The 102,886-nt window shown below is 42.9% G+C and overlaps 1 protein-coding gene and 3 long non-coding RNA genes across 6 annotated transcripts; 3 read left to right on the top strand and 1 right to left on the bottom strand.

Moving 5' to 3' along the window:
• Window positions 1–17,271: 17,271 nt before the first annotated feature.
• LOC104142982 (uncharacterized) lies at window positions 17,272–45,377 on the top strand. The gene is made up of 4 exons (XR_693810.2): window positions 17,272–17,445; window positions 20,357–20,507; window positions 37,493–37,603; window positions 38,748–45,377. It is a non-coding gene; the product is annotated as an uncharacterized lncRNA (long non-coding RNA).
• LOC138068035 (uncharacterized) lies at window positions 35,131–85,095 on the bottom strand. 2 transcript variants are annotated; one of them, XR_011142561.1, is made up of 3 exons: window positions 84,621–85,095; window positions 82,252–82,348; window positions 35,131–36,949 (listed from the first exon to the last, which is right to left on the bottom strand). It is a non-coding gene; the product is annotated as an uncharacterized lncRNA (long non-coding RNA). The 2 variants fall into 2 exon arrangements; XR_011142560.1 differs by lacking the exon at window positions 35,131–36,949 and adding an exon at window positions 71,284–73,321 and having other exon boundaries at window positions 84,621–84,728.
• On the top strand, window positions 70,777–81,130 carry LOC104142981 (uncharacterized). 2 transcript variants are annotated; one of them, XR_011142559.1, is made up of 5 exons: window positions 70,777–71,239; window positions 73,509–73,714; window positions 77,253–77,408; window positions 78,866–78,967; window positions 79,892–80,016. It is a non-coding gene; the product is annotated as an uncharacterized lncRNA (long non-coding RNA). The 2 variants fall into 2 exon arrangements; XR_693809.2 differs by lacking the exons at window positions 73,509–73,714; window positions 77,253–77,408 and adding an exon at window positions 81,045–81,130 and having other exon boundaries at window positions 79,892–80,020.
• Window positions 84,788–99,746, top strand: LMO4 (LIM domain only 4). Its single transcript, XM_068952596.1, has 5 exons — window positions 84,788–84,921; window positions 87,048–87,286; window positions 94,205–94,301; window positions 94,654–94,809; window positions 98,969–99,746. The coding sequence occupies exons 2-5, from the start codon at window positions 87,051–87,053 to the stop codon at window positions 98,975–98,977; spliced, it is 498 nt and encodes a 165-aa protein (XP_068808697.1). The 5' UTR covers window positions 84,788–84,921; window positions 87,048–87,050; the 3' UTR covers window positions 98,978–99,746.
• Window positions 99,747–102,886: the final 3,140 nt, after the last annotated feature.

Raw genomic sequence — 102,886 nt, 5'->3', positions numbered from 1 at the left:
AGTTGAGCAGCGCGTATTGCCTCGTGCTAACACAACACACCGTGACTGGCTGTTCTCTTGCAACTTTGCACCTGAAACGTGGGTGCGTGTTCACATAAAGTCAGAACTGGAAATCCAAGAGTATTCAATAGAAATTAAAAAAATATGTATGGGAATAAGTATAGCACTTCATTGTTAGTTTTGAGGTGCTATCATTCAGGCATTAAGAAGCTGAGGCCCCAGTCTGTGAGTGTTTTCAATCATAACTTCAAAGATATACTGCATTAGCAAAATGGGGCGTCTTCCTTGCTTCTCAGGTTAAACAGGAACATGTAAATCAAAGATTTAAGACCAAACTATGATGAAATGATGTTTTTAGTGCAACTTTGGCAAAAAGCTTTAGCGAGTCAGTAAACGTCTATAAGCCCTAATGCCATGGCAGGCAGCTGTGCAAAGCTGAATCCAGAGAGGTGCCCTTGGCCAGGACCGCGTCCGTGATGCACACCTGCATCGGCTGCAGCCCCAGGTTTTCTTCTCTGTGAAAGCTGTTTTGGCTGCCCCGTGCTTGTATTTCTTTCCTCTCCAGCCGGGTACGTTGCTCCTCTGCGCCCTGGGAGTGGGTGCCGGGACGAGGAGCCCGGCACGGTGGCAACGGTGCCCACGGCACTGCTGCAGCTGAACTTCCCTTTCCTCCAGGTTACCCCCAAAACATACGGCTATGGGTCTGCTGTGCCCACATTTCTGTTCAATCCAAACCTCACCTTTTCCTCTTTTGGCAGAGGTCTCGTGGGCACCAGGGTTTCCTTGCATTCAGCCATGGGCAGCGGTTGCAGGGAATGGTTTTCTCTCCTTCTCTCCTGGGATCCCTCAGCAGGGCAGAAGGTGTTTCCATCCATGGATCTTCCTCGGGAAAGACTGCCGTTTCATGGGGAGAGTAAGTCTGAACCATAATGATATTTTAATGATCTTTGGGTTTTTAGTAAATTGCCTCCCCCCGCCCCCAGTAATCTGCAAATCTGTTACCAATCAGAATGTGATACGTCTCCTCAGCCAGTTTCAATGGGGCTTATTGCTATTACATCTGGCAGTGTGTCCAAAGGGGGGAAAAATCCCTTCACCAAAATTAGCTGCACTCTGGATGTGTCCAGCCTTTTTGGCCAGACTCATTCTGGTTCATGAGAAACAATTATCTCTTGAGCATCACATTAATATTAAAGATCCGTAGGCATTAGTGTTTAGGCAATATACTTTCTTCTCAGCTCCAAAAAAGACGTGGGATAATTGGTCTGAACATACTCCAAACGTGCATATGTCTTTATTTATGAATTCCAGTGTGGATTGTTTGGGAGGATAAGGAGGAATAAAGAAAAAAAGCAGGAAAAAAACGTTGAGACCTCTCATCTCCCTGACTATTTCTGTTAGGAATAGTTATAACCCTTTGAAAATGAGTTGTGAACGCTAACAGCGTGTTGATAGGCTATGCTGACCAACACAGAACCCTTCTGACTGGGGTGTCATCGTCTTATTCCAGCGTTATATCTTTCCGTGGTTCTCAGACAAAGGAATTAAGGGTGGATGGAGCTTGCTGCTGCCTGCTGGGAGCCCCTTTGTGGAGGGCCGGGGCCGGGCACCGGGGGCTCCTCTCCCTGGTGCAGGAGCGGCTGCTCCGGGAGCGCAGAAACGCCGCCCTGTGCATTGGCACGCAGGTGTGCTCATACCTACATACACAGCGTGCCATCGCCTGTCCCTCCCCAGCAGCAAATTCAGCTGCTTTCTGCCATTGCATTAAATAGTGGGGCAACTTTTTCCTAGCTCAGTTTTGTATTTGGTTTCACTCAATATGGGGAAAGCAAGTCTATAAAGGCGCGTCTAGCTTGTTTCAGCTTCTGCATGTGCGACCGGCTGATTTTCACACCGTGACAAGGGGTGTCGGCAGTCACCCGGCTGGCCGTTGACTGGCCCAATTTCCTGTAGCGCGCCGAGAAGGCCGCCCATACCAACTTCAAAGGTAAACAATTACCTTTTATTATCACACATGGCTTTAGCTCTACCAGTTTCAAATAGCACATAATCACAAGTCTGTGATAACATTTACTCCTGATGAGAGAAAATTTACCAAGTACTAAATTGCTGCTGAGATGACGGGAACACGAGCCAGGCAGGAATTAGCTCGGCTGATGAGTCAGCAGATGGTAATGTCTTGCACCACGCTGCATGCATCTGCCGAGCGGTCCACCGTTGAATCATCTTAAATATTTTTGTGTTATTACCCCTACAGGAACAGGCATCAGAGAACTTTTGTGTGCCTGTATTATATATGCATAAGCTATTTTAAAATAAATATATGCAGGCACATAACAAGTGTATGCATTTAGGTATGTAGGTAATTTTCAGCTAAGGGAAGGATGAGTAACTAGCAACTATTTAAAGTAAAACATGCATGGAAATGCTAATAGCAATTGCCTGCATTTGGTGTTTAAAAAGTGATTTAGCTCTGCTCAGTTGTGGTTGTGCTAAGCCCGGGAGTGTGACCTCAAGTCCACGTTGTGCGCCCTGGATCTTCACACCAGCCAGCCTGGCCAAGCTTGCAAATTAGGTTCAAGTTCACTAAAAGTTTCCCATATTTTGGAAATTAATCCCTCCAGAACCAAAGTGGCAGCTGTGGGGTTCTGCGTTTCAGTATATCACCACCACTGCTTTCTTCTTTTTTTCCCATTGTGCCTGGAATGTCAATATGTGCTCAGATATATGCAGTATCTAGATGTGATCAAGAGCATCAGATGAATTCAGTGCAGAGGGGCGAATGACTTTTTAAATGAGATCCTTTTTCAATTAAGGCCGTGCAGTGGTGGGATCATGTGCTGCCCTTGTTCTGCAGTGGATCTTCAGCAGATGACACAGGCAGAGGCATGCAATGGGGGATGCAGAAGGGCTTTATTCCAGACAGCAAAACCATTACACAAAGCAGGATGTAGAACTTGTATTTAATAAGTTCTTTGTAGCATTCAGCTTAACTCACTGTGGCAAAACAAATCAGAATATTTTAAAGTGCATTGTCTGTTCTGTCTTAGCTTATTTAAACTTTTGCATGCGTAATTAACCAACTGCATGCCTGTGAGAACTGCAATCGTTGAGTGCACAGCATGCAAAGTTCCTTTTTTTTTGACACTCTGACTCTCAGAGGCCTGGGGGTCAAAAGTTAATTCCAGTGAGATAAACGAGAGTTGTTCGTATTTGCTAAGAAAGCTGCTGTTTCAGGCGTTCACGGGCTGAGTTTCCCTGCTCCAACTCATGTTCCTAAGGCTTCCCCACCCCCTAAGTTTCAGATATGTCTTTTAAAACACTCCCCAAACCACCCCATGTTGGGAACGCAGGGCGAGAGCAGGACTTTGCCTTTGCAGAGAGGTGCAGGGTAAGAGGTAAGAGGGCAGTTTGCGGGTAAGTCCCCCGCCAGCTACGGCAGCCAGCGTGGAGCAGGAGGTAGGAGGCGAAGGCCGGTGGTGGGCGCTGTGCAGGTGCACCGCGGCACAGGCGCAGCAAGCAGGATGGCCTGGTGGGACGCGTCCCCCTGCTCTCCCCTGCTCGCGCTGCCCCGGAGGCGCCCGCGGGCTTCCCGCGCCTGCCGGCGCTGGGGTGTCTGCGCGAGCTCGATGTCAGATGTCAAAAATAGCTTGAAGGAAATGATGCGAACATCCCCCGCAGTCAATGTTTTTCACTCAAACGCTACGTTCTCCAAAAATTAACTCTAGCAGCTCTTCCTGAGGTACCCTAAAATAACAACTTAGTATTTAATGAACGTTATGGGGGGGATTAAATTAGGCTAAACAGTAGCTGGGTTTCAGACTTCTCAGTAGTGGCTGCACAGAAGTAAGGCCGTGTTTTTAGACCAAATAAGAAATCTCTCCTTTGAGGATTGATTTACAGTCCTCCCGAATTTTCCATGAGGTCCATAACCAAGGGAAACAGCCTGGCAGGAACAGTCATGTTCCCGCTACTGCCCAGTTGTTATAGTGGTATGTCAGGAGGTTTGAGTAAGTGGCAGTATTTTTCTTTTACCACGCATGGCAGCATGTCTCCATATCTACTTGTAAAACTTTCTCCCATTTTGCTTTGCATCCTGAGCTGCTTGGGCACAGCGTATTAACTCTTCTTGAAGTACAAACTGAAGAGCACAAGTGCCAGAACATTTTTGTCAATGGTTTCCAAAACTATGGAATTTCCTGCCCAGCTACATCAGATCAGCCAACAACTTTGTAATTGCTAAAAACAGCCTGTTGATTTTCCTCCCAAGTGCTTCAGCTGGCCTGGCTGAGTTTTCTCTTTTCCACTGTCTCGAGATGTTTCTCTCATTGTGCGCTGTGCTGGATTTTTATGGTCAACATATCCTATAGCAAACAATTTCGGGCTGATGGTGGGAGGGAGATTGGTTTTGGGTTGGAGATTTGAGACTGGGTGCCAGGAACGCCTCTGTTCCTGTACCAGATCGGCTGCTAAATCGGGAATCCACATAAAGCAAAGCCACACGAAGAGTGACGGCAGGGTGATTTGATTTTTCTGTGCAGAGAAGGAAGCAAGCTCCTTGGCCCGCTCGTGGCAGCCGGGGCTGCGTTTGCAGGCAGGCAGCGTGCTGGGGCGAGGGGTGCCCCGAGCACGGGAGCCTGACGCTCGGGGGCTGCTGGCTGACTGGGGACCACGGGTTTCTGCCGGAGAGGTACCTGGGCTGATATCTCTACAGTAAATGAAAATAAATGAGTTGAGTACGTTTGTATGAGATTTTCCTGCTGAAAAATTCATTCTGTAAAAACATTTATACCGTATTCTTTATTGTCAGCTAATCCTGCCCAAACTCATTAAATGGCAGTGTGTGGGTTACTTGCTGTCAGTGAAATTATCAAAGGCATTTTTCAGCTGGTGCACTGGGAAAGCATGTGCTTCAATGCCAACTAAAACAATAACGAGGAAATGTTATGATCAGACTTGACCAAATGACCTTTCCCATTTTAGATTAGTTCTTAATTTCAGCACAAGGGTCATCCTGTGAGAATACTTACAATAAGTCACTGCTCACCTCTCACATGAAAAAGAAGTGACTTATTAGAAATCTCACTGTACTCATTGCAGTTAATGAGATGTGGAAAGCTTTGTAATTTGATTTGCTGGACCATATGCTGTAAAGGGATACTGCTGATTTCATTCCTCCACATTTAATTTAAGCAGTATGCAATGGCTTCTTCGTATGGCTACTTATATAATAAAAATTAACTTGAAGTATAAAAAAAATACACCATTGTGGGGTTTATTACTCTATGTGGTTGAGTTTCAAGTGTTTTTCATTGAAACATCTGTAAGTAATGTGTAGGTCTAATTTTAAATCCTGGCAAATATTTTCCATTTAACATTTGGTTTTACTGACAGGCTCGGAGCGGTGGTTTTCAGAGCTTGTCAGTAACAGATATGTATTTTCAAAGATAAACAGTTTTTAATTGAAGATAACTGTAACTCAATACTTGCTTTTCCTATCTGTCCTGTGTTTCAGCAGTTGCAAACAGCAAGGCAGAAACTAGCGGCCTCTCCAGGCAAACCTGGCGGTGGGGGCTGGCCGGGGCGCGAGCAGGCGCCGGCAGCGGGCCGACCGCGTCCCTCGCCCTCCCAGGCAAGGCGACAGCCTTGGGGCACCGTGAAATCGTAGGAGATCCCTCGTGCGGGCAATTCACGTGCAACGCTTAAACCCGGAGGGTGGGTTTCGCCCTCAGCCGGGCAGCGTGTTGCGCCCCAGCAGCACGCGCCGGCCGCCCGGGGCCGCGCGCCCTCGCTCGCACCGCGGTGCCTTGCCGTCATGGCTTCATTTCAGGTTGTTTGATTTTTGGTCGCAGACCGAATGAAACAGCTGGAGCGGGCGGGCCGGCCTGTGCAGGCCGTGGCAGGGAGAACCGAGCTGGTTGTGGCGGAGGCTTGCGCCGCACGCGGCACCGGCCCATCGGCGGGGTAGCAACACCCGCTACGAGGTAATTAAAGGTCAGTTCAGAGATGTAATATTAAGATCGCTTGGGGGAAAAAAAAATTCCTCGGAGGCTCGCAGGGCGTGAGGCTGAGGGATTTCGCCTCGAAGAAACGTCAAGCGTTAGGTGCAGTGCTTTCTCACTGTGATTTAAAAAAAAAAAAAAAGTTTAATTCTGCTTTTAGGTAGGAAAGAATAGTGAATTATCACGCCGTTTGAACCCCAAACTGCAGCAGCAGACAGCGGGGTGCGGGCCAGGCTCTGGGGGAAGGGAAGGTGCCGGTGGCCGAGACGCGGGTCAGGAAGATCTTCCCTGCCACGCGGCTGCTCGCGCCCCGAGCAAGGCGCGCCACAGTCACCTGTGCTTAACGCCTTTACCTGCCGAGAGCCAGACCAAAGGCCACCCGTGTCTTTTTAATTTGGAAACTGCCTTTCGTGCTTACCAGGAGGCTGCGCTTTTGGTTGGGCCGCGGGGCCGGAGGCGCGGGCTCGCGGCCGCTCGGGCGCCTCCGCCGCGGGCCGGACCCTGGGCCCTCCCTGCACGGGCCTACGGGTGGAAACCAACGGTAACGCACGCAGATGTCAGTTTTGATATGTCCCTGTTTTCTCTCATCAAAAGTTTTGAAATGCTTCTGAGGAGGCTGGTGATAGCCATAGTCGTAGCCACAGCGATTGCTCATAAACGTTGGGAGAAACTACAGCTTTACTGAATACAGCAGCTGTTTTAAATGGCTGGTGGTTCACTTAATTTTAATATGAGTACAAGCACAGAGGCAAGCGAAGTCTAATGAAAATGCTCAGAAGATTTTGTTTGGATAGCCCTCAGCAGCCCTAGTTTATACTGAAGGGGGAAAAGATTTCTTTATAGCCGGGTCTGCAGAAGCCAGAAATTTAATCTTTCTACACAACTTATTTTATTGCATTTTTAATTTTCTCTTGCATTACCCTGACCCTTTTCTATAGCTTTTGACGCCTGGTGCTTAATTACTTATCATTAGCAATGTACATGGGGGCCTTCCTGCATATTTATAAATGTGATCATTAGTACATGGGAAGACAAAGACTTCTTTAAGACCATCATTACTTATTCTGTTTTCATAGAAATGTTCATTAGAGAAACTACCCACCTGGTTAAATAATTATAATTAAGAATTTGTAATCGCCTTTGCATTTTTAACTTGGTCTCCAGGACGTGTGTGCATAGCCACGGGAGTCTTGTTTGGCCATCATACTGTCTTTTCATTTTGATTTGAATCATCAAGCAGATTTAAATGCTGTGTTTTGAAGGTGTATACCCTAAGAATGATTTATGGCAAGATAGATAGGTTATTTAGGGGGAGAAGAAAAAAAGAGAGAAAGAAATCAACCCAGCAATTACCTCTGAATTCATTAAGTGTGCACTGGCAGGGAAAGGTTATACAAGCCGTTTGCTGTAACGCATGGTATGGAGTTAAAACAAAAAGTCACCCAAGCCCCGTTTCTCTGCCCTGTCTGCGGCGCTCGCCGCAGACGCCGGGCTGCCGCAGGCCGCTCCCAGCGAGGCGTCGCTTTACTTCTGCAACACGATACCCCGTACAAACGCGGCCCGTAAGCGTGACGGCGTGAGTCGCGGCGGGCGCAGGTGCGGCGCGGCCGTGCCGGGGAGGTGCGGGGCGCGAGGGCCGGGCCGAGGCCGCCGCCGGCCGCCCCGCGCTGCCCCTGCTCCCGCCGCTGCCCGAGCGGCCGGGCCGCGGCACGACGGTCGGCTGTAAACAATTACGCCGCTACTGCTCGCTCAGGGCAGTTTGGGGAAGCGAAGGAAGTCTGCAATCACTTATATCTCCAATTACCATAAAAATATATTAGCCATTCATTCATTTATTAATGATTCATCAGTTAACCACACATAATGAGCAAATAATTAGCAATGCTGTACGGTTGCCAGAATTGAAGAAGTGTTGGCATTTTAAAGATGAAAGGTTGCGTTTATGTAAAAAGTCTGGTGGTGATAAAGTTAATACAGAAGATAATTATAAAAGTGGCTGTCCTATTTTAGCGGCTGAGGTCCCACAAAACTTGCCTAATTGAACCGAAATTAATATTCTTCAAAAGCACGCGTGTTACTGCATATTAGCTGCTGAATTTACTCGGCGATCTCCCTTCAGGAAGGTACCTAGCACAATACAAGTTAATAAAATGCTAGACAGCGAGGCTGCGGTCTTTGTTTGCTCGGTTCGGGGCCTGGTGGAAAACAATAAATTGCATTCATGTCAGCCGAGGCCCATCCCTTTGCTAATTACCGTTTGGTGCTGAAATGACTTCTGTGAAATTGGGAGCACGGAGAAACACACAGCCGTACAAGGGAGGCTTTTCAAACCGCGGCAGTAAATGCGAGATAGGCCTTAGGCGCGCAGATGTTAAAACAGTGAATTCCCCTGCAGATTAGACTAATGGAAACCCTGTCAGGGTAAGGCAAATCTGGGGTCTGTGGTCAAAATCTAATTAATATTGCTGTACTTAAAAAGAATATGAATGCCTGGAGGCGATGAAGAACGTACAAGAAACTCGCTTGTTTGTGGAAGTGCTAGCGCGAGCGGCGAGCACCGCCGCGCTGTTCCTTACAGGGCAACACCTGCGAGCTGACCGCACGCGGTGCGGCGGGGTGTTGGTGCGGCCGTGGCGGCCTCCGACCCCTCGGCACGGCAGACCCGTCCTGGAGCCCCGCGCGAAGACGGCGATTAGCGCCTGGGCCGAGTCCCTGGTGGACGCTCAGCAGCGTCATTAAACGCCCCCTTTTTATTCAGCACGACTGAGCCGTGTTGACGTCTCTGTTTAGGAAGCGAACGTGCAGCTGAAGCTGTAAGAAAGGGCCAGCTTCTCTCTGTGCAAAAACAGAGGCTCGTCCTTCTCAGTTTTGCTTGAGGACACTGTTGGGGCTCTTACGGCGCTTTCACAGCTGCACCGTGCATGGCCTGGGCAATAACAGAGGAAATGAATTTATAATGCAACAATCTTTTCATTTTCACAAGCACAAAAATTCCCCTAAATACTTACAATAACATTCAGAGTGGGACAGACCTTAAATTTCAAATAAATGAAACCCTAATCCAGTGTGTTGCTGAAACAACCTTGTTATTAAAGAAATAAATTTGAAACAGCAAGTGGTTTGAGAATTTTGGATTTAATTATTTAAATCTACTTAAGATCACTCTCTAGCACTGTTTGGGTTTCCTGTTGAGAGCATGTTTTCCAGGAAAGGTATCCCACCCAGTGCCTTGGAGATATTAACTTTCTCATGCAACAGTGGCTTAAGCGGTAGAGACAAATAATACTTATTGCTATAATACGGAAAGGTATTGTATTGCAACTTGGTAATGTTTATTTCCTTGAACCGTTCTATCATGAAAACTGCACAGAGCCATGTGGGGGATTTGAAGAGACTTGTTCTCCTTGGTTAAATGACTGAACTGACATAATGCTGCTTCCAAACGCTTTTTAGGTAAAAAGAGAAATTTGCTGCGGCGTACTGCAAGCAACTGTGCCAGCAGCAGGGCCAGCGGTGCCGGGACTGGTAGGTTTGCAATTGTAAGCAGCTAATTTGGGGTATTATATGTTAGTTAAATGGTGGTAATCAGAATGTATTGATTGCTGATTGCTATGTTGCAACACACTTTCTTCAGCAAGGATTGCACCCACAGACACAATTTTTGGTCAAAATCTGCTGCTTCATCTTTAGGATTTAAGATTGTATCCTAATACAGCATAGAGTCAGAAAGCAATAAATCTCCCTTTTTCTTTTGCGGGGTCATAATAGAAACTTTCTGGATCTGGGGTCTGCGTTTAGCATAAAAATCAGAGCAATATATTCAGGATGTACCTATTCTGAACAAACTCGGGAAGGGCCAAGGAGCGGCCAGGCCTTCCCTGGCTCTGGCTGCTCACGGGGCGCAAGGGGAGGCAAGAGCGCCCCGAGCAGCGTTGGGGCGCGCGCCTCCCTTCGCAGCCAGGAGTGAGCGGGAGAGAAAGCGGTGGCTGTTGGGTGGCTCCTGCGACGGCACAGCCACGAGCTCGGTGCACGGGGCTGAGCCTCAACCCGTAGCTCGCCTTCTGGTGGGCCAAGTACCCCGTAAGTATGCTTTGAGTAACAGGGATGGCATTTTTGTGTTTGAATATTCTGATAAGTTATAGACACAATGATTTACTTCTTCAAAGCAGAGCATTCATTTTAGCTGATTCTTTTCTAAATGTTATCTCTGCATTTGAAATAAAGCTCACGCAGGGGGATTAAGGGCTGGTTTTGGGGCCAGAGTCTATTGCTGAATATCACCAACTCTCACCCTCCAGGTCTTCTCGGCTACTGTGCACTCCTGGGATACTGGGCCCTTCAGCTTTAGCGACGCTATTGAATTGTCAGTCTTGCAAACGGGAACTGAATTTGTCCTTTTTATCATGTGTAAGGGTGGGATCTTGGAGACAGTTCAGCTTTCTAACCAAGTTTAAAAAAAAAAAGCACATTAAAAGGAAAAATTTTAGTTTATCTAGTGAAGTGAAGTTTATCTGTGAGCACTCACAGTGCTCAGAGGTGGTCAGCACAGCTCCCCCGTCATCCGAATCCAACAACACAAACCGCACCAAAGCCTCTGCTCAGCTCACCCCAGGGCACTCTGGAAATTACAGCACAGGTAAGGGTGGTGTTCTACCAAAACCAAAAAGTTTTGCCTGCTTTTCCTTATTTAAGCATACCCACTGACTTATGTGATTAATAGCAATATTTCCTTTTATAAATTTATTTTATGTTCAAGAAAAAGTAGTCCTATTAATATTTTTTCATAAGAAATCGTGCCTATGTTTATATGTTACATGAGGCAGATGTTGGGCTTAAAGCTTAGTTCTTGCTTAAGAGAGCTCTTTCAGTCCACTAAAAGTGGCTGATCAGTGTGCCCCAGTTGAATCATTTTTTTCCCCTCTGTTGTCTTGACCCATTGATTTAATTAAAGTCTAATAAAGAGAAGGCTGAAAGATTGTTAAGTTTTTTTTTTTCCTACAGGTCTAACCCATGCTACCCTGTCAGTGCATTCTTGGCTTGTACGTGTCCTCTTTAACTTGTAAGCACATTGACGCTGAGATTGTCTTCCTTAGAACCAGTTATTTTTCTTCCCCAATAGTAGATCAGATTTAGTTTTGGTTTTAACCAAAACAGATGCTTTTCTTGGGAACTTTTATTTTAATGAAAAAAAAAATAATGAAAAGGTAACCAAAGCGAGCCACAAGATCAAAAGAGAAGACGTTAGACTGCTCAGCAGTAACCCTCTCTCCTTCTATTCCCTTTCCCAGCCTCCTCTTGCCAGCGGAGAAAAAGGAAGAGAAATGAAAACCGTGGTTTTGCTTCCCAATTAAGTAAAAAGAATGAATGATGTTTATGAAACATGGAGGTTTTTTCACTGAAAATGCTTACTGGTTTTTAACCAGTCTGACTCCTTTTAACCTCATGTCTCGCTGAGATCAGCATTAAAGCTCAACAACTACCTCGTGCTACTTAGGGTATTGCCAGCTTCCCCTTGTCCTCTCGCTTCTCCTGCTGCCTGCTCTGCAGGTGGCTGCTCTGTGAGGGCCCGAGAGCCTCCTCGCCCAGCTCCCACGCTCTGACTCTAGGCTTGTTCTCAGGAGAGCTGCAAGTCTGCAAAAAAGCAGACTGTACCCTAAAATCCAGCTTGACCCCAGGGCTGTCTGGGCCCTGGCAGTTAAACCTGTAAGAGGACAAATCACCCAGACTTTAGGGCTCCTGGGATGTGAAATACCACTTGCTGAGGACCATCACTGCCCAGGAAAGCACTGAAACAGGTGTATAAATCCTGCTGTGTTCAACGGGCTTTAGGCACCTGCTGAAAGTTAAGCGCTTGTTTAGAGGGTTTCCTGAATTAAAGTCTTAAAATTTTGCCCAAGAGTAACTTTAAAATTAGCTTTAATTTGCTCATCATAATCAGCTGGCACGAGCCTGGGTAAAAAAAGGCTCCAATTTCGAGAAGATGAAAGACCTCTCAAGCTCTTTGGTTTCAGTGTAGCTGCCTTTCACGGCTGCCCAGCGCCCAGCTGACCTGCAGCAGCACCATCAGCCCAGCTTTTCTGTCTAGCTGCTCGGTGCAGCTGCACTTTGTGCCCCAGCCTGCTCCCAGGCGTCTGGGAGGCTTTGCAGAGCGCCGCTCTGCCCACGTGCGAGAGAGCCTCAACAAGCCGTATCCTGTTCGAGGCACTCCCTGCAGGCTACCAAAGAGAAAGCACACTAAATATAGTGGGTGAATGCAAAGGGAAATTAAGGGAAAGAAAGAGGGGGAATAGGAGATTTGTGTAGAAATTCCAGATTCAGCTGGACTTCTTGCTTGGAAACATATCAAGCACCAAGTTCATTTGTGTAACAGGAGCTAGAAGAAGCCTTTGAGAACTTTCTCTGGATTTTTTTTCTTTAATAACTACTTCTTTATTAACAGCAGAGTTTGAGGGTAAACTTGAAAATAAATCTACTGTTACACTTGTAGCAACCAGTCTCAAAAGAAAAGCAGAATTTGACAAACCCCAATTACTACTTAATTCTATACGTGCACATGTTAACATGCATCATCTACTTAAGGCAAGCAGGACTGTGTCCACATAGCTGAGAGGGGTTTTTTTGGATTTTTTTCAGTTTTTTTTTTGCTTAAATATGTGGTTAATTAGTCACTGGATGATACCTCTATTGTATAGCTCTTGGAAAGACTGAATTTGCAATTAAAACAATTTAAAGACTTTCTTTTGCAGAGTCCTTAGGTAATTAAGCTGAAGTGCATGTACATTTCCATACCTAAATGTTCTGGAGCAGTGGTAGCTGGTGTAGTAGTTAAGGTCAGGTAGAAACCAGCCTTGCATTAAGAGTCTTATTTCCAGTACCTCACTCAAAACTTTCCTGAATCTAAATTAATCTTCCAGAAATGTATGGGAAATCAGGTTTATGAGGGGAAAAAGGGTCTTCCGTTATTACGATACTCTATCAGTCTTCCCTCAGCATAACTCCATTTGTTTTGTGGCGCGTGGCCGTTCAGCATTGGCAGGCCTGGCCTCGGGAAGGGTTTTGCTGGGATGAAGGTGAAGAACGCAGCCGTGGCATCCGCACCGGGAGCCTCCTGCCCTCCCCGGTGAGGGCCAGCGAAACTCTGGTTCCCGGGCAGCCCAAGGGGCTCCCGTTTGGTGCAGAGGGCTCCTCAATGTTTTTTCAAGCCTTTTGCCTGAAAAACAAAATGGCAGTTTTAAATCCCTCGTTTCCATCTTTTGAGTAGCGCCTCTCTTCTTAGGGCACGACTTCGTCCAGGCTGCCCCCGCAGGCCCGCGACGCGCCCGGCCATGCGCAGCTCCGGGCGGGAGGTGGCAGCTGGCTGTCCGAGGAGCTCGGGTCACCGGCCGGCCGGGCCGTGTCCCCACGCCGGGCGCGCAGCTCCGGGCGGGAGGTGGCAGCTGGCTGTCCGAGGAGCTCGGGTCACCGGCCGGTGGCAGCAGGGGACAGGCCAGAGGAGGAGCTCGGCTCTGTGCCCAGCCAGGGCTGCAGGGGCAGCGGAGGGGCAGGCGCTGGCGAAGCTAAAGAGAAAGCTGCCGGAGAGCAACGTCTTTTACGCGTGTGTGTTTGCAAACGTTTTTAAGGGGGGAACCTGTGAGACTGGCAAAGGGAGATTGAATCCCCTCCAAGGAGATGTCTCGCCTGGGGACAGAGAGCCGGCTGTCCTGGGTGCTTGCGAGGAGGGTCGGGAAGCCCCCGGCAGGGCGGGGGGTGAGAGATGGGGCCAGGGCACTGCTGGCCCATGGCTGCCCGGCCGCCGGGGGGCCCGGGAGCCCGGCCAGGGCCGTGGGGGCCCTGCGCTCGCCGGCCGCCCCGCTCCACCTCCCAGGCCCGCTTCCTCCTCCCTCCTTCCCAGGCCCCGCTCCTCTCCTCCCTGCCAAGCGTACTGACTCCAGCCCCATCTGAAAGTTAATTTTAACAAATAACATCTCGGGCCTAGCCAAGTTTGGATCTGGAGATAGGACACGCGGCAGGAAGGGAGCGGGGGGGTTGTAAGGGAGCATGAACGCTCAGCCTTGTAATATGTGTGAGAGCTGATGCTCTCGGAGCAATAGAGCGCTTATTATTATTTCTCTTGGATAGGTCACCTGGGAGTGGAGGAATTTTTCATTTTAAATTAAAAAGAAATCTTTTATAATGCTCATTTCTGAAAGGAAAAGAAAAAAAAAACCCTCATCATGGAAGCAATTAGATGGAGGATACACTGAAAGGGGTGATTAGTTGTTAATTTTTGAGCTGTTGGCCCTGACACAGGGTTTTTTTATCAGTTATTTTTTTTAAGGCGTCTTTCATTTGCCTATAGTCCAAGGTTACTTCTCATTCAATAGCAATTACCATATGTCCATTACATGCTAGAGGCTGCTTGAGGTGGATGCCGTGGTCCTGCCGGCGTGTGCCAAGTCGAAATGCCAGCAGCTGCGCGAGCCGCAGGATAATTGTTCATATCTGTTTCTTCTCTTTCCCAAGTCTCGGTAAACGTTCTAGGGAGTGACTTCCCCCCACTATGATGTGACCTGAAAATATAGCCCTTTGGTTTGCATTTCAAGCTCCAAGTCAGCCGTGTCAAGATTTGAACAAGAATCAAGGAGGATAATGGGTCACATGTAATTAAGAGGCAAAACTACCGGTGAAATAGCTGCGCGTTTCGGTTTTATTTCTTTCTGCCCATCAGATTACAAACCTCCATCCCACCACCACTTAAAAAAACTAATATGTAACTGTGAACCTTGTACAACCACATTATTTGCAACCACACTATTGTATCAAATGGAAGCCAGCTAACTAAGCGTCACAATAAAAAAAAAAAAGCACATTGTACCTCAGAAAAATATGGGGGTGAAAACACAGAGAAATGCGGTCTTGTTAAAATATGGACACGGTCCAGTAATGGAATGAGTTGAGAAACTTGAATGGATCAGAGTCAAAAAACACTTTGCTTAATTCTTGGGGTTTTTTATTCGGCATTCAGCTTACATCAGTGTTAACATCTACTGAGAAATGCAGCCATTTACAATTTGCAGTTCAATGTGTTACTTTAATTAGTATGAAAATTAAAGGGCAACTATAGGCCAATGTGAATGATTATGGAAATACATGTGCATCGCATGCAATGCTCTCATTTAATTAATCGTCTTGTAAACTATATCGAGCACTTTAAGTCAGTTGCTGAGTATAACAACTCCATTTTAAATAACCACTTAATACTTAACAGGATGTGGAGAAAACACTATAGCACACGACTGCGTCTCAAGTTTCAGCGTCTGATATTTTTTAAAGCTGACCCAAGTCAACTCAAAGAATGTTTAACACCCTGTATCTGAACACAAGAAACTCTATGATGTACAGACATTCAATTGCATTTTTTTTTAAGTGAGAAACATTTTGTAAAATAGTGACTTTAGAGGGCTAATTGGCAGCAGCAAACTTGAGAGTGAAGGCCAAAGCTAGAGGGTAACTTTTACTACAGTAACGCCAGTCAAGGAAAATGAAAATAAAGGCATCTTTGTTTCTCACTCAAATTAGCTGATTAAGAAATAAAACATTTTAACATGCTTTAAATGCAGCATTAATTATTTATATGAAAAAAAATTAAAGCCAGGTTCTATGAATTACACTTTGTGTGTGTGAATTGAACGTTACGGGAATAGTAATCCTTTTACATTCATGCCTTACTTCATTAGGCAAAACTAAATATTAAGGGCTCTATTCATTCAAAAAATTATTATGTATTCAGGTCACACCTTTTCTATGGCTTTTTTTTTTTTTTTTTAAGAGTACAATTTACAGCACTGATTTTTAAATATGATTCAGAAAAAGCAGCCTGGTTCTATAGGATGGGCACCAGCAAACAGATGGGATTAGAAAAGGACAAAGATACAGTAGTGGGTCTTACACATCGGCATGGAAAGGTCCAAGGTAAGTGGCACTGTATGGGCTCAAAGCTGGCATAATAAAACAGGCAACCGGATGTATTACCAGCAGGAATATTCTGAGCACTGTGAATGCCTTCTCCTATGGATTGATCGCTAAATAATTTTTTTCCTCGCTGATTATTTCCAATGACTGAGGAGTACTTTATTCAGGTGACTGAAGAATAGGGTATATTTGCTAGGGCAAGCGTGTTCAGAGAGATACTTCTCTGTTTTCTATACGTGCTGGTTTTAGCAGTGTTGTATGCCAAGCGTGGCTCTCCTGGGAGGCAAGGCCGTCTGTCGTGAAGTTGTGCTGGCTTGCGTGATGCACTTAAACATTTGCTAGGGTTTGGGGTGGGATCGTCGAAGTCCATTGTCTTGTATTCTTTGAAAGCAGATCTATGAGGTAAGGAGCTGATGAATTAATTAATTGTTTCACTTACATGCAGACGAAAAGAAAGTGATTCTAACCAGTTTGTTGGAGTTTCTTTCTTTGGGTTTTTGGCTGGTTTTTTTGCAATTTTTTTACTATCTGAACAGAGGAACAGATACAAATGAACGATGGTAATCATCTTTAACACTCAAATTGATTAGAAGTTTCACTTAGCGTTAAAGCAATCATTTAAAAAGAGAAAAAAACCCAAACCCGAGCCACAGATGATAAAATGGGTTTGTCCAGAAGCTTGCAAACTGTCAGCTGGCTGAATTTGAATAACCTTTTGGGAATCAGAAGATTGGGAAATGGGACAAGGTGTCAGATGCTTGGTAAGATTGATGTGTTTAATAGTTTAGTTAATATGGATCAACAGCTGCCTTTCGTTACGTCTGCACAACCCCCTGACTTCAGCAGAGTTGTACTTTTGGAAACAAGTTTGGACCAGTGCTTTTAAATAGGCCCCAGTGCAGAATATATGCAGGGAACCTGCTCTGCACAGTGCCAGTGTAACCGTGCAGCTCTGCAGTGAATGGGTAACACAATGTGTTATTGTTTTTAGTGTAATTTTTAAAATACATTGAGGACTAATTTTTTTTTTTGTGATAGGGTGCTCTTTGTCTCTTTAAGTAACTGTCAGATATAGGACGTCCTCGTGCCAAAATGCTACGGTCTGCTCCCTCTGTGCAATTGTTAATTAAATCCATTCCTTATTGTAGAGCCTGCCTGAGTCTCTTACCCGTCCTCTTATCTGCGATACCAGATGATGCTCTGTAATTCATGGCCAACCTGTTCCCACCTTCAGCCGGGCCTCCGGTGCAGTGACCTTAACCGGTTTTACCTTTTTGTTATTCCCAAGGAGAAGAGAGTCCCAGAGGCAACAGTTTTATCAACTTTTCCTGCTGCCCAGACGATGGTTCAGCGATAAATAAATGGAGTGTGCTTGCACTGGAGGCCTCCTACACACCGCTGCGGGCCATCCCCACGCCTGTCCACGTGGGAAGGGGCTCTTGCACTGGCTGCAGCAGTGAGCCAGCAGCAAGAATCACTTTCGCCTACCCAGGTAATGCTGCGTTTTCCTCCTCTGCCACTTATCAGGTTAGCTGAAAACCTCTGCTTAACCCTGAGCTATGCCACCTGCAAATCTGTTCACCCCACCAGCGAGGCTGATGCACAGGAGCTAGTAGGGATATTTTCATAGCTGACAAGCTGTTTCCCATGAACAGTGTCAAAGATTTAAAAGCCACCTCTGCAAGTGGGACTTTCTGGCAAATGTAGACTAAGCAAATCTTTTATTATTACCACATGGCTAGAAATACTCCTAGAGTTCTCCTGGAAATGGGTACTGTACCAGCAGAAAGCAATATTCTGTTGGCCTGTGCGTTGCCTCAAGGGTATTTGCTATGGTAATAAGATCAGTAATTCATCTCCTAAAATCATTCGGAGTACAAATGCTTATTTAAGTAGATGGTATCTTGATTGCAACTGAGTCAGGAGAGCTCTTAAACTTGCCTATTTTAGCTGCAGATCTTCTGTTAAAGGCAAAGGGCTGGGGATTCTGGGTAAATACTCAAGAACATCCTGTTTCGCAGCTACCTTACATTTTCAGCAATTCACAGTGGATGCATAGCACGTTACTTGGTGAAATGGACGTTCACAAGTATGTCAGGAAATGAGGACTGTTGCCTGTTATTTACTTCTTTATTTATTTTTACTTTCCATAGCATGCAATAGAAGCAGTTATAAGTATCTCTCCATCTCTAAATGGTTGGTTAAAACAAAAGAGAGAGAGAGAGAAATCTATCACTGCTTATGCTCCAGCAGCACATGGCGCTATCTGAACCCTGTCGGGCTGGGAGATTGGCATGAACATAAATTAAGGGACTGACTCTGCTCTGAAGAACTTGCCTGTGTTGACAAGAGAAGAGACCAGAGAAAATGGAAAGCTCTGGGGGTAAAATGATTTCCTTTATCACCCAGTAGGCTACTATGAGAAATATCCGACGCTCCTGAGACTTGCAACCTCCCACCTGCTGACTTGCAAACTCTATGGGCCCCTGCTCTGGAAATCCTGGAGGCACAGGCCTCTGGTCTTGCTCAACTGCTTTTTTTGTTTACAAAGCTGATCAAGAGAAAACATGGGTTTATGGTGAAGGCATAGAAATAGGAGTTTAAGGCTCTAGTTTATAATATCAAACTCTGCCACAGAAAGTCTTCACAGAAGGGAAGAAACTCTCCAGAAACTGAGAGTTTTGTCAAATTGTTTTATTTGAGGAAAACCTTAGTTTGACCTCTGAGACTCCAAAATCAGTGCCTTTATCTCTGTGATAGGGAAGTCACAGGTGATCCATAGTGCTTCACATTGGTAATGTGGTATCTAAAATGAATCACAGAAAAATTGATCTAGGAGAAGCACCTAAAACAAATGTTCTCTGGTTTGCCAAGAACCCCAACCCCATAACAGAGGGCATGTGGCTGAGATAGAAAGCAGTAAGAGTTTTCCTGCAGTATCTTGTTCTGTACTTTAACTTCATCAGTACTACTCCTCCTTTATACAGTTACTAAGCTAAATATCACTGAGGCATGTGCAAATCTGATGAGAGAAATGTATGTTCATGCTCTCTCTATATTTTAGAAACTAAAGATTTTTCAGCACGTTGGTTGCCTTGTGAACCAGAATTTTCACTCTGATTTTCTTCTGCGGCCACAGTGCATAACAAGCATTTGAAATAAATTTCACGAGTTTGATCACTGTTGCCAGACAGAGTATATATGCAAATTAAGCTAATAAATTTTGCTCTAGATTCCACCAGAACGTATGGAATTGTCTTTCGCAAGTTAACAGTGCTTAGCACTTATGTAGCAATTTCCGTGCTCAGAGACAAGCTTATCAATCAATGCAACACCTCTGAAAGGAGCATTACTGCGTACTCCTATTAGATTGTGAAATTTAGAACGTATAGACGTTTTCTGAAGTGTTGGTCAAATAGCCCAAGAAACCTGGGATTTGAACATGGGAGTCTGTGGTTTCAGTTGCATGGTTAGGCCAGACGGCTTTGACAGACAGACCCCTTTACGTGTTTAATAGATCCAACTCTGCTGGGCTTAAAGCCATACATCAGCGTGGCTATACTCCGACTTTGAAATGTGGTGATAATACAACTGGTTTTTGTAATTGCTGCCTTGAGGTCCAGAGGTGGGAATAAGGCATGCTGCTGTGATTTGCTCCTTCCAGCATTGTTAGGAATTGCAGGAGCTGCAAGGTGTGTTTCCAGCGCACATTAAACAGGGTAGTGCTGCATGACCCCTGCCTTTTTTTACGGTAATAGATGTGACAGTGTTGGCTTCAGCAAAGAAGGCGATCCTGACGTAGTGAGGATAATTTTGTTTGGAGTGAAATCTACTGAGTTCCCTCATCTCTTTTCTGTCCGTGCTATTGTAGGACACTGTAATGGTACTGCTAATTTGTTCTCCTTGTAGCCAAGAAAGTGTCAGCTGAGATTGTTTCTGCCTGCTATGTCCCATGAAAAAAAAGTGTATTGTATCCGGTAAGCTTGGTTCAGGAAAAGAGTTTTGTTCACTGTTACCAAGTGTCTGCAGGAGCCACCGGTCGAGTGCAGTGAAAGAGGCCTCCTATAGAGGGTATCATGAAAGACAAACCGTTCCAGTTGGTGACTAGAAGCATATCAATAAAGATCACCTCCTGCATATATCAAATGGTTGATAGCAAGTTTTAAAGCTTTTTCAGTTCTCTGCTACTGCCATCCAACTGCAATAAAACACATGGGTTTCTCTGATACCTTCCAGATAAAGCCCCCTTGTGCTGCATGCAAGAAGAGCTTCAAGAAAAAGAAAAAGGGGCACAAGGAGTTATTACTTTTAAGTAGCTCAGTCCATTGCTTTTTGGGTGACAGTATCTCAACCATAGCAGGAATGGGACTGTTAAACACAGCGTTGCTTTGCTCTGTTTGCAGGCAGCCTCTGAGACTTGTCGGCGTCATAAATCAGCCTGCTCAAAGGTAGCAGCCCGGCACATGCCCCCTGAGCAGGGAAAAGAGCTTCAGGATGCCCAGAGGCAGGTTACGGCGGCGAACAGCTGTGTAAAATTCACACACCTCTGGCAAGGTGAGAAAGCACTGTTCCTGTGCTGGGTGGACCTGAGCGGGCAGGGTCCTGTGACGCAGGCCGAGTAGCAGCTGGTCCTGCACACCGAACACATGGTGTAAGCAGTGGTCCTGTTCGCGTTGCCCTACCCGTGTCCTGGATAGCAAAGTTTCCAGTTCTGCCCTTGTTTTGGGGTGGGGGAGAGCTCCTTGCGGCTCCTCCTCTCCCTGTGCGTGTGCTGAGGGATGCTGGAGTCATCTCAGTGACACGCTGAGACTGATACGCTCAGGGCTTCACGCGCCAAACTCGGTGTCCTGGTGTTAGTAGGAACTGGTTGCTTCTACTGGTGAGGACTCACTATTTTGAATATTCACATGTCCAGACTCTGTGAGATGCTCATACCTGAAAGCTATGGGAGCGTTATATGGGTTTTTGTGACAGAATTCATATCTGTTTCTTTGCCTCATGCTGGTGGAAATCCTGTGTTAGCTTTAGGGAGCCTACACCTCCTCAGGGAGCCACCTCCTGCTGAGATGAATATTATGGTGAGACACTGTGCCCTGCACCATGGCTCAGCAGAGGAGGAAATCCAAGTCTCTCAAACTCAAAGAACTGGGAAAACACCCTGAAAATACTGAAGCAGTTTAAGCGTACCATAGTTTAAAATACCATCGTTTAAACATAAAAGCTTTATTCTGCTTATGTCAATGCGATTTCTACCACTGGCTTAACTGAACAAGGGTTCTACTCCCATGTTTTAAACCATAGATTTTCATTTGCCCTGTATAATGTAAAGATGGGTATCAACTGGGAAGTCTAAATTTCTAGAAGTCTCTCTCTTAGTATTTCTTATTAAATTTACTACTCCAGCCTACTGCAGCTTTCTGTTCTAATCATAGCATTGCTCAACATGGCCTTGCACTTCAAAGGGGTTACCTTACTCTCACAGCAAATTCTTCCCAAGGTTCGCTCACTCGAGGGACCAGCACCAGATCTCTCCGGTTGTGCACATTGGCCAGATTTTCAGCTGCCTTTTAATCTTTGGCAATTTGAATTTATATGGAGAACTTACAGGTGACAGTCTGGCTCTGCTGAGACAAGTAGGATAGAAACCATGTCAGAACAGTCCCTGAAAGTCCTACAATGTGCTTAAAGCATTTCCAGAGAACCCTTGATCCAAAGTATCAAAGGGTTATAGTAAGATCAAGAAGAATTAAAACTGATGGTGTGCCAGAAATCACGTGCTGCACAAGGTCATTACTCACCCTCGTTAAAGTGATCTCAGTACTGTGGCCTGATCTGAAGCCTAATTGAAAAGTTTCAAATGAAGCATTATAACGAAGACAAGACAGCCACTGCCCATTCCACGACCTCTGCTAAAAAAGGCAGATCAGTAATAGGGTAGAAATCTAAGCAATTGCTGGAGGATAATCAAGGCCTAATGAGGTAGCCACTTCAGTCTTTCAAAGGCGAAGGAACCTCTCTCTGGCGCTGGAGAGAAAGCAAAAGGCTGAAGCAAGCAAGTTCTCGTATCCCAGGGAGTGTGCAACGGCCAGGCTCGTTGAGGTGCTCGGTGGGCTGGGGAACGCGAAAGGCAGCACCGTGTCTATAGCGAGTGTTGTCAGTTGTACAGCAGGTGAGTCCTGTGGCCTAGGACAGCCTCCTCTCAGTTGCTGCTTCTTTTGCAATCATTTTCTGTTACCTCAGACCTTGACCCAAAATGGTCATAAGGAGCCCATCAGGTCTGAATTATTAGTTGCTGTTGTGTTAGGAGCCAAGACAGTGCTAATAGGAGATAGCTAAGTGCTGATGTTATCAATTTTCCCTAAAAATTCACCTCAAAACAAAACCCCCACTACAAAACGTTGACGCTCCATTTGAGCATGATAACAAACTGCAAGTCACAATTACCAAAAGAAATCAAATATCTTCTTGGCATCTTCCTCTTTTTTTGCTCTATTATCTGTCCTAGCAGAGAGGTCAGTGCCCATATCCACATGATTATCTCCACATCCAGCTGCCAAGTTGTGAACGTTGCTCTTCCTGGGCTACTGCTTGGGCAGCTGCAGTACAGGCTTTGCGCTTGCCTCGACTGATGAGCGGTTTGCAGCCTGGAATCACCACTCAGCCTGCAGAAGCTAAATGGTTTTAATCTTTTTGGAAAAGTCAGCTTGCCTATTTTAACCTGTATCTGCAGGCTCTGCTTTTGTGAGAAGAGGGTGTCTCTCCAGATTTGTATCTGTTTTTTGAGCAGGTTGGCTTGCAGTTCCTAATCTCCTCCTGTCTCGATAAGATCTCCCTCAGGCTGTGAACTACACTGGCCATCCGAAGCTTGACCAGACAGAAACGTTGCGCAGGGTTTCAGTGCTGGAGTACAGCAATCAGGGGTGGGCCTGTTTAAAGGCATCGTGCACATAGGCAAGTTAAAAAAAATTCTTTAGCAGTGTGAAGCGTTTCCTCTGGCCTTCAAGTTCCCCTCTAATGTCAATTGCAGTTAAAATCACAGTACCCACTTTCTTTGCTGTGAATCCTACTTTAATTCATTTCTGCTCTTTCATGTTATTTCCTTCAACTTTAAACATACAGACTGGAAAAGAAAGATAATGTGAAGGAAAAGTTATAAATAAAAAGCTAAGACCTTGTTTATGCAGATACTTAGGTGGTGTCCTTTAAGACCATGAGAAGTGCAACTGGAATCATTGGGTCGCCTTTGGTCTTAGAATGGAACCATGTGTGCACATGTTTTGCTGAACTGAGACCTTCAATACACGACGGATGGCATCAGCAGTACAACATACTGCTAGTAGGCTGAGAGTGCTGCTTCCGTCTGTTGCTTGCAAATTAATTGTGTAGGTCTCCATGGGTAAATACGGTGTCACCACCAGTGCCTGCTGTCACAGAGGGGGAACTCACGAGTCTCTGGACTCTGCACCCTACTTTGCTCGTGAAGGGTCTGTGTTTTAAGCTGCTGGTGCTGTATCTGTGAAAGTGTTGGCTAAACAGTCCTGCTGGGGGAGAAACCACCAGCACTGGCGTTTCATCTCTCCCAGGAGCTGTTGGTCAGCGCAAGAGGACCTGGGCTGCCCTGGCTGTCGTTGAACAGCTGGCACATCTGCCAGCCAGTGCCAGCCAGCCAGCACATCTGCCAGCCAAGCAATTCGGGAGTGGAGGGGGTCGCCTCAGTGCTGCAGAGCTGGCACTCCCTGCCTGCCTGTGGCTGGCGAGCAGGACACAGCCAGAGACGGGTTTCTGGTGCTGGCAGGAAGATACAGCCTCAAGAGGTATTTCTTGAGATACTTTTTCTCACTCAGAAGTGTTGTTTGATTTAACCAGTTACAGGATTTGTTTAGTCGTTTTGCTTGTATGTGAATGAGGAAAACACGCAGATGGAGCAATGCTTGGCGTTTCCCTTTGGAAAGGGCGCTGAACCTGCAGCTCTCGGCCATGGCTGATCTCTTTGCCTTCAGGGCTGTGTTCTTCTCTTGGGTTGCAGGGAGTGCAACGGCCTGTGCTTTTCCCCGGTGCTTGCAGCATCAGAACAACTCCCTAGGTCTCTCGACCGCTTTATAATATCTTGGGCTAGGGAAAGTTAAGGCCAATTTTGAATTTGTCTATTCTCCTAATGTATGTATGAGCGTGTGTGGTGTGTGTGTGTGTGATGGGCCACTTGTTAATGCTCCATGGGCCATGTATTGGCCGCTACTGTTTTGGCTATGACAGATAAGAAAAACTTCTAAAGAACTCAGATGTGCTTAGATGTGTCTTGAGGAAAAGATGGGAGTGAAGGTACAAGAGAGAGACGCAGGGGAAAAGACATTCCACCAGTGTGCAAGCCACTTGCTTCCTGAGGTTTTAAGTAATGAGGGGAAATGAATGTGACATTTAAAAAAAAAATGTAGATCCTGGAATCCATGTGGCAAAAAATAGGGCAGTTGAGTTATCAGGATCTGATGAGAATATGAGAAAAGTAATTATTGTATAGTTCTATTAATGAAATTGTACTGCAGTGCAAAAGGAAAAAAAAAAAAAAAGAAAAGTCACCAAAGAGAGGCCAGTGAGTTACTTCAGGGGGAAAAAAATAGCTTCCATCATATGAATAGAAATATCAGCTTGTTAGCTTAGCAGAGGGCTCTGGACAGTTATGGAAATTCAAAACATTTCCATATATCCCAGTCCAGGATGGAATTAGAGTGTTGTAAAGCTTCCCTGGAAGCCAACATTTATCTAATATGTAAGCATATTTAGATTTCATTTTAAAATGGCTGTTAAAGGCTATCCTTTGGCTGCACTCTGTCCTTCACTCTAACCTTTTTTTTTAAATTGTTGGACTCAGATTTTTATGTTAAAAAAATTTACTTTCAGAACTTGAAATGCCTGAATGACCAGCTACAGTATGTGCTAACCCTGAGAGATATCCATTGAATCTGCTCTCCTCCTTCAATTTACTTGCTGTTTTTCCAATCATGCCTTGCATTAATGTTCTACAGTTAGCTAAACTGTGTGTTATATTTTAGATCTATTTTTGTTTTGTCTAAAAAATTTCCAAATTGGCATTAAGTATTCAAGATGTAATCTCTGTAGCAGGAAAGTAGTTATCAGATTCATATAAAATAACTGGGCAATAGAAATAACTTTGAGCAGAGTGCGGGGTTTTTTTTCTTAGAATTAATTTAAAGGGAATTTAATGCCTGTGAAAGGTGCTGGATTGCAACATCAGAGAACTGAACCACAGAACGGTTACAGGATGGAAGATGGCTTTACAAGATTCCCCATGAGGTTTGACAAAATATTTGTCTCAGGTTTGTTGTTTCTCATCTATCTGGAACAACTGAGCCTTTTCATGTGTCAGTAACAGTCGCTCTCAGTTAGCTTTCGCTTGGGTGATGGGGAGAGCCCTTCTATAAAAAGAAGGTTTTTTGCTATTTTTGTTACTAGCCATTTACTAGCTAACATTTGTAACATGGTTAAACCTAGAAAAGACAGCATGCCACCATAAGTGACGGTCCTGAGTCTGAAACCCGCGTGCTGAAAGCACAAGCCATGCCCCTGCAGTGGCTGGTCACATGCCACACAGCAGGTAAGAGGTGAGAAGGAAGGAAAATGGTAAAATATCGTGACGCAGACTGCTGAGCGTCTGCCCTGTGATGTTATCCAGCTCGTGCATGCTCTGCACCTCTGGCCTCACTGGCTGATGCCATGGGGTGATGGAGCTTCAGGTTCCTCCTGGAGGTGCTTGCACCACCAATGTGGGCATCTTCTGGTTGATGTTGCCGTGTGTTTATTGGAGGAAAGATGGCAGTGGCTGGCTGTCAGACAGTGTTATCGGAGCTCTTCCAGGTTTGGGGGCTGACTCTCGTCTTGTCACCTCTTGCACAGAGGTAACTGCAAGAAGGGGATTTTTTTTTTGACATGTTTAGAGGTCTAAAGACGTTGTTTAGAGGTTGAAGCTTGGGCCCACAATGAAGATGATTGATTCATAAACATTTTTTCCTGTGGTCCACACAGTTGGAGTCTCAGATCTCATAGTCAGGTTCCTATTAGACAGGTATTTATCAAAAAAAGGACAATATCATGTGTGCTAACTGGTTGTCTTGCCAGTAGTTGAAGACATTGACAAGCCTTTTCATGATACATGTTAATTTTCAATTTTTGTTGGATACTGGGTTAAATTAGTATGTTTGTTGTTGCTGTTTTTGACTGATTGCTGCATGTGGAAGGGAAGAGCCTAATAGCCTTGGATGTAATTGTTTTCCATTTCTCTCAAAGGGAGAGACTTCTTTCACAGTGCTTCCTGCCTCCTCATGAACTAATTAGGCAAAGAAAAATCACTTTTTCCATGTTTCATATATACCTGATTTCTCAGGGAATGTGGAGGCCTACCCAAGTGGGAATCCCAGTAGACTGGCCACACTGTGTCTGTTATTTATGCTGGAAAAGTGGCAGAAATACATCCAGGATTGAATAGATCAGTAGACTTGTTACTGTAATTCAAAGTCTACCAAAAGACTAAGCCACTAGGAACAAGTTACATTTTTTTTCTTCTGAAGCTTGCATTCTTTAGTTTGTTGTGGTATTTTGGACAGAAGTTTGCATTCCCTTGCACTGGAATTTCCTGTATTAGCACTGCACAGGAGTGGATTTATTTTGTAGTCCTTGAGATTTCTAAGCTTCATGGATTTTATAGCCTTTACGCGTCACAAAACAAAGATTTGATTTCTACTGAGGCATCGCAGAAAGGATTAGCATCTGCCGTCTTGCTGGTCTACCAAAAACTGACACTCTCCAAGACCAGATATTCTGCTGTCTGGGGTTATCTTACTGAAGTCTGAGAAATTAGTGATACTGCTTTCATAGCTCCTGTTGGTTTCGGCATTAGAAACTGCTCAGAGTACACTGATTTTTGCCATAGGAGAGCTGAAAGAAATGTTTCGACGTTCATTGTCATGTTGCAACCTGATGTAATGCTGAGGGTGCTCGTGTTGCTTCTGTTGTAGCACAGGGTACGGGCATCTGGCTTCAAAACCTCCTGTCCTAAACAATTCCAGGGTCCTTTGGGCTTGTGGGTGCAATACTTTAAAAGTTATGTTCTAGGTTCATTTTGTGTTTAGGGCTTTTTAGAGAGGCCTGTGGACTCTTCCTCTTTTCTTAGATTCACCTCGCTCCAGCCCTGCTGCGTTATTCCCACTTCTTCACTTAATCAAAATTGTATTTCACATATCCACCCCCCAATTTACTGATTCATTTTCTGAAATGGAGACAGGTTATGTAAAATGTCCAGCATAAAAATGTGTGATATATTATACTGTATTGAGTTTTGTGGAAGAATGGAAACTATCTGTTTGGTTTTGGAAGTAAGTTATGGAGTTATTTAGATGCCAAGTTTTTCATTATTCTAGTAATGTCTTCCTGATCTGCTTGTTTTTTAAAAGTAAACCATTAGACTCATGCAAATTTTAAAATTATATATCTAATAAATTTTGCACTGTGGTGTTTATTCAGGTCTTAGACCTCTGCAAGAAACGAAGTAGGAGCTGTTATTCTACGGAACAGGCTTCCCAAAATTGTCCAGGCCCATCTGTTCTCCATCACTCCTTTATGCTCTTCTCCTCCTCAATTTCCTCTTCTTGAACTATTTTGCCAGTGGCTCTGAGTGACTGGTGAAGGGGATTTTTTTTCCTTTCAAAGTTCAGTTTTCCTAATATTCCCAAACACCCTACTATTTCTGACTAAGAGATTATTCTGGTAGGATTTTTTTTATGTAAGTAGGCATACTTTCCACCTTAAGTACATGCTAATTAATATTTTGCTTCATAGCAAATTAATATTATCTAAACTATAGCTCTACCTCAGCTACCCATCTCCTATATCTGCCACCCCAGAAAACCATTTCTTTTTTTCCAAAGGTGACTGTTGTGTTTACTAGTAGGCCAACGTGAATTTTCACAGACTTGTCAAAGAGCTCTGCAAGTAAACAAATTCTCCCAACCAAACCCTCCTCACAGAGTCATTTCTCTCATTTCCTTTTTTTTTTTTTTTTTGGATTAAATTTGCCTCAACAACTAATATACTCCAAACCTGTGGAATGTCTGAAGTGGGAAATTTCATCAGACCCATCCCTTAGAGAAACAGTGCAGTTAATTTCCATGTTGCAGCTCCAGCTTACCTGTCCAAGAGTGTGCCAGAGCATTGACTGATCCCATCTCTTATAAGCACTTATTTCATTTGCAAAATGTTGTGATTTTTTTCTAAACTGTGTGAACTTTCCTTTCTCTGCTTCCTTGAAACATAAATTAATGTTCTGTTACCATCTGTATGGCACCTGCATGCAGCACCTCTGTACGCAGGCCTTCAGAGCGGTGCAGCAAGGATAGTATGAAAACAGAGGAGTATAAAAAGCAACGGACATAAATTTTCAGTGAGTCAAGAAGTGGTCCTTGCTGGTGACACCCTGACTGGTGATCACCAAAGGGTGAAGCTGCCACCCCTGGGTGGACGCATATTGTAGCGCACAACACTAACTTAGTTGCTGAAAACTGATTAAGGGTAAGGTAGAGCAGTAGGAAGCAGTCAGCTTAACCACGATACATCCTTCCCTACAGATATGAATTCAGGCCCCGTAGTGTATACGTGGGCCATTTGCTTATGAGATTCTGCTACTTAAATACAAACAGAACTGTTATTAAAGCTTATACTTTTCAGTGAATTCTTAGTTTTTCCTTTCCAAACTTCATTCTTATAATTTGAAAACATACGGCCTTTTAATCAAGAGCTAGCCTTGCTCACCCCGGTACCCAGGCCAAACGGCACTAGGAACACTTACGTTCTACCCGTTTAAAATTATTCTGTTTTATAATTTCAGTGGAATAAAGTTTTAATCACCCCTTGTTGTGAGGTGCCGTGCTCTACGGCGCGCTGTACACCACTGAGAAGCTTCAGTCTAGAGGTAGGTGCACTTCAGTGACAAGGGAAATAAAAACCGGATGGATGGAAAACAGTCTGGGACTGATGTGGTTGAAAGGTGCCATTTATGCAAGCTATTGTCAAGGAGGAAGTTAGGGAAGAGACTCACTCTTTACATGCAGGTGCTCTAGTGCCTCCTCCAACAGATGTGTTCCAACAGTGTTTTGAATTCTGCTTAAAATTTGAAAGAGCTGAACCTCCAGGCTCTTCTCTTCCTTTCTTAAATTCATTTCCCTGTTTAGATGAAAAAGAAACATTTTGCAACTTACTTTAAACTTTCTTCAAAAGAACTGCTGGAAAAGGAACCTTCACGCGAAGCACATAAACTGTACACGAAAGTTAAGCACAGCAGACAGAGCAATTTTAAATGCGCTAATGGGCAGACATTAGGCTGCAGGAATTTACCTAAGAGAAAACCTCAGATGCGGAGGGACAGGGATAAAACCCCAAAGCATGAGCCAAATGATAGAAAAGCATTACCAGAGTAAAGAGCTGTACGTGTGAAATAAATATCGAAATGGGGAAATAGCACCAGCAAAGATAATGGCAGATACTGAACATTTCGGTTAAGTAACTGATACAGGAACATGTACACGCAGCTCCTGCGGCTCTGTATTGAAAATGAAAAGTCTTAGAGCGGATCTCTCCGACTCTCTCTCTTGTTGGCATTTTTTCTCCTGCTAATAATGGCAGGCTTAACAGAGTTAACTGAATTAATGGGCAAAGCTCCCTCTGTCTAAATGTGTAACCGACTCGTGCGTAGTGCTCTCTCAGATGTTTTCAGGTGTGTGCTTGCCCCTAAGTTTCTGACAAACTCTTTTCCTCAGCTAAATTTTGCTTAATTTTGTTACGATTCCTGGCTGGTGGTTACGCTCTCTGGCTGTGTGGAAGTAGCAAAGCAAGAGGGTTGAGGGTTGCATGATTTGTGAACATGAAGGAAAAAAAAAAAGCAGTCTAAAAAAAAATACCCCACAGGAAAGAAATAATGGGCAATATGTTTCCTTTTGAACTTTTTCAAATCAACCTCTGGAAAAGGTGTCATAAAGCCCCCAGAAATGAGTAACAGCACAGGGACAAAGAAAACTCTGTTACAGATGTCCCTGCAAGTCTATGAGCAAATTGTTTTTTTCTAAATAACTCCAGAACATTACATGGCCTTAACAAGTTTCCCAGGACAGGAACTCCTAGTTTATTACTTGCTCACATTGTCATCAGAAATTAATTTTGTCCCTGAAAGACAAATTGGCTGGTAGCTTATGAAGTTAAATGGAAAGAACAAGTGAGCATCTGTTTCTTCTGCATTTTGTCTCCTTGGTGTCTTACATATAAATGAATCAGAGTGTTCAAACTTAAATTAAGATCTTTGGCTAGATAAACAGTTAAAACTGGTTCCCATAGCTACCTCTCACACATAGCTGTGATTGCATTATAATCCCCTAGTAATCAGGTCTAAATGAAAGAAAGATGATAAGGGTGCTATTTTCAGTTTTCAGTACTGATTTTTATTAGCTCTCAATCAGATCAGGACTGCTTTGCCTTTCATCACATTGTGGCAGTGTTTGTAGAATCATTAGAGTAATAAAGTGTAAATCTTACCGAGGTGCATTTTTCTTGAGGTGTTTTATATAACGAAAACTCTGAAGATTACATTGGCTGGTACAGGAAAGATTTGTTTCTGCAGCTAAAGTGAGAATGTAATGTATGCTATATTCATTTATTCTTTACCCAAGCAAATACCTAATGAATTACCTTGCCGAGGTAAAACAAAAAATAAAAATATCCAAAGAATCAGCCTGTCTGAACATGGTCCTAATATACCGCATATTGCAAGTACTGAGTTTAGTCTTTTTTTTAATTTGCCTTATTATCTTATATCATATCTCTCCCAGTGCATTACCATGCACAAATGAATTACAGACAACACCACAAGCACTGCTATTACCAGCCTGCTGTTTTTAGTAAACTGGTGCAGCCCAATAAAACATCATGTTGCAGCAATATATAAGTATTTATTGTAGAGTAAATTTCAGCTAAACAAAAGCACACAGGGAAGGCCTGATCCTGCTCACAGGGAAGGCAGCGGCACAGCTAGTCTGGCTCGTACATCATTTGCATCTCACCTGCACCCTTGATTTGCAGCATCCTTTAAGGTAAATTTTAGTTAATAGCTTTACTTCTAAAAGGTTCCTGACCGCCAAATTTAGACAAGACTTCACCCAGCCCTCAAAGGTGTTCCTGGGCATTTCTGCAGGCAGACCTATCCTTTAGCGCAGACTTTGCTGTTGTAGTGTTGCAGGATTGTTCACAGAGTTTGCAGGTGTGCCCCACATTTGCAATTAACTCCCAGTTTAATACTGGAGTGATTTTGCTTTCCCATAGGCTTTTTTTTTTAATATCTGGCAAATGTTACAATGATTCATAGTGTAGCATAGGTATTAAAATGCCTCCTTGTTTTAAATATTTGAATTCTGTGTATCATATATTTAAGTGAGGAGTAGACTGTCCCAGTAATTCAGTGTTAGATACTTACAGTCATCCACACAACTACAGGAATATTAGATAGCAGGAGAAATCAGTCACAAAAGTTTAAGAAAAAAAATCTGTATTTCTGTTCGATTTCAATGTACTGGATGTAGGAACTATGCTTGATATTAACATTAACAAGCTATACCTACTTTCTGTTCTACAAAAGATGAATTTGTTGAGCCATCAAATAGCAGTTTGTGAAGTTAGCAAAGTCTAAGATACCATCTGATGTTAAGACACAGAATATTTTAGGATGGGCGTCATTACATGTATAAAACTTATACCTAAGATAACTAGACATTAGTATTCAAGTCAAGCAGAAAAGAATAAGTCAGTTCATACGATGTTACAGATAAAGAAACAAAGTTTATGCTTCAAATTTTAATCTATTAAGACTTTTAAGATGCAGAGATGTTCTTGGTCTTTTGCCATTAATGTTTTTAACTACAAAAGGCTCCAATTCAAACACTTTTATTAAAATCAAAGCAAACAGGCAAACACAGCATTTTGGTCACAAAGGTTTTGTGTGTGTTTGCATGTTGACACGTAAGTGTAATATGTCTGGAAGATGTTGCTACGTCTAATGACACAAAAGAGAGTAAATGGTAGAGCCTGATTATCAACAGATAACAAGACATACTGTATATAAATAAATGCTCAGCATCAAAACCCATTATTGGATTAGCTATATAATCATGTTTCAGGCTGTAAGTCTGTGCTGACAAATGAACACTTTTCATTTGGCTCAAGGTCCTCATCAGCAACGGAACTAATTTTACATTCTCACCCATTAAGTGAATAAGATGTGGAAAAAGCTGTCTGCTTTTTGAAGTGTAAATTTGCTGCTACAGGCTGTGCAGACCAAAGCTCTTTTGAAGCAGTGAAATGAGATCATCTCTAGGGACATGTGAACCTGACAAAGTTTAGGTCATTTCTGTCGAAGGTATGGGGGGCTGAGGGGGGACACCGTTTGGATATGGTTTCAGTAGTAACTTATATGGGCCAATCTGGAAGATGCTGAACTTTACGAGCTTTTTGTTCAAATTTGTGAGAGAACTTGAACGTGAAGCACAGATGCAAGCTTTCATCCGCGGAAAGAAACTCCCGTAAACGTCTGAACAGGGTGCTTGGCTGGCATGGCTGGGAAGCCCTAAGCAGGCTCTGCACGGAGCTGCTCCTGCCCAGGAGGCTTCACTGAGGGCTCTCAGGGGCTGGGTGCTTCCCCTGCTTCCCCCTCTGCCTACACACACGTGTGCGGGCACACACACAGGCAGTGAGGTCCAGGAGAGAGCTTGGACATCCCTGCGGAGGCGGTGTCCGAGGTGGAGGAGACGGACAGTCCCGTCTCCCCTTCCGCCTGCTGGGAAGGCTCCTGGAGCGGGGACATGGCAGCCCTCAGCCTCGCTTGCCATCTGGGGCCCCGCGAACTGTGGCCGGGGGTCCCTCGCTCCCCACAGAGGTCCCTACAGCGGTGCAGCTGTCCAGCACACGTGGCAGGGGCGAGGGTGCAGCCAGCCCAGCGGGTGGCCTGGGAGCCTGCATCCGCACGCGCCGGCAGGGGATCGGGGAAGGGACTCTGCAGAGAGCTCAGTAACGATCCCCCAGGGCAATTAGCACGAGCAGGCTGGCTGGCGCAAGGCTTTCAGCCTTCCTTGCTAGGAAGCAGCGTCACGATGCACTACAACTCAAGCAAGGATGGTGAAGGCTTTGCCAACTCCAGCTTTGGAGAAGAGTCTCGTGGAAATCGTTTAACCCCTTAGAGTTCCAGGCACGCAAAGTGGTGCTTATCCACTGTTTTGGATCATGAAAAAACATCCACAGGCCACAATGCTTTCTGTTTGCAAACCAGCTAAAAATTAAGATAGACTTTGACTGTTCATTTGCTAATTTGATTTCACCCCCTTCTCTTTGTTTGCTCCCTGGCATGTGTGGGAACATATGTGTAGGGTTGGACATTCAGTTTCAGCTGAAAAATGCGCAGTTGTTTCATCCACAACGTTCTGATATCTTGTGGCTAAGCTGCGGTCCGTGGACCATAAACTGAGAAACATGAGAACAATACTGTATTGCACCGTGTGGGTGTAAAGAAACTAGTGAAATTACAGGAAACCCAGGCTGGCATATCTGAATGTGAATATACATCCTCATATGCCCCAGTGTAGCAGGGGGCCAGTTAAATCTTAGTTCAAGATTACCTTGAGTGTGCGGTCATGAAGTTGTTCCTTAGGAGTAATAACTATCAAAAGCGAAATGGTGTTTGTCAGGCACTTGTATCCAGCAACAACAGATTTAAAGAGAGATCCTTGAAGCTTTCACCCGTGGCGGTTGTAACCAAGTGTATTAACACCATGTAGGAACATCTGACTGGCAGAACTGAACAGCCGTCTAGGTAGGAAACCTCAAAAGGGTCTTGACTAAAAAGATAAACTGAAATTAAATCAATGGAAAGAGAGATTTTGTATTCTTTTCCTGAGCTCACCTTTCTGAAGTTGTGATGGAGACAGTCCCCATGTCTGCTAGCTGGGGCAGTTGTCTAGCTGCCCGAGCATGAGGCCAGGAGGGATTTCTGGGTATTTTGGCCCATGGACCAGCTCCCTCTGTAGTTGGCGTAGGTTATTCAGGACCTCCCTTTCAGTTTCCTCCTCAAAATAAAGCTGTTAATAGCACTTCTCTACCTCACTGGCATATTATGAAAGTTAATTAGTTAATGTCTGCAAAAGACTTTGAAAGTATAAAATGGTGCGTAAGTTGTAAGCGTTATGTTGTGAAGGCCTCCCTTTCCCTGGTCGGAAGGCAGAATGAGTTAAAGTTAGCCAAAGGGGGTAAGAGAAACAAGAGAGACTTTTATGAGTGTATCAGGGGAAAAGGAAACACTGGAGAGAAAATAGACCCATTAGCAAATGAGGAAGGAGATGAAGTTAATTATGATTTTAAAATGGATGAGCAATAGAACTGCTTTTTTTTTTAAGAAAAAAAATCAATCTTTAACAAAAATAATAAGGACTGACAATTAGGAAGAAGCGAAGGCCTTGTGAAAACAGGTGTTTGATTAAAAAGCAAGGGGAAGAAAACTTGTAAAACATGAATATGTGTAAATGAGCAAGCCTAGATGAAACTCATCTTGAAGTCTTAAGAGCAATGCAAAACTAGTGCATTTTTTCCAAGTATTTACAAGTACTTTGGAAAAACTATGGCAGATGGAGAAGAGTCATATCAGAAAAGAAAAAGCAACAACGGCCACAATGAAGCTAATGATGTTTGGAAAAAATGATGCCAGTTGTTACCGCCAGGAAGTGTTCATGTGTGCTGACAGTGAGAGAGACAAGAGGAGCGGGCACGGGAGCCACGAAGTCCGTCGGTGAGAAGGCCACGCGACCCATGCTGGGCTCCACCACAGCACTGCAAAACACCGCAGTGAGAAGCCTAGCATGCATCAGGATGCATCCAGAGTGGCTGCTCTGCCTCTTATACACCAGCAGATCTATTTGTAACATCTGAACTTGAGTTAATCATTTGACAAAAATACCTTGCAAACTTATGTCTGAGAGAAGAAATCCAAATTGGCTTTGATAGGAAGGGTGTCATTTGGGCTGAAAATGGCAGTATGAGGCCGAAGAGACAGTGATCTGAAGACAAAAAATTAAAATAGAGTCTGGTTGTAAATATGTTATGATTTATTTCAGCATAAAGAATGATTAAGACATAATTATAAAAAGAAAAACAGGTTATTCTGTGAGCAGCAGAACTAGGGCACCCTGGTTCCCCGCGTGTATAGATGCCGTGGTCGCATTTACAGGTTTCTAATAAGCTCTGCCAGGCAGCCATGGCTTTCCTTCCCCCATTTGAGGCATTGCTAGTGTCGGCGCCCATGTCCCGTGCAGGTTTTCTCTGCAACAGCCACCACGAGGTGCAGGCAGGCTGCACCCCGCTGGGGGCACAGGGAGGGCTCTCGGGGAGGCTCTGTCCCTACCCGCTGGGGTCACTTTTGTGACACTCGCAGTAACCCACCGTGTCAGAGACCGACCTGTCCCAGCATTTCGAGGAGGGCGCGTGGAGAAGGTGATCACTTTTCCCATATCATTTTTATTGGGAACTCAGACCTAAAAATCTGGAGAAGGGATAAATACTTAGTGAAATGTGGAATGCTGCAAATGAACAAAATGTTCCAAGTTTTGAATGTCTGTCCCTGTCCTTTCGGTCTTGTTTCCAAAAAACTGCATGTGCATGGATGGAGTGCATCTAGATAATACCTATAATGATCTTATTTTCATACCTACTATAATCTACTGTTTTAGAAGAACTCCCAAAAAGGATGAACTGTTTTTCCAAGGAACTTCCATTCCCTTTCAGTATAAATGAGTATGGGAATGGGGAGTTTCTGTAGCTGATTATTTTGAGATATATTATTTAAAAAAAGACACTGTGTGCTGCTTCTCTGACTGCCAAACACATAAACCCAACTATGATCAATAAAACTGCTTCTTGCAGAGAATCAGGCATATGAAATTTCAGGCACGTTAAATTTGCCTAATGTAGAGAGGGGATCAAAACTATCTCACAATTAATGATATTCATCCTCTGGTATACTGCTAGCTCTGGAGAACCTGCTGAATACGGAAACAGTGTCTCCATGCCTTAGCGGGAGCTGAACGGGATACAAGCGCACTATTTCTCATCTGTAATCAGAAAGTATCACCAACTTAAGAGTTACATGGGGCATCCAGGAGTTTCTTCGATGAGGACAGAGGGCTGCAACTGTGTTTAAGGGCATGGAAATACTATCATGATGCTTCCTTTTCATCTCTATTTTTTATTCTTCTCTACCAGCTAGAACTTTCTGAGAAGCTTCTGACCCTATTAGATTTCACATTAAAAAAATATGTCCTACATGGTTTCACATCGGTAGAGAGGTCACAGCACACATGGACTTAGGAGCATAAATCCCCTTAAATAGCAGGAACTGTGTAAGTAACATCTCAGATACGGTTTTGAGAAAAGTGACATAGCATTTTTCATAGCTGTAAAGCTGGCTCACAGATGCATGGAAGTCTATGCAGAAATCTGCTGCCTTGTTTACCATCAGGATTACAAAGGCCAGAATGGGAAACGCTGGAGGAGCGGTGTGAAAACGCAGTCAGCATATGTTTTGTAAGAGTCAGAGAGGTCAGCTCCCCCTTATCACCACTCCTCTTCCCAATGCACTGGCGCTTTTGGAGTGGCAGCCTTACGGTGGGGAGGATTAATGCAGGCACAGAGCCAGGCCCTTCTCCTCTCCCCCAGCCGGCTCATGTGCTGGGGGAGCACCCACGCACCTCGACTACCACAGGGGCAGTTTTGACGGTGAGGACATGAATTGGAGTACATCCGACTCTTTCTGTGGTCTTGAGGATCCTGGTTCCCATCTATCTCTGGTTTTGCCTTCAGGTTTCCTTATTTCTTAATACCGCAGAATAGTATGCTCTGCATTCTCCGTGAGCCTGAAAAGCAACACAGATTTTATCATTTGGAATGTAGATATCTAATGCCCATTATGAGCCGACTAAATTTAGTAGAGTGGCAATTCACCAGACTACTAAATTTAGTTAGGCCATCCGGTCATATCATTTTACTTAGCTTCATATTAGATATCATAAGATAGGGCCTATCAAACAGTACGGCTCCAGCTTCCCTAGCTGCAGATTATATTATCACTATAGCTTTTCAAAGTATTCATGCTGACATTTTTAAAACCTTGAAATTTTTTAGTTTGTATATTTTGCTATAAGTTTTTAAAGATGGCCAAAATTCCTTTGATTTGCGCTGAAAAGATTACAGTTCAAAAAAAGAAAGATGCTACCACTTTCATTTGAAACAACATCTTTATATTTCCATGTAACATTTTGAATTAAATTTGAGTAGGATTAATTTTACTATCAAAGTGAGTAGAAAAGGTGGAGTTCGATATGAAGTGAAATTTTGCATGTTTTTCATTGCCTTCATGCATTTCTGGTTGCCACCTAATCTCAATTTTGTTCTAACAGGAAAAAAAAAGGCTTTATGAGAACACAAACAATTTGGAATGTGACAGCTAGAAGAAGTCCTCTTTGCTGTCAATTGAAGCTTGTCTCATGCACAATGAACGGGAGATCTTGGTAAGGATCCTTCACATAACAGCCAGAGTTATGGCTATGCAATGTTATATGACTAACAGAACTGCACGTGCCAAGTAACTGGCCCTGGTGTAATTCTCCCTTAGTAGGTAAAAATAAAATTGCAGTAGCAATATTCTGGGAGTCTATAGACTTAATCTTTGTTGGTAGGCCTTGAAAGGGAGCCAGTGTCTCTCCATCCTGAGTCAATCATTCCTGTAATTCCCTATCCAAGTAAGCTGAACTGAGATCATCTAGATGCTGGTCTTCATTTCTAATGAGCTCTCATGTTAAAACAGGAAATAATAACCTTGAAAGGGGAAAAAAATGGTCAAAAATCAGCCAGAGAACATTTAAAGGTTTGTTCCGAACAAGCAGGGCTAAGAAAAAGGCCTGAGAAAAGTGTGTCCTGGGATCACTCACAGTTAAAGCACTGATTAATTAAGCAGAGGGTCATTCTTCCGAAAGAAGCAAGGCCAGTTTTGGCCCTGGGGCTGTAATTTGGACACTTCTGGAGTTCTAGATACACTGAGCTTTTCTGTGGCGGCTCGGTGAATATGCACATTCTTCTGGCTGAACAATGGCATCTTTATTCAAATGTGAGCCACTAAGTAAGTGGCTGTCTCCTAATATGGGTGGTATTTCTTCCTGCTCTGCCTCAATCCTGCTGCTTTCCCATTGCCTTATCAGTGTGCTTTGTAGAACAACTTACAAAATGAAATCTATTCATAACACTAAAACCTTCCTCCTTTTACAGACACAGAAAAAAGCCCCAAATGCTTACATAGCTTCCAATTCTATAGCAGGGTGTTTACTTCTTTAAATGCAATTCTGCTTATCTGACAGTGTTTTGGAAATCAATAAAATGGTTCCTAGCTTTTATTGTTTTGACTATGGGAAGGAAATTAATCCACAACTATTACAAGTGTTTGATCCAAATGAGCAGAGATAAATCTAATGTTTCAAGAACGGGCATGCCCTGTTTGTCAGCTGTCCTAGTGCACCTGACATATCTGATTTATTCTTCCCATGTTTAGAGGCAACACTGTCCAGGTAGATGATGCCCATTCATCTTGCTTTGTTTAGATATTTCTTTAGGGTAGCTTTATTTGTTATGCCTTAACTGCTGTTTCTTCTTACTCACTAGGTTCAGCTCTGCCAGAGGTTAGGACAGAGGTGGTTTTTCTGAAGAGACAAGGGTGTGGTGGAAATATTTCATGCCAGTTAAATATGAACCGAAACACTATCCCAATTACAAAACAGGCCGGAAAATAAAATTTAACCAGCAGAAGATCTGGATCCCACTTGTGCCCTCCCAGGACAGAGGGGAAAGGACTCCTGGAAACTGGGCACGCATGGTTCCCCTGGAGGTAGGGCTGGCTGTACGTGTGCAGAGGGGGCCTGGACTCCCCAAAATCCCCTCGGGGCACAGCAGTCGCAGCAGCAGTGTAGGATCACTAGCATTGCTGCATGGGGAAAACAAACGTCAAGGTTTATGCAACATTTCTTTTGGTGTTTGCAAAGAATAGGTACAGGAGGAAGGACAGAATGGCTCTCCTTCTGAAAAATTTGCTTCTGAAGTACTTGGTATTTTCAATAATTAATTGGGTGAGAGCAGACTAGCTGTGAAACTGTATTACAGAAATCTGAGTCTTACGTTATTACAGCCTGGGCTCTGATACCTGTATCAGATGGGTCAGCCCTGTCCCGAAGCCCACTGAAACTAGCAGAGCGTTGCTGGCTGCCGGAGGTAGAGGTACCAGTGTGGGGGGACCAGAGATGCTACATGTTTCTACCAAAACTGGAGGCCATACATTTTCAGCTGCCTCCACAAATATCACTTCCTAAAATATTTCTGAACATCTGTATAACCACCAAAAGATATTCCACAGAGCGCTGACTCAGTATTTCATCTGATTACAATTTAATGTGAAATAGAGCATCCTCAGAGTGGGGCCTGGCTCCCTTTTCCCCTGCGAGTGGCCCAGCAGCAAGTCCCTCTTTTCAGCAGGCATCTCCTCCTGTCCCCGGCCCCACGGGGCAGAGCCAGCAGGCGGCCCGGGGCGCTCCCACCCCATGGCTTGGCCACCATGCTGCTCTCTGGGGAGAAGACGGAGATGTGAGTTTTTACAAATCATATTCCTGTTACTAAAACCTCAGTGTCAACTGAAATACCTGGCAGTCTTCGAGATGGGGACAAAATGGGAGGAAAAACGGCTGCTGTTATTCTATGATCCCTCTGACTGGCGAAGCCGTGCGCCCCGCAGTCGTGGCAGGGGAGGACACCGAACACACCTGACTTGCCACATCTGCACGGGGAAGAGAGCTAGGAGCAAAGCCTCGAAGGAGTCTAGAGCACGTAAGTTTTGCATTAGTGATGAGCCAGAGCCAGTTACCCGCATTTAAGCAATACCAGGCTCTGGGGAAATTCAGATCCAGACCTGAACTACATGGCTTGGCAAAAGCCTATTCTTACCGTCACGTGTCTGACCTCTTGAAAATAACGTTAATTCAAAAGTTAAATGTGTTCAGTTGACAGTGATGGAGTATTTGTGTTAAGGAGGAGATTTTTCAATGGCACGAAATCGACTTACCAGTGGGTTACAAATGCCTCATTTATGTCCTTTAGAAGGCCCGAGTGCAGCAGGTTTGGGGAGGACACTCAACTGCAGGGAGGTGTTTGTTGCACTGGTGGGGGCTGCCGTGTGGAGAGCCAGGACACGACTTTGCAGATCAAAGATGCCCCACTAAAAGCATTGTATTTCCAAAGGGGATGCTGAAGGTTCGTGGTAGCTCTAGATGCTTTAAAAACAATTATTTAGGAAATTATTTCTACTGGTTTAATTTTCAAGAAGGCAGTTAGACCTGGCAGCCATGGACATATATGTTGTAACTGGCTTTGATGGGAGAAAGCAGCGTTGCCATAATTCTGCCCTTTCCTTTGCACACTACCCCGGCAGCTCACGATACCAGCATGTCAAAATGACATTCAATCTATATTACGCAGAGCGTATAAGAGCTTGTGTTTACATTGTGTCTCCTTTGCCCTTTTCAGTTTTGCTTTATTTCTTTTATAGTTTTGTAATTTAAGCAGTACATATTTTGGGATGTTTTCTCCATGCCTTGTCTAGCTTTATGGCTTGTTCTGGCTGAGGCATCCTTACATGATTTGATTTTGCAAGAAAGAGAATATAGGCAGCACATATGTATGTAATTGTTCCACAGTGAACTGATCTGTCTGGAGCACTGGGGGAAGATACGTATTAAACCTTTTTTCATGCTGTTTATGAGCAAAATAGCTAGATCTACTAATGATGCAAAATATTAGGAACCGCAACAATAAGGCTTACTCTAGTTAGAGGACGCATAGAAGTATAGTGGAGCCAGAGAAATGCTCATCAGAGTAATATTTTCATCAGAAACAGAATCTATCGTAACCAGGGGAGATAAGCATGAGTAGGCAAAATCAACTACGCTCAGAGCCAACATGCAGCAGCAGCTGCAAACTGTATGCTGCTGAGTTAAACCAGAAAAATCAAAGCCTGATTTTCCTGCCAGGAAGAAGCTGTACTTATTAGGACTAGGTGTGAAGCAGGAGGCAGGTAGTGATGTCTCCCAAAATGTGGCCAGCGGCCCTCCCGTGCCAGGGCCCTAAGGACGCAGCGGGAAGCCAGGTGGACTGAGCACAGGATCCCGCCGTGGAGGATCTGCTCAGCCTTTACCACACAGAAATCCGAGAGGACTTCAGTACCTCCAAGCAGGGGAGCAGTGGAGATAACAGCCAAGAACTGAGGCTAATGTAGAGTAGCCAACCCTGTTTAACAGAGGGTGCATTGCAGTGGTATCAGCAACACAGAGTCAGTGCTGCAAGTGCTGCATACTAGAACTTATTTAAAGAGGCTATTGTAAAAGTCTTCGAGCCAGTTAATTACCAGTTTTTGTTATGTCAGGAACTCCTTGAGTTAAAGCAGAAAGAAACTATTCATGAATATGTTCCAGTTCTGTAGTTTAATGGGACAAATTTAAAAAAAAAAAAAAGAGAGAGAGAGAGAAAGAAAGAAAAAGAGAGAAACTGATAAAATGATTTAGTTCATGGAAGGATTGAAAACCCTCGCAAAAAAAGCTGAAATTACATATTGTGCCCCATCTACTCTTGCATAAGCCATTGAATTTGCTGGGGACTTAATTGGACTAATCACCCATTGCAGTTATGCATGAGACTTAGGGAGCGCCCAGGGTGCATACGGGCCAAGGCACCAGCCTATGAAAGACTATGGAGAGAAATTATCCAATAGCATTTTTTAAAAAAGCAGGTGCCCAGGTATGAAAAGCCAAGAGGCTTGGCTTGCATTTTAAAAGTATTATTGGCAAGTGAGGAATTTCATCTGACTTATTGAGTAGCATTTGAAAGATATGAAAAAAGGACAAGAGTGACTTTAGGGAAGAGAAAATTTTGTGGAAAACAAAAATCTATAGAAGACATAAATGCAGACTCGTTCCCTTCCTGCTTGCTTCAATTTCATTCCTCTGCACCTCCCTGTTTGCTGGGAAGTTACTGATACACCACAGTCACTGCAAGGGGATTCAGACTTAGAAATTCCATCTGATCAGAATAAGAATCATATCGCATGCTGCATATTGAGTCAAACAGCAGATACTGGAGTAAATGGGAGGCTGGAGTCCATATCATACTATTGGTATTCTTCAGAGGTCTACTTGCTGCCTTCCACTGTTCAGCACATCCGGAAATCACCAGCACATTACTTAATTGAGGTTTAAAAGCAACTCAAATCTAGAAACAAATCATAATTCTTAGCTCTGTTGAAAGTTAGAAGAATACTAGTTTTACTGAATGGGTGCTTTCTGGGAGTGTCTGAGTACCTCTGAAATGGCCTGTTGTATACACATGCGTCTCAGTTTCTTTTTTACAAAGATAGTTTGTTAGGAAATAAACATAACTCTTGGGGGAAAAACAAGTTTAGCATAGTAGAACACCCGTCTTCCTAACTCTTACCATGCTACAAACTGAAAACCTAGACCTGCCTATACATTTTAAAGGATGATTTTATGATTTTGCATGTGTAAAGCCTCATGTAGTGCAGAGGATACTGAACACAGTCGTCTCCCTTTTTATTACTGGCACCTCCTCAGACTTGGTAAACACCTCAGCTCTTGGCCTGTTGTAAGTCACTCAAAGCCCTACACCAAACTCACCTGAGGCAATTATACTACTGTGATGCAGAGCAGATCTGCCCTGCAGAGCTTGCTCACATATAGATCATGCCATTTTCCTCCCATCTTCCCGGGACTAGTTTCCCATTTGAAGGGCTGGTTTCCACTTCTCACTGCTCCCGCTCCCCTCCTCTGCCCCAGGCCTCTGCTCAGGCTGACAGAGCGCCTGTGCTGCCTGGTGAACATCTGGAGCCCGAGACACAAGGCTTTTCCTGTATTGGTCTTTAAAGGGCTAGCTTGGCCTTATTTTCAGTGGTTGGGATTAGCAGAGCTTGTGAGAACATATCTGGCCTGTCAGGTTTAACAGTCCACTCACCACCCCCACTCTCTTACATATATTTTAAAATAACTAATTAAAAGATAATGCCAGTGGAACCAAATACTGTCGCAAGATAAGGATCTCACACTGCTAGAGAAACGTTAAGTGGAGATGTTTATTTTCAAAGGGAAGAAACATTGATCACATGCCTAATCCTATAATTCTTAAACAAGTAAAGTTCCTGTAGATTTCAGTAGTGCCTGAGGTGACAACATCCTATTACTGTGGTAGTGTTTCTGGATACCAAATGACCATAAATGATACAGTCATTTTGTGCAATTGAGTCTGGGGCAGTGCTGGAACAGATGTTTCCCTTACCTTAATTAGCCTGTTGTATCTTCTAGGTTGGAGAACAAATTTTGCATGAGCCACATTGCTGAAGTTTAGACAATGTGTTTTAGATGTGCTTTAGGAAGCAGTGAGCTGTGGTTTGGATGAAGTTATCGACAGCTCATGAGGGTGATGCACAAGTCTGAGTTGCTCCTGCAGATTCCCTTCAGCACACTTGAGATCATCTCTGCTTAAACTAAATATGGCCTTTCCTCTGTCCTTCAGCTATTTCAGAAATAGGGATCACCTTAAATTTGCCTTTCAGAAATAAACCGCCTTCACCTCTCATGTTTCCAGTGGGGTGAAGGAGTCCAAATCAGCAGCAGGTGCATGTGTGTTAGCTGCTCTGGTGTAACTACCCCCGTACTGCTCTTTTGCTGTAAGAGATGTGAGATGAGTTGGGGTAGCCCTAACCATCGCTTGGACTCATTCTTGTGTTGATATTCTCCTCAGCAGTGTTGGTGGGGGCTGTGGGGTGCAAATCCTCCCCAGATCACCCGCCAAGGAGCATCTCTCCCTCCCCTAGCCAGCAGCAGCAATGGGATGGATATGTTTTCCTTTACTCCCGCCCTGAGGTAGTCTTTTTTCTCCCATGGCTCTGGACTCACTTTAGAGGTAGGGTTGTCTTACAGACAGGTGAATACTGCAGAGGAAATTGGAGGCAGATGCAGACCTGCTTTCCGAGAAAAGCTTGTCAGTGAAAGCATGAAGGTTTATGCTAGCCTGAATTAACATGCGTAAGTTGTTAATGCTATGCAATGGACGGTGGCTAGTGGTTTTTAGAAATTACTGCTGCTTTTGCAATTAATGAAGATTCATCATTCTATTAGATCATCTCTAACCTACTGTAATTGTTCTGATTTTTATTTTTTACCTTGTTCTCCAGTTCATGTCTAAATACAAGAAGATGTTTATATTGCATACATTCGGCTTTAATTGGCCCTTAAAAGAAGGTGTTGATTAGAATCTTCTCAACATCAACAGCTAGCTCGCACAACATTCTGTAATTACTGTTTATTAATTTAGTTCAAGTGGCACAGTTGAAAGCCCTGCTCAGATGGGAGAAGTAAATTGTCACTGGTATTGAATATGTAAATTATGTGCCGTGTAAGTTTCCGTGAAGAATGTTTAAAGTTAAATGCTACGCACATAAAGCCTTCCAGTTTCCTCTAATCCAACCATATGACGGCTTTGCAAAAAGTGCCATGAAAATTTACCAGCCCTGGCAAAAAAAACTACTTGCCTACTCTTTACTTTTTCTTATTAACATAATCATGACAATAATAGTAATTTATTTGCTGATCAAAAAAAAAAATCATTCATGCTGGTTGGATGGAGATTTGCAAGGCTGCCAGTTGAATCTGAACTACATGTTGCTGTAGTATAGACATTCAGCAGCCTGGATTTGTTGCCCTGGTGCAGTAGCCCTTCTTTCTCTTTAATTAGCTTATAAAGTCAGAATTTCTTAAACAAAGTACTCATTAAACATTGCCTTGTTACGTTACTTTAAAATGCAATTAAAAGTTTTAAGAGTGCTGCAGAGTTTGTGTACTGTTGTCAGTGTCCATGTCACTCACTATCAATTTCCACCCACTCACACAGATCAGAGACCTCCTGTTAAATATAGATGGCACTTTATGGCTTTTGTGTATAGACTAGGCACAAAAACAATATACTGATGAGGACGACCTGATTGCAAATCATACTTCAAGGAAAGAGAGGGGAATGGAAGGGAAGATATTTGAGTGGTTAGAGGAAGGAAGACCCGGGAGTCTGTGTTGTCCTCCCACCTCTGCAGTTGTCTCTCTGTGACCTTCTGTGTGGGAGTAGCTATGCGTTCCTGGTAAGTGTGCTGCTTCAAAGTCCTCCCAAACAAAGTTGCATGGAAAAACCCCACCGTTATTGTATTGTGTATCTGAAAGAATGAGACCAGACATCTTGTTAAAAAGGAAAGAAAAATATCCAAAGCCTGAATATAGCCTGGGCCTTCACCCAGTCCTCACACTCTCGCTGGCTGCTGTTATCATGAATGGCACTAATCAATTCCAGGAAATCTCTACACCAAGCATTATGTCACACGTGGTTACATCATTCCTTCTAACCTCTAGGGCTTCCTGTTGACATCTTTGGAGCTCTTCTACTACCAAATGGTATTAGATGAAATGCCAAATGGTATTTTTAGCCATCTGTGCCTTTCAAAAGGAATCCAAGTGTTTCCATTTGGCAGCTTTTACCTGCCGGATCTCGTCTCTGCTCCCTAAAACAAAGCAAACTTTTGTGGGTCCACTCAGGGTCTGCCCAGGTGTTTATATATAAAGGACAGAGAAAGCGTGTGAGAGGTTTATTGAGATAGAAGGGGCTAATGCCTCTGCAGGATGTGTTTATTTTTAATGTCTACCAGATTGCTAATCCAGCCTGTCAGTTGTGTAACTTCTATTATAACTTCCACCCCAGGAGGCTGTTGCTCCATTTCTTTCTGAATTCCTTCCACAAAGATGGAGCTTCCCCGTGTGGGGTATGTTTCACCTTGTAGTTGATGTCCAAGTGCTGCTCTGCAAGACATACCCGACCCTTGTAGAGCCAGCCCCAAAGGCATCTGTGAGCCCATCCTCTCTTGGAACAGACTGCGACATTGCATCATCTTCTCCTTGCGACCCCCACATTTTCAATTGTTTCAACCAAAAGAACCAAGGCTCAAAGCCTTTCCAGGTGTAGCTTACAGGACTATTCCTTCTTGAAACTACCACTTTCTGCTTCTTATTTGGGGTCTTTTTTCATTATTATTATTTGTCTGGTTTATATCTTCCTTTCATTTTAATGGTTTGATTTTTGTGGCTGTTTCTGTGTTTGTTCGCTGCTGCAGTAGATATCAACAACATGATTAAATTCCAGCTCTGACTGTTGCAACATAAGCGCTCTGCCTTCATTATCCGCGGTGCCTAAAACTATTTGATCTCTAATAAGTTCGCCTGCAAGTGTGTCTCATTTGCATGATGAGGCTAACTGGTGCAGCCTGGTTGCATATTGGTCTGTGATTTCAGTTTCTCTTCGATCAGACGCAGCAAACAGAAGGAACTATTAGAATTGCCAGCAACTGTATTTTTTTCTTTTAATCATGCCAGAATACTGACAGTCTCAGATAGCCTTACTAGGCTGGAGAAAACCACCGATAAAAGGCATCAGAGAGCTCCTCATGCCTGGTGGTGAATAAACCAGGGATGTGCTGGGTCTGGTTTGATGGAACAAGCCGTTAAAATCACATCCAGCTCTGAGCTGGCTGTTGGACAGCCTCCATTGGTGAGTACTACTTCCCATCACTGCTGGCCCCCAACCCAGGAGGGAGCTGCCCCCCCAGCCTCCCAGGCTCAGAGCTGATGGAAGCTCCCTTCTTCCCCTCAGAGGATCTCTCCTTGACTCTGCCCCCAGCCCATGCCCTTCCTCTCTGGTCCTGCACATAGACCCAGCTGACATTCATTTGGCAGTGCCTCCTCCCTGGCACTTGCTTTACTGCCCATGGTTTGCAGGGAGAGGAAATGTGTTTTATTACACCAAGCGTTTGGGAACATGAACCCTTCTTTGGGCCTGAAATGGAAGCAGCAAACATCAAAGCTAAATGTAAGTAGAGAATAGTGGCTCAATCATTGTGAGATTTGTGGTGATAATATTGAAAATGTTTCTAGTTGTCTATTTCCTTTCTGGATTACGCTCAGAATAGGCCTGTGGGTCCTAAATGTTTTTCTGTGTTCAGTATGATCTTAGGAGATCTGATTTGCCCCTTTGCAGTATCCCTTACTTCTCTGGTTTCAGAATTCAGCTTCTTATATTGTAATGTGTGCCAAATAACTGCCTTTTCATTTGAGACAGTTTTTAAATTGAGCAGAATCAACTTTTAGCACATGGAAATGTCTCTCATTGATCTGAATAGGTCCTAGATTGAGTTCTTATTTCAAACAAAAAACGAACTGGTTTCTTTTGTTCTTGGGCTGGGGACATAAACCAAGGAACTAAACCAACCTGAACCAAACAAAAGAATTCTTAGGATCTCATTGGCAGTATTTGCTTTGTAAGGGAACAGCAATTTTTCCCTAGCATATACTTCCAAGAATTTTTTAAAATGTCATTCATACATCACCTGCCCTCATAGACAATAGTTGTTCCAGAGAAGCTGTTGCTCTCTATTAGGTCAATGATCAGTGAACTAAACATTTTCTATTTAGGTCTTCATATGATAAAAGCCTAAGAGCTTTGAAGGAGCCATTACTGACTATTGCCTAGAAGAAATATCCATTTGAAAATTCTGCAATTACGTACTTCTATAATAGCGTGTAAAAGGAGCTCTGGACCCATTATGGGTTATTGAGTAAATAATGTATTTTTAAAAGTGTCTAAGTAATTTATATGATAGCCTGTATTGGCAACAAAGAGTGATTGTAGACTAAACATTCTGTCTTTCTTTCTTTTTAAAAATCTCATTTAAATCCCTAAATGGCAATTAAAAAGAAATCCCTGATGCAGTTTCAGTATTTCTGCAGTAGTCAATAGCTAATGGCTCTGACTTTACTCCACCGAGGCTGCCATTTTGTGCTGAGCCAGTTTCCTCTGGTCTGACTTATTTTTTTGCCTTCATTGGGTAAGACAGGAAGCTTCATTATCAAATATATTACAGGAGTATCCAGAGGCCTCCTGGAGGTCAGACCCATGGTATTTGCAACCAGAGCTACGCATAATCAGGAACAGCCAATAGCCAATACAGACAAGAGCTCAGAGAAAGAAGACAGGAAGGGAAAAAGGGGAGAAATTTAGGCTTGGATAGAGCAAACCTTGTCTGAGATCACACAGGAGACAGAAAAGTGCTCTCCCTCCCAAGACCACGTTTAGTTTCTTAGCTTCACGTTTGGACAGCTCTTTGGAAAGGCACAGTCTGAGATCCATGCTGCTGTGGATCCTTGGTGCTAATGCAAACAGCTCCTTTATCAGATGCCCGCAATGGTCTTGCTTCAGACCACTGCACTCAGCCATTTCAGACACAGACTCTGGTCAAAGCAGATATGAAAATCCTGCAGTTCAAAAGAATTTATATTGCAGCAACGATGCACCAATAAACAGATATGTTAGAAAACAACTTGTTTTTTAAAGCATGGAGTAAGTTTCCCTTAGTCCTTCTTTTTATTTATCATCCTGCTTCCTGCCATAGCAGGTGCAGTCCGTCTCTGATAATTTTTTCTGTCAAAAATGGAAAGGATAAGTTGAAACAGTTGCTTTTTAAGAAACACTCAGGTTGGAATCTGAGCTGCACTGAACCTTGGTGTTTATCTCCACATCCCAACATACCCACCAGGCCAAGCAGCTTGGAGCTGCCCACATAGACACTGCCACACTTACATATTACATGTACATTAAAATAATGTAATGGGCCTGACTTAAAAGGACAAAAGTAAAATAATTCTCTGTTTATGGTGTTGCTTCAGCCTTAACTCTTCTTGATGGTACTTTCACAGGCGTAAATTAGAGACAAAGTCACTTCATGTGCCGAGTTCTTGAACTCGTAGGTCCAGATCTGTGTTGTAACCAACCTTGCACATGAAATCTCCTGACACACAGGAGGAAGCAGACATCTGTTCACACGGCTGTCGGGCATGCTGAACTCCTTTTTTAGAGGCTGTGCAAAACCTGCCCTTGCTGCATCCATGTGCGTGTTCAGAGCAGATCATGTGCTTCCAATAACTATGCTGTTCAGTCACACCTCAAGAATATAACCTTTAGACCTGAATTTGAATACATTTGTATAATTTCTTATTGTATAAGAAAGGTGCTTTCAATGCAACGAATGGAAATGTGGCATTTTGGCTACCCTCCAGGGAGATGACAAGAGGCGGGTAGCAAGGCCACTGGCAAATGAGAGTCTGCGTTTTTCACACTTGGAGATTTTTTGAAACGCTTTGGTTTGCATGTTATTTGTTAAGAGTAAATGAAGAATGAGAAAGAATTACATCTCTTGGTAATACAAATGCCCTCCAGAACACATGGCCTCTGGAGGTGGGTTTTCCCACCGTACTGTGAAGTTTCACCCCTCAGAGCTCTGCCATAAGCCCAGTTTAAAGGAAGGGAGGAGCATGGAGATGAAAAGACACAAACCAGAAGCGAAGAAATGCAAGCACGCATGTGTGTTTATAAAAACAAAAAAACCACATTGCTGAAAAGACAAAAAGAAAAGGGAGTGGCTCATAGAAGAAATGGTAAGAACGAGGAAGAAGGAAGAAGAGAAAAGGTGAAGGAGAGGTAATAGAGCCAGAAATAAATGCAAAAGAAACAAGGTGAAAGGTATAAATACAGGTAAGTTGTATTTAAGCAAAATATACAAGAAAGCCATCGGTATCTCTCACTGTTAAGCCTATATTTGTCGGCTAGGCAAGGGCAATTATGTATTGGGATAATTGACTGGAGAGGTGATGAAGTCTCTGTCACTTGAGAATTTCAGCAACAGAGTAGTCAAAAATCTGAGGAGTACTGTCAGGTACTGGACTTCTTATGATTCCTTCCAGCTCTATTTTCTATGACATCAGCATCCCAAAGCATATTAGTATATTAAACTGGGAGAGGGAGCCATACCTCAACTGTGCGAGTATAGGAGACCTGTTTCTAGCCCTGTCACCTGTTGGCTGAAATTCTGTAAGGTCTCAAACAGCAAACAAGGCCTGTACTTGGAGAAGAAGTCTGTGAGGAAGATGAATGTACAGGAACAAAGGAAAAAGAAAAGGAACTGGTTGGTCAGGAGACAACATTTTCTTCGGAGATACTGACTCAAGGCCACCCCCCTTACCCCTTCCTCCTAATTTGAGGAGCCCTATTCTGCTGCAAATACTCAGTTTGGATTCAGTGTAAAACTAAAGCCCTCATAGCTCGAGATAAAAGATCTTAGGGCTCTTTTGCAAGAACAGAGTTATTAATTGCTCTACTGTGCTTCAAACCTAAATAATTTCATTCTACCTTTCAAAGAAAATTCCCCCTAATTTCAGCCAAAATCATCTTCTCTTCCTGTCCTGGTTTCTCTTGAATGGCAGATGAGGAGTGGTCACAGGTATGAAGTGGCCTGGGCTGCTTCCAGACTGATGATCATTGCTATGCAAATCATCAGCTACCTCTGTAGTACAAAACAAAGCGTTAAACGGGCTTTTAAAAGAAAAGCCTGGAAATTTATCATATTGGGACAAAAGCAAGTTTCATTCTCCCACCTCTGTCAGTTTTTCAGGGCTTGCCAAAGGGAATTAACAAAGCCCAGTGTGATAATTTTGGTGGTTCTCCCCTGAAAGGAGGATGTTTGGCTTGCTCAGTTACTACTATAGGAAGACATAGGCCTTTAAAGCTGCCCCTTTTCCCCCATGCATTTTCCATTCTGGGCCACCAAGAATGATACTGGTTACTGGAGAAAGCTGCTTTTCTTTCTGACATTACTTTAGAGACATTACAGTCATTATTTGAGGGTGTGTGTGAGATTCTGGGAGCACAATTTATGTCTGCTATGTTGTGAGATCTTTGGTATGATATTGACTCATTCATTGGCACCTGAGAGAGGTTTGGGGAATTCAGCAAGCTTTCAGCAATCTGGTTTGAGAGATTAAACAGAATTATGGCTCACTCAGGTTTGTCCTAATTTTATTAGATTTTCAGTATTTCTAATTGCATAAACATATGCAGCCAAGTATACAGATGGGGACTGGGAAGACGTACAAGGACACTCAGGCTCCATAGTCAACTAATTGGTGGACTAAGTAATAGGACACTTGAAAAGATTGATAATTTTTTTCAGAACATTTCAGGGTAAAATCCTGTCCCCATTAAAACTGTAACAATTAGGAGAAGAAAGGTTTTTGCCTTAGTTTTTGTTGTAATTGTGGAAAGAGATGAGAAGAAGTATGTAATGAGGAAGAAATCCAGGATGAAGGATGATGTTTTGGGTAAGATTAACTACTTATTAGTTTTAGCCGTAAGAAAAAGATACAACGTCTCAAAAAGACAGAATGACTGGACCAATCCATATGGTGACATCCAGAGACTTTTGATCAGGGTTACCTGCAAGATGGTTAACAGTTTCAAATCTTGCCAAGGCAAATGGGAAGTCGTTTTGTGTGAACATTGTCATTGATAGCAAATGCTAAGTTGCAATATTTTCAGAAATATTTTATATTTTCTTTTGGAAAATAGATGTTTTTGCTATAGCCAGGAGAGCTCTTGGGCCACAAGTCAAAGTATGCTGCGGTTATTTCTGCTCAAATGATAGCAGCTGAGGTACTGGCGTGGCTGTTTATATCACTGCTTTCACATGGAATAATATCCTTGTGCACGTTTGCTAAGGAAATCCTGTTGTTTACTTATTTTCTACCATCAAGGCATAAGGGGATAGGATAAAAAAGCGCACCCTCAGGAAGCACATCATGGGCACAACTCTCAGACTGAATTAGTCCCAGCTGTATTGGATAGTTTTTTTTGAAATCTCTGCTGATAACAGACCTGGAAGATACTTCCCTCACCCTTGTCTGGGCTGTATACTTATTAGGTGAGTAAAATAGTTTGTTTCAGTTCCTCATGAAAAGTAAAATAAAGCAATGAAGTAGGTCACGTATTTGAACCTGGACTTCTCAACAAAGTTCTTCAAAGACCTGTTAAAAGACAGAATATTTAGTAAATGGATTGTGAAATATTTTCCAAAAACAAAAATGCAAGAGAGATTTAATAATGTTGGGACTTACTTTTCTGTTAATGACTATTTTCTTCTTCCTCCTATTCAGGCACTAACCTACAAACTCTGACCACATCACCGGTGTGAAATTGCTGATTAACCTTTTGACTCTGACAATTGGGACTTCTCTCAACACCAACTGGTAATGCAAAAGACCATTAGTAGTTAATATTGGGATATCCCAGCTCCAGCTGTCAAAAGGTCAATGAAAAATTAAGCATCTTGCTTTTACTGAGCAACTTGGAAACCTCCCCCACACACATTTCATTTTTCGTGATAAATAGGCCAGACTGCTTGAGCAGAGAGAGATGGGTGTTTTGCTAATGTGTACAGCTGTTAATTGAAAAAGATTTTGTTCTGCTTGTTCTTCTGGATTTAGCTAAAAGAGAGATTTGTTGGCAAACTTTAGTTTGTCTTGAATACTCCTTTGTCCAAAAAACACTACTTAATAATAACGCTTTGTTCTTTCTATAACAGCCATGGAGGGACTTTTGAGTGGAATACTCATTTTCTTTAAGTCATATCTGCCAGTAATCATTCTTGGCTTAAGATCAGCTGCCATTTATGTGTTTTTATGAAAATATAACACCAGTTCTATGCTCAAAACTATTCTCTTTTAGGCAAAGGCTCCAGCACAAGCTGGTTCCCCATATCTGCCCTAAATGCTATTTATCACAGATTTTGGTCTTTAAAACAGAAAGATAATGTTAAAACATTTTGATTACCCTTTCCTTACTGCTATCATTCACAAACCATCTTTTCTAATTATGGTATTAGGACATTTACATAACCGGGAAAAGGGTCCTTTAACTACATTTCTATTATGTTTGGCACTTGTGTGAAAGGATATTATATTCATGTGCATTAGAGATTGCTTATAAAAGATCAAGACAATAACAGCAGATCAGACGATAAAGGTTCCCTTTTCTCCTCCCAGACAGGCTGTCTCTGACAGAAGAATACAGTTCATCAAAAGTGTCTGCAGGTTGTCAAACTCAGTGAGATTTGGGGACACTCGGAGGCTGTCATGGCCAACAAGAAGATTTTCTGTAGGGTTCTGCCATCATTCACCCTCAGGAAATAATCACTCACTACATACTGCATGCTCTCACGATAGAGCTCTATTTGAGAGAAAAGAGCCATTTTATCAAAGGACAATATATCCCTTCTCTTGGTCCATGCAGCTTCCATTATCAGACCATAATAAATCATATTTATGTTCTCAGTTAATAAGACTGATTATAATGCAGGTTACAGGCATGGGAAAAGCAAAGCAGGTGAAAAGATGTTTTAATGAAAATACGATCAGCAAACAGCTTCTTGTGAACATTTCAGGCTGTTATTTGTAATGATCACAGGCAATTTTTGATACATCTTCTTTAGCAATGGTTTAAGCTGCATAAATTGGCTTGCCACTTTATACGTTGAAATAGGAAGAATCTCAGTGTCCTTCTTATGTTGTCTAGAATCATTATATACATTATAAGCATAAAATGAGTTTAATGTATGTGCTTTGAAAAGAAGGGGAAAACAGAAAATCAGGGAAGACTGATTTTAATGCTGCTCAAAATGATTTTGAAATTTTCTACTCATCTTTGTTACTAACGGGGCATTTTCCATGAAATTTAGGAATGACATGTACTGCTTTCATCTCCTTAAAATTAATATACTGCTCTTTCTGTTTTTCTCAATTTCTTCAAAGTTCTTTTTAGAGCACTGTACAAAGAGGCAGAGAGAAATTGTCCACTCAACGTGTGAGCATAACTACTATTAATACCAAGGGGAGTTAAGCGTATGCCTCTAGAAGAGAATATACCCAGCATTGCATATTGAAAGGTATGTTATTTAAGAGGTGCAAGTGTGTTTAGCTCCAGCATATTTGGCACAGTTAAGGGCTAACTTCCTTAGGAATTTTTAAAGTGATTAAGATCTTTTTTGGTAAGATAAAAGTTCTGAAACAGTTTGAGCATAAACTGTACGGAGGTAAGTAGCTGATGGAACGTCTTGCTCTCATCTTGTGGAAAGTTTTCTTTTGTGATTGTTATGTTCAGCATCATACTTTCAAAATGAAGATAGAAATCTAAGGAATAATTGCCTGTGGCTGATGTCTAAGTTTGACCAGGCACCTGAAATTCTACAGCACTTGCAGAATGCTGTAGACAAAAAAACTTCTTGGTGCTGTGTATCTGCAGAATCTATTCTGGTCTCTAATATGTTCAAAACTCACTCCTAAACAAATTTTGAAGCTCTGTAATTGGCCTGGCACCAGGGAACGACCATGAAATTCCCTTAACCCTTGTAGAGCTCCTCACCAAGAGAACAGCTCACATGAGAAACAGCAAACTGCTCTTCAAAGGCAATATCCTGCCTATGACAACAGACATAGATAATGCACTTCATGATGGAACTGCTTGATACAGAGAAAAACATGTTGTAACTGCCTTCACCGTGAAAGGGGTTTAAAAATGCAGCCTGCCAACTCCACAAAAAAACAGAGCTGCTATTTCAGTTAAAGGCCAGTGGATTGTATTTTTCATGTCAGTTTTCACTAACCTCAAACATCACTGTTATGACAGACTGTCATCCAAGCAGATCGGCACTGCAGTACCCTTCCAGCAAGCGGGAAGAGAGCAAACATGAAGAAAACTTAACAGTCCAATTAGTAAGCGGCGGGTATAAGTGTGCATGGGAGTGAATAACTTTTGTATAATGTTACTGATTATTGGAAATGAAACATTTAAAAGAAAATGAACAAACAAAAAAACACTTTCTGAGCCATCGGTGTTTTCTTGGCTGGCAATTTCTCTTTGTTCTGTTTCATGATACCAGCATCAATGGTTGCAGGGGTGTGCTGGGCCAGATGTCAATCACACTGCCTGATATAAACAAAAGTACCTAAAATGGCATGCCAGCATCTTCCTTTTGTTTTCCCATTAGCTCCATTTTTCTTTTCATAGGCTGACAAAAAATTACTGCCTCCAAGTGAATTCAGTAATGTCACTATGTATCTAATATCTGGGAGACCTTTTGTTTTAGTTTTACTGGGCATAACCACAAAAGACACTTGACATTGACAAAGAATCTGTCAAATATACAATGATCAGTGCACCGAAATCTCTCATGACAGAAGGGCACTATCACCCCCCCCTCCAGCAGCAGCAACCCGTCTGAGCAAAATATGCTGGAGCACATGTAGCAGCTGAACCATTAGAGAACAGGCCATAAGCTGAGATGTCTCTTGTTTAAATTGTCATAGCATGTTAGCGTAATTAAAACCACCAAAAGAGTAGAAAAGAGGGATGGAAATGTCACATTACTTGTTTCTAGAGATTAACCTCAAGCCAGAACTGGAACACAGAGACACATTTTGGGTTTCTTAGAGCTCTAATATGGGCGAAGACAAACCTGAGAGTACATCTCTTGAAGTGTGAGACATGAAGTCATAGTTCCTGCATTTACACAATAAAGCAGAAACAGCGTTTCAGACAGACGTGCTGTTTTCTCTGTGATTACAGCTCCCATTGTGGCTGTACTCTGCAAAGCAGCTGTATCGTCTCTCAGATAACTTCCTTCTCATTCACCTCTGCCTTTATGCCTGCAAAAGCTTGACAAGCCTTGGGCCTGTTGATGCATGGATGTCCCTGCCCACTGCTCCTTCTCCATCCAGGAGCTCAGCTGATGTTTCAGGTGCCCTGCCCCAAGGCAGTGAGCGCCCTCCTGGCGGGGGCTGCACGGTGCCCAGCACCGTGGCCTGCGGGGCCACAGTGTGGGTTCCTGGGCTGACTGCCTGGTCAGGAAGTCTTTCCGCACGGTGACATCCCCCTGGGCACACTTAGAGATGGGGAAGAGAAGAAAACGCCTGCTCGAGTCAGGCACAAGTAGAGCAATGGTGAGGCTGCTCTTGACTTGTACAGTGAGATGGGAGGCAGCTCATCAGCTGATACTGCTTTTCCTTGCAAAGGAAGAGGTTTGAACAGTTGCTTCAGTTTAAAATCTGACCTTTTAAACATCAAGCTGCATGCTTGCTTCTCTTACAGATAAAAATATAGGGCTTTTTAAAATTGACCCTGAAAATTAAGTTCCCTGCATCAGACAAGATGCTGTCTTTTCCATGCATCACTACCCGTGACAATGTAACCCATGAAGAACTTTTTGTGGATTTGTCCAGATGTCAAGTTTGGAACCTGATCTATTCAGAAGCCGTGGAGGAATGCAACCAGCTCCGGCAGTTCTGAAAGGAAGCAAAGGCAGTACAGGCTTTTTTCTAACTTCAAGGAGAAGATACGTGAACCAGGTAGGTTCAAGCATAGTTGAACTTTGTGGACTTGCTCCATTAGCTCATCTGCTTGAAGTAGAGAGATGTTAAATCTGGGCTCCAAATTTTGGATTTCCCCACATTTTCTGTATTTCCCAAATTTAAATCTCAGTTAATGACTTCTCCATATAGAGCTTCTCTTAAGTTTCTGGTCAAGGCCTGTAAATGTGCATAACTAGTCAAAAATATGTTATCCACATTTAGTGTTGGCTTTTGGAATCCTCACCGCCAAGTTACCCCACAGATGTGTCTCACCTCACATATGTATTTCAGTGTAGTGCCAAGAAAAGAATGGAAAATAGCTATGAAGTAGAAGTAGATTCTGGTGCCATTAAAGGCAATGAAAACTATGCTTTTATTTCTATTTAGTCATAATAGCAGGAAAAAAATGGAGTGGAAACAAGCACAACAAAATACCTCTGCCAGCTATCTAGAAGCTAAGCAAGGCTTCTACTAATGAGGTGGTGTGGCATTTTGAGAAAGAAAAGTTCTTCCAGAAATGGAATACATATGCCGAGTTTTTCCTTCAACTCTGAAAACCTACTGAGTAAGAAAGTGTTTTTTTCAAAAAAACGGAGAGCAGTCAAACCTTTAATGCTGTCTGTGTTATTAAATGCCTACAGTCACCAGTATAGTTCCCTGTTAATGACATGTTTTTACATGTATGTTTGGCAGATTATTAAATACTTATTCTTAAATATTTTACCTAATTATTTGCTGTATTTACAGGTTCATCTAAGTGATTTTGAAATACTTGAGAAGGTTATTAATTTTAAATCGCAATAGCAGAGTAATTGTGGGGTCAGGTCTTCTAGAAGATGACTCGATACCATGGGCAATTGCATAGTACATTAAACAGAACAGTACCATTTGTAGAAAAGATAGTAGTGCAAATCATGAGATAGCATGATTTTACATTATGATCTCCAGATGTCTTTGGGAGCTTAATGCACCCAGCATTGGTTTAAGCCTAATCTGTACAGCAGAAACTTGAGTGGTTCCAATTTTCTCCTCTCTGGGGGTTGTGTGAGGAAACTTGCTCTCCTAAGTGGGTGCAGAGGCCAGGCTGTAGTAGTCTGACCACACTCTGGTAAGAATATTTACCTCATTGCCAATTGCTGCTAGAGATCCCAGTGGTATCATATGTGGACCACCAACTTCCCATCTTAGCTGCCCCTTCCCTGCATGCTCGCCTCCTCCCTGTGCTGTCCCCATCCCGAATTGTTGGGGTACCAACATTTTATTTTGCCTCCAATGCCAAAAAGCCAAGTTACAGCTGTCTGTCATGACTGTCAGGCTTCTGCGACAACCTTGGTATATTATTAAAGCAATGTTTGTTGATTCATTTGGAAAGAGTTGGCGGGTTTTGCTAAACTGAGGTGTTGCTCGCTCAGAAAGTTGCTTTTCAACTTCAGCACCATTGGGCCAGGGAGTAAAAAGCAGCTCCTGAAACACAACGAGCATCTTTTACATGACACTGCAACACAAAGCAGCTTGTGGCTACTTGTCCTCCATGGACATCTTTACAAAAATTGTTAATTTGGGACTTTATGAGTTTCTCTCTGGAGTCAAAAATTCAGTGCAAGGGCACAAGAGAGTGCGAGGAGAGCATTTCAGCTCCTTCAGCTCTGCGCACAGAACCTCTCAGGGTCTGAGATAGCGTTTGAGCATTTCCCTCGCAGTCTTCAAATGTGCTGTGCAAGGATGTGCTTATACATAATTCTGTAATTGAAATGGCATGTTTACTGTTCTATTTCATGCTTGATTGTGTTTTTTAAACACCTTTACTCATGCTGTTAGAAGTGGGATTATAATTAAAATGTCCTGTTGAACACCTTGTTCAGTTCAATGAAGGCATAATAGAAGTATAAATACTTGTTCTCATTGACTGTATGATGTCAGCACAACAAACGCCAGTAAATGTCTTGAAGCTAATCTAATCTCTCTTTTGCCAAAGCATCCAGCGAAAGGGAAGGGGAAACAGAATCTGCGGCTGGGGAGAGAGGGGACCTCTTTCTTTGTGGATCAGAAATATTTTGAGATACTGTTAACCTTGTGGGTACAGTGAACCTGAAGAATGGCCAAAGAGGCCTACTAATTTTTGGTAGAATACTAGAAGGAGTTTGATGTGGACAACACTACTCTTATATGAAGTCTTTTCTCTGACAATTTCACAGTATTTTTTCAAGCATAAGTAAATTCAGCCTTAATAAGCAGATTTTTGTTACTGTAATAGCTATGGTATGGATGTGTTAACTGAGGCATGGGACAGCTGACTGATTTAGCCAAAGTTACTGGCAAAAATCAGATTGGAATTTGTTTCGTTACTCACGGTGCCTTGGCCTAAAGACTAGGCAGTACTTCCTCTTTTTACGGCTGCCATTAGGAAATGCTGAACCTGGCTGTAAAGTATGAATGAATAACTTACTTACTTACACTTCATCATTGCTGTTTCCTTGAGATGTGTACAAATACGCAGGCTGCATGTCTTTACGGTGAGACTGAATTACAACACAAAGCCCAAGTGTTTCTGAGTCGAAAGGCTTAAAATCCAGCTCTGCGCCCAGTCCACGTTGTGCTGTGTTCAGGTTTAGTGTTTGTGCTGGGCAGGTAAAGATGCTGACTGTAAACTTGAAACTAAACCCTTGCCTGGAGTTTGAATCCAGTTGTATTATTACAGGTTGTTGCTGGATCAAGATGTGTCACTCTCCCTTCTTATGATAATGTTATGACAGAAGCACTGTTGTTCTCCAGTCCACGGTTAGGGCACTTTTGTATGACAAAACCGGTTCAGTTTTCTTCACTTTTTCTCTTGTACTCTAAGTTACCACCAATGATGAGATTCCCACCCATTCTGGCAGGAAATTGTTCAATTTTAAGGAGCTTTAATTAACTTTACAGCTTGAAATCCCAGGTAAGTAGACGGGCTCCAAAATTTAGTCTTATGTTTGACACTTACTTAGGCAATTCACTTGTACATTTTGGCTCAGTTTCCTCCTCCGTAAAATACGGAGAACAATGTCTGTGCTCCTTGTGTATGGATGTAATAGGATGTTAAGTACGCCACGTACCTGGCTCTGCAGTGCACATAAACCATGAGATTTTAGGTTTGTGTCCTTTCACTGGCTGAAAGAGGGCTCTAAAAACCAATCCCGAGATGTTCAACATTTCCGTACCAGAGCAGGACTCACTAGTTAGCGGCTGCCTCGCTGGGAAAGCTAGCACGATCTGCATGAAGCAGGTGCATGCGCGGACTCAAAGGGAGCGCAAAGCATGCCCGGGAAATGCCCAGTTTCAGGTCCCCCAGCTTTCAGCTCGGTAGAAGCTGGGCATGGAGATGGTTTGCAGGATTTGGTTTTTAGAAAGGAAAGGAGTGAGAAAGTGACAAAGCAAGAATTTTTCTTTCTGGGGTGAGGGATAGAGAAGGGTACACAGGGCAGTCCTGCCCGGTCCAGAGAAGAGTTTCGAGGGCAGGGCTATGGCTACCGAACACGCAGGACAAAACGCACAAGGCTGTTTTGTCTAGTGGGATTGCAACAAAACTTAGTGAATTTATTGGAATGTCTCATTACATGTACAGGTGCAGCTCCTCACACCCACACATGCTGCATTTATTTCAGTGTGCGATCATATAAATACCTGCAGGTGCGGCACTGAAGACGTGCCCGTGCTGAGGCATGAATATGGAGTTCCACATCTGTATTTACTGCCTTGTTCACACAATGAACCAGGGCAGTCAGTGAGTTCGCTTCCACCTCCCACATGTACTTTAAAACTAATTCCAAAGGAAATTCAGTATGATATGTAACAGGATGTCAGGGCATAGAATCAAAATATATAACGTATGGAAGTATGGAACTGTCATCATTATTCCACTATACTGCACATGTATACACAAATTTAGGAAGAAATTAATTTCAGATAAAGAAGGCCAGATCAGGTTAGCGTATGGTCTTAAACCCATAAAGCTGGAATTTAATGTGCCTTTCGGGGCGCCTAAAACTTGAGTTGGCCTTTAGTACAGTGGCTGGCTTCTCTCTTACGGCACACACAGAGATGCTTCCTTGTCTATAGTATTGTCAGATAGCCCACAATACATGGGGGGCAAATCACGGCTGCTGCAGAAACCATGGTTTTGAATTCACTGACTTGTGTGCATGTAAAAATCTCAATCACAGCATTGCACTCATGCAGCTGGTTTCATTAAATATTAATCTGATGATAACTACCTGGCGACAAATGCCCTCCTCCCAATGTCAAAAATGCAAAACAGCCACAGGATATAAACTGGGGACAACATTTTGCATGTAATGGCTGCCTGCAGAGACTTGAGGTTGTGAAAGTTTCTTACTTTTTTATAAGGCCTTTAGCAGTAACTTCTGTTTTCCAAAGAGAAAAATTAGCCTACCAAAGTTCCTTTGAACATCGCGGCAGCCTTTCACAGTGTTAGCTGTGAAAGTAATGGTGTCACATTCCTGCTAAGGGTATATGGGAACTGTTTTTTAGGAGTCCCCACTGCTTTCTTTGTGGAAACCACCTCAGGATGCTCTGGGATTATTTGGCAATAACTTCTTTTTGCCCCATGACTTTATAGGGCTTCTTTGTTATCTTCTGTTCAGTATATTCCTTTGAAGGTCGAGGGAGAAGAGATGAAACTCAGGAGCGTTCAGGGAAACTGTGTTTACGTCCCCATTACAGCTAAGGACAGGGAATGAGTTTTCCTGTGACAGAAGGTGTGGAGGAATCGTAGTGCCCAAAATTCAATTCAGCAAAAACGCTAGATATGCTGTCCTGGCAAAGGAAGGGGTGAGAATATGATCAAGGAAGCCTGCACAGTAAGCAAAAGAGGAAAAAAGGACACATTTTTGTTTCTGATATGAATGTCAATGCTTTGTCCGGAGGGCCTATGGCTGCCATTTGTGTCCCCTGATAGTGAATGGGCTCCGCGCAGTGCAGTGGAGAAGGGACCAGAAGGAGCTGGAGCAGTAGAAGAACTAGCACCATGCTAACAAAGTTTCATCCAGGCAAATTTACCTCCCTAAGAGTTAGCGTGGGTATCTCGGCATGACACACACGCATTTTAGAATCGGAGCATGCTGCAGTTATTAGAAGCTGGCAGGCTCCTAGGCAGGAGCTGTGCCCAAGAGCCCTTATTTCATCTGCTGCAGCTGAGAAGAGTGCGGCAGTTGCTTTTGCCTGAGACTTCGCTGCAACGATCCGAGCTTTAGTCACTGTGAGACTACCTCACTGCAAAGCGCTCGGTTGGAGTTACAGCCAGAGACAACTGAGCTCCTAAAGTGAGTGCAGACTGTGTCTACTTACTTACTAAGTAATGGGGCATGCGGAGAGCCCATTTCTCAGTAATTGGTGCTAGCTGCCAGCTAGCATTCAGCAAGACTTGCAGCATTTGTACGGACCTTACAGTCCAGAACGGCCTGGGATTGTTCTTTCCTTCTGGGCTGCAGCTATAATCAGAGGGTGGCTCTCTGCTTTACAGCTCTACCAGAAGAAGTTTCCTTGGACTCAAAGCCTGCTGGAAGAACAGGATCTCCTCTGAGGAATTCGGCCACATACAGGTATAAGAGACTTTGTTGCGAGGATTATATTCAAGCGACTCTGCTACTTTTGCTGGATGGCAAGTGTCTTTCCCCCCACCCCCGGGAGAAGAAAATGATGATTAGAGTTTGTGGTAGATGACACAAGTGACTGCCCGATGGTGTGAAAACTTAAAGAGGTCCTTCAAGATGAGCTCCTCAAGTGCTTTCTTACTCTAAGGATCACATAAAGAGCACTTGGGTAGGGGCTGCAGAGAGACAGAGAAGCATAGATCTTTCCAGAAGAGACTGCATGGATATATGTGTGTCTAAGTTACATCTCAGCTTGCAGCTTTAACTTGTGGAAAATCTTTTGTTCTCCTGGTACCGACTATCGATATTATTCACAATGATTCAAAATTAAAAGCAATCAGCATAATGTGTTTTCGGATACATACACACAGATAGATGAAATGTTTCTCACTTTCCCTCTCAGCTAACTCTATGTTTGCACACGACTTATACATGTGTCATGTAGTTATACATACGTATAGTGAGGGGTAACGTGAGATACAGTAAAGTAGGAAGCTGAGCTGGCCAAAACATTGCCATTCTGCCTTCTCCCCGAGCAGCACAGGCCTGTCCCTGCCGCCCGGTGGGCCAATCGCACTGGGTGTACCCTGGGGGTGCGGGGGGGGGGGGGAGGAATAAGGGGCTATTTTCACCCAATTTCACAATATTGCAGATCCCAGCAATATCATATTTTTTTCTTTTCTTTTTCTTTTGAATCACAGCGTAGAGCAGCACTAGCCCCTGAAGGTTAACAAACTGCTTAAATGTAGGCAAACAATGTGCTTTCTCCAAACAAACCAGGCGTTATTAACACCTTGAAAGTTTAAAAAAAAAAGTATCTTTTGCACTGTACTTTAAAAAGCTATCAACCTGTTGCAACGGAGGAGGAGGAGGAGTAAAAGAACAGCTCCACCCCGCCCCCCCCCCCGGCTGGAGTTGAGCTGGGGCCGGGCCTGGGGCTGGGGCTGGGGCTGGGGCCGGGGGCAGGCGCGAGCGCAGCCGGCCCTGGCCCCGGCCCCGGCCCTGGCCCCGGCCCCGCGCAGGCGGCCCCGCCGCGGTGCGCCGCGGCGCCCGGCAGGTGGCGCCCTTGCTCGCCGAGTGACCGGCGGCGCGGGCGGGCCCGAGAAACACCTTCCACTCCCCCCCACGCTACCTCCCCCCCCCTCACAGCGCCTTTAATTTAGGAAGTATCATAACTAAAGTGTTTTCAACTTATTATTATGCATGAGTAAAAATTCCATGAATGTGTAACATTTTCGCCTATATTCCCCCCCCTTTTTTTATAACATCATTTAAATTCCTCATTAATAATTTAAAAATGTTCTGGATTTTAATCACTTTTCTCATCACTAAACTATCTGATGGAGAGATCTGTTCTGTTTCCTGAAGGTGAGATAGAGGGAAACCGCCTGGGAGGAGCAAAGAAGAACGGGAAACTGCTCCAAGGTAGGCGCTGCCCAGCCCGGGCCTGCTAGTCTGACGAAGGGTAGTTAATTAATTAATTAATTAATTAAATATCGCAAGTTTACAAAACCTGAGGTATGAGTAGGTCAAAGTTAATAATTAAAAAAAAAAAAGATTTTTTTGCATCCAAGTTTAATTACGGCGGTGTTTGTCTGATAGCGTGCTACTGTAAATAAAAGAGATAAAAGCAAGCCCTTCATTTGAGTAGCTCTAGAGCTGTGAAATATGTACCTAATTAAAACTATTGGTGTAAGAGGCTAATAAAGTACATGTGCCTACTAGATGTCTGATTCTAATGAATCCCGGCTAATTTGCTTTGAGTGATGAATTTCGGTGTTCGTCGTAGGGGCTGAATAATTGTGGAATTTATCACGGGACGCAGGGGCTCATTAAGGACTCCTCGGGCGCGGGCCGGGCACCGCGGCCCCACCGCCGCCGTGACGCCGCCGTGACGCCGCCGGGCCGCCGACCGACCGGGCCACGCGGCGGGGGCCCGGGGCCGCTCGGGGGGCGCGTGGGGCCTGGGGGCGGCCGGGGCGCGGGCAGGGCGGCCTGGGGGCGGCCCCCGGGCCAGGCCTTGACCCGGCGGGCGCTGGCAGAGGGCGGGAGCGCGCGGGGGCTCCTCGGGGCTCAGCGCCCGCGCTCTCTGCTTGCCCCTCGGCCCGGCAGAGGTGCGAAGCCGGCCGGGCCGGGCGCTCCGCCGGCTCGCCGCCCCCAGCGCACAGGGCTGGCGTAGAGCGTTTCGCCTGGGGTTTTGGTTTCGCGCCAGCCGCTAATCAAAGTCTTAGTTCTGAAGAAAAAGAAACCACGAGGCCTGGCTTCCAGGCTTCCTCCCTCCGGTCGCGGCTGGGGACGTGGCCGGCCGGCTGGCTCCCCTGAAAACCAGGCCGTCCTTCCTGCCGGTAGCAGGCGGGTGGCGAGGCCGCGGCGCGACCCGCCGAGCCCAAGCGCGGCCCTGCCGCCCGCAGGGGTTGCCCGCTCTACCCAACGGCTGAGTTTGCTCTGTGCACGGACGGACGCTCTCCAACCCATTCAGATTTGACTTGTAAATCTGCAAAGAAGTTAAATGAGTGAAAACGTGTGCGATGACAACCCCTGTAGAGAGAGCTAGTGAGCTCCAGCGTAGCTCTTCGGGGCAATGCTGACTCCTTGGGAGAAAGGATATATTCTGAAAGAAGCTGGATAATAAGAAAGGGGCTGGTGAAGCAGAGAAAGAGCCCTCAGAGTAGCACATATTTTTATTGCTTTTTTGCAATAGAGTAGAGAATATATCCCAAGGCTAAATGTCTATCGTTGGCTTTCCCATAGTCTCCAACAACCGAGTATTTAAATACTTGCATGTGCTTATGATCTGTCAGCTCTTTCCACTTACCAGCAACATGGAAAGGTCAGTGGGGCTGCAATACCGGCATGCTCGGTCTTAAGCTGGGGCCTGGGCAAATTTGCAGGGCCGCAGCCTTGCATTTCCTCACCCCATCTGCCCTATGAGGCCTTTATTTACAACCAGTCCATACGGGCTTTGCTCTCTGGCCCAAGGTTAGATGTAGTGTGTTAAAATGACTCTCTGAAAGTATGTGGTAGTTGCAACCACTGAAAGCACTTTTTGGCAATTTCTAACTTGCACATGAATTTTAGCATTCTTTTTAAGCGCTGCATCTGCAGTTTTTCTGCAGAAATACGTTCTCACAATAGCCAGTATCAGATGGATAGACAGGTAGAATTTGTGTTATTTCCATGGCAAAGCCTACCTTTTCATAGGGAAGAGATTGTTTTTCATAGTTGTACAATATATTAATGGGATAGATTGAGAATAGGATTGAGGAGAACTAGACTCAGTGACTGTCTCTGCCACTGACTCACTGTTTGACCTTAGGCAACTCATTTAGTCTTTCTGGGAACCTGATTTCTCCAGCTGTAAAAATGCTATAGTAGCTATATCAAAGGAGACCTTCATCGACAGTTGGAAGTGGCTTTAAGATCTCAGATGGAAGTGTTAAGTATTGTCACAAAAATGGAGTCTGTTGTGCTTTTCCAGAGACCTGCAAAAATCTGGGTTTTTTTTCTACTGAGAAAATCCTTTCTGTATTGCTCAATTATCAATGAGCATTTTAATACATTTTTCTGTGTCTCAGTTGCATCTTAAATGTTTGTGTCTGCGTGATTTTTGTGGTCTCATATCTTGTCTCTTTCTGCATAAAGTGTATGTTGTCACTTTTCTTTTCACCTTCTTTGTAGTTACCAAAAATAGTTTTAACCTGTTAAAACATTTTTGAGTTTTCAACACGGTATGGTATTAAAACCTCATTACTCCACAGCAAACCTTCCTGTGCATTGTGTTTACTTTCTGATAACATTTCTAATAAGAAGCCATATGCCAGCGGAACGAAGGGGATACTTGCACTGTTGGGTCACTTTGCATAATAAAAATCTGGAAAAATAAGTGACGCTTCCGTAGAGCTTTCCTTTAAAGAGAGAGAGAGAGGTAACATAATCACATTGCTTCTTCTGCCTTTTCTTCTAGGAAGAAAATCTGTGTGTGTGTTTCCTGGAAAGGCTTTGTATGTGCTAGGATCTGGGACCTGACTGCAGGATTCCTGCACCTGTGCAAAGTTCTTTTGATTTCAGCATGACTCCACTGACAGACGCCAGTGTAGAGGACTGCCCTGTTTTGCAGGATGATAGGCCACGGCCCTCTGCCAGGCCTAGAACTGAGACGTGCTGAACTGGAGTTCCAGATAGAATAAGAGCTCAAGAGCTAAGCTAAGCTAAGTTACTGTAACAAAGCCTGAGGTTGCAAGAAAGCTTTCCACCCAAAGTACATTTCCTAAATGTTGATAGCAGATGGCCTTTCCATCCCACAGGCTGGGGATGTGCTGGCTTTTCAGTCTCAGTGTTACTTGTTCTCACATCATAGGACTTCTTATTCTTGATTTTTTTAATGAGCTTGACCTGATGAGCTAAGCTAAACATACTTTTAAAATAAATTCCAAGTGTAAAGATTGTTAGTAGTTCTGTTGTTCAAACTCACAGAGATAGTTAGTATAACTTCCTTTTTCCTTGGCATCTAAGCAAAATCTGGCCTAGATTTAATTCTCCAGGTCATAGATGAGGGAGGAATCTAAGCAGAGGTGACCAGTAGTGCTGTTTGAATAAGGTGTTCTGCAATCTCTGCTTTTGTGCAGTAAGTGATGAGATAATGTTCCATCAGGATTTTCTCTTTTTCTATGCCCCCTGCCTCTGTTCACTAGCTTTATTCTGCTTTTTCCCACCTTTCCCTCAGCCTCCTCTGTGAAGCCCAAAGACACCTGGCAATGGTAGTCACAGTGCTGAGGTCACCTGCTTACAGAACATCTGACTGAAGAAGTCTGCCTGTTTTCAGTACTTCATAGAACTGAAACAACCACTTGCAATCCAGTGTGCTGTTGCCTGGCCAAGTGTATGAAGAGAACTTGGTTTGGCCTAGTGGCAACGGAAGGGAGCTGTTTATGAATGGACTCAGTCTGCAGGCACATGAGGTCTGAAAACTTGGTAAGTACAAGACTTCATTCCTCCAGGTCAATAATATTTGGCACAAGGCAAAGAGAAGACAGAAGCTGAGGAGACACTGCTGGTTTGGAGTCTGCATTTCAGGTCACAGTCCTGTCAGGTCAGCAAAAGTCATGCAGTGTGAATTGTGCCAAAGCACACCTGGTAGTTGTGCATGAATATTTAGCATCTATCTTTATTACCAGCTTCATTTCACATTTTGACAGACTTGTCATTACACACCTTCTTTGAAGACCTACTAGACAAAACTTCAAAGTTTTTTTACTTTTGTTAGACACCATGCAATGACACAAAGGTAGGTCTGTGGAAGCTTTTTTGTAACCCCCTCACTTGGCGCTCTCTTCAGGAAATCATCTGTTTGGACCAAAGTCTCTCCTAACTGAGGGAAAGGGTGGAAAAAGTCCTTCCAGCTAAGCAGTGGCTACCCAGACATAGTCCCAGCGTCAGACTACCTGCTGTGGTGCTGCTTACGGCAGCATGGGTATTTGTGAGTTGACTGATCATCACTTGGAACATATGGATGGAGTCTGACTCCGAATCTGTGGCTTATGACCTTGTTCTAGACCCTGGCACTATCTAGTGGGCGAATCTGCCTTTACCCTCATCCCTTTAACTTGTAGAATAGTTCTTTGGCATACATCCAAACTGAATATGGCATGGAGGAAAAGGTCTTCAGGTTCCCAGAGTGTATATACATATGTGATCAAATCCCCAGCTCATTAAATTAGTATGGGCAGTGAAGACCAGCTACTGATTTATGTTTTCATCTATTCAAGGTTAAATTGGATTGAAACTTCGCACTGTTTAAAAAGGAGAGCTGAGATTCTTGCTTATATTTGAGTTCCTCTAAATCAGAAAGCGCATGACTCTAAGCTTCATGGACCTGAAAATCCGAGTCTGAGTTAATATGATGCCTATACCATTGATTTCACTGAAGCCTTGTGTGTCAGAAACCACTTGTACACAGCCTCACATTGTGAAGCAAGTTTAATTTAGCTGTTGGCAAATTATGCACTGTATAAGAACATTCTATGAATAACTTGGATTGCAAATTTTACTCCTTAATATTTGCAATGCAAAGTGCCAGTAACATGAACAGGGCACTACTGGTTTAAGTTGGACTCTGCAGAAGTATGAATGACAGGTACCTCCAAAAAGGAGATAGATGGTGGAGAATTAAACAGTGTAAGGCCTGCTGAGTCAGATATTAAAAGCCTTATGGTAAATTAGAAGATAGATATAAAAGTAGCTGCAAAGATTTTAGAACTGTAGGCCCTCCTCTTTGACTGTTATTGCAATAACTGGAGCAGAGCAAACTTCCTATGATCTACCTAGTTTGGAAGACTGAACCACTGTGGGTGACAAAGTAACTGTATGCAGGCTCAGTTTTTGACACGCTTCCAGCAGCATCAATTCATTTGATGCAAGTCCCTGAAGGATGGTGGGTATTAAGCTGGAACGTGGGTATTAAGCTGTTACCCTGTGGTGAAAGACACTGTATACTGGCGTAGTGATACCTTATATGCAGTTGCTCTTCAACTTTCTCACTTTTACATTGGTAAAAATTTTGATTACTCTCTTGGCATTTGCAAATCCTGAGTGTAAGAAGCTTAAGTAGCATAGATTACAGTTTTCTGTTGGCCCAGAAACAGTAAAATCCACATGGCCCTTGTACTGTGGTTCCTATTAGTTACTTACCAGTAGCTGTTATTTTTCACGATCGCATACAAACATCTCTGCAGAGATTATCTTTGCACCAGTAACAAAAGCTATTAAGTGTTCCTTACTCATAGTGGTGAGATATAAAGAAATCTCTTAGCTGACGCTTTTTGAACTCTGTATTGCTGATGATTTTTCCTTGAGTTCTGTTCAGCCTTAAGACATTTGCATCCTTCCACATGTCTGGATTGGTTCCAGTTTTATATGTTCATGCATTCTCCTAGGCCAAACAAATTTCCTTCTTGGTGCCTAGCTGCCGTCTACCAGGTGAAGATTATGCCACGTTTTGCTGCTTACCCCTGGTCCCTCCCCATTGCTCTGCCATCAGAAGAGGCCAAGTACGCATTCCCTAATGCATTACAAGCAAAGCCAAGTAGGTTAGCTCATATCCATGTTCATCACCAGGTGAAATAAATCTGGCTGACTTAGCTTGAAACAGATTAGGACGCCATTTGTGATCCTTCTCGCTAAGACAGCAGGGCGTGGGGTACTTGGAAGGCAGCAACAAACACTAGAGACAGTGTTGTCATCTCCTAGAAGAGCTTGTCTGCAGCCCCAGATTTTCTCAGGACTCCCGTCCTTAAACCCAATCTGACACCCTCAACTTCCATGTTTTTTATCTTGTCTTAATTTTTACCTTAGTGGCCATAACAAAAAAGCATCTTTTGACATCTTAAATGAGTCTTCTCTGTTCGTCTTGCTCTGCCTGTTTTGGTTAATTAAACTTGTGTCTTCGTATCAGATTCCTTTAGTTCATCTCTTTCGGTTCCAGCTCTTAGTTTGCATTGCCTTCGTTATACCTTGCCATCCTTGAACTGTTCTGAACTCCGATTTCATATTTTCCTATACAATATTCAGATCTACTTATTCTCTGCCTAATTTTATCGTGACTGATGGAAAAATCTTTTCTGCAGCACTAGCACTGAGGGGACAGCCCTCTCTTCTCTTTGCCATGTTCCTTCTCACTCTTATATAAAATCTCAACTGAAAAATGGCATTCTCTTCTGTGACCACTACCGTGCATTCCTCTTTTTCCTGCTACGCTTCTTTTTGTGGTACACTTTTGTAAAACATCGTCCATGAAACTGCACTGTTTGTATTTGCAACTTTTACATGTGTTTGGATTTGGGGTTTTCCAGATGGATGATGTGTTAAGTTTTAATCTAAACCTAGTCAGACACTGTTGATCTGCAGTGAAGAAGCTGTATGAATGAGATAATATATTGCAGACACAGCTTAAAGTGCTGAATGACAAGTGCTGACTGAAAGGTGATACTGCAGAAGTTTGGTGGTGAAGAACAGATAGGAGGACATTTATGAATGGAAATGCTTTCTGATTATTTAAATATTGTAATACATTTTTAAATTTGCTTCATTTTTCCAAGGTTTGCCAGACTTTAACTGTTCCCACAGGGTGGTATAGCAGTGAGCTTCCAGAAGCTGCTAAGCCTGCAGTAGGCTACCACATCTTGATACCAACTTTAAGGTCTCTCTGTTTTTGCTAGAGTGGACATCCCAGAAGTTAGAAGAAACAAGAGTCAAGCCCAAGACTTCACATTCCTGATGGCTGCACACTTATTTCCATTTCGGATAGTTTCAGCTATTCGTCCCACTATTCAGTGTTAGCAGTCATCAGGAAACATGTATTTTTGCTTCCAAAGTCAGGGTCTCATGAAACAAATCCTCAGGTGTTACTGTACTGTCACAGCTTGCAAGCCACATTGTGTTAGGGCCACAAACAATAGCTGACCCTTGCCCAGAGCAGCTTTTGATACAGGTCTTGTGTACAGGGGATAGACAAGGGAAGCTGTTACCGCAAGAATCTTAGTTGCATGGGTTAAAGATGGTGAATTAGTCCAGTAAATATATTTCGAACTCTCCCCCTCAATGTTTCACTAGTTCCAAATTTGGATGCAGCTCTAAATGAAAAGGAACAACTCAAATGCCTTTCTGAATGCATTTGAAATGAAATAAGTTACTGTAATTTCGCTGGGCAAGCCAGCTCTTTGGAGGGGGCAAAAGTTGCAAATGGAAAAACAAACAAACAAATGAATGAGTAACTGTGGGAGGTGCTGCCAGAGAATCAGAGAGAAGCCTGGATAGAAGGGGGGAGGGAAAGACTTTTCTCTGCCCTGGGACAATTTGTAGAAAACGACATGTGGGAGAGAGTTGAAATGAACAGAAAAAAATTCTACTTTCTCTTTTTTTTTAAAGTCCAGCCATAACCAGGCTACCAGGACACATGATACTGCCATTAAAGAACACCTAAAAAGGACCGGCTTTAAGGGCTTTGAGAAAGAAAACAGAAATTTCCACCTTCGTTGTTCAGGTTTTTCCTTTACAGGAGTTGCTGCAGCTTCATCACTAGGAGGTGAGTCCCTTGGTCTAATCTGTAATGAGGAAGAACGACCGAGATTCCCAGGTGCACTGAGCTTGCAGTCAGTGAGCTGTGAGAAGCATGACTATAAGCTACCTTTCTGCTTTCCAAATCCTGGGCTGCTGAGAAATCAAAACATAGTTTAGGTCACCCTACAGGTGTAGTGTATGTTTCACCTCAGGTGAACTAAGGATGGGAAGTGAAGGAAAAGAGTGCTGCAGAGCTGCTGATTGCTCTCTGAAGACTTCTTGTTAAGGGGAATCCTCAGCTGTCCATTTAGGGTAGTATTATAGCTGCACTGAACTGCTGAGGCATGCGAGGAAGCTGCTGATGGGACTGAGAGTATGGCTCAGTACTTCTCTACTGTGCCACGCAGTTACAGCATTATTGAATGCTGCTAGAGGTGGGTGCTAAGATTATTGGTAAAGACCAAAGGCAAAGCAGGGGGCTGTTTATAATAAAAAGGTAGTTTACAAACAGCATTTGCCTTATTATAATGATAAAACGGGTGTGACACCTCTATGCCCCAGAACCTTATTTTTCAGTACTATTATTTTCTTTAGAACATTGAAAATGAAGCAAGCAAAAGAAAAAAAGGGGGAGGAAAGGAAAACTCTCTCCTGACAACAATCACCTTTTGAGTTAAGTTCTCATGCTTGGTCTTAGCCCAGAGGGATTTGTCTTGAGTTGAGTTTGAAGAAAATCCTTTCAGCAGTTTCTGAGTTATTTAAATGTAACCATGGAGGTTTGGATTCAGATGCTTTTCTGCACTTGTATAACTCAAAAATAGCTTTGCTTTAAAACTTCTAAATTAACCCTCCTTAACTTTTCAACTTGTCACCTATCCTACTGTATGGCTTATAAAATTTTAAAGCTAATAGTATAACAAACTCAAATAATGATACTGCAGATGTTCAAATGAATCTTGGGAGGAATAAATTATAGGAGTCATAGTAGTAGGCTGTTACTGAAGAAAAGAGCGTCTGCATGCTTTAAAGCATGTGTTCATGTGGTCTGAAACAGGTCCAATCTTTTCTATTTTAAAAAAGCTTAAGTATGTATGGGTGTGGTTAATACTTAGATTTGTGAGTTACACATATGAAATGAAGCACTAAGTCCTGTTCCTTTTTTTCCTCCTGATAACAATGTTTCATTCTTTTCAAAACATTCTTTAAATTTTGCTGCTTTCTTTTTAACATAATCCTAATCAACAGGACATTCAAATGCCTCCTTAATATTTATGGTCTTGAAAGTCACTGAAATGCTCTGTGCTTGTCTTTACTGTAATTATTTTACTGCCAGAAGACTGAGGCAATGAGAGGCAAAGTGATTCGGTCAGTCAGGATTTTTCCTTTTTCTTTGTCCAGTCCTCCTGTTGGTTTCTTACGTTCCTTTCTTTCTGTCGACTTTCCAGTGTTTCTTCCTCACTTATTAGTCCTGTCCTCACTGTCTCCTGTCTGTCCTTCAAACATCTTTCTCCATTTATTCTTCTCTAACAGTTGCACTGAAGAGGACCCATGGTAGAGAAAAATGTGGTTTTTTTTCCTTTGGCAGCAGTTTTTTACTTCTCGCTAAACATCTGGAATAGGTCCAGGCAGCTCTTCCCACTTGCATCATCTCTCTTTGCGTCTCTCATGACCCTGAAGTCTAGTCAGCAATCTGATGTCAGCCATGAGAGCACCTCCCATGGTCCAGAGCCACGATCGGGCGGAGGTGTGCCTTACCTACCGTGCTTGCTTTGCCTATCTAGGAACCGGACACCTGCACCAGGTCTTTCTCACAGAATAATGACAGATAGTGCTGCTGCCTTATGCAAGTCTCTCTCCCTTCCTCCTGTGCCCTTTTTTTTTGTACTAGGCTTTTGAGATTCAACCTACTGGCTGGTGCAATTGAACCAAGATATGGGAAACTTGTATTCAGTTCAGGCCTCTGCCTGACAGGATTTGAATTTGAATCTCTTGCCCTCTGGGTTAGCACGCTACCCAAGAGTTTACTAACCGCTCTGCGAGGAGTGTACACCAAGTCCTTTCATTGAGTCGGAAAGCTTGCCGTTGGCCTAGTAGTGGAGACGCTCACCTGGGTGGGGAAAACATGTCTGTCAGGCCCTGCTCCAATAAATACTTAATACAAAATATGGAAGCATTCACTGGAAGGAAGTAACAGAACCCAGGTTTCTTGCTCTCAGTTGTGCTCTGAGAGCAAGCACACATGGCAATCCAGTTAATATTTAATTATTCCATACAAACTGGAACTGCTCCAACAGGATGGATTGGAGAGAGCCCCTGTTCCACAAGATCCTTTCAGACTGTGCTGCTCTCACTTGGCTGCTGTGGGCCAGCTTCCCTCACACCTCAAAGGAGCAATGGCAACTGCCACTGGCAAGTTACGGGAATAGGTGGAATCTATGGAGGCTGGAGAGAAGGGAAGAAAAAGGTGCTTCTGAACATACTGCATTATCCACGGTGACAGGTCTGTATCCTTAGCTGAAGCGAGCACCTGCCTCTGCTACCTCAGTTACCATTCTGGACAGCAGTGACAATAAAAATGGGGTGGGGGGGTGGGGGAGAAGACTTTTAATTAAGAGACAGGGCAGCAGACTAGGGGACTATAAGGGAAATTGCTTTTAAAGGTGGAAATACAACAAAAATAAACTAAAGAATCTTAAAAGACAAAATCAATGCCAAAGCAGAGGAAGCCAGAATGACTTCCAGAGCTCAGCTATAGGCAGTTGTCCCCCAACATAAGCCAGACTCTGTCAGTATGTGGGAGACATCCAGGAATTTTCTTTCCTACAAAAATACTAGGGACATTTTAAGTTTTAGCTGTAATGGAAAAAATGGAGCTCTAGTGCTCAGTTCCAAAGGAAAACACTAACTATTACAAGTGATGTGGTGCAGGGGGCTGTGTGTGTCTGTGTGTGTGTGTGTGTTTGGCTGCTCCCTTTTCTCCTAGGGATTCTATAGCTTCCTTCATTCTTCGCTTCTCTCATATTACAGAAAGAAGGTAATTTTTCCTGGCCATTTACTAAAGCTCATTAAAGACCGAAGAGAACAAACAATGCTACTCCTTAGAGACTACCATTCAAAGTCATTCTACAATTCTCTGTTCTAATACTTGGGACAAATTAATTATTCCTTAGTGAAAAGTGTATAATTCCTATTCTTCATTTTTGGGGTGGAGAGTGGGGAGTAATAATAGGAAGTTTATATCTAAGTGGAAAGCTGTCTGTGCTGAAGGGAAATGAGAAAAAATGTGTGTTCCAAGAAGAGTGAAAGCAATTATTCTAATAATAATTCTAGAGATATTAATGTCTTTTTAAAGTAGATTGCTTTCAAATAAACACCAAAGTTGAAGGCATAGGAAAGGCTGCTTTATTTATTAATCATTCCAGAAGTGCATTCTTCTAAATGAACAAGTGCATGAACAACTTTGCTGGCACATATTAAATTTAGTTAAACAGCAACTTGTAAATGTCTAAAAACTTCTGTAACCAGAGACTAATTTGTTTAACGTGTTGAAAATGTTATGTGGATGTGAGGAACTACATATTAAACTTCAAAGCAAAATGCTCCAGAGATTACACCATCTTAAAGACTGCATATTAGGAAGGCCTTTATACATTAAACATAAAGGATTTTTAATTCTCCTCTATTTTGAATACTTGTCAATCTATGTGGCTCATGCTCAGGATTCTAAACTGTTATTTAAGGTGTGATGTCCAAGCTGAGGCCTGGACCATGATTTGCAAGGGGCTGGCTTTTCTCTTTCATCTCTATTAATTAATCCTGTCTCCGTTTGCCCAGCGTACACTTCTGTTGACATCACCTTTTCCATATACTTTAAAGAGTCCCTAGAGGGATCTACTGCAGAACAAAAACTGGACAGAGAATACATTTGGAAACCATTTTATTTTTCAATTACCAACCAAAACGTATGGAAAAGATTTACACTCTATCTGATTTACAGAATAATTATACTTTGAAAGCTTAGAAATAAATGGCTTGATCCTTGGAATCATTAGTTACAAATGTACCAAATGTAATTGGTGTAAACTAATGAGTTTACTGGATGGCTGACCCTTAATTACTGATTATAGTTAAACTCTAGCCAATCAAAAATGAGTTTACTTAAGAAAGTACAGTATAGTATTAACAAGCATTACATTTCCAAGTAAGCAGCTTTATGATTAGTTGTAGCACGCAACTCAGGCCTGTTCAGGGCTATCAAAAGCAGCTTTTTAATAATAGTGCACTAAGCAACCGTCACTCTCTTACCTCAGCATCTATCAGACAAACAGAAAGAAACCACATAATTAATCATCTCATGTAATAGAAATAAAGCATCTGGGCCTGATCCAGCCAGGATATACCTAGCTGCCTTAGTCAAATGAGCTGCAAGAGACTGAGGATTGGCTTTAAGACAGAATACTTGGGGAATTCTGGCCCTCTGTGGGAGCAGTATGTGATATGGAAGCTAAATATTGATTGATTGTGCGCAATCCTGTGTGATATGGAGAAGCCTATTGACAAAACAGATTGAATAATTCCTAGAATTGAGCAGGATTCCTTGAGCAGATTTAATATGTGGTGTGAAGACATTTGGTTAACTGTACTGGCAATCCCAAAAATTCAGAAATCACAAGTCCTCACTATTTATTAGATCAAATGAAGAGTCAACTTTCAAATAAAATACTAAACACAGGAAGATAGGTTTTTTTCTATTTGCTTCTAGTTGATCCTTAAGAATTAATGTTTTTACCTAGCCAGGAAGACTGAAATTCTTATTAAAAAAATTGAAAACAGATTTCTATAACAATCACAATTCCAGAGTTGGGACTTTAAACAGATACAACAAATATTCTGATAAAGTCATAGGACTTTATAATACTTGCAGTCCCAGTCTTAAAGGTACTTAAATAAGTAACTCCAGTGTTTTAAAGATCTGGAATTTCTCCCTGTCTCCCATAACTTTCCTATGAATCCCAAACTTCAGGTAGGAGACTGATAGTGGAAACCGCAAGATGTAGAAAGCCAAGTCTGATATTCTGCTGCTATGGAGATCTAGTTGGAAGACTATGTATTTGCGGGAGCTTAGTAGCCCCTGAGCTCTTCAGAGGACCTCCTGGACCTCACAGGTGCCAAGATTCATTCTGTCTGGATTACAGGTCTCTCCCATTTCTACTTTTCTCCATGATGTTCTCTTTGGTGCCCACCTCTTATAAATAGATGGGCTCACTAAGATGGACATCCTTATCTGATAGTTCTTCAGCACAAGTACTGTAGTATTTGCCTGTTTTATCAGTGTGAGGATTTTTTTAAAAACTCAGAAACTGAAGAGTTAATGAGTTTTTAGAATGCCTGCACATGAGTTTAAGTGAAATTCATGCATTTACTGAACTCCTATTTGTTAGATGTGTGTGGGGTCAAGAACAGGTAAAAGTTGTTTACTGCTTTCAAGTTCTGCCCTTAGAAGTTAATTCAGAGCTGTGCTGTGAGCTGCTACAGAGTTTAAGTCCTTGGAGCAGTGAATTGCTGGTTTGATATTAAGGTCTTGGCCTTTAATAATAAAATTAGTGTGTTTCTTAAGGAAATCTTAGCAGAGACTTCATGGCCATATTAATTCATTATATTGTTTTACAATGTTACTTTAAACATGTTTTGGAATGGTCAACATTTGTGGGAAGGGACCATATTTTTTTTTTTTTTTTAATTAATGGGTTATCCTTAAACTGGCATAGCTACAGCTCCGACACCTGGAATAGGCAAGTGTCTGAAGGTGCTCTACAGTTCAAAAGAAAAGGCAAATGATATGTTGAGGCCTAAGACAGGTAATTGGGACGTACCTGTGCAGGGGAGCTTGTTGACCTTAATGGATTCCACGTGCTTCCTGACAATCAACTCCAATTATGTAGGAGATTGGATACCTGGGGTAATCTAGGTGCTTTATGGCAATGCCACAAGAGGAGATAAGGGTGCCTAGCAAACTTTACAAGCTTTGTTTTTCACAGTTCTCTGTTGGAGAGTTCAGGAGTGAGCAGTTTTAAAAGTCATGGAAAAGGAAGAGGGCATAATTACCAAAAATTCAAGATCCTGTGAACTGAAGGACAGAGGAAACACTAAACTAGTCAAAACCTTTCCTCTCCATCCCCTGCACGGAAATTCTGGTAAGAATGGTGCTGCCATTTCTGTTCTGCTAACGCTGAGGCAATATCCTCTTGTGAAAAATGGCAAGGGAGACAAGGAACTACTGAAGGACCTCACACAGTGGTATCTGTAGCATTCGGGAGGAGGGAAATATGCTACGCACAGTTACACCCTCCCTACAGAGGAGCATCTGGGTGGACAGGGGGAACAGGCACTGTAGGGCCTCATTTTCCTTCTCTTCTCTAAACTCTGCCCAACTAGTTGTGTGAAAGAAAGCATCAAGCCCCATCTTATTCATAGAAATACAACATATTTTAAAGCTGTAGTTAATGGATAAACTCTTTTCTGATTGGATGAGCCAAACAATAAATCTGTTCCATGAGCCAAGTGTAATGCAGCTTATCCCATAACAGCAAAATGAGCCACTGTCTCTTTGCTGCACTAGCATACATCAGGCAAAATGATGCCATCTTCATCAGTCTTTTAGTGTAATAGAAATAAAACAATTGTAACAGAATGGTGTCACTGGATCCATGGCACCTGCTTTAAAAATAAATCTCTTAGCTTTGTCTTCGCTATTACTTTCAATAAATGTCCTAGCATTGCCACAGCATTTATCTAGCAGCAGGAAACCATTATACTATGACAACAATCTATTCCATTAACATTAGCTCTTAATTGTAAGATTGTTTATAAGACAACAAAAGCTACTGAATTATAGTAGAATGATAAAAAGAGTTATTGCCATGGAGTATAGTAGTCACTCCAGTCTTGAAAAACAATTTAAGAAAAGTAGAGGCCTATATTTTTGTTTTAAAAATAACATAATATTCTTATGCAAGAAAACATTCTTAAAAATGCATTACATCAGTGCAGTAACTATTAAAGAGTTAATGTTAAAAACTGTTACTAAGAAATCCTTGCTTTGATAAATGGTAGAACTAAAAAAATGAATAGAAAGCTTAGAAACTTGCACAAGCCTTCCTGAAAGCAAGGCTGCGCCGAGTCAAACAGAGAAATCATTATAACAGAAGCACATTTGTCTATCAGAGTGAACAGAAGGATTGTTGCAAAATGGAGATATGATGAACCTAACTGCAGAATAGAAGGAGAACTGTCATTCTGATTGTCATTATTGTTTCATGTCCAGTTAAGTGAACATAGAGTGACGGTTGTGTCATAACTACTGGCATCTATGTAAATGTTAAATCAAATGCGATAGAGGCATTTCTGCCAGACACAAGTAGCCAGGCTGCTCTTCCTCTTTATTTTTGTAACCCTCTATTTTCTCATACTGTTCTGCTCCCCTTTAAATTAAAAAAGACAACTTCAACAGGAGTTCCCTTACTGTATATGTTCTTATTCCATACTTTACTTTCTCTCAACTCTTTGAAACAGCGGATAATGTTGAAATCTGTACCAGAAGCAGTCACCGCAAACATCTAGATATATTAGCTAAGACTACTGCTTCCCACAGGTAATGCATCGCACAGCAAAATCCTTTGGGACTCTAGGATGTGGACTTCACTTGAAGACCAACGGCGAAAATGGCTCAAGCAAATGAAGCAAATGTGCCTCCGTAAGTTTACTATAGCTCAAGCCCATTACCACAAGTGACTTCTCTGTGGACAGGTGCAAAATGGGTGGTAAAGAAATCAGTCATGGACTCTTTCTATAAATTACAGCATCATTCAGAAGGTGTGAGAACTTCAAACGGATATCATGTACTCCTCCATGGCAATGGGTTATAGTTACAGTAAGAGTACAGAGTTACTCATTTCCTGGCTGCACAGATAAGGTGCAGATATTCTCATGACATAGGATTTGCTACTGGACACAAGTCTTTGAAAATACTTTAAATGCAATTCTAAATGCATTGTGTGTGGACAGCATCAAAAATATTAAACAAGCTGTTTATTCCCTCAGGCATAATATTAATTTCTTCTGCATAGTTAAACTTTCTTAGTTAGTTAATTAATTAATAAAGGCTAAACTTAAGTTTTCATTTTCCATGGCAACAAATTATTCCAGAACATTGCTTTTACAAACTTCTGCATAGGACTGTTTTCAGAAATCATACCAAAGTGCAGCTATTTTGTTCCAAAAATGTTCGTTTGACAAATGAAATTTTAAAAAATGCTACGAGAAAAAAAACAGTCAGCTCTGAGTAGAAAATATTTAATATGTTTCAGTGATTTCTTATCTCAGAGGGGAAAAAAGACAAGTTTACTTTCTCTGGCAAATTTTTTTGAAGTGAATTCTGACTGAAAAGAAGTGGCAGTGATTTAACAAAAACACATTGTTATAAAGTATGATTTATGTTCAGAAGCATCAGTGATGGCATTATAAATGTGTACTTCTGCATTAGGTAAGCGCATTTTGGTCAATTGAATTAGTCAGTTTTATTTATTTTTTAAATCCCCAACGGACTGATCTTTTTTGTTCTGTAAATATAAAGTAGTACATAGGCTGCTACTTATGTATATTTTGTGTCTTTACACAGGACAAAATTGTGCTGTCCTGTCCTCTGTTATGACCATTTTATTATGGTGACTGGTGAAAGAGGCAACGTTTAATCTAAGTTCTATGAAACTATCTGTGAAGAAAATAACATATTTTTCTACTTTGAAAGGTACGTTCCACATGAATTTACATTTTTAAGTATGTTTAAGAATTTTTTTCCTTTTAAAGATGGTGACATCTGAATCATAAAAATAGTCTATCGATGTTTATATTTGTGACAAAATATCTCTACAGATATATATGATCACAACAGTCGTCAGTATATTTTTAAGAATATCAAAATAGCTTTGGCTGATGTGCTTAAAAAGTGCCTTGTTTCATTAGATTCTGCAGAATGTAAAGCCCTCTTTCAAAACTGATATAGCATTTCTAGTTGCAAGATCGTTTTATATTGTGAACTTTTTATTAAATATGCATATTCTAGTAGCCTCTAGAGACTTTTAATTTAAAACATAAATTATATGTAATTTCAAACTCTGCTATCTCTGACTTTAGTCACAGAACTCACTTTTGGGACTGTCTGCTACACATGGCTAACGGTAATATATCAATGCTTCCAATAGACGTTTTAGCTATATGAGGTCATTACAAATATAGCTTTAGCTCTTCCTTAAGTAGACCCCATTGTTAATATAAATATGTATCTGTAATTATTGACATTTATATGATTTGGCCCCTGTACTAAATTATTGATACAGTGATGATAAAAGGGCCTTACCAACTCTTACCTAAATAAACTGTCCTTCCTAACTACCTTCCATGGAACTGGATTCTTGTAAATAATGTTACTCATGTGTTTACTAGCAAGTCAAAATTTATACATATTTTTCTAAAAGTGAGTTATCTTGCTGTTTGGGGTGAAAAGTACTGTCTGCTGTTTGAAAAAGAATGCTGAGAGTCAAGCCATGCAGAATTCTTCACAACTTGCAGGGGATGTGCACTTTCCCATATCATTAGATAGCCCACTTGAATACTTAGTCACATTTGTAATTTGTTTAAGATCCTAAAACAGAAGATCTTATGCTAGCAAAAGGGTGTGTTATTTTAAAATAACAAGTGGCTGTTGATTTTTCATCACTGCTTCCAAAGAGACTAGAGGGTTTGCGTTAAAAGTTGAAATGGTTGTTCAAAAGGTAGAGTTTGGAAGACACAGACTAGCAAAGTGCAACATGGAAGCTCTCCCAACACAGTGGCAGCCTCAACATTTCTAACGAGAAAAGGAAAAGACAGTTGAGATCCCATAGGAATGCAGTATTTGGGGAGAGAACTAAGACTCCTTTCACGAATGGAGAGAGAACCCCAGTGAATTCTGGACTATCAGCTATCTTAGTGGCATGTGGAGGTTTAAGAACGATTTGGATCACAAGCTGAAACGTTTTCCAGACCTTCAGATTGCAACTTTCTACTAAGCCAGCAATTTTATGCTTTCCTCTCCCTGACTCCAACAGTACCACAATATAAGCAGCCAGATTTTCTTCTGCATTGTGTTTTTTATCCATTCAGCCAAAATTAACAGTCTTTGAGGATGAAGTATGCCAAGTGAATTTGAATCTTGCGGACTAAAATACACCTAAAGTTGATGGATACATTCGTGCCTACTGCTGAAATCTACCAATTACTCAGAACTACGTTAACTTACCATAGAAACATCTCATCTAATAGCACAGATGATGTTGAACTAACTAATTACATTATGGCACATAGACAATGAAAAACATAACGAAGATGACAGCACAGCAACAGCAGATGCTGCACAAAAGAAAAATTAGAAAAATATTGCTCTGCAAAATGCTCTCAGTTAAGGTTCCCTCTGTTAAAATTAATCACAAAAATTAGTGAAGATTAGATTTCAGAAAAAGATATGAACATTATAATGGTATTTGGAAAATGTCATTAAGCCATTTAAAACTCTGCTCCTTCAGAAGAGGTAATTCCCATTTTTCTTATCACTATCAGTTGCAAGACTAGTAAACATTGTAGTGCCTATGGCGCAGTTTCTTGGTAGAGTATCTCTTCCAATAAGAAGAGCTCCTGAAGGTTCTTCCAGAGCCTGAATTTGGTAGCTTCCAGCCATTATAGCCTTAAATAATTAGACAGCTTAGACTTTGTTTTAGCTTGGCGTTTGCTCTATTCTTGTGCTCTTAGCTGTCAGAGAGCTAGAATAACAGTGATAGTTGATTATCCGTAGCACGTCTTGTTACTTTATATATTTTAAATTGTAACAGATCCTAAATGACAAATCTGAAACTGCTGAATATGTTTAAATGTAATATGTATCTGGAGATTACATCCAGATGACATATTGCATAGACATATGATAAAAAAAAATGCACCACTTACTTTTAACCACAGTGCTGGTCCTCTTCCCCCTTCCCTCGTGGAAGCTTGCCATGCGCTCCCTGTCTACTTTATGTATAGATTCTTCAGATAGCCCTGTCTATGGAGAAAGAAATGGTGTATTCCCCTATATTTAAATCATACCTATAGTGCTACTCAAATTTTAATATTTTATTGGATATATAATAAAAACAGAGTACATCTATGATGTCCTACGTTTTCCCAGGTACATTTTTCCCAGCTGGACATATTTTAAATAAATTTTATCTGGTTACTGGGCACTCTTCTCCTCAGTCCCCTGCAGGCCAGGGATGCAGAAATAAAGGAGACCCACAGGTGGCGCTGTGGTTAAAGTACACCTGGATTTTGATTACAGAGACAAGATTTAGTAGTCGGGCTGTCAGAGGGAAGTTGGTCTGCTTCTTAGTACAAACGCATATATTTGTAAATAAATTTCCCTGGCTAGAATTTCAGATACTTGTGCCGGCACATCGCTTCTACACTAGACTGTAAGAGGAGCAGGTTTAAAATATTTTGTTGCCTTCAGCAATCGAGAGGCAGCGCACCCACACAAACTCGTAATTTAGTGACGCTGCAGCCATAAAACGGGTAGTTGACAACAGCAGTTAACTGCACCAGGCGAGCCGTGCAGCGACCCGTCCCCATTTAGGATGACCCTGTCCCGTCGGGCACGGCCGCGTTAGTCCCTGGGAACACGCTGCAGCCGCCTGCCCCCTCCTGCAGTCACAGTGAAGTCCGACTGTTCTCCCTGCGTTGGCTGCTCCTTACGTCAGCGGTCTGGAATCAAGAAACTAACATCACCAAGTTTTGTGTTGTTTAACGGATCCTGGAAATGTGTAATTTAACTGACTCTTTAGCTGCAGTTAGCTCTGCGAGACCCGCTGGCGCGTGCTGCGCGGCGGAGGCAGGCCTGCGCGCGGTAGCAGGCCGTGCCCGGCGGGGGCCCGTCCTTGCAGCGGTCCGGTCCGGCCCAGCCCGGCGGCCTGCAGGACCTGGCGAGCACCGGCCAACCGCCCTCTCGTTGCAGATACTTCCATTGTTTCCAGCGGGCTAGGGGTTGTTACAGGGTGCTGGGTTTTGCTTATCGTGTGGGCTCTGCTTAGGCCTCAGAAACGTGCGAGTAATATATATATATATCTACATGTTTTTCCACTGTGTCACTACCGAGTATTACTTCTGGTTTGCTATCACGCTTTGGCTTCTTTTCCAGAAATGCAGTTGTCTTTCCGAATGACAAGCAGCGCTGCCAACTGCCAGCCAATTGCAGCGGTTTAACCCTTTTAAATCTTTTATAGGGTACTAATAATAGCGGGGTATATACTGACACTCATTTTTAAGCACAACTCCCCGCTGGTTTCAGCGAGTGGATTTTCAAACGTCAGCGGCTTGACCAGGCCCATTTTACCCGAAACACGAGCTGGACGCTCCCCTCCCTCCCTCCCTCCCTCCCGGCCGGCCGCCTGCCCGTCTCCGAGGCCGGGGCCCGGGCGCGGGCCTGCGCGGGGGCGCGCCTCCGCCACCGGCTCCAGCGGCCACCGCCACCTCCGCCGCCGCCCGGGAGCCGGCCGAGGCACGGGCAGCCGCCACGGCCCCTCGCCTGCAAGTTTCTCAAGTGGTGGCCGGGAGCGGGTCGGGCGGCGGCGAGCGGCGCCCTAACGGCCGCCCAGCAGCGCCCTAACGGCCGCCCAACGGCCGCGGGCGCCGCTCCCCACAGCCCGCCCGGGCGGCGGCGGCGGCCACCGCTTCCCACCTGACTCCCTCCTTCCTCTCCATTCCCCTCCTCCTCTGCCCCCTCCTCCCCACCCTCCGCTCTTTTTTTTTTTCCTCCTCTTTCAGTCATTCCTTTGTCTTCCCCGGGATTGGCAGGTTTTATTATTCCGCCTGAACAAGCCGGGGGCGGATTGGCTGCGGCGGGCTGACGCTGGGAGCCGAGCTGGAGTGTAGTTGGGATTCTGCTCTGTCAGTAACACATGTGTGAGGGGCAGCGGGCAGAGCGAGCGCGGGGCGGCGCGGCGCGCAGGCCCGCACGGACACACTCGCGCACTCACACACACACACACACACACACGCTCACTCACTCACGCACGCACGCACGCACGCGCGCACCGCGGCCTCCTCCTGAGTCCTGCCAGCGCCGCCGCCGCCACAGGATCGCCGGCAGCAGCAGCTCCCGCCCGGCCCCTCTCAAACTCGCCGCTCGCCCTCTCCTCCGGGGCGCGTCGGCGGGCCGCGGCCGGCCGGTTCCTCGCTGCGGGAGGCTCGGGAGCCGCCGGCGCCCAGAGGAGGGGGCGGAGGTGGTGGGGGGGGCGGGGGGGAGGCGATACAAAGTGAAGCCACATTGCCAAACTTACCCGGCGATTGCAGCAGCGAGCGGCGGCGGCGCCCTGCGTGTGCAGCTCGGCGGCGGGGACTGAGCTCTGCAGCTCCCCTCCGGGAAGTGCGAGCTGGAGGAAGGACCCAGGCAGACGCCGCTCGTAGCAGTATCTATATTTTTCCAGCCTGGGCTGCCACTTGCCGGGCTGGGGGCCCCCTCCAGCGCTCCCGGAGCCCGCTGAGAGCGCGAGCGGCGGGTTTGTCTCGTGGCACGGAAACCTCCTGGGTGACCCCGAGCGGCGTTGCTCCCCGGCCTTTTGCAATATAGAGGGGAAGCAGGTAAGGAGTGCTGGCGATTACTGGCGGTATTATCGCAGCGTGCGCGGCCCCGTCCCGCGCTGCGCGGAGCGGCGCGGCGCGGCGTTGCGCGGGGGGAGCCGCGGGCATTGTCGCCGGCCCCGCGTACAAAGCCTGGCGGCGGCTCGGGCTGCTGCCCCTGTCCGCAGCCGCGGAGGGGAGCGGGCTCTGCCGGCCGCGGTTGTGCGCGGAGGGGAAGGGGCGGGGGGAGCGCCGGGCGCCCGCTTCGCCCGTAGTAAACACTGTGCTGAAACAGTGGCAGAAAAGATCAAAGTGAGCTCTCTATTTCTCCCCTCTCCCGTTCCCTTCCTGCCCCCCGCACGGTCTTTTGTTTCAATCCAGGAGAAATCCGGTGAATCACCTAATTAAAACCAAGACGTGAATTAAGCATCCATTTTTGTACTACAAATTGCCAGCTCTCCGCTTGTCCCTCCCTTGGTCTCCATTAAAAAAGCACCAGAGACGCTGTTAAAAGGGGGGGTTATTTTGCCTCTAGCTTCGAGCTCTGCTTTCTATTTCACCGACTCCTATCCCAGGACCTAAATTGCTTGGCTGTGTAATTACTAGAGTAAGCCTATTTAAGTTAAAAGCTTTTTTCCCCCCAACTCTAAATGAAACTTGATGAGGGCCCGTCCTTAGTTATCAAGGGAGTCACTTTCTGGTCAGTCCTCTTGATTCATCTTTTTAGATTTAATCAGCATTAAGGTATTGCTTGTCCTTAAGAGCTTTAGCTTAATGGGGTTACGGGATGGTTTTCTCGGTGTAACGTTTCCCATTTTATATATATTTGCCTTCGACAAAGACGGGGTGATGTGGTAGCATGGAGTCTTTTTCTTTCTTTTAAGAAATCCGGAGTGATTTAAAGCGTAGGGAAACGGTTTAAAGACTCAGAGCAGGAAATGCAGATTCATTTAGGCTGTAGCTGGAAACTGTAACAAAAGGCAATTCCTTGAACAAATGCATCAGAAATCAATTTACATAAAGGTATATGATGCGTTCGGATAAATGCAATGCTAATGGCTTTTAGAGTGGTTTTCTTTCCAAAGTCTCGGGGTTTTTGTTACAGCTTAATTGGTGCAGTTCTGCTGGTTTATTGTGCGGTCACTGGACGTACCTTCAGGAACTCTTTCTGAGGAAATGTGTGTTTAAAATCGGCCTGAGTTCTCGCTCTGCTGGAGCCGAGTTGGGCCGGTGGCAGGAAAGTTCGCCTCGCTGCTCCGGAGGTATCAGCCCGAGCGTCCTCCGCAGCCAGCCGGATGCCTCGGTATGAGCACACACGGCTTACAAAGGACAAAGACAAAACATGCTGCTTAATTGGCAGTAAATAACTTGATCTTTTTATAGTATAAGTGACTGGAGGAACACCAGGAGTTTATTGGACTCTGGATTGAAGGCAACAAATTAATCGGTTTAGAGTAAGCTTTATGAATTGATTCCTATATTATCTCCGAGTTGTCCTGCTTGCATCAAGCATTTATTAGAAAGTGAAAAATGCCCTTACTAGCAGTTTTGGAGGCAGCCAGACTAACTGCAGCCTGAGCGGTGCACTTCATTATCCTGCTGCTTTCCTATGGTCACTAAACTTTTTTTTTTTTTGAGTAACAAAGCTTTAGCGTTTAAATTGCTGATCAAGGGCAGATTAGCGAGACAAAAGTTGAGTATGTTTGTATAGGAAGTTAACAGGCGTCCTAAAGTTCAATGATCTGTTATTCGGGCCAGCGTCCTCGGTCTGGAGTGTTTTCTCTGGGTGTTTTCTGTATCTCAAAAAAAAAAAAAAAAAACCCCAAAACCCCAAACCTCGACGTCTGGACAGCCGGTTCCGAGCCCCTCGTTACCCCGCCTGGAGAGTCTCTCCTAGACTGAAAAACCAGTTTCACAACTTTTTTTTTTTCTTTCCCCCCCCCGCCCCTCACATACTTTTTTTTTTTTTTTTTCTCTGAGCAAAACAAAACCCGGGACTGTTCCTAACTCGCCGAGTGCAGCTGCGGAGGCAGCAGCGCGGAGCGGGGCCGCGCCGCCCCGCGAGGTGCCGAGGCGCGGCGCCCCCCGCCCCGCCGCCGCCGGCCGCCGCCGCCCTGACCCGCCTCCCTCCCGCGCCTCTCCCGCAGGCCATGGTGAACCCCGGCGGCAGCTCGCAGCCGCCCCCGGTGACGGCGGGCTCCCTCTCGTGGAAGAGGTGCGCCGGCTGCGGGGGGAAGATCGCCGACCGCTTCCTGCTCTACGCCATGGACAGCTACTGGCACAGCCGCTGCCTCAAGTGCTCCTGCTGCCAGGCCCAGCTCGGGGACATCGGCACGTCCTGCTACACCAAGAGCGGCATGATCCTCTGCAGAAACGACTACATCAGGTGAGCGCGGGCGGGGGGGGGGGGGCGTCCGGGCAGGCAGCCGGGCAAAGCTTCCCCCCCCCCCCCCCGCCTCGTGGCTTCCGTGGAGGCAGGAGGCAGCCGGGCCAGTGGCGGCGGCGCGGGGCAGCAGCGTGCCCGGGTCCGGGTCGGCCCTGCCCGGGCAGCGGGGGCCGCGCCAGCCCGGGGAGCCCCGTTCGCTCCTCGCCCCGGGCGCAGTTGTGGCTGCCAAGCGGAGGGAAGGAGGGGGGGCAGGCGGAACGACGACTGTAACTTTAAAGTGGTTTGTCAGCACAAAACAAGTCCTAACTAAAAATAAACAGCAATCAGAGAGGCTAAATTAATCTGCTTTGTTGTAGTGTTGAAGGAGAAGCGTGCATATCTGAACGGTAAATGTTAAAATCGTAGGGCTTAAATAAGGCTGTGGCAGAGGTGCTACATAATGAAATGCCTGCCTTTAGTATCTGATTAATTATGATATTTACATAAGCACCTTTAAACTCCTTTGAGTGGAAACAGAATGACTCATTCTCTGTTCTCCTTGTGAAAGAGCTGATTAACCGTCAGTTGGAGGACCAGGGATTCTGCTTATAGCCAAAAACGGTGGTAATGTTTGTCTTCGCGCGTTGTTACCTAGAAGCTTTGAACCGACGTTTTTCCTAACTTCCAGTGTAGAAAATGCAGCGGAAAGGATGGAAAGGATATTCTCTTGCTCTTTCTTTCTTTTTCCTTTTCTGAGCTATTCACTTTAAATGCCGCGGATCTGGGTAGGGGGAACTAAGCCTTATTAATCTTGCATCTGTTGGGGTACAGTAAGATTATGCAGGGTATCCCTTCCAAGGAGTTTTCAATATAATTAATAGAAAGAATTCATGAGGTCAGGTGCCCATAGGATCTTTTCAGGTGAACTCAAGCTACTTAAACTCATTAATTTAAAAGGAGGCATTTTGAAGGATTACACATTTAATTTGAGTAAATGGTTTGATAGACTGATGCACATGAATGCTTCAAGGAGGTGTTCTATTTCAACATTCAGTAATTAAAAAAAACAACAAAAAAGCCCCGTACCTTGCTGGGTTATGCCTATACCTTGGCATAACAGAAATGCTTAGTTAAAATGAATTATGTTTTCTTTAAATGCCCTCTGAGTTCCCACTTACGGTAAATATCAAGAGTTAATCCAGACTTTTCTTTTCCCTAATGGCTGAAAAGTTACACTTTTTTTTCTTCTTTTCTGCAAATCAGTTGGCTAGAGAAAGTTGCAAGTTGCTTCTGTTGTAAAACTTGACTTCTATTTGAGATAGACGGATTGGCACTGTACTGAATTTTTTTTAAATCTGTGGAGGCATCATTAGTCTAAAAGGAGTTAAGACTTGGTTATTCTGATAATGCAGCCTCTGTCTTGATACACAGCTGCATCCTCAGTCAGTTAAGTAGAAGAAACACAACCCTAAACGTTTTTTAGGAGCTGCAGCATTCATTTGACTAGTTTGGGGGGATATTTTTAGAGACAAATGCTAGAAAATCAGCACATGTGGGTTTTGAATGGTGCTTTTTGGTCATCATCCTAAGCAACAAGCCAAAGCCTGGCGGAATTGTAATTAAATAGAGCAGAACGGTGTTAGGGAAAGAGGCTCGTTTGAAGTGGAAAAATTGACACTACTGTTAAGATGCACTGAATAGTACGGATTCGTCACTCGACCAACACCATCAAACAAACCCACATGTCTGATTACTACTAATTAAAAAGAGAAGATGCGTCCACTGTATCCCAGAGGCAAGTTCAGGCAAGCTTATCACAATCCTCTGGTCTTGTGTTGCCAAAAATTAATACTCGTTTATTTTAATGTGGGCGATTATGAATAGGATGCTTTATCAGATGAGAGTTTTGAATTGATCTCCTTGTTCCATCGCCTGACTTCTCTTTGGATCTATGTAATTTGACTTACAAAAATAACTCAGACAGATGCTTGCTGAAACTTGAACTGGACACCATGCACTCAAGGTGGGGTTAGACGGCCTGGCCGTGCGAGGGCTGAGTTAACTTGGAGCTCTCCCGCTGGAGATGGACTTTGCAGGCTTCCACGCGCGTCGTGCTGGCAGGAGCGAGGCCCTCGGCCTTTCCCGTTTGAAATGGCCTCACCTCAGCACGGGGTTGATGCCACCCGTTAGGCGACGAGTGTCAACCAGTTCCCCTCTGCCAACCCCGTCTTAATTTTCCGCGGGGCATCCCTGGCCCCAGCGTGTCACAGCCCGTTCCCTTGCCCAGGGCAGGAGCCGCAGGCAGGCGCAGGTCCTGGCCGGCCACGATGCGGGAGCGCACCAGGCAGCACCAGCAAAACAGGAAGGAGGATCGATCGCCCTGACGGCGCCAGGTGAAGGGGACTTGACTCCTACAGGCCAAGACCACAGGGCCAGTTATTAATGAGCTTTTTTAACCGTCTGAGGTTGTGCGTGTTTGTCGCTGTTTAAACAACACAACCCTCCCCTCCCCTCCCCTCCCCTGCTCCCCCTCCAGAAATCCACCAAACCACCAAGAACGAGCCGTAGAGCTGGGTGAGCTACAGCAGCGGCTTTCATTGAAAGCCAAGGTTCCTGGGAAGAGAGCGGGAGGCGAAAATCCCGGGCCTTTCCCTCCCTCCCCGCCCCGAGAAACGCGCTTGCAGGGAGGGGAGCGCAGTGCAGCCCTCCCAACCTTCAGATGCCAGATAAAGCAGCAGCGTGGCAGTGAATCCACACAATTAAAAGCTTTAATTAGTGTCTCCTCCATTTTCTCTTAGTTCTGATAGGTTTTATCTAATGAGATCTGGTCCCTGGCTTAGATCTGCCCGGAATGACGTGTCCGAAATGAATGAGAGCCGCGTCGCAAACAAAACATTTAATTAACAAAATTGGCCTCTAAGAGAGTGCAGGGAGTGGTGGGGAAGGCAAGGCGGGGGGGGGGGGGGCTGCCCAGGCGCGCCTTAAAGGGGCAGCGCCCGCAGCCCCTCCCCTGCGCGCAGCGCGCCCGGCCCCTTCCGCGGGGGGCGCCGAGGGCCGCGGGCCGCCGCGCCGACCGCGGCCACGGGCCGCGCCCGCCCGCCGCAGTGTGCGCCGCGCCGCGCCGCGCGGGGAGGGGAGGGGAGGGGGCCGCCAGGCAGCGAGTTCATTTCCCTGGTAATCAGCGGCAAGCTGCTATATTCAGGGAATGCTGTCCCTTTAATTGAACAGGCTAGGTAATTAAATGGCACTTTTCCAATAGGACGTGCTAGGTAAATCTAATAGTTGGTTATTTAATATCACTTTGAAGTCTGCCCACTCAAGCACAATGACAGCGCAGGAGCATGTGAACTATTAGCTAGGAAAAAAAAAACCCAGGATCTCAAAAATTAATTAAATCGCATGCAATTTAGGGGGAACGTTTATCTTGATTTGTCATAACAGAATTAATTCAAGGCCTCCAATTCACTTGGGGGCAGATCTGTTACTCTGAATTAACCAAGCGTAATTTGGCTGTTTTTTTTTTTCTTCCCCTTCTCTAATGCAGCACTTGCCATTATGCACAGCCCCCCTTTTAAGTATCAATAGCTTCTGGTGCTTTTAAGGTGCTTGGTCTCTAGTTATTCTGAAGTACCTTTAATGGACTTGGCTCCAGGCATAATTTCTGTGTTGCCTTTCTTTGTTACATTTAGTATAGCTGGTGCAGAATTTAGATTAAATATAGGGAATCTACAGTAACACCAATCACTTCTGGATCAGTAGTTCTGGATGTACATTTCTCTTTGATAGGGCTTGGATGTATGCTTGTGGACACAAATATGTAACGTGCAGTGCAGGTATTAGAGCACTTAAATCTGTTTACCTCCGCACTTTTGGAAACAACCTGGAATCTTATTTTTTTTAGTATAGTTTGCTAGAGATGTGTTTCTAGAGACACCTAGTTTTGAGCAGCAAGACATGAAACTGGACTGAAAAGATTTGTTGCTGTCTTCATTCCCACTCTTGGGAACGTCCAGAAAAAACAATAGGAGCACTTGTGTCCTGAGGGTGGGGGGAATGCTATTTGGAACTACACAGTAGTTAATTTAAGGTGGCTTCAGTACAGCGCTGTTAAGCGTAGGAGAGCCTGCCTTGTCTGTATAGGGAACCTCTTGATGTTTGTGATTGATTGCATTGCCCAAATGTTGAAATATTAATGACCTTCTTGGACTGAGGACCCAAAGAGGAAACTGAAACCAATTCTGTCATCACAATTAAAGAGTCCCCTGGCTTTAATTAGCCTGACCTGGGGTATCTCTACCCATTGCTGCAGTTAAAGAGAAAAGAGCCCATTAAAGTCCAGTCTGAGACCGATAGCTACTTAATTGAGCACCTAAAGCCTCAAGCCTTTTAAATCAAATACTGTCCTGGACAGTCCCCCTGGTTAGATAATTAGCTCTCCAGCCTCTCGGAAACCACGTGAAATAACTTTTCCAGTGAAGAATAGTTACAGTGGTGGACCTCCTTTACTGGGAGGAAGGAGTAACATTATTATAAAGATAAAAAGCTTTTTCCTGTTAATGATATTACAAAAGCGTTGGTAACAGTAGAGAGGGAAAAACAAGCTTAACCGTCCTGGTAAATAGTACAAAGTACTAGATAGCTTTAGTAATGTGTTCTAACTTTGAAAGCAATTTTTAGGAATTTCAGCAGAAGGCTGGAGCTGAAGTGACTTCCCGAAAGCTATTGGAAACATAGTTAGGCAAAACCTAGGATGTGTGGAAAGCTTCTGGATTAGTTTAACTCCACTTGTTAGAATTCACAGACATTCAAGGTGCACAACTGTTTCTAGTCAGGGAGACTTGTATAATAAATGAGCGCTTAAAAAAGAAAAGCAGCGCAATGAGACCAATATTCCAGAAAGCTGTATTTTTAGTTACTGGTGCAATTGTACAGGGGGTTGTGAGAAAACGCTGATCATGTTCCTATGCTCCAGGAGAAGTAACGTTGTCGATTCATCTGCAGAACTTTGTCTTTCTGCCCCCGCGCTCCCCAGTAGCGCCTTTGTCACCACCCCCTTATCCTAGATTTTTGGGTCTCTGTTCCAAAAATGCGACTGTCTTGCTACCTTCCTCTTAAAGTGCTTCCTGTACACCTTTCTTGTGTGTGCCAACTTCATTACTAGTAACAAAGGAGGGAGAAAAAGGCACGTTGCAAAGCTTTGGAAGTAACCTCAATCCATCGCGTAACTACTCGGAACTGGTCCCGATGTAGAAGATGCCATAATAACCGATCCTTAGTTTCTGGATGGTTTAGTCCTTTTGGCTGGAGGTCCTGACAGTGTACTAGTTCAGCTTTCCCTTTGTAACCACTGTGATTCTGCAAGAACGTGTCAATGTGTCGTGGATCTCAGACTAATTAGTTTTGAAATGGAGTTTTGATTGAACTCTTCAAATCGATGCTGCTGCAAAATTTGTTTCTCGGCTTCCTATTAAAAGCCATCTTAAGGGGCAGTTTTACTACTCTCTCTGTCGTTCAGTCGATACATTTAATAACAACTTACAGGCTATTTTCAATAAAGTGGCGACAGCAAATTAGTAGTTTGAACATGACAAGCCTCCTCTGCAAGCTCAGATTCTGAAAATTCAAAGCAATTATTTTTATACAGAGGCACACTGCAATCATTCAGATTACGGGTATTCTGTTGTAATGCGTCTCCTAGGTTGACACAAACAGAATTTTATGACTTTATTTGGACAGGAAAGAGATGCAAATATTAATATTTATTATGACACCAATACGCTAATTTGTAAATCCTATTACTATGTTTTACATTGTGCAGGAAAGTGGGTCTGTGACCCTGCCAGCTAGTTCAGTTTCCTTTTCTACTGTGAAATGATTGCGGTACTCTTTATAAATATTTGTGTATATTAAAGAGAGAAGCACAAAAGCAAATAAAGGTTTCCTAATTCTAGCTAGCAGAGTCTGTAAAAGTAGAGCTCAATAATCATTATTGTATTATATTTTGAATCGATGTGTTGTGCCTTTAAATGGATTTGAAGAATTATGTATATATTTTTCTTCACCACTCTTCTGCCTATTTTCCCCCTCCCCCACTGCATGTCTCCCCCCCCCCCCCCCATGGCAGATGTTGTGGTCTCATTTGATTGCATAGGAAAACTGCAGTGATACAGCAAACACCCAGAGAGATATGATGACAAATGGGTCCAGATCCCGGTAAATTACTTTCTGCTCAAATCGAAATTTCATTCAGTTTGTTGCTAGCAGAGATGAAGTAATCTAAATTGTGGACTCAGGAGCAGATAGAGGGAAGTTGGAGCAAGCATTTCATTATCAAGAGAGAGAGAAGGTTAGGATGAAAGAGATGAGCAGAGGCAAATCTAAAGTGTTGACACTATGATTGAAAAGGTTAACCCATACACATTATATATCAACCTGGATAGCAGAGAGTTTCTAATGGAAACTCTGCACTGATGGAGGTTTACTGGAGTTTCAATACACTGAGCATGATGTCTTCTTAGATATACAATCAAATCCTCTTAACCCTTTTGATGACTCATATCTCAAGATATGATTAAAGTACAAAAGAGTTCTTCATATAATTTCAAGGACACAATGCATTTAAACTCCAGTCATGAATTGTATCTTTTTTTTATGATGAACCTAGTAATCTGATAAAATGTGTGTAGTACAGAATTGTTTGTGTTTCTAGAGGTGTAAGTCAATATTTCTGATTAAATCCTGTGCAACCACATCCAAGGTAGGGTGAAGCTACCAGTTGTTATACAAAAATATACTTTTTCATATTACAATCCATAAGCAAGTTGGAAGACAGGGGTCAGAAGTCTAAAATAGTTGTGTAATAAACCATTGCAGTGATGCGCAAAAATACTTAGAGCCTCTTGTGTATTAAATTATTCATGATCATCACCTCTGTTTCAGGTTATTTGGAAATAGTGGTGCTTGCAGTGCCTGTGGACAGTCCATTCCTGCTAGCGAGCTGGTCATGAGGGCACAGGGCAATGTTTATCATCTTAAGGTGAGGGATTTTTTCTGTATCTTTTTTAGTAGCTGATTGGTAGTACCTTGCTTCTTTCGTACAAAATCCGCATCTGCTTATGAATGAAGTGCAAAGCAATAACTAAAAATACGAGCATATATTATAAAGCTTCCTTTAGTGTGTAGCTTTGTCCCTTCATAGTCTGTAAAACTGTACTTGAGTTATGTACCGCATAGTCCCAACAGGTAAAACTAATGCCATTTTCGGAGATACTAGAAACCAAGCAGCTCCATAGCTCAACTGTACTCGCAGTCTCTGAAGTGTAATTTTCAAACCTGCAGCATACTTAATTTGTGCTGTAGTTTCACTTGCTGTCTCTTTCCTTTTTCAGTGTTTTACATGCTCTACCTGCCGGAATCGCCTGGTCCCAGGAGATCGGTTTCACTACATCAATGGCAGTTTATTTTGTGAACATGATAGACCTACAGCTCTCATCAATGGCCATTTGAATTCACTTCAGAGTAATCCACTACTGCCAGACCAGAAGGTGAATACTCAACAATTACTAATAAGCTTTATTAGAGCTAAATGAAGATCAATTTCTTTTCAGTCTAATAGTGGACACTCCCCACCTCCCCATGGGGTCCTTTAAATAACTGAACTTAACGTAGTTAACTTAGGCATGGAGTATGGGGAGAAAATACTAACCCTTTAAACTTGACGTATAGGATGAGTCAGTTTATTTAGGTTTGGGCATGCGGATCTGTATAGCCGTTGAAATCCTTATATATAGAAGTGGAATGGAGAACATACGCTCATACAAATTGTCTTAACAAAGAGAAGCATTTTATTTTATAATTTTATAACTTAGAAATTAAGGGCTAGAAGAGAGCAGGTTACTATGGAAGGAAAATTAGATCCTTTAATGTGGAAATAAATGTCTTGTGAAGAGAAGGTTCCTGAATTAAGCCAATGCATTTCACTTTAATATTAAGGTTGTAGTTGAGGAAACATGCTGGGGGACCCTTACAGAAGTATTTTCTTGTCTGTTCTTGTATGTCATAACGCAAATTTAAAAACCAAATTCTTACTTTCTTATCACTCCATAGCACTAATAGCTCAACTAGAAATCGTACATCTCTGTGCTTGGTAGTTCTTGGTTTCTAGTTAAATGAATAAATTAGGAGTGTACAAATCATACAGAGAAGAAGAAGAAAACATTTCTGATCAACAGTTGTCCTGTAACTCTGAAACTAGATAGTTTTAGATCTGTTTTAATCTCCTTAATAAGTCCTAAAGCTATGCAAGTGAGTGCATTTTGATAACTGCTGTGCCTAATTTGTAACAATTACTGTCAACCTTGAGTTAAGAGACTGTTCATTCCACCCTGGTCCAGAAAAGAGTGAATGTATGACTCTTGCACATAATTTTATTCACATCATATTTCATACTGATTATGTATTGATGACATTGATTCATTTACTCTTTACAGCGCCACTTGCATGGATATTAAATCTTATTGACCACAGATGAATTTTAATTTCAGATTGGTGATAGATTTTTCCATCAGCTCTGATAGTATATTTGACTTTTTCATCATTAACCCAGGCAATCACACAGCACTGAGTTATTGCAATGAAACAAAAAGTGCACACTTCAGTTGGTAATTCTTTATAGATTTACAATAGGAACTTCATTAATGTCTGTAAGGATCACAAAAAATAACATTTATCTGCAAATAAGAATTTGGAAGATTAAAAAAATCTGGGACAAATGCTAGGCTTATCTATTCTGTAATGTTTTTATTGAATAATTTTTAATGCTTTTTACATAGTGGATAAATACGTACAAGAAAGTACAAACTGGTTTTTAATTTCCGTGATTTTTTGTTGTTGTGTTGCTACATTTCAATATCCATGTTTGCTTTTTTTCTGTGCATAAATTTACTGATTAATTTTAAGTATTCTTTCAAGTCTTATACAGTGAATGTAATTACATCAAAATAAAGCATGGACCTTTTTTATTTACTTAATTTGTCATTTGAGGTGACGAGAGAGTTGAGTACAAAAGTCATATAGTTAGGCAGAACAAAGATAATTAAGATTGGAGGAGAATGTGCAGCCTCTCCTCAAGGAAGTACAAATACAGTTAAAGATTCATAGATTTATACTGTTGTGAATTTTAATGAAACAAATCTGTAATACAGAGTAGCTAGCAGTGAATCTGTTAAATGAATATTTGTCGGTATCCCATTTCAAAATACAGGTAAAACCATTCATCTTTATACACTGCAGTAAAAAGTTTACCCTTCTGAGAGAGTGGTTTATCCACTTGTCTTCTATGAATGTAAAGTTTAATGTGACTTCAAATAGGTGTCTAAATTGTCATTTAGTTTTATCAGTTTCTTACTGTGCCTTAGCAAAACATAAAAATGATTTAGTTTCAATAAAAGCAGTAGACATGATGAGGAACACAGAACATGGAAAGGAGGAGTAAAATTGGACCAGGCTTGCAGAGCTCACAATTGCAGATAGCTAGTAGTAGAAGCTAAATGCAGAGGAAGCAGTAAGCTCTGTCACTGACTATTAACTGCGTTGCTACAGTCCGTGATGAGGCAGAGGAAGAGGTATTAAGGAGAAGACTGGGGAAAGATATTATAGCTTTTGTTTTTCGTTTTATAATCTCTCTCTAGCACATGGTGTAAGTCCTCCTACCAGTTTTCAGAGGGAAATTGGGGAGCACCTGACCCCCAGAAAACTGAAGTACAATTGAGGAAACAAGTTGGTAAATGTTGGTTTGTCAGGTTTCTGGAGTTTTGGAAACTAAAAGGGCAGGTGCCAAAAAAGCAGTGTTTTGTGTGATGGCTTTTTAACAATGTGAGGATGTAAACATCAGAAACGTTTTCCAGAAAGCTGTGTGTTTTAGGGCCGCTAATTAAAAATGTTCTTCCACTTTGACAGAGTTGACTGTAATAGATACAATACTCTTTATTAAACATTAAAGCTCAATCAGTCTCCAGGTTATTCTGCCACTAGAGGTTATAAACATAGCAGAATATTCACAGGGTTTTTTATTAAGCTCAGGAGATTGAGACGTACTCCACATTAAAAACTTTTTTTGTTGCTTTTATGAGGGGGACAGTTTTGAACTCACTCTTGTGTTTATATAGTTTCCAAGTAAACGGATCTTGGTGACTGGTGCAGGTATAAAGGGCTGAGCAACCTAACTTCATTTAAAAGGTTGATTTTCTTTTAAAGAGGCAAACGCAGTAGTGTTGGCTATTCCAAGGTGGCCTTTTGCTTCCTTGAGTCAATTCATATATTTAAATTATAACTTCTCATCACTTGCTGTGTATTTTGAAAGAAAAAACATTATCTAAACTTGGTGCTGCTTGCCTTGCAGAATGCAAACCCTTAGCGCTAGTTTGTGATGTCCTGTGTGCCAGGATGTTTGGAAGGGGTTGTATTGTCTTCTGTAGGGAATTCTCTGGTTTTTGGCAGTGGTTGTATTTCAGGAGTTCTTACTTGCAGCAGTATTACCAGCTACTAAAAGTGTAAATTTTCCACTGGTTGGCAATGTTCACAGCAAAAGGTGATCTTCATCTTCTGTACTTTTAAATAAAGTGTGAGTTAGATTACATCTCTTAGAGAAGATCTTAAAAATCTTCTAGTTTACATATCATTCAACAATTCCCTTGTAGTTACATAATTGGTGTTGTCTGTGTCCGTAGTAGAAGATATTTGATGCTCATTTATTAAATATGCTTGCTGGCTGCTCCCTAATCTTTGTTCTGGACAGACAAATTACCTTTCTCACACTGAGCTTCAGCTCTGGGGAATTAAACCTCCAAGCCTCTACTACTTTAATTAGCTTGAAAGTGGGGGGTTGCAGTTACTAATAGACCTCAGGCTTTTAGTAAGTTAGAGAAAGGGTGAAAAAAGAACTTCCTGGGAAGCGCAAAATGTCATTTAAAAACCATAAAAATCTAATATATATTATTTCATTTTGGTAATTGCAAACAGATTGTATTTGAAGACTATGGATGATCATTTCTACTTTATCCACGAAAGTTTAGATTTTTATTGAGTTAGACACTTTTAATTATCACAATTCATTAACACCAGTGTGAAAGCACATGTTTGACTTCATATATTAAAATGTTTATGTAACATTAACTAACACACCAGATGAGGAATTTTAAATGGGGGGAAAAAATCCTGAAATATCTATATTTAGCTCTTGTGCAATGCAGCATATTAGCCAAAGTTGCCTTGGGAGGATATTGGCTGTACTTCTTATTTGCTTTACACATTATTTCTTCCAATTACAAGATCATGTTACTAGCTTCTTCAAAGGCATGGCATAATGTTTCTTCCCCTTTAAAAGGGGCCCAGAAAAACCACCTTATTCACTGTACAATTTGCTACCAGACAGTACGCTTGTTTATTGTTGTCGTCTTTTTTTTTTTTTTTCTCCTGTCTGCTCTTTTTAGTGAAACTGCAGAAAATGTTTGCTTTTTGCTGTTTGGAGCTGAAACATTGGTAGTATGAATGGATAGTGTAAAAAAACCTTAATCAAGTCACAGTTGGAAAGTAATCTAATAAAAAAGAGATTCGTGAATAAGGAAAAGGCAAAAGCAGTCATGTTGTAGTTTCCTATCTCAAATTTAGCATTTTAGCTAAGATACCCATTTTTATTTCTTACAGGTCTGCTAAAAGGTCAGAGTAATGCAGAATGCGTGCCTTCATCTCAAATTTTGTTCATCACAGATGGATCCCATGTCTCCAAGTAGACAAGTCACCTTTGTAGCTAGCATCAGTGCCAGCTCCATGCCATTGCACCTTCTTTATTCTTGATTGCCCTTCCCACATTTATTGGTGTATTAAAATGACTGAATATGAACATTAAGGACTCCGTGAACCTGGGCTAATGGGAGACTGTAGAGAAAATGAAAAAAGATCCACCGGAGGACATCTTGGGGGGGGGGGGGGGGAGGGTGGGTGGGGAAGATGACTAATGAAGCTAATTAAAAGAAGCATTGAAATCTGCTTTCTACCCTCATTAACAATTAGCAGGGCACTGGCCAGAGTTTGTACCCTGTGTTTTACCTTAACAACATTCTCTTTGCTCTTTGTATATTTAAGTGTTGTAAGGAAATGTGTTTCAATCAAACTGAACATGAGATAAAGGAAAGATGTGGCTTTTGTGATATTCTATCACAAACACTTTTATTGTATCTCTGTAAAATACAATGTATGTATGCATGTAAGTGTTTTTGTCCTAATGTTGCTACTTCCCATGGCAAAAAAAAAAAAAAAGAGAAAAAAGAAAAAAAAAAGTCAGGCTCATAGCAGCTACTGTGTAGAAATTTTCACCTACTTCTAATTTGCTGAATGAAGAAAAATCTTTTATTTGTGATATTTTCAGAGACATTTGCTCTAGTATGGTGTATTTAAATAATAAAAAAGTAAAACAAAAACTGAATTGAGTATGGGTTTTAGCAGTTCTGTGTTTTTTTTTTAAACTACATTCAAAACAATACTCTGAAACTAAACTTTATGTAGTGATTACCCTTAAAAGTAGCTTTTTGGTTTGGAGATTTTTGTTTGCTTGTTTTATAGCAGTAAAGAATCTATTAAACTACTTAACCATGTCACTCTTGGATACAGAGCACTGTTTCAAAGTGATCTTCATTTTTCATTGAGATTCTTAATTCTCATAACAGCAAATATATCATAATTCATCTTGCAGTGAATTGTGCTACGTTTATAGGTATTGTGATCTCTTTCCATCCCGTTTGTTTTCGCAGAATGCTCTCTGTAGAGGTGTGCACGTGTCTCTGAGTGTGCAAGCATGAGTGTGTATGTGCATACCTAAGAGGTCAAAAAATGAATTAATGCAACAAGAGGTCTGTACCTTGTGCTGAGCATCAGAAGTCAGTGTTCACAGAAAGTAATACAATAGCTATTCTGATCGAAACAACATAAAGTTGTGTTTGCTGTCGTAAGAGATGTAACTTTCTAATACTGGTGATCTTAAGGAAAGAAAAGAATTTCTTGGACTGTTTCTGAGAACCAACTGATCTCAAATATGATCTGTTCTCCAGAAAAAAACCGACCCCCTCAACACTACGAAACCTCCTCTATGTTTAGAAAAAGAGGAAGTTCATCTACTGGGTTTTCCCCTTCAGGTACTGACGGATAGATCAGTGCATAAGAATTTTGAGAAAAAATCCTGACTTTTCACATTTGTAGCAAGCATATTAAATGAATATGACCATGTAGAGTATGCTTTTGGTCAGGAAATGGCAAGCACCTAGAAGGTGCCTGTGCTGCAATGCATAACAAATCAATATTAGCAACTATTCTACTTTCATAGGAGACTAATAAATTTGAAATACATTGTCATTATATTTTCTTTTTTAATTCTGTTTTCAATAAGGTGTTCGCTGTTTAGCTTGCCTGGTTCCAGAGTGAGCTTGACTTATTTTTGTTGTGATGCTGATACACAAAAAGCTGATTTATAGATTTGTCTGTCTAAACAACCAACAGCAAGATTCTTTTCAGATCCTACTTCTTGACCTCTAGTATATTGGAGGTCTGCTGAATTTCTGCTTTTAACACTTCAGTGCTCGGGAAAAAACAGGACTGTCGCAGAGAAAAGAAAATGACTTAATGTACAGTATCGAACATAAAAGACAAAAGATTGTTTGCATGACATATGCAGTAATAATACTGAAGCTATGTACAACTTTTTAAATTAAATGCAGTCACAGAATTTTTTAAAGACGTTTCTAAGCTTTTTGATGTGGCATTAAAGTCTTCAGGTAGAGTCCTCCAAATTGTGCTGTTTGAATTTCTTTGAAAACACACTTGAAGTCATATGAATATGGCATCTAAGCATTAGTGAGACTGTAGACACCTTTTTATATTCTTTCAGAATAAGTACTCAAGGTACAGTATTTAAATCTAACTTGCATGGATTTTTGGTTGTCCAATATAACCTAGAAGTGCTAAGAAGATAGTTAATAACTTCTAGTAAGTAATGTAGTATAGCATTTAGTGATGTAGAGGTTGAAGTTCATTAAAGGCTTTAAATAAACTATTATAGGACTCGTTTGTAAAGCACAGCTACCTATTTAATAGCTTACTTTAAAAGCATTTCTTAAGTTGCAGACCTATAAGATTACAAATGTCACTCATGTTAGCATAATCCACATGCAAGTGATGAAGCCTTTGCTTTGATGTGCTAAATTGGAGGAGGACTAATGGAGCTATGAATATACAATAGAATATATTTAAGTAGTAGTCTTGCTTTAGGTAAAATGCTTTCTTGAAACCAGAGGCATTTCAGATGAAAAACCAGGCTCTAACGGAGATGTTAGGTGTGGATAGAAGGCTACTAGACACACTTAGATTTGTCCTTATGTGAAAAATCACTTTTTTTTTAAACTGTGAGGAAAAACATGCACTTGTTCACCTTTTATCACATGTGTTTGCTACACTGAATCTGAAATACATCCTTCTGCATTTAGTGCTGCTGAAAAGTCACACAAATAATCGTTCAGTAAGAGCTTCCCTCACTTTCAAAAATGAATGCTGTTAAAAAAAAAATCAAAGGAAATATTACTAATCTGAAATCATCCTAGTGAACCTGGATAAAGTGCATTGTCTGTACTGCATCTAAACGTCTCAATCATATAAATTGTCACTCTTATTAATGAAACAATTTTGTAAAAAGATTGCCCTCTAAATGGGTTTAATGTTTTTACCTATCCAGCTGTCTAGTTATGAGATTTACGCATCCTGGCAGGCAGTGGGACATTAAGCCTTTCCAAACCAAATTCTGTTTGCAACAAGATACTGTCTTTTCAGTCCTACATGATTTATCTTTAAATATTTTAACAGGTTATGCAGTATCTTATGAAATACAAAATGAGAATGTCTTACCAAAATGAAGCCTATGAAATTAAGTCACATCTTTAGAATATTAACCACGCTGAGTTTCTCTCCCGGTTTTGCTGTTAGTTAACACTGATAAAATTTGCATCATCCAATTTTAAGGTATATGCTAAAAAAAAATCAGATACTTGTGTGGTGTGACTTGATATCCAGTACTGTCAAGCATTTCAAAAGACCATTTTAGTTTTAAAATTTTTGTCGAATTCTTTGGCCAGTAGGTACATATCAGAAGTACAGCTCTTTGCAAGGATCTGTGTTCTGACCGGCTCTGTTAGACTAACGTACAAAATTGAGATTGGGACATCTATGCATAGAGTGTTTAAGTATGAAATTGCTTTAGTGTGAAATGGTGTGTGCTAGGTGTAATTTCACTACCTGAGCCTACAGCACATGCAGCACCACGTAACCATCCTGGCTGCTTGTTGCTTTTGAGTACCAGGTGTGTGCCTATTGTCAGGCCAGCTAAGCCACAGAAAAGCTTATTGCAATTAAATAGCAATTTGTTTCTATGAAACTGCAATTAAAGTATTACTGATCAGCCATTTTAGATTGGCAGTGCCTTGGCTGCATGCTAAGCAGCGAGGAGCTCTCATTTTATTCCCGCGGCGAGCGACGGCGGGGCGCAGCCCGCTCACCCGCGTCCCTCGGCGAGCGCGAGCGCGG

Source organism: Struthio camelus, chromosome 8 (genome assembly GCF_040807025.1).
Source record: "Struthio camelus isolate bStrCam1 chromosome 8, bStrCam1.hap1, whole genome shotgun sequence".
Taxonomy (NCBI): domain Eukaryota; kingdom Metazoa; phylum Chordata; class Aves; order Struthioniformes; family Struthionidae; genus Struthio; species Struthio camelus.
This window is presented reverse-complemented; position numbering and strand designations above follow the sequence as displayed.

Bases quoted from the DNA above. Each gene is read 5' to 3' on its own strand.
- LMO4 (XM_068952596.1), top strand. From the start codon at position 87,051: ATGGTGAACCCCGGCGGCAGCTCGCAGCCGCCCCCGGTGACGGCGGGC. The intron at 87,287-94,204 runs GTGAGCGCGGGC...CCTCTGTTTCAG, and splicing joins TGCAGAAACGACTACATCAG to GTTATTTGGAAATAGTGGTG. The intron at 94,302-94,653 runs GTGAGGGATTTT...TTCCTTTTTCAG, and splicing joins GCAATGTTTATCATCTTAAG to TGTTTTACATGCTCTACCTG.